General features: G+C 42.3%; 6 protein-coding genes across 13 annotated transcripts; 4 read left to right on the top strand and 2 right to left on the bottom strand.

Moving 5' to 3' along the window:
* Positions 1–760: 760 nt before the first annotated feature.
* LOC106604626 (protein transport protein Sec24B) lies at positions 761–35,012 on the top strand. 3 transcript variants are annotated; one of them, XM_014199448.2, is made up of 24 exons: positions 761–1,250; positions 1,971–2,633; positions 2,776–2,940; positions 12,296–12,409; positions 14,394–14,477; positions 14,696–14,823; positions 15,378–15,562; positions 15,843–15,945; positions 16,520–16,646; positions 16,752–16,861; positions 16,989–17,101; positions 22,114–22,232; positions 22,548–22,603; positions 22,808–23,014; positions 25,532–25,655; positions 25,793–25,951; positions 26,179–26,352; positions 26,586–26,696; positions 26,781–26,956; positions 29,411–29,548; positions 32,577–32,681; positions 32,982–33,074; positions 33,523–33,626; positions 34,102–35,012. In XM_014199448.2, the coding sequence occupies exons 1-24, from the start codon at positions 1,157–1,159 to the stop codon at positions 34,214–34,216; spliced, it is 3,567 nt and encodes a 1,188-aa protein (XP_014054923.1). In that variant the 5' UTR covers positions 761–1,156; the 3' UTR covers positions 34,217–35,012. The 3 variants fall into 3 exon arrangements, with proteins under 3 accessions (XP_014054923.1, XP_014054924.1, XP_045574003.1); XM_045718047.1 differs by lacking the exon at positions 761–1,250 and adding an exon at positions 1,526–1,784; XM_014199449.2 differs by lacking the exon at positions 12,296–12,409 and having other exon boundaries at positions 762–1,250.
* Positions 35,013–44,483: 9,471 nt separating this feature from the next.
* hop (Homeodomain-only protein) lies at positions 44,484–51,971 on the top strand. 2 transcript variants are annotated; one of them, XM_045717701.1, is made up of 3 exons: positions 44,484–44,597; positions 44,876–45,165; positions 51,649–51,971. In XM_045717701.1, the coding sequence occupies exons 2-3, from the start codon at positions 45,016–45,018 to the stop codon at positions 51,724–51,726; spliced, it is 228 nt and encodes a 75-aa protein (XP_045573657.1). In that variant the 5' UTR covers positions 44,484–44,597; positions 44,876–45,015; the 3' UTR covers positions 51,727–51,971.
* Positions 51,972–63,332: 11,361 nt separating this feature from the next.
* On the bottom strand, positions 63,333–68,572 carry LOC106604625 (ADP-ribosylation factor-like protein 9). Its single transcript, XM_014199447.2, has 4 exons — positions 68,163–68,572; positions 65,512–65,680; positions 65,085–65,260; positions 63,333–64,756 (listed from the first exon to the last, which is right to left on the bottom strand). Exons 1-4 carry the CDS (start codon positions 68,376–68,378, stop codon positions 64,577–64,579), a joined length of 741 nt encoding a protein of 246 aa, XP_014054922.1. The 5' UTR covers positions 68,379–68,572; the 3' UTR covers positions 63,333–64,576.
* Positions 68,573–69,288: 716 nt separating this feature from the next.
* LOC106604623 (signal recognition particle subunit SRP72) lies at positions 69,289–76,850 on the bottom strand. The gene is made up of 19 exons (XM_014199442.2): positions 76,591–76,850; positions 75,513–75,633; positions 75,247–75,370; positions 74,962–75,105; positions 74,704–74,815; positions 74,542–74,573; positions 74,289–74,413; positions 74,118–74,175; positions 73,855–73,986; positions 73,210–73,338; positions 73,013–73,085; positions 72,723–72,787; positions 72,520–72,615; positions 72,285–72,388; positions 72,064–72,141; positions 71,646–71,783; positions 71,508–71,545; positions 70,569–70,728; positions 69,289–70,389 (listed from the first exon to the last, which is right to left on the bottom strand). Exons 1-19 carry the CDS (start codon positions 76,688–76,690, stop codon positions 70,197–70,199), a joined length of 2,022 nt encoding a protein of 673 aa, XP_014054917.2. The 5' UTR covers positions 76,691–76,850; the 3' UTR covers positions 69,289–70,196.
* Positions 76,770–80,993, top strand: leprotl1 (leptin receptor overlapping transcript like 1). 2 transcript variants are annotated; one of them, NM_001146459.1, is given in 5 exon segments: positions 76,936–77,051; positions 77,961–78,036; positions 78,186–78,372; positions 78,725–78,837; positions 80,224–80,989. In NM_001146459.1, coding segments are annotated over 5 exon segments (393 nt in total). In that variant the 5' UTR covers positions 76,936–77,035; the 3' UTR covers positions 80,225–80,989.
* Positions 80,994–81,904: 911 nt separating this feature from the next.
* On the top strand, positions 81,905–90,084 carry LOC106604624 (hyaluronan mediated motility receptor). Of its 4 annotated transcripts, none has more exons than XM_014199445.2 (7): positions 81,905–82,200; positions 82,611–82,768; positions 84,871–85,064; positions 85,853–86,053; positions 86,149–86,301; positions 86,527–86,629; positions 89,815–90,084. In XM_014199445.2, exons 1-7 carry the CDS (start codon positions 82,104–82,106, stop codon positions 89,845–89,847), a joined length of 939 nt encoding a protein of 312 aa, XP_014054920.1. In that variant the 5' UTR covers positions 81,905–82,103; the 3' UTR covers positions 89,848–90,084. The 4 variants fall into 4 exon arrangements, with proteins under 4 accessions (XP_014054920.1, XP_014054921.1, XP_014054918.1 ...); XM_014199446.2 differs by lacking the exon at positions 89,815–90,084 and adding an exon at positions 89,297–89,761; XM_014199443.2 differs by lacking the exon at positions 89,815–90,084 and adding an exon at positions 87,399–87,750.
* The last annotated feature ends 15,641 nt before the right edge of the window (positions 90,085–105,725 follow it).

Raw genomic sequence — 105,725 nt, 5'->3', positions numbered from 1 at the left:
GACAAGCTCAAATGGTCCACCCGCACAGACCGTGTGGTGAAGAAGGCGCAACACCGCCTCTTCAACCCCGGGAGGCTGAAGAAATGTGGCTTGGCACCTAAAACCCTAAAACTTTTACAGATGCACAAATGAGAGCATCCTGTCATGCTGTTTCACCGCCTGGTACCACAGCCCACAATCGCAGGGCTCTCCAGAGGGTGGTGCGGCCTTCCCGAGCCACTGCCTGTTCACCCCGCTATCATCCAGAAGGTGAGGTCAGCAGTAAAGCTGGGACAGAGAGACTGAAAAAAAGTATATCTCAAGGCCATCTGACTGTTAAATAGCCATCACTAGCACGTTAGAGGCTGCTGTCCTATATCCATAAAATGGAAATCACTGGCCACTTTAATAATGGAACACTAGCCACTTTAATAATGGAACACTAGTCACTTTAATAATGTTTACATATTTTGCATTACTTATCTCATATGTATATACTGTATTCTATCCTATTCTACTGTATTTTAGTCTATGCCGCTCTGACATTGCTCATCTAAATATTTATATGTTCTTAATTCCATTACTTTATATTTGTGTGTATTGATGTGAAATTGTTAGATATTACGTGTTAGATATTACTCCACGGTTAGAGCTAGAAACACAAGCATTTCGCTACACCCGCAATAACATCTGCTAAACACGTGTATGTGACAAATAAAACCTTGATTTGAAAACAGTTTAACCAACTCTGCTTGGGCGATTGAAATGGTCAGTGAGGTGTTCTCTCATTTGTGTCTGTAAGTAGCTAGCAAGCTAGACAACTTTAGCCAGCTAGCGTGGGTGCTTTATTGCCGCTGTGAGGTCAGAACTCTCGGATCAATCCTAATTCTCCGTAGAACGTCCAGTGTGCGCTCTGAAAATACGAACAGACAATTTAACAGCGCACTGAATTTACGCACTCTGACAATTTACGAACGCGCCCAAAATCGCCTCAATTGGGATGAACCTCATCATAGCTAGACAGCAAGCCGAGTAGGGGGTAGCTACGGCAGGGGTTCATAAAAAAACGCCAGACGAACACCTAGCTAATGGGAATAGTACTGCCCTTGGTGACAGCCTTTCATGTGTCTTTGTCACCCTGTGCCTTTCTGTTGATAAAGGACAGTGGAACCAAGAGATGTCTGCGCCGGGTTTTACGAGCCTGAAAACCTCTCTCGGTCACAGCTTGAATTCAACGCCGAATGGTGGAGCAGCACCACCCTGTCAGAATGGTAAAACAGGCCGTGGAGATTACGGCCGCTAGTTCAACTAGCCAGTGGTTGAAATAACTAGCTAACTAATGTGACTGTGTTAAAGGCTGTTGCTAGGATATTTGTTGCTTTGGTAATTAGCTTAGCTAGCTAACGTCAGTTGCTTAAATTATGACGTTATTACTAAAACCGATAATTCAGTTTGTTAAAAGAGAAATCGAGAATTTCTACCTAGCTAACGTTAGCCAGTATCCATTCAAGTTTGCCATACTAGCCAGCTATCTTGAACAACCAAGTTTATTTGTGGTAATATTTGTTATGTTCACAAATTGATTTAGTATTCTTTGTTTATTTCACTAATGCAGCCAGGATCCATCACGGGGTCCATGGCGGGAGGAATCTTTGGCTAGTTAGCTACTGTAGCTAGATAGCTTACTTGGGCATTTTAAATCTGTCACTAGCTAGTAACGTTAGGGCGTCATCATTACACCGGCAGCTGGCCAGTCAGATCTAAAGTATTTTACTCTTGGGTTGCTGCTTAGATGACTTTGACAGGTTTGATAATTTCTATAGAATATTTATTATGTAACGTTAGCTAGTAATATATATGTAGGTAATACTTTTGATAATAGTTGATCACACTATTTATGATAATCATCTATCCTCCTTGTCAATAATCTGCATCAATGTTTAATTTACGCCAAACCCCATTGTTCTAACACCAACTCTCATTCTCTCCAGGTCCAGGAGGACAGACTTACCCATCCACCTATCCTTTGACTGGGTACTATGGAGCCGGGCCTCAACAGCAGGGCTACCCTACCATTCCAGGACACTGTACCCCTGCCCCCCAAAAAGCTCCCATCACGAACAATGATCACAGTGCTTACTGCCACCAGCAGCCGCTGCAGCCCACTGCTGCACCTACTGTAGCCCCCTCTGCATATGGAGCAGCCCAAGGCTCCCACCCTCCCTCTCTGCCCTATGGCACCCCCACCACCCTTCCCACCTCCACTGCCCCTCAAAACCCCCAACATGCACCTTCATTCCAACAACCAGCCCCCTACGTACAGCCTGGGGCCTACTATGGACAGCAGCAGTACCCTACCTCCCAAGCGCAACGCCACCCCCAGCAGCCAAACTTGGTTTTGGCACCCCCCACCAGCCCAGGTGCTCCCCTGTATCCCATTGTCTCGTACCCCTCTGTTCCAGGAAGCAGCCAGTACGGTACATTGCGTTCCTCCCAGGGTCCCACCGGCCCAGCAGCTGTTCCCAACCTGATGGGCGCTCCCCTCCACCAGTATGCCCCAGGAAATGACACCAGTCACCCAGCATCTACTGCAGCAGTTCCCCCTGGGTATAGCATGGCTCCACCCGGCCAACCAGCCACAGTCAACGGCCAGGGTAATGCAGATACAGTCAACTCCTCGGCACTGTTGAGAATGTCCGTACAGAATACGTTTTGAGACACTTGTCAATACACTTTTCTTGTCAATTTGTGTATTTGATATATTTGCCTCTGCCTTAATTGGTTTCTTCTCCCCAGTCCAAGCCCCAGTCCTCCAGCACTATGACCAAAGACACCAGGCACCCATGACACATGACCACTATGGAGGAGGAGTCGCACACAACACCGGGGGTGCTGACAGCGATATACCACCTTTAGGAATCCCCTCCACTTCAGTTCATTCCTCCCCAAGGCATCAGCAAGGTAAATGGAGAGAGAAGAGAGGCTTTTAACCTATTGAATTAGCCTAGATCTCTCTATAGTATCTGTATAGGTCATCAGCATTGACGTTATCAATGGCAGGCCCATGTCGGCCATTTTAATGCAAGTTTTATTGGATCCTGCATCGTTACATTTGTGTGGTTCTCCGTCCTCACCTTGATTAAATGATTGATGAAGGGATCTGTTTTTCATCTTTCAAACTTTTTTTCTAGGCCGAGTCTAACTAAGTGAATTGAAGAGGGGAATTTCCATCGAAAATAACCGATGAGCACCAACATGTTAAGTTAATAGGTGCATAACAAATTGGGTGTCAAATGAAAGTTAAGAGTATGTTTTGCGGAAGTGAAGGCATAGATTCATTTTTCAACCATTTTCCATCTTAAAAATTGGGCATAAGCAAAAGCTTTGATTTCTGGATAAAAATATGTAAAAGGTATCAGAAAGCATCAAAACACACTGTTGATGTAAACACCCCTGCTAACTAATATCAGCAATTATATTTCGTTTTGGAGAAATTGTTTACCATCTGTAAGTTTAAGAAATATTGCCTTGTGCCATGTAATTCCATTACCAAAAACCCACAAATTTTAAGATATTTTCAATTTTGTCCCCCATGAGGAGGGATGATAAAGTTCACAGAAGTAACAAGTAATATTAGACCTACCAATTAGTTATAGTGATTTTACCCATTGTTTATGCATTATTAAGTGATTAAAACTCGTAGTTCTGTTACGAAATTGGTAACGAAGATACCATAGAAATCAGTAACGGAATTACTGCAATTGAATTGGCTACAGTGAGAAATCATAATAGTCACAAACCACAGTTGGGTCACCTGCTACTGGCCTCCCTTCCACTGCCATACTGTTATGTTCAGCTCATAACTGTTTTCTTTGTCTTTTTGTTGTCTGGTGGTTAAAGCAAGAGTGTTAAAACAGTCTGAGTCTGGACAACCCCTCCCTCTATCTCTCGCTCTCCAGTTAATGTCAGCTCTTACTGACACCTAGCCATGAGAACACTCTTTTTCCATTTACTTTAACCAGCATCCTCACCCACTGAGCATCGACTGACCGACACTGGACGTCGAAAAGTAGTTGCAATTTGGTCAGTCCACCCTGGCTTTGATGTTAACGTCCACGGACGGACAGTACTGTACCAAATCTGAACCTATCATAGACGTACAGTACCAGTCAAAAGTTTGGACACCTACTCATTCAAGGGTTTTTATTTTTACTATTTTCTACATTATAGAATAATAGTGAAGACATCAAAACTATGAATCATGTAGTAAAAAAAAAAAAAGTTAAACAAATCAGAATATATTTTTATATTTGAGATTCTTCAAAGTAGCCACCCTTTGCCTTGATGACAGCTGTGCACACGCTTGGCATTCTCTCAACCAGCTTCATGATGAATGCTTTTTGAAGGAGTTCCCAAATGCTGAGCACTTGTTGGCTGCTTTTCCTTCACTTTGCGGTCCAACTAGAGCTGTGGTGGTCACGAAATTTCGTCAGCCGGTGATTGTTAAGCAAATAACTGTCGGTCTCATGGTAGTAGACCGTTAATTAACATAAACACGTTTAGCATTTCCTGGCTTCCACACATAGCCTACAAGCCATTTTAAAATGTCTAATAAATCCATGTAATATAGCCTTCACCTTCACAATAAATCCATTATTTATTTTAGACCGGTCTAAAGATGCATGATATGAAGAAAATGTAGTCCATTTCAGAAGAAAATAATAGCATACCATCAGTTGTCCTGATGTGGATATGTCAAATGGCTGTACGCTACACTAATTCATTTAGCAGACAAGATTTGCTTATAATTCCGTGGCATTATTTTATAGCATGAAGAATACAATTGAACAAAGCTGAATAAAATATAAATATATTCTCCAAACGATTTGAGGGAGTGCGCACATTCTGTGTTGAGCGGTTAACAAAGAAATAGGTACTCCTATATGTTTAATTTAGAGTTATTAATGTAACTTTAGTTGTTCTACAAACGTTGGGCTGTATGTTTCGAATTTTAATACATTGTAAGGCTGTATGGTGAAAAAAATAGCTTGAAAGGCATGAGCTCCAATTTTTTTAGTTTTTTTGCGCAGGCTGTACACACTCCAATAGTCTCTCATTCACAATTTGACAAGCACTTGATAATGCCTCGAATTTCACAGCGGCATCCCCTTTGTGTCCGTAATGCACCCTAAAACAATCCATGCCTTTTGCGGCCCGGAGTGCTGTGTTGTGCCCTTCTCCCTGAGTGTGCTGCGCAATCCGAAGCGCCTCTCATGCACATGGCTCTCCGTCACGTGATCAGGTCTTTCTCACAGGCTACAAGTGAAGACAGACACATCGCACGTCCTTATCCAATTCCGAGGTGCATATTGAAGATATTGGAAGAACTGTCCACATTTACTTTTCGTCAGCCAACAAGATGAGTAGGCCTAACGAACAGCAAAAGCACTAGCCTATGTCAATCTACTATCCCCCATAGTACAAAGTCGACCTATTCTGTGCGAGAGATAAATATTCCAAACATAGTCTGGGACAGTTATGGGATGCGATAGATCCCAAACTAATACATCCACAAGCATCCCCAAACTTTTTTTTATGCATTATGGCTGACGCAACAGATCAGAACGTTTAGCTTAAAATGTTGATAAACTATTTGGCTATTTCTCCACATTATAAGCGCAGCAATGTGCAAATAGAAGTAGGCTATAAATGCGAATGTTCCAATAGTGGAAAACACCGTTATCAAAAGTGACCGCAAATGCAATTTATTATAAAGGTATAATTTCACAACTGAAAAGTGATGGGTGACAATATTAGCCTATCAGTCTATTCTTGATTTTAATCTTTACATATACTAAATAATGTGTCAAATTTGATTTAGATTGGACCATTATCATGCACCTGTGTCAATTATCATGCACCTGGGCAGCGGGAAAAATACATTTTATCTATGCACTAGCAATAGCAATAGCGAATGGAAGACGCTTAGCAATAGCGAATGGAAGACGCTTTTCCCCGTGGTTTATTTTCATGCCAACCAGGTTGGCTATACTGCTGTTGTAAATATAAGCAATGTGCTTAATATTAGGGAAGTTGAGAATTTAATATAGTAGACCTAGCCTATAGAATGCTGATGCGATCCTTGTCTTTTTATTAGTGGCCATCACACTGTTTTCTCCCGCAATTGCATAGCCTATAGAAATGTTGCGCATCATGAGCTCATGTGCTCTTATTAAGTGTTTGATTAGATTTTCGAATATATTTGCATTGACGTCAGTGATTAGAGTGACAATAGAGTGCTGAGTGCCAGACAGTTAGCAAGTTTGGTAGGCTACTAATGACCACCAGCAGCAGCATCAGAGCTTGGAAAAGCCTAATTAGTGACGAAACAGTCATGTGGAATTTGACTGCCTTCATGACTCGTGACCGCCGGTGTGGCGGTAATATGGTGACAGCAACAGCCCTAGGTCCAACTCATCCCAAACCGTCTCAATTGGGTCAAATAAAATACAATTTTATTGGTCACATACACATGGTTAGCAGATGTTAATGCGAGTGTAGCGAAATTCTTGTGCTTCTAGTTCCGACCGTGCAGTAATGGCTAACAAGTAATCTTAACAATTTCACAACAACTATCTTATACACACAAGTGTAAAGGAATAAATAAGAATATGTACATATCAATATATGGATGAGCGATGGCCGAACAGCATAGGCAAGATGCAGTAGATGGTAAAGAGTACAGTATATACTAGAGGTCGACCGATTAATCAGAATGGCCGATTAATTAGGGCCAATTTCAAGTTTTCATAACAATCGGTATTTTTGGCCACCGATTTGCAGATTTTTTTTAATTTATTTTTTAAAATATTTTTTAACTAGGCAAGTCAGTTAAGAACACATTCTTATTTTCAATGATGGCCTAGGAACGGTGGGTTAACTGCCTTGTTCAGGGGCAGAACGACAGATTTTTACCTTGTCAGCTCGGGGATTCAATCTTGCAACCTTACGGTTAACTAGTCCAACGCTCTAACCACCTGCTTTACATTGCACTCCACGAGGAGCCTGCCTGTTACGCGAATGCAGTAAGAAGCCAAGGTAAGTTGCAAGCTAGCATTAAACTTATCTTATTAAAAAACAATCAATCAATCAATCATAATCACTAGTTAACTACACATGGTTGATGATATTACTCGTTTATCTAGCCTGTCCTGCGTTGCATATAATCGGTGCACATTTGCGAAAAAGGACTGTCGTTGCTCCAACGTGTACCTAACCATAAACATCAATGTCTTTCTTAAAATCAATACACAAGTATATATTTTTAAACCTGCATATTTAGCTAAAAGAAATCCAGGTTAGCAGGCAATATTAACCAGGTGAAATTGTGTCAGTTCTCTTGCGTTCATTGCACGCAGAGTCAGGGTATATGCAACAGTTTGGGCCGCCTGGCTCGTTGCAAACTAATTTGCCAGAATTTTACGTAATTATGACATAACGTTGAAGGTTGTGCAATGTAACAGGAATATTTAGACTTAGGGATGCCACCTGTTTAGATAAAATACGGAACGGTTCCGTATTTCACTGAAAAAATTTAAGTTTTGTTTTCGAGATGATAGTTTCCGGATTCGACCATATTAATGACCTAAGGCTTGTATTTCTGTGTGTTTATTATATTATAATTAAGTCTATGATTTGATATTTGATAGAGCAGTCTGACTGAGCGGTGGTAGGCACCAGCAGGCTCGTAAGCATTCATTCAAACAGCACTTTCGTGCGTTTTGCCAGCAGCCCTTAGCAATTCTTCAAGCATTGCGCTGTTTATGACTTCAAGCCTATCAACTCCCAAGATTAGGCTGGTGTAACCGATGTGAAATGGCTAGCTAGTTAGCCGGGTGCGCGCTAATAGCGTTTCAAACGTCACTCGCTCTGAGACTTAGAGTAGTTGTTCCCCTTGCTCTGCATGGGTAACGCTGCTTCGAGGGTGGCTGTTGTCGATGTGTTCCTGGTTCGAGCCCAGGTAGGAGCGAGGAGAGGGACGGAAGCTATACTGTTACACTGGCAATACTAAAGTGCCTATAAGAACATCCAATAGTCAAAGGTATATGAAATTCAAATCATATAGAGAGAAATAGTCCTATAATTCCTATAATAACTACAACCTAAAACTTCTTACCTGGGAATATTGAAGACTCATGTTAAAAGGAACCACCAGCTTTCATATCTTCTCATGTTCTGAGCAAGGAACTTAAACGTTAGCTTTTTTACAGGGCACATATTGCACTTTTACTTTCTTCTCCAACACTTTGTTTTTGCATTATTTAAACCAAATTGAACATGTTTCATTATTTATTTGAGGCTTAATTGATAGTATTTATGTATTATATTAAGTTAAAATAAGTGTTCATTCAGTATTGTTGTAATTGTCATTATCACAAATAACTTTTTAAAAAATCATCCGATTTAATCGGTATCGGGGTTTTTTGGTCCTCCAATAATCGGTATCGGCGTTGAAAAATCATAATCCGTCGACCTCTAGTATATACATATGAGATGAGTAATGAAGGGTATGTAAACATTATATAAAGTGGCATTGTTGAAAGTGACTAGTGATGGATTTATTACATCCAATTTTTAATTATTAAAGTAGCTATAGATTTGAGTCAGTTTGTTGGCAGCAGCCACTCAATGTTAGTGATGGCTGTTTAACAGTCTGATGGCCTTGAGATAGAAGCTGTTTTTCAGTCTCTCGGTCCCAGCTTTGATGCACCTGTACTGACCTCGCCTTCTGGATGATAGCGGGTTGAACAGTCAGTGGCTCGGGTGGTTGTTGTCCTTGATGATCTTTTTGGCCTTCCTGTGACATTGGGTGGTGTAGGTGTCCTGGAGGGCAGGTAGTTTGCCCCCGGTGATGCGTTGTGCAGACCTCACTACCTTCTGGAGAGCCTTACGGTTGTGGGCGGTGCAGTTGCCGTACCAGGCGGTGATACAGCCCGACAGGATGCTCTCGATTGTGCATCTGTAAAAGTTTTTGGTGACAAGCCAAATTTCTTCAGCCTCCTGAGGTTGAAGAGGTGCTGTTGCGCCTTCTTCACCATGGGTGGACCATTTCAGTTTGTCTGTGATGTGTACGCTGAGGAACTTAACTTTCCACCTTCTCCACTGTCTCGTCGATGTGGATAGGGGGGTGCTCCCTCTGCTGTTTCCTGAAGTCCACGATCATCTCCTTTGTTTTGTTGACGTTGAGTGTGAGGTTATTTTCCTGACACCACACTCCGAAGGCCCTCACCTCCTCCCTGTAGGCCGTCTCGTCGTTGTTGGTAATCAAGCCTAACACTGTAGTGTCATCTGCAAACTTGATGATTGAGTTGGAGGTGTGCATGGCCATGCAGTCATGGGTGAACAGGGAGTACAGGAGAGGGCTGAGAACGCACCCTTGTGGGGCCCCAGTGTTGAGGATCAGCGGGGTGGAGATGTTGTTTCCTACCCTCACCACCTGGGGGCGGCCTGTCAGAAAGTCCAGGACCCAGTTGCACAGGGCGGGGTTGAGCTTAATGACGAGTTTGGAGGGTTGGGTTAGGGCAGTGTGATTGCGTTTGCATCGTTTGTGGACCTATTGGGGCGGTAAGCAAATTGGAGTGGGTCTCTTAAAGCATTTCATGATGACGGAGGTGAGTGCTACACTGCAATAGTCATTTAGCTCAGTTACCTTAGCTTTGTTGGGAACAGGAACAATGGTGGCCCTCTTGAAGCATGTGGGAACAGCAGACTGGGAAAGGGATTGATTGAATTATGTCCATAAACACACCAGCCATCTGGTCTGCACATGCTCTGAGGACGCGGCTAGATATGCTGTCTGTGCCGGCAGTCTTGCGAGGGTTAACACGTTTAAATGTTTTACTCACGTTGGCCGTGGTGAAGGAGAGCCTGCATGTTTTGGTAGCGGGCCGTGTCAGTGGCACTGTATTGTCCTCAAAGTGAGTTGAGGTCGGGTGATTGTGGAGGCCAGGTCATCTGATGGGGTACCATCACTCTCCTTCAGCCCTTACACAGCCTGGAGTTGTTTTGGGTCATTGTCCTGTTGGAAAAACAAATGATAGTGCCACTTAGCACAAACCAGATGGGATGGCGTATCGCTGCAGAATGCTGTGGTAGCCATGCTGGTTAAGTGTGCCTTGAATTCTAAATAAATCACAGTGTCACCAGCAAAGCACCATCACACCTCCTCCATGCTTCACGGTGGGAACCACACATGCAGAGATCATCCGTTCACCAACTCTAAGTCTCACAAAGACACAGAGGTTGGAACCAAAAATCTCAGATTTGGACTCATCAGACCAAAGAACAGATTTCCACCGGTCTAATGTCCATTGCTCGTGTTTCTTGGCCCAAGCAAGTCTCTTCTTATCGGTGTCCTTAAGTAGTGGTTTCTTTGCAGCAATTAGACCACGAAGGCCTGATTCATGCAGTCTCCGCTGAACAGTTGATGTTGATGTGTCTTACTTGAACTCTGTGAAGCATTTATCTGTTCTGCAATTTCTGAGGCCGGTAACTAATAATTAACTTATCCTCTACAGCAGAGATGACTCTGGGACTTTTTTCCTGTGGCGGTCCTCATGAGAGCTAGTTTCATCATAGCCCTTGATGGTTTTTGCGACTGCACTTGAAGAAGCATTCAAAGTTCTTGAAATATTCCATATTGCCGGACCTTCATAGCTTAAATTAATGATGGACTGTCATTTCTCTTTGCTTATTTGAGCTGTTCTTGCCATAATATGGACTTGGTCTTTTACCAAATAGGGCTATCTTCTGTATTCCACCCCTACCTTGTCACAACACAACTGATTGGCTCAAACGCATTAAGATGGAAAGAAATTCCACAAATTAACTTTTAACAAGGCACACCTGTTAAATGAAATGCATTCCAGGTGACTGACTACCTCATGAAGCTGGTTGAGAGAATGCCAGTAGTGTTCAAAGCTGTCATCAAGGCAAAGGGTGGCTACTTTGAAGAATATCAAATATCAAATATATTTTGATTTGTTTAACACTTTTGGTTACTACATGATTCCCAATGTGTTATTTCATCAGTATTTTTCTACAATGTAGAAAATAGTAAACATTTATAAAAAGCCTTGAATCAGTAGGTGTGTCCAAACTTTTGACTGGTACTGTATGTTTGGATAGTGCAATACATACAGTAAAGAAAAGTAGAGTACAGTATATCGTACTGTATTCTGCTTTGCTGTATTGTACTACACTGTACTCTGCCGTGCTGCGCAGTGCTGAAACTTCAGGAGAATGACATTCATATCCATAATTATACATTTTTGTATAGTACAGATCAGGTATCCATGATGGAATTTTGTTACTGTAATTCCGTTACCGGGCGTAAATCTTCAGTTACTGTAGTTTAATACCACCCCATTCTTTCTGCAGATGTGTTTTGAATCTTAATTCGGAGCAGATATTTATCAGAGTTTTTGGAAAACATGGTCGCATTAAAACCTGAGGGAGATTTTACAGTAGTTCTGCACAATTCTTCCACTAAATTAGTTTTGGTAAAATGTTCAGTTGAATTTGTTAAAAGTTGTCTTTGTGTATAGTTCAACTTTGAAATCATTGTTGTTTTTTTATTCTATAGTGAGCGTGCCTACTCTGGTATTGTGTGCTCAAGCCAACAGCTGGAAGATGGTGTTGGTATAGCCTACATGATGAGATTATTCTGGACAAAAGAGCCATTTGTCAAACGGCAGCCAAGCATCGATCATTATGTCACCAGAATAAGACCCTCGATATGTATTGGAAAGGAACATCAAGCCTGTCACGGTGCACTTTCACCACCCTGTGAAGTTCATATTTTTTTATTATCTGTAGCCTATTAAACTGCATGTTTTCCAGAGTTGTGTTGTCCTCCCACTACCACGTCATCGCGTGACTCAAGGTTTAAATCTGATATGATGGTTGTATCAATATTTGTTCATAAGCGTTTCCATTTCTTGCATTATTAATTATACTGACACAAAAAGATCCCGTTTTGTGGACGTTTGGAAAGTTTACTGCCAAATTTGCTGTTTCCATCAGGCCTGTCGTGACACTTGTTTTTACTTGTACTTTACTCGCATAAAAAGGTTGTATGAAAACCTGGTTTGTGAGTAGGGACGTTTTTGCAGGAGAATCGCAACCATCCTCAACAATGTGCTCACCACACAGACACAGATTTCCTGGACTCAGTCCTTTGGTTCTGTCCTCGCCCCTTCCTCACCTCCACATAGTTGATGGTTGTTCTGTTTGTACCCTCTCCCACCCCCCACAGGCATGCACTACGGATATGTAGCCAATAGTGGCGCTAGCTCTGCCAATGCCGCCGCCAACGTTGCCCCCTCGTCATCCAGCTCCGATGAGGATGATGATGAGGATGAGGAAGCAGGTCTGCTTATAGCTTTTATTCCCAACCCAACTCCAATAACCATCAACTAACCTGACCCTCACATCAACCCATGCAGCACTTACTTTCCTTTCAACCCCAAGCACTTTGCATTCATACTCATGTCTCAAAGCCACCTACGCCCATCTCTAGCAGCTTCTCTGCCCCCCTCTACTGCCCACCTGACGGCCTCCACACATTCAACAGCTATGCCACATCTTATCCCAGTATTATCACTGTGTTCCCAATAGATATTGGATGTTAGTGATGAGAGCTCATTAACTGAAACCACAGTGAAGCATGTCAGTCAGAAAGGTGAAGCTGATCAGTTAACCTCTTCTTGATCAAGTTAGGATAAGCCTTGATTAAGCTTAATTCGATTCATCAGTTAAATCATGTGAGTAGGGTGTAGTGTTTGAGAGAAACTTTGTTGTTTTAGGGTCTGTTTAGTCTTCTTCACATGCAGGCTACGCACTCCTTCTTGTGCTGTCCAATCATGTCCTCTCAGCTCTTGCCCACTAACCTTTTAGGAACGATTGCATTTCAATTACAGGCACTGATCCAACTGGTTTCTGAATTAAGAAGCGCATTTTTCTACCCATTGCAATTTCAGAATTGCATCCTCCTGAAAAACTATTAATTTTGCATTTAGATATGGGAAAAAAACATACTTTTCTGTAGCTCCCTATCTGGGCCAGTCACTAGCCTACACTTTGTTTGGAACCTCTAATCTTAGCACCTAACATAGTTATGCTATGCTGATAACGATGTTATTATACTACATTTCCAATTTTGGTTATCAGCATGCACTGTACATGCAGTGTTTCAATGAGAAGGTGTTGATGAGTGTCCATGGGGTGCTGGTGGGTCCCACCCTTGGGTTTTGTGTAATTGGCTAGAGGTTAACAGCTTTTTAAATATAGCAGGTCCCTTGTTGCTGCTGGCCAGCAGGCACTGGTCTCCGCCGGGAGAAGGGTAGAGGCCTAGGCATGTCAGCACTAGCTTTCGCTAGCACCTCCTGCTAAAGGTGTGCTCCTCCTCCCCATCTTACACTCCAAACGCTCTCTATCATTCCACCATTTTCATTGTCATTTTCAAGTCGCAGATGTTTGATCAGGTCAATCATTCTGTCTCTCTCTGTTGCTTGGCCAACATTTGTTTATGCCTACCTTTTTGCTGTTTTGTGTTATGACATGAATTCATACGAGAACAAGGGCATGTCAGTCATATCATCCTTGTGTCCCCAGCCAGCCAGTTTCACTAATATCCAGATCACTTAATCCAGTGGGGTTGCAGTCAGATTTAGCTGCCTGGGATAATTGGAGCTCATCCAATGAGCTCTTGGCCTGTGCAGGCAGTGCTATCTTGGTTCACTGTCACAGCCCTCCATTTGGCCCAATTTGATTAATCAACTCCGATGTGCGTGTGGCTGAGACTTAAATGCACCATCTCGTAGTGCCCCATAGCCTCTCTACCCAATTACTCAAGAGATGGAAGGAAAGGCTCTATGTGCACGGCCTAGGGAGATGATGGTAACTGCTGTCTGTTTCTCTATAAGTAAGTAGCCTTTGCTTGTGCGAGCCGGAATGGCTCATAGGAGTAGGAGCCTATCTCCTGTTTCTGTAGCGTAAGTAAACTTGATGTACAAGTACACCCCCTGACAGGAGGCTAGTCTATCACAGGACCTTACCCACAATCTATCTCCTTAATGCTGAGTGCCATGCAAAGACTCATTGAGTCCCATTTTTACCGTTTTTGGTATGACTAGGCCGGGGATCCAACTCCCAATCTCAGTGCGGACACACTACCCACAAGGCCACTGAGTTGGGTTGCCTGTCTGTGGCTTCACCTATTTTCCCATTTCAGCAGCTTTCATGTGTTATTCTTCTCCCGCCAGCATGTCCAAGGCCCCGCAGAGTTGTACTAAACCGTTGAAAGACAACAGCTCCTCACAACTGTTTCGCTCTTCACCTCCCTCCTTTCTCAGGCGGGGATAGTTCTTCAACCACCACCGGCAGTGCGTCGCCGGTGCCCAACAGCTACGACTCCCTGGAAGGTGGCAGCTACCCAGGTACATACTATAATCAGCTCTTAACATCCAACGCTACATGTACTCTGCATTGCGGAGGCATTTGAAAAATTTGACCCAACCCAGCTTGATGGTAGATCCGTCATCCAATTGAACATTTCTTCCGCCACATATCTCCACTCAACCACAGTCCCAAATGCGCTCAGCGGGCAGCTATCCATTGGTACATGCAACTTGAAAGTTTCTCTCTTTATTTCCAGAGTTCTCCAATCCTCCGTCTGCCGACATGCCCAAACAGCCAGTCTATCAGCAGAGGCCGGTCTCTAGGACAGACTCCTCCCCCTCACACGGCGGGTACAACCAAACTGGCTATCAGCATTTGCCACAGGTAAGATGTTCTGGTGCAACCCACCTGGTTGTGTATGACTAAAATGATAAAAATACGATATATTCCTCATTCTAATATGGTCCCTCATGAAATACATGAAAAGGAGTTAGCCTACTAAGTCAATACCAGTGGTGTAAATTATTTAAGTAAAAATGCTTTAACGTACTACTTAAGTAGTGTTTTGGAGTATCTGTACTTTACTTTACTATTTATATTTTAGCCAACTTTTTCTTCACTGCATTCCTAAATATATATATTTTTTAAACAATCTTAAGAAATTTGTGTCGTCTGGTTCATATTTAAGACCAAATATTTTTAGACTTTTACTCAAGTAGTATTTTACTGGGTCACTTTTACTTCAGTAATTTTCTAGTCGGGTGTCTTTTACTTTTCTTTAAGTATGACAATTGAGTACTTTTTACACCACTGGTCAATACATTTCTCATCTGTTCCTTTCTATCATGTTCATCTCTGTTCCACACCTGACCCTTGTGGTTATGATCTACCTATCTCATTTTCCTGTGTGACTAACTGCATCCCATTTGTCCGTGCAGCCCTTCCCTAACATGTCCCAGCTGTCTGCGGCCCTTGGGGGGCTGAGCGGTGTACCAGAGCTGGAGGTGGAGGCGCTGCGGCCGGTCAACCTGCTGCAGGAAAGGAACTTGCTGCCCCACCGGCCCCTGGACGCCCCAGAACCCAACCTCAGCGCTGACCTAAAGAAGGCCAACTGCAGCCCGGAGTAAGAGGGAGGGAAAGTTTGTGGGTTTGAGAATATGCTGCTATCTCAGCACAAAACTCACTGACAATATGCAGCATAAACTGAAACACTTTAAATGACAGGTCTCCCAAGCTTATTTATAGGATCAAGCAAAACACATATTGGAAACATTGTTGATTTCAAACGTACTTCTCCATCTCCACACTGCATTGTTCATCCATAGTCTCCGCTAACTCAATGAAACATATTAGCTCATGCCTGGCAAGGCAGTGCTAAACGCTCTTCTCTCTCGCCTCCACAGCACGTTCAGGTGTACCCTGACCAACATCCCCCAGACCCAGGCCCTGCTGAATAAAGCCCGGCTTCCCCTAGGCCTGCTCCTGCACCCCTTCAGAGACCTCACAGTAAGACACCCAACCTGAACACAACCAGGGACCTGCCCACAAACATCCCCTGGCCCCTAACTCCTGGTGTAGATCTGAGAGGATTGGATAGGTGTAAGGAACTGACATTTCATGGAGCTATGAACTTGGAAGGGCAATTTGCTACATTGGAACATAGCACAGAACAAATGTTGTGGAATTGAGTGAATATCCTAGAACAAAACTTGTCAGTGGCTTTTTATATTGACTGATTTTCAGTGTTGATCTATACAATGCCTCCTAAATAAAACCCTGTCATAGGAAGTTAAACTGAGTACAGAAACAGAACAGCAGGAGGCAATGCAGGTTGAGATGGAGGACGAGGAGGTGCAAAAATACGTTGTTTTAGGTTCAGCCGAAGTGCAAAGTGGTAAAAGTACAAAAAGCCAGTCGGGGGTTGACATAAGGAGTTGTTTACAGAAAGGATTCCACTCTTACAGATGCAGATGCAGGTTAGATCAAATATAGAGTTTAGACCAAATTTTCAGAAATAACTTTAACAAACCACAGATGAACAAAAAGTCATCTTCATCACAGAATCTCTCTCTATCCATAGCAACTCCCAGTGATCACGTCCAACACCATAGTGAGATGTCGCTCCTGTCGCACCTACATTAACCCCTTCGTCTCCTTCCTGGACCAGAGGAGATGGAAATGCAATCTCTGTTACAGGGTCAACGATGGTACGGATCCCTCTATTCAATATGTGTACAAGGGCAGCAATGTCCAAATGCTGATGTTCAATAACATCTGCTAAATCACCTGAATGTAAATATTGTCCTCCTCAGTTCCTGATGAGTTCATGTATAACCCAGTGACCCGCTCATATGGAGAGCCCCACAAGAGGCCAGAGGTACAGAACTCCACTGTGGAGTTCATAGCCTCTTCAGATTACATGGTTAGTATTGATCCATCCAGAAGCAGTTTGCCCTCAGTCCACCTGCATGCAGGTCTCCATCAGACACACGTCAGACTGCAGATGTTAACTGGTTGAATGTTTTAAGTAAAGCATGTGTTCTCCCCAGCTGCGTCCCCCTCAGCCTGCAGTGTACCTGTTTGTGCTGGATGTGTCTCACAACGCGGTGGAGGGAGGCTACCTGAACGTCTTCTGTCACACCCTACTGGAAAACCTGGACAAGTGAGTCGCTTTGCCATAGAGTCCATACATAGTATTTGGCAACCTTTTAGTTCTCAAAATAAGTCTATCTTTTTGTAGTTTAGGCTCCATTTCAAAGAGAGAGGGGGAGAAAAAAAAAGGAAAATGTAAAATATGGCCACGCCCTCTGACAAAGGCGTGCTTGCATTGGCCTGCTTGCAAGTGCGTAAGAACTGGAGGAATATTGAAATTAATCTCTCTGGTGCATTCTGTTTTAGCAGTTAAGTCCATCAGCATGCATACATATAAAATACTTCAGCCCCCAGCTGTGCCCTGGACACCATATGTGAATTGATCGCCCCCCCATCTATCTTCAGAGTTCGTACTGTTAGGTGACCTAAACTGGGACATGCTTAACACCCCGGCCATCCTACAATCTAAGCTAGATGCCCTCAATCTCACACAAATGATCAAGGAACCTACCAGGTACAACCCTAAATCTGTAACCACGGGCATGCTCTTAGATATCATCCTGACCAACTTGCCCTCTTAATACACCTCTGCTGTCTTCAACCAGGATCTCAGCGATCACTGCCTCATTGCCTGCGTGCGTAATGGGTCCGCAGTGAAACGACCACCCCTCATCACTGTCAAACGCTCCCTTAAACACTTCAGCGAGCAGGCCTTTCTAATCGACCTGGCCCGGGTATCCTGGAAGGATATTGACATCATCCCAGGATGCCTGGTTGCTCTTCAAAAGTGCTTTCCTCACCATCTTAAATAAGCATGCCGCATTCAAAAAATGTACACAGTCAGTTAGGAAAGCCAAGGCTAGCTTTTTCAAACAGAAATTTGCTTCCTGTAGCATTTACATTACATTTTTTTTTTTTTTTCAAAAAGGTTTTGGGACACTGTAAAGTCCATGGAGAATAAGAGCACCTCCTCCCAGCTGCCCACTGAACTGAGGATAGGAAACAATGTCACCACCAATAATCTACGATAATCGATCATTTCAATAAGCATTTTTCTATGGCTGGCCATGCTTTCCACCTGGCTACCCCTACCCCGGCCAACATCTCAGCACCCCCTTCAGCAACTTGCCTAAGCCCCCACGCTTCTCCTTCATCCAAATCCAGACAGCTGATGTTCTGAAAGAGCTGCAAAATCTGGATCCCTACAAATCATCTGGGCTAGACAATCTGGACCCTCTCTTTCTGAAAGTATCTGCCAAAATTGTTACAACCCCTGTTACTAGCCTGTTCAAACTCTTTCGTATCGTCTGAGATCCCCAAAGATTGGAAAGCTGCCGCGGTCATCCCCCTCTTCAAAGGGGAGACACTCTAGACTCAAACCGTTATAGACCTATATCCATCCTGCCCTGCCTTTTCTAAAATCTTCGAAAGCGAAGTTAACAAACAGATCACCAACCATTTCGAATCCCACCGTACCTTCTCCACTATGCAATCTGGGTGCACCTCAGCCACGCTCAAGGTCCTAAACGATATCATAACCACCATAGATAAAAGACAGTACTGTGCAGCTGTCTTCATCGACCTGGCCAAGGCTTTTGACTGTCAATCACCGCATTCTTATCGGCAGAGTCAATAGCCTTTCCTTCTCAAATGACTGCCTCGCCTGGTTCACCAACTACTTCTCTGATAGAGTTCAGGCAGTCAAATCGGAGGGCCTGTTGTCTGGACCTCTGGCAGTCTCTATGGGGGTGCCACAGGGCTCAATTCTCGGGCTGACTCTTTTCTCTGTATATATCAATGATGTCGCTCTTGCTGCTGGTAGTTTTCTGATCCACCTCTACGCAGATGACACCATTCTGTATACATCTGGACCTTTGGACACTGTGCTAACAAACCTCCAGACAAGCTTCAACACCATACAACACTCCTTCCGTGGCCTCCAACTGCTCTTAAATGCTAGTAAAACTAAGTGCATGCTCTTCAACCGATTGCTGCCCGCACCCTCCCTCCCGACTAGCATCACTACTCTGGACGGTTCTGATGGACAACTACAAATGCCTAGGTGTCTGGTTAGACTGTAAACTCTCCTTCCAGACTCACATTAAGCATCTCCAATCCAAAATTAAATCTAGAATAGGCTTCCTATTTCGCAACAAAGCCTCCTTCACTCATGCTGCCAAAAACACCCTCGTAAAACTTACTATCCTACCGATCCTTGACTTCGGCGATGTCATTTACAAAATAGCCTCCACTCTTCTCAGCAAATTGGATGTAGTCTATCACAGTGCCATCCGTTTTGTCACCAAAGCCCAATATACTGCGACCTGTATGCTCTCGTTGGCTGGCCCTTGCAACATATTCGTCGCCAAACCCACTGGCTCCAGGTCATCTGTAAGTCTTTGCTAAGTAAAGCCCCGCCTTATCTCAGTTCACTGGTCACCATAACAACTCCCACCCGTAGCATGCGCTCCAGCAGGTATATTTCACTGGTCACCCCCAAAGCCAACACTTTCTTTGGCCGCCTGTCCTTCCAGTTCTCTGCTGCCAATGACTGGAATGAATTTCAAAAATCACTGAAGCTGGAGACTTTTATATCTCCCTCTCTAATTTTAAGCATCAGCTGTCAGAACAGCTTACCTGTACACAGCCAATCTGCAAATAGCACACCCAACTACCTCATCCCCATATTATTTCTTACCCTGTTGCTCTTTTGCACCCCAGTATCTCTACTTGCACATCATCATCTGTCACTCCAGTGTTAATGCTAAACTGTAATTATTTAGCCTATTTATTACCTACCTCCCTACTCTTCAACATTTGCACACAATATACATCGATTTTTACATTTTTATTTTCAATATTTTCTATTGTGTTATTGACTGTACGTTTGTTTGTTTTACTCTTGTTGTTGTTTTTGTCGCACTGCTTTGCTTTATCTTGGCCAGGTCGCAGTTGTAAATGAGAACTTGTTCTCAACTGGCCTACCTGGTTAAATAAAGGTGAATTAAAAATAAAATAAATATGGGGACCAATAGGATTTGGGCAACCCAGAGGGATAATCTGTTACAGTTCCACAAGGAGTAGCCTGTTTGAAGTTGATACGCTTCAACTATGAAGTAAAGAAAGACATATACATACAGTTGGAAGTTTACATACACTTAGGTTGGCGTCATTAAAACTCGTTTTTTAACCACCATAAATTTCTTGTTAAGAAACTATAGTTTTGGCAAGTCGGTTAGGACATCTACTTTGCATGACAAGTAATTTTTCCAACAATTGTTTACAGACAGATTATTTCACTTAGTGTAAGTAAGTTGTATTAATTCTAAGTTGACTGTGCCTTTAAACAGCTTGGAAAATTCCAGAAAAGGATGTCATCGCTTTAGAAGCTTCTGATCGGCTAATTCACATCATTTGAGTCAGTTGGAGGTGTACCTGTGGATGTTTTTCAAGGCCTACCTTCAAACTCAGTGCCTCTTTGCTTGACATCATGGGAAAATCAAAAGAAATCAGCCAAGACCTCAGGAAGAAAAACATTGTAGACCTTCACAAGTCTGGTTCATCTTTGGGAGCAATTTCCAAAAGCCTGAAGGTACCACGTTCATCTGTACAAACAATAGTACACAAGTATAAACACCATGGGACCACGCAGCCGTCATACCGCTCAGGAAGGAGACGCGTTCTGTCTCCTAGAGATGAACGTACTTTGGTGTGTAAAGTGCAAATCAATCCCAGAACAACAGCAAAGGACCTTGTAAAGATGCTGGAGGAAACCGGTACAAAGTATCTATATCCACAGTAAAACGACTCCTATATCAACATAACCTGAAAGGCCGCTCGGCAAGGAAGAAGCCACTGCTCCAAAACCGGCATAAAAAAGCCAGACTACGGTTTGCAACTGCACGTGGGGACAAAGATTGTACTTTTTGGAGAAATGTCCTTTAGTCTGATGAAACAAAAATAGAACTGTTAGGCCATAATGACCATCGTTATGTTTGGAGGAAAAAGGGAAGGCTTGCAAGCCGAAGAACACCATCCCAACCGTAAAGCACAGGGGTGGCACCATCATGTTGTGGGGGTGCTTTGCTGCAGGAGGGACTGGTGCACTTCACAAAATAGATGTCATCATGAGGTCGGAAAATTATGTGGATATATTGAAGCAACATCTCAAGACATCAGTCAGGAAGTTAAAGCTTGGTCGCAAATGGGTCTTCAAAATGGACAATGACCCCAAGCATTCTTCCAAAGTTGTGGCAAAATGGCTTAAGGACAACAAAGTCAAGGTATTGGAGTGGCCATCACAAAGCCCTGACCTCAGTCCTATAGAAAATTTGTGGGCAGAACTGAAAAAGCGTGTGTGAGGAAGGAGGCCTACACACCTGACTCAGTTACACCAGCTCTGTCAGGAGGAATGGGTCAAAATTCGCCCAACTTATTGTGGGAAGCTTGTGGAAGGCTACCCAACACGTTTGACCCAATTTAAAGGCAGTCCTACCAAATACTAATTGAGTGTATGTAAACTTCTAACCCACTGGGAATGTGATGAAAGAAATAAAAGCTGAAAGAAATAATTCTCTCTACTATTATTCTGATATTTCACATTCTTAAAATAAAGTGGTGATCCTAACTGACCTAAGACAGGACATTTTTACTAGGATTAAATGTCAGGAATTGTGAAACTGAGTTTAAATGTATTTGGCTAAGGTGTATGTAAACATCCGACTTCAACTGTGTGTATATATAGTTTTTCTCGCCAGGAAAAGAGACATGGAATACTTGAGCAGGACTGTCATTACAGTTTTTCCCAGGAAATTCAATTGTTCTTTGTCGTAACCTAACAAAACTAGCTCTGACAACTGTTCCCTGCTGGTTTCGATGTCTGGAAGATCTGTTACGTCAACTCCATAATGCCAAATCCATAATCCCACTTTTTGACGTGGAAATGAGTTCACCAGAATTCCAGTACACACACACACACACAGGCATTGTCAAAGCCGAGAGAGATTCTGCCATTTCCATTGTCCAGTTCTGTTATACGCTGGAGGCTAGGGTGACTCTCTGGGGGTTCTGTCTGTGTTTCAGGATGCCCGGGGACACGCGCACCCGAGTTGGCTTCCTCACCTTCAACAGCACCATCCACTTCTACAACCTCAACGAGAGCCTCTCACAGCCCCAGATGCTGGTGGTCTCCGACATCGACGGTGTGTGTTCTTTCAGTCAGCTCCCCTCATCCGTCTTCAGGTCCACTCCCTAGAAATGTCAATCGGTTTGTGCTCTAGCCAACATGTTGTTATCTTGCTAAACAACTCTTGGCAAGGCAACAGTGTAGTGTTGACGACTGCAGACTGACTGCATCCCCCCTCCCTCAAACTGACCTGTCACTTATTTACTAATGGTTGAAATAATAATGTAATTTTTTTTTTTTTTTTTTTGTATTTCTCCAAATTAAATATCCAAGGAAATTGAATTGGAGCTGTGATACATTAAATGATTCCGTCTTGGTTCTGTTTTTGTAGATATCTTCATTCCAACCCACGACAGTCTGCTGGTGAACCTGAAGGAAAGCAGAGCGGTAAATGTTTTTATTTGACTGAGAATGTCTGCAACTATTTGTGTTTACCAGTGTCATCACAGGCTTGTTTTCTTGACTGGCATGTGAGGGTGAGAGTCTTTGTGTGTTTTTTGACCATGTGTGGTAGTGTTTTTTTGATTGTGTGGCTTTTTTTGTGTGACTCTTTTTTGACTGCTCTCTTTCTCTCTTCTTCCCCCCCCCCAGCTGGTGAGGGTACTGTTGACCTCCCTACACAGCATGTTTAGCCAGACCAGGGAGACCCACAGTGCCCTGGGACCGGCGCTGCAGGCTGCCTACAAACTCATGTCCCCCACGGGGGGGCGCGTCTCCGTGTTCCAAACCCAGCTACCCACGCTGGGCGCCGGCCTGTTGCAGTCCCGGGAGGACCCCAACCAGAGGTCCAGCACCAAGGTATGAGTGCTGAGTCACACACGCACACACACAGGTATGACACACACAAACATAGTACCAGTCAAAAGTTTGGACACTACTCATTCAAGGGTTTTTCTTTATTTTGACTATTTTCTACATTGTAGAATAATAGTGAAGACATCAAAACTATGAAATAACATGTATGGAATCACATATTAACCAAAAAAGTATTCAACAAATCAAAATATATTTGAGATTCTTCAAAGTAGCCACCCTTTGCCTTGATGACAGGTTTGCTCACGCTTGGCATTCCTCAACCAGCTTCACCTGGAATGCTTTTGTAACAGCCTTGAAGGAGTTCCCACATATATTCTGAGCACTTGTTGGCTGCTTTTCCTTCACTCTGTGGTCCAACTCATCTCAGACCATCTCAATTGGGTTGAGGTCAGGTGATTGTGGAGACCGGGTCATCTGATGCAGCACTCCATCACTCTCCTTCTTGGTCAAATAGCCCTTACACAGCCTGTTGGTGTGTTGGGTGATTGTCCTGTTGAAAAACAAATTATAGTTCCACTAAGCGCAAACCAGATTGGATGGTGTATCGCTGCAGAATGCTGTGGTAGCCATGCTGGTTAAGTGTGCCTCAAATTCTTAATAAATCACTGACGGTGGTTTTTCCTTTCCTGTGGTGGTCCTCATGAGCCAGTTTCATCATAGCGCTTGATGGTTTTTGCGACTGCACTTGAAAACTTTCTTGACATTTTCCGGATTGACTGACCTTCATGTCTTAAAGTAATGATGGACTGTCGTTTCTCTTAGCCCTATTCGGTAAAAGACCAAGTCCAAATTATGTGAAGGACGCTCAAATAAGCAAAGAGAAACGACAGTCCATCAATACTTTAAGACACGAAGGTCAGTCAATCCCAAGAATTTAGCGCTATGATGAAACTGGTTGTCATGAGGACTGCCACAGGAAAGGAAGACCTCTGCCTCAGAGGATAAGTTCATTAGAGTTATCAGCCTCAGATTGCAGCCCAAATAAATGCTTCACTGAGTTCAAGTAAGACACATCTCAACGTCAACTGTAAAGAGGAGACTGCATCAATCAGGCCTTCATGGCCGAATTGCTGCAAAGAAACCAATTCTAAAGGACATCAATAAGAGGGAGAGACTTGCTTGGGCCAAGAAACATGCGCAATGGACAATAGACTGGTGGTAATCTGTCCTTGGTCTGATGAGTCCAAATTGGAGATTTTTGGTTCCAACCGCCGTGTCTTTGTGAGACGCCGAGTAGGTGAACAGATGATCTCCGCATGTGTGGTTCCCACCGTGAAGCATGGAAGAGGAGGTGTGGGGGTGCTTTGCTGGTGACACTGTCTGTGATTTATTTAGAATTCAAGAAATATTTAACCAGCATGGCTACCACAGCATTCTGCAGCGATACGCCATCCCATCTGGTTTGTGCTTAGTGGCACTATCATTTGTTTTTCATATGTGTTATTCATTATTGTCACTATTATTCTACAATGTAGAAAATAGTAAAAATAAAGAAACCCTTGAAGCAGTAGGTGTGTGCAAACTTTTGACTTGTAGTGTACAAACAAAATCAAATTAAATCAAATTTTATTGGTCACATACACATGGTTAGCAGATGTTAATGCGAGTGTAGCGAAATGCTTGTGCTTCTAGTTCCGACCGTGCAGTAATATCTAACAAGTAGTCTAACAATTCCACAACAACTACCTAATACACACAAATCTAAAGGGATGGAATAGGAATATGTACATATAAATATATGGATGACCGAGCAGCATAGGCAAGATGCAATAGATGGTATAAAATACAGTATATACATTTGAGATGAGTAATGTAAGATTTGTAAACATTATTAAAGTGACTAGTGATCCATTTATTAAAGTGGCCAATGAATCGAGTCTGTATGTAGGCAGCAGCCTCTCTGTGTTAGTGGTGGCTGTTTAACAGTCTGATGGTCTTGAGATAGAAGCTGTTTTTCAGTCTCTCGGTCCCAGCTTTGATGCACCTGTACTGACCTCGCCTTCTGGATGATAGCGGGTGAACAGGCAGTGGCTCAGGTGGTTGTCCTAGATGATCTTTTTGGCCTTCCTGTGATATCAGGTGCTGTAGGTGTCCTGGAAGGCAGGTAGGTTGCCCCCGGTGATGCCTCTGGAGAGACTTGCGGTTGAGGGAGGTGCAGTTGCCGTACCAGGCGGTGATGCAGCCCGACAGGATGCTCTGAATTGTGCATCTGTAAAGTTTGAGGGTTTTAGGTGACAAGCCAAATTTCTTCAGCCTCCTGAGGTTGAGGAGGCGATGTTGCGCCTTCTTCACCACGCTGTCTGCGTAGGTGGATCATTTCAGTTTGTCCGTGATGTGTACGTCGAGGAACTTGAAGCTTTCTACCTTTTCCACTGCTGTCCCGTCGATGTGAATAGGGGGGTGCGCCCTCTGCTGTTACAGCCAAATGCCTGAGTATGGTTCTGTGATGTAAGGTTCCAGTTGTCTAAGAAGTCTATTGTGCATGTTATGTTATGACAGGGGGTGCAACACCTGGGCCCAGCCACAGATTTCTACAAGAAGCTGGCCCTGGACTGTTCTGGCCAACAGATAGGAGTGGACCTGTTCCTCCTCAGCTCCCAGTACTCTGACCTGGCCTCACTCGGTAAGACGTGACCGCTCATTCTTTAGCTGAAAAAAAACCTTACAAAATCTCATGATAAAATAGAATATAGCAGTCCTTAGAGTAAACATTAAACATCAGGCTGACCACAGCATCCTCTGTCCCTCTCCTCGGTCCAGCCTGTATGTCTAAGTTCTCAGCGGGCAGTATCTTCTACTACCCCTCGTTGCACCACGTTCACAACCCGGCCCAGCTGGACAAGTTCCAGAAGGATCTGGAGCGCTACCTCACCAGGAAGATCGGCTTTGAGGCCGTTATGAGGATACGATGCACCAAAGGTAGGTCTCAAAGATGTTGACAAGTATGTAGTTGTTACGATTTTGCAACAGTAAACTACTTCTAGATTTTCTTTTTTGTGTATGGTCTTTTAGCGGTTTTATTTTCTTTCTGAAAGTTAATGTTGTCACTCGCCAAAATGAACAGTATACATTTATTGACCATTTCCATATCTATTTAGTGGTTATCATTACTAAGTATGTCGGTCTCCTCTCTCCTTGGTTGACAGGCTTGTCCATCCACACGTTCCACGGGAACTTCTTTGTGCGCTCGACGGACCTGCTGTCCCTGGCCAACATCAACCCAGACTCGGGCTTCGCCGTGCAGATGTCTATAGAGGAGAGCCTGGCCGACACCTCGCTGGCCTGCTTCCAGTCTGCGCTGCTGTACACCTCCAGCAAAGGTACACACATTCGTGCGCACACAGTTTAATCTCTTCAACCTTCTCACATTTTAATTCGTTGTGGAAATAATTTTAGTCAAATATTTTAAATGCTCGTGGGGAAGTCATTCCACTTTTTTACTTTTAACAAAATTCATCATTTGTTTCTAGACAGTTATTTTAGTATCATCTAACAAAGACTGAGTGTACGCCCTTCTCTAATTCTTTCTGTGACCCTCTCTACGTCCTCCTAGGGAAGAGGCGGATCAGGGTCCATACTCTGTGTCTGCCAGTGGTGAGCCAGCTTAGTGATGTATATGCCGGGGCTGACGTTCAGGCCATCACCTGCCTCCTAGCCAACATGGGTGAGTGTGTGTGTATATCTCTCTCTCTCACACACACACACAGTATTTGTTCATGGGACCTGATTTTTCAATTTCTATGAACAGCCATTGACCGGTCGATATCGTCAAGCCTGTCGGATGCCCGGGATGCCCTGGTGAATGCGGTGGTGGACTCTCTGAGTGCATACAAGAACACCGTATCTAATATCCAGCAGTCTGGTCTCATCGCCCCTGCAGCCCTGTGTCTCTTCCCCCTCTACGTGCTGGCACTACTCAAACAGGTCAGTCTGTGCACTACACACACAAACAGTCTGCAGACAGGACTGTACACATAAACACGTCTCAGGTTTGTGTACATATGCCCCAACACACACACACACATGCATCTAAGGTCGTCCCGGGGACAATAAAAAATTGTCTGGACGATAGATCCAAAATTCATACAAACCCCCCAAAATAATTTAACCAATGAGGCTGATGCAACAGATCAAAACGTTTAGCTTAACATGTTGGTAAACTATTGTTTATTTACATTACAGGGCTCCCCTGGTGCCACTGACTTTTTCAGTTGGTGGCACCAGCCCATTATTTGGTCACACCCTAAAATAATTTATTCAATAAATAAGTTAGGGAAAAAAATAAGTTATTACATTTTAAACTATTAAGTGTATGGTTAAATATTTAAAAAATTGCGGACTGCCTCCGCTCAGATTGCAAGGTGGGTGATGTGCCGTGTGCAACAGGCACTGGCCTTTGTCTTTTGACCATTTGATCTGAACGAACCGTTTCGACAGTCAAGTCTTGAGCCATTAATGTTAATTATCTTACATTGTATTTGTCAAACATGACCGGTGTTTTAGCCTATATTTACAGTACAATTCATTAAAAATAAAAAACATACCTTATGTACATAAGTATTCAGACCCTTCGCTATGAGACTCAAAATTGAGCTCAGGTGCATCCTGTTTCCTTTGATTATCCTTGATGTTTCTTCAACTTGATTGAAGTCAGCCTGTGGTAAATTCAATTGATTGGACATGATTTGGAAAGGCACACACCTGTCTATAAAGGTCCCACAGTTGACAGTGCATGTCAGTGCAAAAACTAAGCCATGAGGTGGAAGGAATTGTCCGTAGAGCTCCGAGACAGGATGGTGTCGAGGCACAGGTCTGGGGAAGGGTACCAAAACATTTCTGCAGCATTGAAGGTCCTCAAGAACACCGAGGCCTCCATCATTCTTAAATGGAAGAAGTTTGGAACAACCAAGACTCTTCCTAGAGCTGGCCAAACTGAGCGATCGGGGGAGAAGGGTCTTGGTTAGGGAGGTGACCAAGAACCCGATGGTCACTCTGACAGAGCTCCAGAATTCCTCTGGAGATGGGAGAACCTTCCAGAAAGACAACCATCTTTGCAGCACTCCCCCAATCCGGCCTTTTATGATAAAGTGGGCAGATGGAAGCGACTCCTCAGTAGAAGATGCATGACAGCCCTCTTGGAGTTAGACTCTCAGATCATGAGAAACAAGATTCTCTGGTCTGATGAATCCAAGATTGAACTCTTAGGCCTGAATGCCAAGCATCACTTCTGGAGGAAACCTGCCACCATCCCTACGGTGAAGCATGGTGCTGGCAGCAGCATGCTGTGATGTTTTTCAGCGGAAGAGACTGGGAGACTAGTCAGGATCGAGGGAAAGATGAACGGAGCAAAGTACTGTACAGAGAGATCTTTGATGAATACCTGCTCCAGAGCGCTCAGGACCTCACTGGGGTGAAGGTTCACCTTCCAACAAGACAATGATCCTAAGCACACAGCCAAGACAATGCAGGAGTGGTTTGGGACAAGTCTCTGAATGTCCTTGAGTGGCCCAGCCAGAGCTCGGACTTGAACCTGATCGAACAACCTCTATAGAGACCTGAAAATAGCTGTGCAGCGATGCTCCCCATCCAACCTGACATCTTGAGAGGATCTGCAGAGAAGAGTAGGTAAAACGCCCCAAATACAGGTATGCCAAGCTTGTTGCGTCGTACCCAAGAAGACTTGAGGCTGTATTCGCTGCCAAAGGGGCTTCAACAAAGTATTGAGTAAAGGGTCTAAATACTTATTATAATGTAATTTCCATTTTTTATTTGTAATACATTTGCAAAAATTTCTAAACCTGTTTTTTTGCTTTCTCATTATTGTGTTTAAATTGATGAGGGGGAAAAAACTATTTAATCAATTTTAGGATAAGGCTGTCACAATTTTTTGGGGGGGAAACTCCAGTTGATGTTATTATGTAAATGTATGCAAAATAGATTTGAATATTATTCAAATGTTAGCTTTTTTTTTTAGAGGCAAGTATTTGAATGCGAATTTGGCTGAGTTGATCTATTTCAGTAGTCCACATATTAGTCTTTCAAATCACTGTGAATGACCTAGGTCCTAGAGTAGCACTATGTTGGAATATTAATTTATTTTGTATCATTTTTTTTAAATGCATTTTAATTTTTTTACAAGTGGCCCTAATTTAATTTGGGATGCTTCATCTTCACTTTTGGACAGTTGAAATTGCGCTTTGGGACGATTCTGGGTTGAGCCGGCCTTTACACATACCTAGCCCTTTTGGCCAGAGGAGCTTTTGTATGTACTGTTTATCTCAGTCACTAGTTAAGTTAGAAGGAAGCTGTCAATGCCACCCCTTCTCATGAGTCTGTTCCCTCTTCTCCTCCTCTTTCCTCTTCCTCTCCACCGAACAGAAAGCACTGCGCACAGGGACCAGCACCAAGCTAGACGAGCGTGTCTTCGCCATGTGTGAGTTCAAGAGCCAGCCGCTGCAGCAGATCATGCGCACGGTCCACCCTGACCTCTACCGCCTGGACACCATGTCAGACCAGGTGAGAGATCACACCGACACTCTGCTTTTAACAACTGATCCAAAATCAGCTCTCCACTGACCTCTGGTGTTATGATCTACACAGGTGGGAAATTAACTTTTTTTGTCCACCAGCAACTTTGGCAGGTAGATTGGGTAAAAACCTACCAGCCACTCAGATTTTTTTTACCAGCCAAAATACACTACCGGTTAAAAGTTTTAGAACACTTACTCATTCAAGGGTTTTTCTTTATTTTGACTATTTTCTACATTGTAGAATAATAGTGAAGACATCAAAACTATGAAATAACATGGAATCATGTAGTAACCAAAAAAGTGTTAAACATATCAAAATATATTTTATGTTTGAGATTCTTCAAAGTAGCCACCCTGTGCCTTGATGACAGCTGCACACTCTTGGCATTCTCTCAACCAGCTTCATGAGGTTGTCACCTGGAATGCATTTCAATTAACACGTGTGCCTTGTTAATTTGTGGAATTTCTTAACTTAATGCGTTTCAGCCAATCAGTTGTGTAGGGCTATTTGGTAAAATACCCAAGTCCATATTATAGCAAGAACAGCTCAAATCAGCAAAGAGAAACAACAGTCTTATCATTACTTTAAGACATGAAGGTCCGTCGATACGGAACATTTCAAGAACTTTGAAAGTTTCTTCATGTCCAGTCGCAAAAACCATCAGGCGCTATGATGCAACTGGCTGTCATGAGGACCACCACAGGAAAGGAAAACCCAGAGTTGCCTCTGCTGCAGAGGATACGATCATTAGTTACTAGCCTCAGAAATTGCATCCCAAATAAATGCTAATGAGTTAAAGTAACAGACACATCTCAAGACTGCGTGAATCAGGCCTTCATGGTCGAATTGCTGCAAAGAAACCACTACTAAAGGACACCAATAATAAGAAGAAGAAACTTGCTTGGGCCAAGAATCACGAGCAATGGACAATAGACATTTTGGTCTGATGAGTCCAATTCTGAGATTTTTGGTTCCCACCGCCGTGTCTTTGTGAGACGCGGTGTGGGTGAACGGATGATCTCCGCATGTGTGGTTCCCACCGTAAAGCATGGAGGAGGTGGTGTTACTTTGCTGGTGACATTGTCTGATTTATTTAGAATTCAAGGGATACATAACCAGCATGGCTACCACAGGATTCTGCAGCGATACGCCATCCCATCTGGTTTTGGCTTAGTGGGACTATCATTTGTTTTTCAACAGGGCAATGACCTAACACACGTCCACACTGTGTAGGGGATATTTTACCAAGAAGGAGAGTGATGGAGTGCTGCGTCAGATGACCTGGCCTCCACAATCCCCTGACCTCAACCAAATTGAGATGGTTTGGGATGAGTCGGACCGCAGAGTGAAGGAAAAGCAGCCAACAAGTGCTCAGCATGTGTAGGAACTCCTTCAAGACTGTTGGAAAAGCATTCCAGGTGAAGCTGGTTGAGAGAATGCCAAGAGGGTGAAAAGCTGTCAAGGCAAAGGGTTGCTATTTGAATCTCAAATATAAACTATATTCTGATTTGTTTAACACTTTTTTGGTTACTACATGATTCCATATGTGTTATTTCATAGTTTTGATGTCTTTACTATTATTCTACAATATTGTAAAACTAAAGAAAAACCCTTGAATGAGTAGGTGTTCTAAAACTTTTGACCGGTAGTTTATTTTACGCCATTATTACACGAAAACTCACAATAATGGATGTGCGTGCTTTGTAATGTTTCTAAAACAAGAAATGTATTACTAATTAGAAGTAATGTGGTAGGGATGTTGTAATGTGGTGTAATAATTTAGATACAATTGTATGAACAGTTTTACAATTGTATGAACAGTTTTACAACTGAACATCAAGAATCAACAAAGTGCCTAACCTGCCACAAAAATGCTGTGATACGGCTAATTTATTATTAGAGTTCAGGCCTCTACGCTGACATTTTTTTACAAGGAGCACATAAGTTGAAATTTAGGAGCACACTGAGCACAAGACCTACACACTGAAGAAGGCTGCCAAGCCAAAACATCTGCGTAAACTATACCTGCTGCAGTGAAAATAATGAAGAAAACATTTGAAGTAAGCCTTATGCGACGTCTTTTGGAGTGCGGAGCAATCACACTTTTGCTTATCTAAATGTACAAGTTTTACAAGCAACCAAACTTCTGGGAGAGGGCGATGGTCCCCTTTTTGATAGTCGTTTCTTATCATTAAAACACCTAAGTTCATGAATAAAAGTTTTTGTTGGAGCGTTTCATGCTCAAACAAGCACTATGTACCCGCAAATATTTTAGTCATTAGGTGTACTTTTTTTTTTTCAGTTACCTCTAAGGGGCGGGCCGTTAACATGGTAAGGAGACACTCCGTGTATGTCAGAGAGGAGAATCTCTGCTCTCCGCTAGCAGCAGACAGTTGCAGCAAACTCAAACTAATATTGAACAGCAAACTAGCGTCTGAACAAATCTATGTAACTAGCCAAGAAGCACAAGGACAAAGTCGCACTTCATTAGCCTTTTCAGGTCAATTCGACCAACTTCTACATTTTGGGCTTTGCATTGAAAAAATACTTTTCTCAAATGTTCTGGCCAACGTGGCTGGTGAAATAGTCATTCTTACCTGCCAGTGCCAAAATCGACCCGCGGGTGGCAGGTGTTCATTTCCCATCCTGCATATAGCAAATGAGTGAAAACAGTTCTTAGATACAGTGATTCTATAATGGTGGACTGATACTGATTTGTTATGCCTTCCCTGTAGCTCAGTTGGTAGAGCATGGTGTTTGCAACGCCAGGGTTGTGGGTTCGATTCCCACGGGGGGGCAGCAAAAAAAAATGTATGAAATTGTATGAAATGTATGCATTCACTACTGTAAGTCGCTCTGGATAAGAGCGTCTGCTAAATGACTAAAATGTAATGTAAATGTAAATGTATTTGCAGCCTTAGACTGGTTCACAGCTGGGAACATTGGTTTTGTTTAGCAGGGATGGTCACCAGTATACTAATTACGGATACTGCATTACCCTTTCTGTCCACAGGGGGCGCTCCATCTGAACGACTGCATAGTTCCCCAGCCTCATCTGCTGCACCTCACGGCTGAGAAGCTGACCAGAGAAGGAGCGTTCCTCATGGACTGTGGCAGCGTAAGTCCTGCTGTGCTCTCACTCATATGACCAAAGTCCCTGTAAAATGTACCTCGTCTCTGTTTGATGACTTTAGCAATGCACTCCTCCATCCGTTCTTCCATGATAATAACCGATCTGATGAGGTTGGATAGGTGAAGGCAGTACTGGTAGTAACTCCACTTTCACATATCCAATCATGCATAGATCAGTGATTACGTAAGAGAAGGGACTGGAGGAAAGAATCTTGTATTTGTGAAGAAAGATCCTTGTTACTGTTCTAATGTGCACTACATTGGCTGCCTTTGTTCTCTTCTCCAGGTCTTTTACTTGTGGATTGGGAAATGCTGTAATGATATGTTCATTCGGGACGTGTTGGGATGCCCAAACCATGCTTCTATACCCCCTAACATGGTTAGTGAGGCACAGACCTTTTATTAGACACAATGTGACACATCTACCGCTGTGTATAACTCAGTGTTTTATCTCCAGCTGGTGCTTCACAACGAGTGAGTACTGTACTCAGTTAGTTCAGCTAAGGAGTCATTAACTATTCAAGCATTTGTTTATGTTTGGTTCTACTTTTTGACGAATGGCCGTGGCTACCTCAAATAATGTGTCCTATCACACAACGGGGGTGTTGCAACAACCAACCACGTACAAACTTCACATTCCAAACCACACGTACCTATTTCACTAAACCACACACACACACACACACACACACACACACACGAGACGTGAAGATCTGGCATTGAAACCAACCACTAGGTCTCTGGAGTCTGTCTTTCTTGAGGGTGCAGCAGTAGTAAAAACAATGATGTGGCTCTTTTTTTTCCCGCTTCTCTTTTATGAATACCAGACCCAAATTCCTGAGCTGGAAACCCCTCTGTCTGAACGACTGCGTGCACTCCTCGCCTGGCTACAGGACTCGAGAACCTTCAGCTCAACTCTTCACGTCGTGAAGTAAGTCAAGTGCCCCTGGTCTGATTAATCGGTGTGTGCGTTGCAAATGAAGCGCCTTGGTCCATGTCATGTAGCAAACCATCAGTTTTCTCATGTGGTAAAAAAGGTCCTGTATGTGAACGTGCAGCCACTGTGAGGGTCGTTGATGGACGGCTAAGATGGAGGCCCCCTATAGTGAGCGTTGTTTTAGTTCATTCTAACGTCATGCCGGTGCGTTGTTGCACTATGACAGGCTGCTGTGAGGATCTGTTTCCTACCAATGTCTAAGGACCATAGGACAGTTCTTCACACCAAAAGGAAGTCTTATGAACGCAAAGAGGCCGTTTTGAGAATTGTTTTGTTCGCGAAAGGAAGTCTTACAAATTCAAAGAAGCTTTTAGAGCATCAAAGGAATTTCAATAGACTGTACATTTATTCAGACTATGCTCTCATTCCTATTTCACATGCTCATCCATTTCATTACTTCTCCCTATAGGGACGATGCTACAGCGAAGACCAGCTTTTTCCAGCACTTGGTAGAGGACCGGTCGGAGTCGGCCCTCTCCTACTACGAGTTCCTGCTCCACATCCAGCAACAGATGTCCAAGTAGAATACATTGAGCAGATGGCACATGACAAACGTGGCACATGACAAACCGAAATCTCCCTCGGACTGACTGTAGTGAGGTAGTAGGACCACCAATGGACAATGCCACCACCCCAACCCCACCAAACCCCTAGCTCTCAGGTCAACCACGGCCTATGAGAGGGGGAGGCTGGTGGAAGGACCAAAGTGAAGATGACTTCCGGAGTTGAAGTGAAGGAATTGGCGTTTTGGACTCACGGAGCAAGTTGTGCGCTCTGAACAGGCTGCTGCTTCAACTATCTCGATGGCTTGAACCCTTCCCCCTATCGTCTCTCAGCCGCTTTCGTAGCTCCACGTAGCATCTCTCCCCAAGGGAAAGCAAGGAGAGGCTGCTACTTCATCTCATTAAGTTGACTATTCTCCGACACGCCCCCGCACGTTGTGGTCTCATAGTTTATCATACATCCTCCCCATCCTTGTCCCATTTTCTCTTATTTTCAAACACACAAGTACAGCATCCCCTCTTTGTTTTCACTGTGTGGTTTGGAGCCGCATCTTTCACCATTGTGTTTGCTGCTGCTAGTCGGGTGATTGGCTACCCTCTGCTTAACAGGATGCTAGTCAAGTGTTTGAAGACCCTGCCCCCTCCCCCTGCTGTTCAAACCCTGTGTTGTCAAGATTAAACTGAAACCCCTGAACTTCCCCCCCCCCTCTTGTTTTTCGAGCCGCTACCAGAAGTTGCTGTCCACTTTGTAACTATTGAAAATAATATTTTATGTGCGATAATTTATGACGAGCTTATTAAATAAAATGAAACAGTATTTGGCTTGATGATTCTTTTTCCCTCTTATAACAGTAGGCCATTTACATATTTTGCAGATGTTGTCTGTTCTGGTATTTCACTACAGGGTTTCTCAGACTTGGTCCTCGGGATCCAAAGGGGTGCACGTTTACTTTTTTTCCCTAGCACTACACAGCTGATTCAAATAATCAACTAAACATCAAGCTTTGATCATTTGAATCCGCTGTAGTTTTAGGGCAAAAACCAAAATGTGTACCAATTGGGGTCCCCGGGACCGAGTTTGGGAAACGTTGGACTAAAGGATGTTCATCTGCTAAAATATATTTAATTCATGGTGTGTGTGGAGAATATTAATAGTTGTATCATGTGACCAAAACGGTTTTGCTTTGGTCGAGTGGACACGACTATGGTCAAGTGATTGGCAGGAACATTGCGTTTCTTTTCATCTTGGCTAAACACATCTACGTTTTCTACTGATTTCTTTAAGATTCCTATCACAGAGAACTGAAAGGCATATCGAAGTTGTTTTATAAAGGAAAAGACTGTTTCCTAAATAAAAAGGATAGGAATACAAGACATTTTACATACTCAATGAACCACTAATGACTATAATCATTGGTATCTATCTGCACTGTATACTTACAAAAGCACTTAGTATAGCTGGGAACTTGCTAACATGTCTCAATGTCAATAGTATAAAACTCGAGGAATCATTTAGCTTCATCCCTGAAAAGGAAACTGTATTAACATCATTAACATCACTTTCTGTTCTCTGAAATTAGACCAATGTTTTGGAAGACATTCCGCCATTTTACTCACCATATCTCCTCTAGTAAACACATTTCCTAAGATTAGGTTGACTAACTTGAAAAGGGGGCATACCTCAGATGTACTCATTTAAAAATACTCTGTAGATATATGGATAATAAATGAACTGTCCTGACTCCCTGCTCCATTTGCAAACATCTGTGGTTCCCACATGGTGAACTTGTTATTTACAAGGGAAATTGCTTTGAACCTCAAATATTCCATCCAATCATGCTTTAAATGTCCGCCAAGAAGGACTATGTTATATATTATATTATATTAACTAATATGTTGTAGACTACTCAGAGATTTTCATGTACTCTTTCTTTCTATTTTTGGGTTAGATACAACATTTGATACAGTCTGGATTAGCAAGCCATAACAGTGCATGGTATACTGTTTCTTTATCACCATCCAACTGGAAATAAACATGTTTTCCTTCAACTTTTTACTTTTCAGACAAACCACCAATGCCACAAATCATTTCATATAGAACCTACTTGTTACTTTTCACACAACGGAAAGATGGCCAAAAGTAATTAGATCATTGACTCAGTACACAGATGTTTCTTCCCTGCAGTGTTACATACACATGCAGGCCTTGAAAAAGCAATTAAAGTCTAAGGGTATTTCCTTTACTTTTAAACTCTACCCTGACTGTACGCAGTGAGGTGTTGCAGCACAACACATGAGCCCCTCACCAACAAAAAAAGGATATTTAAACACCCATTTTACTGGCCAGCCCCCACACACACTTCAACACCCCCTTTCACTTACCAGCACCCCCCCTTTCCCCCACCACGGTGTGTGTGTGTGTGTGTGGGATATCTTCATGGGGCATGATGTCAGTTTCCCATTCAGCCTTGCAACATGAATTAATTTTCCCATCTTGAAAACCAGAAAAAGAAGGGTTTATAATTTTCTATACCTGTTGTGTCTACTGCTACAAACGTACATCTTATTTGAGACAGAAGTTTAAAGATTTTCTCTCCTCCACTCTTCAACTGAACTTAATACACACACAGGCCTCTTGTCTCATGTGGTAGGACTATCTTCTCGTGATATGCTGCTTGTAGTTTTTGGGTGTAGTCTTGGCTTCAACAAAAGGTATTTTCTGTGCTTCTCTTGTAAGCGTACAATGGAGTTTTGTTTGACAGGATATACTGCAGATAGTAGCGGTAGTCAAAATAAAGATTTCTTTCTTTGTAATCCAGTGAAAAACAGTGCGGTTGAACAGGAGAAAATATCCAGAAGTCTCCTTTTTATCCCTATGGTAAAATAAACCTTTCCTCTTCTGCAGCTAAAAGTATCTAATGAGTCATATTTATTTTAACATGGTAGCATATTATGAAAAAAAATACTTTTAACGATATAGTAATAGTTTGTTTCATGGTAGGAAACATTCTGCTACCACATCTGCTGTTAGCTATACACAAATAAACAGTGGTGTAAAGTACTTAAGTAAAAATTCTTTAACGTACTAGTTAAGTCGTTTTTTGGGGTATCTGTACTTTACTATTTATATATTTGCCAACATTTTTACTTTTACTTCACTACATTCCTAAAGAAAATGATGTAATTTTTACTCCATACATTTTCCCTGACACCCAAAAGTACTTGTTACATTTTGACAGGAAAATGGTCCAATTCACACACTTATCAAGAGGTCATCCCTACTGCCTCTGATCTGGCGGATTCACTGAACACAAATGCTTTGTTTGTAAATTATGTCTGATTGTTGGAGTGTGCCCCTGGCTATCTGTCAAACTGTCTGGTTTGCTTAATATAAGGAATTTTAAATGATTTACACTACCGTTCAAAAGTTTGGGGTCACTTAGACATTTTCTTGCTTTTGAAAGAAAAGCACATTTTTGTCCACTTAAAATAACATCATTCATCAGCAATTCAGTGTAGACATTGTAATGTTGTAAATGACTACTGTAGCTGGAAACGGCTGATTTTAATTTTTATGGAATGTCTACATAGTCGTACAGAGGCCCATTATCAGCAATCATCACTCCTGTGTTCCAATGGCACGTTGTGTTTGCTAATCCAAGTTTATAATTTTAAAGGCTAATTGATTGTTAGAAAACCCTTTTGCAATTATGTTAGCACAGCTGAAAACTGTTGTCCTGATTAAAGAAGCAATAAAACGAGCCTTTTTTAGACTAGCTGAGTATCTGGAGCATCATCATTTGTGGGTTTGATTACAGGCTAAAAATGGCCAGAAACAAAGACCTTTCTTCTGAAACTTGTCAGTCTATTCTTGTTCTGAGAAATGAAGTCTATTCCATGCAAGAAATTGCCAAGAAACTGAATATCTCGTACAACGATGTGTACTACTCCCTTCACAGAACAGCACAAACTGGCTCTAACCAGAATATAAAGAGGAGTGGGAGGCCCCGGTGCACAACTGAGCAAGAGGACAAGTACATTAGAGTGTCTTGTTTCAGAAACAGATGCCTCACAAGTCTGGCACCCCAATGGTGGAACAAGCTCCCTCACAACGCCAGGACAGCGGAGTCAATCACCACCTTCCGGAGACACCTGAAACCCCACCTCTTTAAGGAATACCTGGGATAGGATAAAGTAATCCTTCTAACCCCCCCTTAAAAGATCTAGATGCACTATTGTAAAGTGGTTGTTCCACTGGATATTATAAGGTGAATGCACCAATTTGTAAGTCGCTCTGGATAAGAGCGTCTGCTAAATGACTTAAATGTAAATGTTAAATGTCCTCAAATGGCAGCTTCATTAAATAGTACCCGCAAAACACCAGTCTCAACGTCAACAGTGAAGAGGCGACTCCGGGATGCTGGCCTTCTTAAAGAGGTCTTATAGAAGTCATCAGACGCACATTTTGCAAGTCATCAGCTCCATCTCTATGGTTTTATGGGCAGAACTAACAGCAGTGTTTGTTCAGCTTTCCAATAGCTTGACAGAACACACAAACGAACTAACAACTTGCTAACAACTAGCCCCCCCTCCCTCAAACTCTCCAACTGTCAGAGAGGGAAAGAGAGTCGGCTGCGAGTTTATTTTGATGAGCATTCCTTCTTGAACAGGCCTGACTTATGAACTTGAATCATATGCAGAACAACTTGTGAGAGACTCCCATAGAGACATGGGGCCCCACAGTTTATGAAGTCTGTTGCTTACTCAGTCAATACAATATTTCCCTCACAAAAGGCAGCTTGGGTAAATCAAATTGGGTTTAATTTTTGGAATAGATAGCCTACCAAGATGATTTGAATTTCAAAGCCATTTCATTGGGCTAAAACACTACATTGTTTCTTTATTTTGGAAATCCAGTAAAGGAATGATAGTGGTTCCATCTGTGTGACTGTAGCAATTGTTGTACTTGTCCAGCAGAGTTAGTAATAGTAAAAGACTCAACTCGGTCCCTTCCCGTAGCCTATAGTGGCCCCAGCTTGATGTCACAATTAATAAATCTGCCCAATTACGTAAGACATCCTGCCTTCGCGCTGTATATATATAAAAAAAAAGCTACTCTACCCTTTTCCACATCCTCTTCATTGGCCAGCTTACTGAGCTCACAGGAAGTTGCTTCCTGCCATTTCCACGAAGTCTTGGCTTCCCCGCTTGCCGATTTATTAGAGCCTTCTTTAGTGCTTCCTCTATGAGGGAGTGTGACACCGCCGAGAGCCGGCCAAACGGGCACGCTCCGATGCTTCTCTCTCTGTCCCCAACCCAACACTAATCCATAACCCAGCAGCTTCATTTCCTCCTCCAGGTCCAGGCGAATTTGATTCTTAATTTCCAGATGTTTCTGTAGGGAGGAGGCAGGAGGGGAGTTGGAGGGGAGGACCAGACTACAAGACTGTCATATAAGGCTCATGTGATATGGCCTGGCCTCCTTAAATAACTGACTTGTGCAGGAGCTCCTTTCACGGCGACTCCGAGGCCGTTATAGATGCTCTCTAATGGAAACAAGACGTTTGGATCCTGTGGAAATCAGGGAGTTAAAGCCAGGGGGAGACGAGCAGGAATCTGTTTTTTCAACCTCCCAGAGGCCTTAGAGATTTAGTAGTGGTATGGCCTACTACATATCAGTCTATCTCTAGATTTATTTTGCGTACTGTACAACCACATTTCCTTTTCTGGAAATGGATTTGGGTGTTTGTTTTAGGTTTCCTTTTATTCTATTAAAAACACGGGCGGAAAAATCCTTAGGTGACTCAAGAGACCTGTCAATACCATTGGGCTGTCATAACAGTAGAATAATGCAATACATCCCTGGAGTGACTTGTGACAGGCCTACTATAACTGTCATAAAACTGTTATGAGAATAAATCATTGAATCATGCACTCATCAACAAGAACTCTTACAGCTGGTAGTAATTGTCATGGAATGTTATGACACAAGCATTGTTTTTCTAACCACAGCATAATGCGTACATCATGTCAGAGTCAAACCGTATAGCGTGTCCAAACATGGTGACTAAGTTGTGTCTTGTGACATCACCCTCTCATTCATTAACTAGTAAATACCCATATCCTCTATATATACAAAAGTATGTGGACACACCTTCAAATTTGTGGATTCGGCTATTTCAGCCACACCCTTTCCTGACAGGTGTATAAAATCGAGCACACACAATCTTCACAGACAAACATTGGCAGTAGAATGGCCTTACTGAAGAGCTCAGTGCCACTTTTCCAACAAGTCAGTTCGTAAAATTACTGCCCTGCTAGAGCTGCCCCGGTCAACTGTAACTGCTGCTATTGTGATGTGGAAACGTCTAGGAGCAACAACGTCTCAGCCGCAAAGTGGTAGGCCACACAAGCTCACAGAACAGAACCTCCTCGGATGCAAGACTCACTCCCGAGTTCCAAACTGCCTCTGGAAGCAACATCAGCACAATAACTGTTTGTCGGGAGCTTCATGACATGGGTTTCCATGGCCAAGCAGCCGCACACAAGCCTAAGATCACCATGGGCAATGCCAAGCGTTGGCTCGAGTGGTGTAAAGTTCAACGCCATTGGACTCTGGAGGAGTGGAAATGCAGTTGGATTGCAGTGGAAACTCGTTCTCTGGCATCTGGCAGTCCGACGAACAAATCTGGGTTTGGCGGGTGCCAGGAGGACACTACTTGCCCCAATGTATAGTGACAACCTTAATGTTTGGTGGAGGAGGAACAATGGTCTGGAGCTGTTTTTCATGGTTCGGGCTAGGTCCCTTAGTTCCAGTGAAGGTAAATCTTAATGCTACAGCATATAATGACATTCTAGACAATTCTGTGCTTCCAACTTTGTGGCGACATTTTGGGGAAGGCCCTTTCCTGTTTCAGCATGACAATGCCCCATGCACAAAGCGAGGTCCACACAGGAATGGTTTGTCAAGATTGGTGTGGAAGAACTTGACTGGCCTGCACAGAGCCCTGACCTCAACCTCATCAAACACCTTTGGGATGAATTGGAACACCGACTGCGAGACAGGCCTAATCGCCCACATCAGTGCCCGACCTCACTAATGCTCTTGTGCCTGAATGGAAGCAAGTCCCTGCAGCAATGTTCCAACATCTAGTGGAAAGCCTTCCCAGAAGAGTGGAAGCTGTTATAGCAGCGAAGGGGGGACCAACTCCATAATGCCCATGATTTTGGAATGAGATGTTCGACGAGCAGGTGTCCAAATTCTTTTGGTCATGTAGTGTATATACTAAAGCGTTCTCCTGTCTGTCATAATTCCATGGTCTCAGTGATGGGTGATTATCTTAGGAATTTGCCACCCAATATATAATGATGATGTATCAACACAACACCTTACCTCTGACCTACATGTAGCAATAGTCTCACTACGAGCCATAAATATATGACTCTGGTCCCAGTAAAAGTATTTTTGTATTACATTAGCTGCTACTAAAGCAGCAACTAATCTTCCTGGGGTTGACACAAAACACGACACAATACAGAACAATAATAGACAAGAACAGGACAGAACATTTACATTTACATACAGATACATTTAAAATATGACATACACTTTCACTGCTTAGTTCCCTTGACGTGAACAGAGACATTTCTCATGAATCATGTAGAGTTTTACCAAAGTTCACTCCTAGCTCAGTTCTCCTAACGTGAACAGAGCCGCATACAGTGAGTGTACAAAACATTAAGAACACCTTCCTAATATTGAGGTTTACTCTGCCTTTTGTCCTCAGAACATCCTCAATTCATCAGGGCTTGGACTCTACAAGGTGTCCAAAGGGTTCCACAGGGATACTGGCCCATGTTGACATCAATGCTTCCCAAAGTTGTATCAAGTTGGCTGGATGTCCTTTGGGTGTTGGACCATTCTTGATACACACGGGAAACTGCTGAGCGTGAAAAACCCAGCAGCATTGCAGTTCTAGACACAAACCGGTGCGCCTGGCACCTACTACCATACCCTGTTCAAAGGCACTTAAATATTTTGTCTTGCCCATTCACCCTCTGAATGGCACACATACCCAATCCATGTCTCAATTGTCCCTAGGCTTAAAATCCTTCTTTAACCTGTCTCCTCCACCTTCAGCTAAACTTATTGAAGTGGATTTAACAGGTGACATCAATAAGGGATCATAGCTTTTACCTGGATTCACCTGGTCAGTACATCTTATGGAAAGAGCAGGTGTTCATAATGTTTTGTCCACTCAGTATAGGTCCTAAATTCCTATAGCTGCCATGTCTATAGGGGGCACAGGGGCACATGCCCCATCAGATTTGTACTGTAAATTTGTTTTTGTTTCTTCGTTTATTTTCTCTATAATAATACTAGCCACTTAGCAATTTTATGAAGTTGGCTTTAGCTAGCCCAGATAGGTTCCCAATCTCCCAACCTCATAACCAGCTACCAAGAAGCCATTTCAGGCTATCAATTGCTTGCATTTCTAAAGTCTACCAACCTTGTCGCCGGCATGCCAACTAAGACAATTAGACAAGCTAGGTACTCTAACTTGATTGATAGCCTGAAATGGCTTATCGGCAGCTGGCTATGATGTTGGGAGATTGGAAACCTATCTGGGCTAGCTAAAGCCAACCTCATAAAACTCAATGTACGGAATAAGACACATTCCTTTAAATGTTTTACCCAGATTTTAGCAGAGATGCAAATTTATTTAATTTAAAAAATAACTACCAGTCAGGAGGATAGAGAGATCAGAGGTAAGCTTAGATATGCAGAAAAATAGACATATCTTTTTATTACATAGAATTAAGCATAATGATTATGGCTCTAGATTGCAGGAAAAAAATCAGACGGTAAGTTCCGCCGACGAACGAATAATTACACATGTAAAAGACGGTAATGAGTGATGATGAGTCACTCAACCTCTCTCTGTATGTGTACTAAGCACCACCAGAGGATCAATACAATGTTATTCCTTTGATTTGATTTATTTGGGCTCAATGAATAATTGTCGTTATGATACAATATCATTTAATAGTTAAATGTAATTGGACTTGAGAAAACAGAGGGCATTGTCCCATAGGTCAGGAAAGGATATGCTGAGTAGTCACCTGCACACAACTCATTCTACTGGCTGGGATGGGTCCTGACCAAAGATATATTTAGGCAGGCCTCACATTCATTTTGAACTCAAAAGCACTCACCACATCTTTGCATATCTACAGTAGGCCTGCCGCCTATATGAGGCAAGGTTGAAGTGGACATACTGTTTGTTCGGCTGGGTACATTGGTGTTCCTGAATTCAACAATGCTGCATTTAATATGGTTGCCTTTCAAAACACATAGTGATTATTTCTATTTGAACTGTTCATACTGTTAATAAACAAAAAAATATATTCATAATCAGTGCACAATGTTTTAGACACCTGGAAAGAGATGCATCTGTTATCAATTGCTATTAGCTGAACTTTGGATTGACCGATAAAGATACTACAAATCTTATCAAGGATTGTGGTTTGTACAACCTGTCAAACAGGCTTTTATGTAATACAAATCACATTCAACTCTCTTTTGTGTTACTTGTGGTATAATGATCATAAATTGACAGGTTGATGTCATTATAACATTTATCCCAATAATAAAAGATGTCTGTTAGCCAATCAAAAATACTGCTCATGGTTTTATCAGTAATAACTTTTGAATGCATTTTACTTACACTATAGAATACAGTTTAACAGGTGCAGATTATTGCAGACACTCAAGTCATGGGCAACATAATCAATATATTTAGTACCTAAACAGAAGCAAGGCTGGGGTTTTGGCCATCTTATCCAGCTGTTCAGTGAGAGTAACTTATAATTGTGGGCCAAATCTGAACCTTTTTTGAATCAAATCTGAATCGTTTTGTCACATAAACTGAAATTAGGCAAACTATTAGAATTTTAACAACGAGGAAATGGCAGAGACATTTCTGCATAGTGCACCTTTAATGGTTTGTTACAATTTCCTCTTGGTTTATGGCATCCTAAGACTCTATGCTAATACCTCCCTGAATGGCAATGAATGATAGATTCCATTACATATTCCAAGTAAGTAAATAACAAGTAATTACGTGTTTATTACAGTTGTAGAAATAAGTTGAGGGGGAAAACTCCAAAACTGTGATTATTTTACACATTATTTCAAAGCATGTAGCGAATTTCATGGAACAATACTATTTGGAACAATACAATTTGGTTGAAATAGAATAACCTGATCTGGCAGGTTGCAGGTACAGTTGGGTCTGGAGCACACAGCCTCGTGCATTCCTGACGTCACCAGGCATATGTCGCATACTGAGAAGAGACCAGAATTGTCAACAGTTGAGAGGAAGAAGCTGAAGCACTATCGGTATGTTATGGAAATATTTAAACTTTTCTAGTCGACCTACTGTATTCATATATTAATGTGTATGTCACTTTAAAACGTGCTCATATTTTGTTGCTTCAAACTTCAATTAAATTTCACATAAAAGGGGTGTGTTCTGTGAAACTTGCTCTGGGAGAGCCACTGTTGACAGTAGTAGAGCTTACACGGTCCACATTCTCAGTCAGTGTGATATGCTTTTAGGTTGTTAGTTTCGCAGGGGCTGTAATTGTTAAACGATTTCTGTTTGTACTTATCTCCAGCATTTCCTAGTTGCCACTGGTGTTTACTGGCAAACGGACGTCATTTGCATTGGAACTTCAAACACGGAGTGTTCTAATTTAGTGCCTAGGCTACGTTATAAAAACGACTTCTGTGGCTGAGAGCTCTTTTTGGAGGGAACATGGCTTCAAATGGGATAGAAAGTATGCAGTTAGCGGAGGACCAGATCAAAATTCTGGAGGAGAATTTCACCAGAGTCAGCAAGCATCCGGATGAGTCGACGCTCATGTTAATCGCAGCTGAAAGCGGACTAACCGAGGAAGAGACAGCGGTGAGTGTTCACTGTTCAATTATGTTCTCGGTGTTGTTTTAGGACTAATGATAAGGTTAGGCTCTCTAGGAGCATGTACTTTTCCGATAGAAGGATACAATGTAGCGAGGAAAAAACTTTGCCGCGGATGGATAGGCTGGAAGCGCCCTATAATGATTGACACCACACACAATTGCCAATACTCTAAATTAAGTTAATATTGCAAATTGAAAATCAACAACAATGTCAACAATCAAATGGCTACCTTATTTATCTTGAACAGAAACAGCAATTTAGAGAGTTACACATATTTGGGAACCTATAGGCTATAATGTTGTTGTGTGCTTTCCAATTAGTTTCTTCTTCTTTTTAACCATTGAACAAATAGCCTACTATGTAGCAAGCCAATTTTCCAGAGACAAGTTATATTTCACTGAATAGGCGTAATGGGCAGGAGATGAGTGGTCAGCAGAATGATCGTTGTTTTGATGAGATATTATCGACCTCTATTATGCTACCGAAATATCTAGCCTTTATTTTTGTATTCAGTGGGAACAATGTAAACAGAGAATAGCGTGATACGGACAGCGCTGACTCTGCGCGCGTCCACGCCTCTTTGCGCGCCTCATTCGGCTCGCATGCCATGCCAGTGCCACTGTCCCCGAAATAACACGATGATGACATTTTTAAATAGAGCATTTACCCATCATCACAGGAATTCCAAACATTAAAATAATAAATACGAACACCAGTGGTCCTAATAATATTGGGTTACATAACAATGTTTCCAGTTGGATCAGCTTCGGATTCAGTCAAAACATAAATTGTGTTAAGTCAATATGTGTTGTTTGACTTTACTCTTGATCATGCAATAACCAAGCCATTGAGTAATCATATGGCATGACAGAAACGGATATGAAGTGTCATGGTAGGGCCTATCCTATGTTTGAAGTTATACAGACATCTCTATCTAATAGCATTCCTCTTGTGTAGAGGCTAGTTATTCTAATTCAGTATTTAAGCTGTTTTATATCCTTGTTGTAATGCACAGTGTTGTTTATTGTCCTTTTTACATAGCCTACTGTAGTTGATGGAGAAACAATATGTTCCGTTTCAGGATTCACAATACTGCCCTACCAAGCAAAAAAGGCAGTAACTGCTCATAGCGTGGAACTGAAACAAAAGGCTTTTATTTACCTTGGTTTCACAGTAACTTTATGCAATTACTGCTAGCATAACCCACATTTTCTCCAGAACACAATACAATAGAGGCAGGATACTTGTCCACATGATTAAGCATGTATTTAATGCAGCAAAAATGAACACATTTTTGACCAAATTAGCAGTTACTGCCTTTTTGCTTGGTAGGGCAGAATACACCTTTGGTGTTGTTTTGGAGGAAGATATGTGAGCTGGGTTCATTTTATAGGGAAATTTCAGGTACTGTGAGCAGATTTTGCCCCACACATTATTTGCATTAACAAATGGAGGATTATCAAGTACAGATCATGGCAGCCAATATGACACGTTTCTCAAAAGGTTCTCCCTCTCTCCTCTGCAAACCGCTTTGGCATGCTCACTCCACTGCTGTTGTGACTGCATGTTTCCATTGTGAGTGTTACAAAGATGGGAGATGCCCAGCCAACTTGACTGGACAAATGTAGTTCTGGGTGAAGTGGAGTACTTGGCCCTCTGACTTCATTTACAGTGGATGTTTTTAACCACCTACTGTTGGAACATGAATTGGAACATGGTGCTGGCTGTTTAATAGTCATTACAGTACCTTAAGGGAAGGGCACACCCTGTTACCACTCCCTCGCCTGCATAAAGAGCATTTACAACATGTTTCTACCTCTTTACAAAGTGTTTTATACCAGTGGTTCCCATCCCAACCTTTGTTGAACCGTGGCACACCTTGATGGGACATACTATTCTGCAGCACACCTAAAATGTCCCTGTTAATTTATTAAGTGGTATAATGACCTCTATCTCATCGGATCCATACTGCAAATCATCTATTTTCTGTGACAAACGTTTTTTATAGATTAAATAGGGTTAATTTGAAATATTTTCCTTGCACATGATGGTTAATTTGTGTGTACCCCTTTACGAGCATCTTGCGAATCTGTGCCAGAAAGTAGTTGCAAAATAGGTATTTAGATTTGAATGGTTTGGACTATAGTCCAGTGGTTTTCTGCATTGTAAAGGTGTAAACATGGACACAAAGCCATGCTCCATTTGTTTCTTCAGCAGAGGTTGTGGTATAGCTAAGCCCAAAACCATATATTAATAAATAAAAGTATCTGGCTAAACCTAATCAGACTTGCCTGTGCTAATGGTTTTCACAGACCAAATAAAATGATACAAATGATTTTGGTCATGATGAGCGCACATCAAATGATACACATGTATCAACAGCCTGAGTGCACTGGACTTGAAACAAAGATACAGATGTAACCATGGACGCAACTTTCACTGGGGATGGGGACGAGACGGGACGGACATGCTGAAATTGCATTTTTTTTAAACCAAAGTTTCGCCCCTGGATGTAACCATGTGCCATTTAATGTATTATCTGACTGGCACAAGTGCTCCCAAGTCAAAATGCTATGTTCACTCCACAGGTCACGTTTATAAATTAGTGTCCCAAAAAATTATCAAGATTAGGAAAAGTTTTGCGGCACACCTGACGGGTTTCCACCACTTCCGAATTCGCCCCCATTCATTTTCCACAGGATCATGCGGAGCAATGCACAGGGGATTGTGGGAAGATGTGCGGTGCGAACCCTGCTAGTGGAGATATAGAAAAAGTTTAGCTCTGGTCTACTTTATGCAACTTGCACGCTGCCGTTAACCAATCAGGTGAGGAGCAGATGTTTGCTTGAAAATCTTCCATTCAAGAAACATAGTTCCGCCTGTCATTTGTTCCGGGCAAGCACAACCAAAAAACATGGAGCTAACAGCAATGGAAGAGGGTGAAAGGATTTTCTACTCTAGCTGTCAGAAAAGGGAGTAGGTGTACTAGTTACAAAGGACAGGTTGTTGGATGACATTATAAAAACATTCCCCCTAAAGAGGAAAACTATCAAGACAGACCGAGAGATAATAGCTATCTAATTAATAAAATGATGCCTGTTTCTTTGTGATGTCTGGGGAGCTGCGAAAGCCTGTCTGCAGATGAAGAGGTCCCAGTGAATGTCCCAAGAGAGACTGCTGACACATCCTTGTATGCCACGGGTTGAATGTGTACTTACGTTAGCAAATGTTGTATCCAACAATACAGTTAAAAGTCACACACAATGTAGGCTACAAACCTATTACAACTGGAGTAGGCCAATCTTTCTCCTGGAGGTATGCTGGGTGTTCAGGCTTCTGTCTGAGCCCAGCACTAACACACCTGATTCAACTTATAAAACCTAATAAGTTGATAATAATGAGTATTATTGCTGGGCTGGAATAGAAGTCTGCTCATCCAGTAGAATAGGGAGTGGAGCAAGTTTGGCCACCTCTGGTATGTTTATTCACCCGAAATGATGCTTTAGTAATAATAGCCTACTTACTAAAATGTCTAACATTTACAAACAAGTTAGATTATTTAATATATATATATATATATATATATATATATATATATATATATATATATATATATATATTTGGATTCATTCAATGTTGATTCATTGAAGTGAAGTGTTTAAACTTGTTTTAATTGTTAACTTAAAAACGTTATACAAGATGAACTAGGGTCGATGTTCATTCATCACAGATCACAATTCTGCAATAAAAAGGTGTGAAAGGAATCTGTCTCTAATTTGTCTCAGGATATCAGCCATGTGAACCCATTTTGCAGCTTATCATAATGGCATGCATCACCAATGCAGCCATAGGCCTTCAGTATGGTGGCATAACTGGCCTAATGGGCATGTGCAATTCATGTGCCCCTTGTCAATGTACATATGAAGCAGAGAATAGCTAAACTCACACATCATTTGTATATCAATGAGCTAGCTATATATTCTCAATTTAAAATGATAGACGTTCAGTTGAAGTCGGAAGTTTACATACACCTTAGCCAAATACATTTAAACTCCGTTTTTCACAATTCCTGACATTTAATCCTAGTAAAAATGTCCTGTCTTAGGTCAGTTAGGATCACCACTTTATTTTAAGAATTTGAAATATCAGAATAATAGTAGAGAGAATGATTTATTTCAGCTTTTATTTCTTTCATCACATTCTCAGTGGGTGAGAAGTTTACATACACTCAATTAGTATTTGATAGCATTGCCTTTAAATTGTTTAACTTGGGTAGCCTTCCACAAGCTTCCCACAATAAGTTGGGTGAATTTTGGCCCATTCCTCCGGACAGAGCTGGTGTAACTGAGTCAGGTTTGTAGGCCTCCTTGCTCACACATGCATTTTCAGTTCTGCCCACAAATATAGGATTGAGGTCAGGGCTTTGTGATGGCCACTCCAATACCTTGACTTTGTTGTCCTTAAGCCATTTTGCTACAACTTTGGAAGTATGCTTGGGGTCACTGTCCATTTGGAAGACCCATTTGCAACCAAGCTTTAACTTCCTGACTGATGTCTTGAGAAGTTGCTTCAATATAACCACATAATTTTCCTCCCTCATGATGCCATCTATTTTGTGAAGTACACCAGTCCCTCCTGCAGCAAAGCACCCCCACAACATGATGCTGCCTCCTCCGTGCTTCACGGTTGGGATGGTGTTCTTCGGCTTGCAAGCCTCCCCTTTAACCTCCAAACATAACGATGGTCATTATAGCCAAACAGTTCTATTTTTATTTCATCAGACCAGAGGACATTTCTCCAAAAAGAACGATCTTTGTCCCCATGGCTGCGTGGTCCCATTGTGTTTATACTTGCATACTATTGTTTGTACAGATGAACGTGGTACCTTCAGGCATTTGGAAATTGCTCCCAAGGATGAACCAGACTTGTGGAGGTCTACAATTATTTTGCTGAGGTCTTGGCTGATTTCTTTTGATATTCCCATGATGTCAAGCAAAAAGGCACTGAGTTTGAAGGTAGGCCTTGAAATACATCCACAGGTACACCTCCAATTGACTCAAATTATGTCAATTAGCCTATCAGAAGCTTCTAAAGCCATGAATAATTTTCTGGAATTTTCCAAGCTGTTTAAAGGCACAGTCAACTTGGTGTATGTAATCTTCTGACCCACTGGAATTGTGATATAGTGAATTCTAAGTGAAATAATCTGTCTGTAAACAATTGTTGAAAAAATTACTTGTGTCATGCACAAAGTAGATGTCCTAACCGACTTGCCAAAACTATAGTTTGTTAACAAGAAATTTGTGGAGTGGTTGAAAAACTAGTTTTAATGACTCCAACCTAAGTGTATGTAAACTTCCAACTTCAAATGTATATAAAGCCCTTATTGCATGCAACTTCCTTCCATCTCACATTGCTCAAATAAACAGCAAACCTTTGTTTAAAAAAACCAGATAAAGCAACATCTCGTGGCACAGTGCCTCTCCCCTATTTGACCTAGATAGTTTGTGTATATGCATTGATATGTATCAATGTATTATGTTTTGTGTGGATCCCAGGAAGAGTAGCTGCTGCTTTTGCAACAGCTAATGGGGATCCTAATAAAATAACAAAATACCAAATTCTGTGAGACGACTATTTTGTGTAAAAAAAGCAACAAATGATTTATGCACGTCAACTATTGATATTGTTTCCATTTCTTTGACTCTTTATCTAAACAGATGCATTAAATATTTGTAAATTATTCAAAATGTTCTGTGTGTAATACATAGCATAATAAAGTCTGGGTGTGAGACAAGGCAAAACAGTGAAATCCAGACATTAATTGCTTTAGAAAATAAACAAAAGAACAAAATTGAAAGCAGAAAAAAAGTTTATTTTAATGTCTACTTAAAGGTAGAAATGACGTTGCCTCGAGCAGCACCGCAGCTATTGCGTCGAGCGACATGCAAGACTACGCTCACACACATGGCTGTTACAACGTGAGAGCAACGGGACCAAAACAGCAGAGGAGTGTACCTTCGCACTTCAACTCTCATAGTTGTTGCGGAAATTGACCCACTATGCTGTTTACTTCGTGCATCTACGTCATATTGCTGAGTATACCTTTAAGGTTGGGGTTGGGTTTAAAATCAGATTGTGTGACTTTCTGGCTGTGCCAGCTAGTGACTACCCTGCAGAGCTGCCTCCTGTACATGAGTAATCTCAATAAATGCCAACCTGCAACCTCATTGCCCTGCATAATGAAAAACACCTAGGGGAAATTGCTTAGGAATATTAATGTCATTATGAGTTTGTTCAGTGTATAACCTACCATTACCTCTCCCAGGTCAGTTTACAGATTCTGTGACTAACGCTCCAATAATAATGCTATTTGGAACTAATGCCTGGTGGAACAATAGCAACAATGCCGTGGTGTGATGTCACCTGTCTCTGACACCTATCTTGGGCTCTTTTTGTTTGTTCCAGAAATGGTTCAGGCTACGCAACGCACGGTGGAGACAGGCCGAGGGCCTTCCAGCTCAACTGGGATCAGTGAAAGACTGAAATTGGAGTGGTGAAGGAAACCTCCCCCTCACCTCGTTGCTTCTCTGACTGATCTGCCACGCCCTTACTGACCAGCTCCCAGGACACATCAACCACTCATACCTTCCTTCCATCATTCTCTCTCCTTTGTATCTAAGCTATTTTCATTTAGTGAATGTGTGAAGTGTAATGCGAGTCAAATGTTTTTTGCCAATATAATTGGCATGTTTACATATAATAATAAATAAACAAACATATATTATAAATGACGTAGCCTGCTTTCATGCTGCATGTCATCAGTATGAGGGGCCTTCTGAACTTAATGAGGAAGTACTGTAGGGTACAATGGCGGAAAGGTTTGGAGGGGGGGACTTTGTTGTAAGCCTTTGTTTTGTGCATCTCTCAGCAGGGAGCGGGATAACATTGGGCTTTCATGGGACTATAAAACATGTGAGGCAGCGCTCATGTTATGACACATTCAACAGGAATCAGCTGGCCCTGTAACAGGGACTTGGGGTTGATGGCTAATTTGAAGGGAAAGGCTTTTGACGTAAGCTGGGATCAGAGCAACCAACTGCCAGCAGGTGATGCCACCTACCTGTCGGTTCAATTGTCCCTGTTTCTAGGATGTCAGACATCCTTTCTAAATATCTGTCTAGGGAAAACAACATGTAAAGGAAAGAGAGGGAGACAGAACCCACTGGGCACACACTGGTTGAATCAACATTGTTTCAATGTCATGTCAATGAAATGACGTTGAATTGACGTCTGTGCCCAGTGGGAAGGAAGTGATATCCTGCCAAAGGACCTAGGGTAATGATGGACTGATCGTGGGAACTGCCTACATAACAGACCTGATACCAACTCATCAGGTATCTACTTCTGGTCCTAATACAACTTCCCCCTCTCTGACAGTCTGTCTGTTTTACAGTGTGTCGTGACAGATAGCTGTTTGGCCTGGCTGGCACACACTGCACACATACACACTGTTTTTGTTCAGCTGACTGTGAAAAAAGGAGTCCCACCCACAGAGGAAAAACAAGTGTGTTTATTTAGAGTTGAACACACCAAATGCAGAACATCATCAAGTTTTATTAGTCGTATGTACGGGTTTCACATGGTATACACCTTCCAACTAAATGCTTACTTGTAGGTTCCTTCTCGACAATGCAACAACAATAAGAAATCATAAAATATAATAATACGAACATAAAGTAAATTGTTCAGTAGAGTAAGTATAATACAGTATAAGTATAACACAGGAAAGCACAATTTATAGTTCAATATTTACACATGTTTTGGGGAAGGGGGGATTGGGGGCAAGTGTTTAAATTGTGCAGTATTTAGCAATCCTAACAGGAGTCTGGTAGCAGCAGTTGTAATGTGTGGTAGCATGAATGTATACTGAACAAAAATATAAACACATGCAACAAGTTCAAAGATTTCACAGATTTTTACAGTTCATATAAGACGTGGATGTTGATTATGCCAGCCCCCCACACCTCTCTGATTCAGACAACTGACTAGGTATCCCCCTTTCCCTTATAAGGAAATCAGTCAATTTAAATAAATTCATTAGACTCTAATCTCTAGATTTCACATGAATGGGAATACAGATATGCACTTGTTGGTCACAGATACCTTTATAAAAAAGGTAGGGGCGTGGATCAGAAAATGTGTCAGTATCTGGTTTTACCACCACTTGCCTCATGCAGCGCTATACATCTCCTTCGAATAGAGTTGATCAGGCTGTTGATTGTGGTCTGTGGAATGTTGTCCCACTCCTGTTCAATGGCTGTGTGAAGTTGCTGGATATTGGCGGGAACTGGAACAAGCTTACAAGTTGTACATGTCGATCCAGAGCATTCCAAACATACTCAATGGGTGACGTTTTTGGTGAGTATGCAGGCCATGGAAGAACTGGGACATTTTCCAGGAATTGTAGACAGATCTTTGCGACATGGGGACAGTGCATTATCATGCTGAAACATGAGGTGATGGCGGCAGATGAATGGCATGACAATGAGCCTCAGGATCTCGTCACAGTATATCTGTGCATTCAAATTGCCATCAATAAAATGCAATTGTGTTCGTTGTCAATAGCTTATGCCTGCCCATACCATAACCCCACCATGGGGCACTCTGTTCACAATGTTGAGATCAGCAAACTGCTCGCCCACATCACGCCATACACTTGGTCTGCGGTTGTGAGGCCGATTGGATGTACAGCCAAATTCTCTAAAACAACATTGGAGGCAGTTTAGGGTAGAGAAATTAACATTCAATTCTCTGGCAACAGCTCTGGTGGACATTCCTACAGTCAGCATACTAATTGCACACTCCCTCAAAACTTGAGACATCTGTGGCATTGTGTTGTGTGACAAAACTGCACATTTTAGAGTGACTTTTTTATTGCCCCCAGCACAAGGTGCACCTGTGTAATGATCATGCTGTTTAATCAGTTTCTTGATATGCCACACCTGTCAGGTGGATGGATTATCTTGGCAAAGGACCAACACTTTACATGTTGTGTTTATATTGTTGCTCAGTGTATATGTGTAGGTGTGGGTGTGTGCGTGAGTGAGTGCATGTGTGATAAGGTGTGGAGAATCAGAGCAGGTATCAGTCCAGTTGAAGTGTTCAGCACTCTGATGGCTTGTAGATAGAAACTGTTTCTGAGCCTGTTGGTATCAGACCTCATGCTCTGATACCGTCTGCCCAACTGTAAGGGAGTGAACAGCTCGTAGATGGGGTGTGTGGTCTCCTTGATGATGCTGCAGGGCCTTCCTCAGGCACCGTTTTGAGTAGATGTCCTGGATGGGTGGGTGGGAGCACGTTCTCAGTGATGTTCTGGGCCGTCTTCACCACCTGCTGGAGGGCCTTGGGGTCGTGGATGGGGTAATTCCCATACCAGGCTGTGATACAACCGGTCAGGATGCTCTCAATGGTGCAGTGGTAGTATTTGGAGACGACCCGGCGTTGCATGCCTAATTTATTGAGTCGCCTTAGGAAATATAGACGCTGTTGCACCCTCTTGACAAGAGTGGTGATGTTTTTGGTCCATGTCAAGTCCTCGTGATGTGGCTGCCAAGGAACTTAAAACTGCTGACACTCTAGTGCAGTCTCGTTGATGTGGATCGGGGCATGTTCCCTCCTTTGCTTCCTGAAGTCAACAATCAACTCCTTTGTTTTGCTGACGTTAAGGGAGAGGTTGATGTCCTGGTGTATCGGAACATAAGTTGGTCATAGTCATGTGATGAGGTAGCCACGCCTGTTTCTGCCCTCGGCCCAAGAGGGAATTTCCTCTTGGTCTAATGGTCTAAGAAGTTGGTTGCTTCCGTAGGAGACCCAGGTTCACAATGCCAGTTCACTGTACCTCCTCCCTATAGGCTGACTCGTTATTGTTGGACGACACCAGCAAACACGATGGAGTTGGTGTCATGCAAAGCCACGCAGTTGTGGGAATACAGCAGAGGTCTGACGACACACCCCTGGGGGGCCCCTGTGTTAAGAGTCAGTGTGGAGGAGGTGTTGTTGCATTCCTCACAGCCTGTGGTCTGCCCATCAGGAAGCTCCAGCTGAAAGCATACATTGTCCCTTCTTGCACGTCACTATTAAATCATATGATTTGTGTTGCAGCTGAAAAAAACATTAGCAAAACCATAAAGAAATGGACATTTGAAAAAAATGATACCTCACCGCTCCTTTATCGATATGTACCGGTATCAGAAAGATAATGCTATATTGCGTTTGACGTCATTTCCGAACTACAATTCAATGGAATGAAAGGCTTGCTGGAGTGGTTGTTAGCATGCTGTAAGAGGTCCATGAGATGTGTATGGAAGTTGAATGGGCCCTGGTATTGTCTGTTGCTAAGGAGACTTAGCATGCCTGTGTGGAATCTGTCACCCCAGGACTGGTGAGAGTCAGAGCCGGGAAGATTCACTGGTCCAGCTGGTCCTAGGAACTGACTACAGAACTTTCCAAACTGCACTCTGCCCAAACCACACTTTTCAGGACTCGAGAGGCTGCTAGACTAATACAGTTCACATGTGCATCAATGTATGAGCGAAGATAGTTCTCAAGGATTTTGTTGTTGATATTCACTTGACTTGAACTTCAACAAAAGATGCAATTGAGGACGTCTTGGTTTGTTCTTATTGCTGGATTAAGAGGAAATGTGCATTGAGGATGCAGCACATATTTTGCCAACACACCATAAAAAAGGTTAACAACTCGCAGTGCAACATGAATACTGCCCTTGTCACAGACATTATGTTGAGAGCATGCTAGCTACATATGCTAGCTACATTTCTTTGATCAGAGGGTTTTTGCATGCAGCTTTGAATAGCCAAGGATGATATGACAACATCTAACAAGGCAGATAAGACACAGATTGGAGCATGGAATTTGTTTGCATACTTAGCAATTGAGGCAATGAAGAGTTGATAGGAAAAAGATTTGTGCAAACTGAACTTCACTGAACTTCATAAAGGGTTAATCGGCAAGTTGTTAAAGTAGCTAGTTTCACTCAATAGTGATCTTCATTCATGTGTTTATAATGTGATATATTTACACACACAACTGTTCATTACCAATTACTAAATCAGTAATTAAATGCCTATAATCTACGCATGCACCCTTTATAAACGTGTAGCCTAATGCGTAGCTTAAAATAGTGTTGCCGTTATCTGCCAAAACCAGATCAGTCGCACTAATACTCTGCAAGCGTAAGCATCCCATCTAGCCGGCGGGATCCAGAATGAGACAGCCTCCCCACTCACAGCCTATCAGTGTCAGAGCCGGCTGCCACAAACAGACAGATAACCAGCAGCAAAGTTCGGAGCTCCTCTCTAGGAACAGGTGCACCATAGGAACTGAGTCAACTAGCGGGAGGCACCGACAGAGATTACACACCCCCCCTTTCTCCTTTGCCTCCTCCACCTTCCACTAACCCTCTTTACCCTACAGTCCCAGGTCACGATCATTGGTGGCTTATCCCAGATTAGGTCCCAGTTGGACGCTTGGATCTGCTTTGAAGTCTAGCCTCTGAGATCCGTACGCCTCTCCACTGGGGCCCTACTCCCATGGCGGCTACACCAACCCTCCCGCACCGTTCTAAATTCACATGACCCTTTTGAAAGCCATTGTGTCCACCTTTACATAATGCTCACATGCGCCTGTAGTTGAACCAGGATTACGGTGGATTTCAAAGCAAGCTCACGGCGCCCTTTGAAAATGATACAGTGGTCATATAGCGAGGGTTGGCTGCGATGCTGACTCTTTAGAAGGAATTTGAAGCTACTGGGGCGAGAATGTTATTTTTGAATCAATGTATGTGATTTCACTTTCTCAAGGAAAACACATGAGGAATCTTTACAACATGTGGTTATGATATAAACAGAGAACCCAAAATGATTGAAATGTAGAAACACATGTGGATCCTTTTATCATACCTTTGCTCTCATTTCGAGACGATAACACATTCTTTTGGAACGGGGGCTACTGGATTTTGGAAGTAGCAAAGTAAAGAAAACAACCCCAATGGACAGAAAGGAGACAGTTTGGTTTGGCCGTTTGCTAAAGACAATGTAATGTAATGCTTCGATTTCGTTCAAAAGAGCTCCAAGCACATGTCTCATTGCACATGATTGCAAAACCAGTGGGGGACAAAGAGGGGCCAGTTTTACCATCTCAACCCTGGCGCCAAACAGATTTTAAAAAGCAGAGACCCCTTGAGTCTGTACCCATTTATTTTGCTTTTCGCAGCGGCCATTTTCCCTTGTCCATTGTGCACCAACATGGACCTTGACGGAGAAGCAAGCACATAAAGATGGCAGGTCTCTCAGAAGAATGTAGTCCTTATTATCAGCCCCTTAGGAGCTGATAGAGTTTGAAGGCGTGAGGTCGCTGTAGCCTGCCGGCCTCCCCTTGACACCTGTTGAGAACGCATGTTTCAGAGAGTCCTGTCCAAGGATCTAGAAAACTTCTATGAAAGCATACCCTTTTTTTATGTTGCAGCTTTCTCCAAATGATTGGGAAGAAAAAAAATCTCACATCACAACAATATTGTGGCAATGTTACACATTGGTGTGAAGCATTGTTCTAGGTCTAGAAGCTGAACTGTTTTCCAGCATGCTGTGTGGGTGTCAGTAAAGGCGATGTGCTCACTGGCCAAATGGAGTCTTCTGGACATTTGACTGTCCCTCAACTTGGTTAGCAAGAGCTGGTCCAGCCTAGGAGTGGTCTGGCCAGTTTTGGCAGCACAGGAAATGAATGTCTCCACTTTCTTCAATTAGAAAAGCCCTTTTAGGTTCTAGATAGCAACTTGTTTTTTTTAAGTGTGTGCCTTTCATTCTAGGCACTTACTGTACCTCTCTGTTGCTTTTGAAGTTGAGGTGGTTCCCTTTGGGATTAGCTAGCTGTAGTAGATGTGGAGTGGTCTCAGCAGTTTTCACTCTGGGGTCTATGTGCCAGATAGGGCAGATGTACTCATACCACAAAGTGTGAGGAGGCCTGTGGAACCACAGAGATTCTAATATTCCGTTAATATCACCGTTTAACATTATGAAGCATCAGGAACAAACACAAACACTTTAACATTGCCCTCCACCCTGACCTCAAACATCTCTTTTAAGGCCATGCCCATTGGAGAGTGTGACACAGAATTAAGAAAACAAACAGGCATATTGTTTTTCATATTTTATCTGGTGTGCAGGCTTGAGAATCTTTTCTAGGAGGCTTGAGCCCAAATATGCGCTGTTGCGCTTCAAGAATTATAAAAATACTTATGTGGCTGTCTGTGAATGTCCCAGGGGCCTGAGCTTTGGACAATACCCCCTATTGTCTCACCATCGTTTCCTCACTCCTAGAGCCACAGCTCGCTACTGAAATAACACGTCAAAATATTGGCTTCCTAGTCCAAGAAGGAGGCTAATTTTAGATCTGGGCCAAGCGGCATGCTTGCGTATACTCTAGTATTTAACAACATGGACTGGGCATGTTTTGATCACATTTTCCACTTTACTCCATTTCCTGGGAGCTTCGGGACCTGGTCATTGGTGTTGCCAGGCGGACAATGCGCTCATACTGGGCGGTCTTGGAGGAAGGACGTATTGTCTTCTTGGATGAGCTCATCACCCCCTCTTTCCTGCAGGAAAATATGAGCACTTACTGTCCATGTCTTTGGGCTAAAGGATGTCTCATCATGCCAGAGTGAAAATACATAACCTCCTCTTTCAATGGACAAATGGAAGGGTTAAATGCATCACTAATGATGCAAGTGTTTTAGAGGGGTGAATAGACAGATCTGACTCTGTTGACCTTGAACAACATGTCAATAAAGAGTTTCAGTTTTTAGCGAGATATGGATCATGACACATTGTGAGGGTGACATGCCCACCTCTCTTGCCTACAGGCAGCACCCAGGGAACTAAATTCACTTTTTCCGTAATCTCATTTAGACTTAATGGTTTAGTCATAAACTGCACATTTGAAGAATATCAAATATTTGTCTCCAATTATCTAGTAGGTTTATGTGGTAGTCTGACGACTAACACTAAATTATTCCACTGCTCTGTCGTTCTGGCTACATACTTTAGTCTGAGACTGCCATCATTGAAGTCATATGTTGTGACGAGGGGCACGAGGGGCGTTGTACGAAACAAAGTCATCAGCGATTGGACCAATCACGATTAACCCACGTGTGTTCTGGCTCTGGCCAAACCCATTGGTTTCTGGACCAATCAGATGGCCACAAATGTGTTTGCATTTTATGTAGGCTCGGGGAGGTACTCAGATCTAGACTCATTGCAGAGAAGAAACTAACATCCATGGGTGTAGTGTAGCGTTTGTCCGGAGCAAGGAGTCTGGGTAGCCAGGCAATGTAATGTGGTGCAACTACAACCACTTGGAACACTTGAGAATAGTTTTTTTCTGCAGCACATTAAGACATGAATTCAATGAGCACAGAAACAATGATGACAGCTTGCCTGTGGCCACACTGGCCATTCAATCTCACTTACTGGCAATTGCTGCCTTTTCAAATTCAATAAATGGCTTATTTAACAAGGCAGGGCCTCGTGAAAAGAACTGTGATTGGATTATTGGTCTAATGTTCCTTACACATTTAGCTTGACAGCTGAGAAACAAAAAAGTAAGTAGGTAATCTAATACAGGTTCTGAACCTGACCAACAGATATCTCCTTAATTCGAATGGATGTACTGTATCTGGAGCAGTCACCTCCAATGAGAATGCAGGAAATTGGCAAATAGCCTGAACATCATTTTCAAGTTTTACGTTTTTTTAGTCGTATGTACTGGATACACATGGTATACAACATCCAACAAAATGAATACTTGCAGGTTCCTTCTGGACAATGCAGCAACAATAAAAAATAATCAAAGATAAGAATATGAACATAAAGTAAATTGCTCAGTAGAATAGAATAAACATTTTAGCGTAAGTATAATACAGGAAGGCACAATTTATAGTCCAGAATGTACACTTGTTTTGTGGAAGGGGAGATTGGGGGGCAAGTGTTTAAATTGTGCAGTATTTAGCAATCCTAACAAGAGTCTGGTAGCAGCAGTTGTAATGTGTGGTAGCATGAATCTGTGTGTGTGTGTGTGTGTGTGTGTGTGTGTGTGTGTGTGTGTGTGTGTGTGTGTGTGTGTGTGTGTGTGTGTGTGTGTGTGGATGTGTGTATGTCACTTTTCATTTGGGAGGAGTATTTCCTGCACTTGATAGGAGCTCAGAGCCAAATCTACTGTATCTGATGCAAGCTTTTAGAACAGACCAATATTTAGACTTAGCAAACATTTTCACATTTGTGTAGTGGCACAATCAAATGGTAATGTATTGAGCACTTACATACTTTTCTTCTTACAACATTTGGCTCATACTTTTGATGAAGTCATCAATAATGTTCAGCCTGGGTGTAATTAGTATACAATTACCTTAGGTGTTTCTCCCATACTGAGAAGTCACTTTTGTGCTTAGCTAGGTATTGGATTATTTCTGTTGGAACTGCTTCCAGCGCTGAGTAAGACAGGGGCCACGTCGACTCCTGGTTGCCCCGGGTAAGCATTGGATTAGATCAATGAGAAAATAGACTTTCAAGGGGTGAAATTCAATAGGGAAAATAGCTCACAAACATGTTCACTATCAATGTTGATGTAACAAAATAGTATTTGGTTGAACTTTTTTCCACTGATAGTTTTATAAAAATACAATTTACAAGTCTATATCTAATGTCATGAGAATAAAAATACTTGCAAATACTGATACTCAAAAAGTAGCCTACTTACCAAGGTGTTGTGACTCTTGTTTTGGACTCTTTGTGTTGTGCCAGTTCCAGGATCCTACAAGAATGTTTCAGTTCATTATCACCTGTTCCAATTTATCCTCCCAGTACAAAGAAAATCAATAACAACGTAGTAGTTATTGTACCTTGCTTTCAGTTTCATCAGGGAATTCATAAAGAAAATATGTGCACCTTTGATGGACGAGCTCTGGATTCCAAATCCTACAAAAGAGAAAATTGTTCTGAGAATAATATGAAATTGGGTTTATGCCCTTATGATAAAAAATAGGGAAATTCTCCATAACATTTTGGATAACATAATGATCAGCATGCGCATTTGGACAACATGCCCTGTCAAACATACCTGTTTTTCCAGATACCATGTTTGCCTGATGGAAAGGCTTTATAAATGCACCAGGTTGAGTTCACCTGCTGGGTCACAATGGTCTGTGTTGTTGATATGACATTAGGAGTCACATGGCAGGACTGAAGTACAGTTGAAGTCGAAAGTTTACATACACCTTAGCCAAATACATTTAAACTCAGTTTCACAATTCCTGACATTTAATCCGAGTAAACATTCCCTGTTTTAGGTCAGTTAGGATCACCACTTTATTTTAAGAATGTGAAATGTCAGAATAATAGTAGAGAATGATTTATTTCAGCTTTTATTTCTTTCATCACATTCCCGGTGAGTGAGAAGTTTACATACACTGAATTTGAATTTGGTAGCATTGCCTTTAAATTGTTTAACTTGTGTCAAACGTTTTGGGTAGCCTTCCACAAGCTTCCCACAATAAGTTGGGTGAATTTTGGCCCATTCCCCCTGACAGAGCTGGTGTAACTGAGTCAGGTTTGTAGGCCTCCTTGCTCGCACATGCTTTTTCAGTTCTGTCCACAGATTTTCTATAGGATTGAGGTCAGGGCTTTGTGATGGCCACTCCAATACCTTGACTTTGTTGTCCTTAAGCCAATTCGCCACAACTTTGGAAGTATGCTTGGGGTCACTGTCCATTTGGAAGACCCATTTGCGACCTAGCTTTAACTTCCTGACTGATGTTTGGAGATGTTGCTTCAATATATTCACATAATTTTCCTACCTCATGATGCCATCTATTTTGTGAAGTGCACCAGTCCATCCTGTAGCAAAGCACCCTCACAACATGATGCTGCCACCCCCGTGCTTCACGGTTGGGATGGTGTTCTTCGACTTGCAAGCCTCCCCCTTTTTCCTCCAAACATAACGATGGTCATTATGGCCTAACAGTGCTATTTTTGTTTCATCAGACCAGAGGACATTTCTCCAAAAAGAACGATCTTTGTTCTCATGTGCAGTTGCAAACCGTAGTCTGGCTTTTTTATGGCGGTTTTGGAGCAGTGGCTTCTTCCTTGCTGGGCGGCCTTTCAGGTTATGTCGATATAGGACTCGTTTTACTGTGGATATAGATACTTTAGTACCTGTTTCCTCCAGCGCCTTCACGAGGTCCTTTGCTGTTGTTCTGGGATTGATTTGCACTTTTCGCACCAAAGTACGTTCATCTCTAGGAGACGGAATGCGTCTCCTTCCTGAGCGGTATGATGGCTGCGTGGTCCCATGGTGTTTATACTTGCGTACCATTGTTTGTATAGATGAACGTGGTACCTTCAGGCATTTGGAAATTGCTCCCAAGGATGAACCAGACTTGTGGAGCAATTCACAATTCTACATTTCTTTTGGCTGATTTCTTTTGATTTTCCCATGATGTCAAGCAAAGAGGCACTGAGTTTGAAGGTAGGCCTTGAAATACATCCACAGGTACACCTCCAATTGACTCAAATGATGTGAATTAGCCAATCAGAAGCTTCTAAATCTATGATATCATTTTCTGGAATTTTCCAAGCTGTTTAAAGGCACAGTCAACTTAGTGTATGTAAACTTCTGACCCACTGGAATTGTGATACAGTGAATTCTAAGTGAAATAATCTGTCTGTAAACAATTGTTGGAAAAATTACTTGTGTCATGCACAAAGTAGATGTCCTAACCGATTTGCCAAAACTATAGTTTGTTAACAAGAAATTTGTGGAGTGGTTGAAAAACGAGTTTTAATGACTCCAACCTAAGTGTATGTAAACTTCCGACTTCAACTGTACTTGAGTGTGGCGGGTTGAAACCGGAGTGAGTCCATCTTCTTTCTCAAGACTTCTGATAAAGGATGTCAAATTAAAAGTGATATCTGAGGTCAAAGAATGACTATAGTATTTATGGTTAGCTGTATTTTAACTCCAAAAATAAGTTATACATCACCATAAGCCTATATACAAAACTTTGAGCCACACAGACATTTACAACAAGGGTTTTTATTTACATCACCGGGTGTGACAAAACAGAAAAATAGTTTAAAAAAAAATGTTTTTTATGCTTAAATGACAGAAATGGTTTGGAGGTCTGTTATAGTCATGGCATACAAATGAATTGTTCAGTAGTGCACTTCAAACCTGCTTATTACTCAAGATTATACCAGTAGTTTTACTAGTGTTAAACATGAAAACAAGAAGCACTTTTTGTGCTGATATGTAGAGTTATTCCTGTAAAAGCTTCAATTAAGTCCAAGGCAAAACATTGTTAGCCAAATAAACATGCCTAGACACATGAAAAATTGTATTTTGGCATTTTTAAAATGCTTCTAAATAAATATTTGGATAGATTGCTTTGGTTAGACAACCATCAAATTGGTTTTAAGAAAATATAACTATGTAGCAAGTTCCCCTTTAAGACGATATAGTCAATACTTAACTTTTATTATGCAAAATAACAAAAATAATTCTATGTACCTCGAACGAGTCTTCAACATACTACCTAGCAGCACTGACTCTAAACATGTAACCTATATTGTGCTCTACAGTTGTAGATAGCACTAAAAGAAGAATCTTTGATGACCACAAAGCATTATCAATTAAATCCCTATAGGTAAGGATGTTGAGACCATCCTTGAAATATTGTGTCTGAATGTGAAAAACAAGTATATTATCAACTCTGTGCTTTTGTTCATTTGTGCTAATGCAATTAATTAATTAATGTTATTGCCAGTGAATGAGTTTGACCATAAGCACGTTGCCAGCTTTTGGCTTCTCTGGAATCATCATCATTCTACAAATGTGAATGAGGCCTTTCACTATCATGGTGTCTGTCAATAGAGCTTGTAACTAGTGCTATCAAAACAAATGACGGCAAGCCAGAACAGGGGTGAAATTAAAGTAAGATATCCCCTCTCAGCCAGCGGGTCATTCATACAGATGTAGAATCTTAATTTTAGCCAGTTTGCTACAGCAGGAAAATAATCCTGCAGCAACAGGAAATGTGAATAATTATGTGGATTATAATTATACATTTTTATAGAAGTTGATATCTTTTTCATTAGGGCAAATCAAGTCAAACATTTCAAGTGGAAATTACCAACTTTATAAGCCTTTTTAAAACACAAATGCACTACAAGTTTGCATTTCCTGCTCTGCAGGAAAATTCTCAGCAACATAGTAGTGATCAAATTAAGATCCTACATCTGTATCTGATGACTCGATGGCGAGTCTATCTACCATCCTGCACCATTTGAATGATCAGGTCCCGTGCGTCCTGCACAGCAGAGTTCACCTCCGTGTCCCCCTTCCTGACATGGGTGCCAATGAGGAAGAGCTTGCGCTGGTCCCCCACTTCCTCCAGGGACAGGGCTTCATGGAGCGTTGTGATACTGCAGGCCCCTTGGTTATCCTGGAGATGGAGGAATAACCGGAACAAACCCGAGGTAAGACACTGGAGCAGGTGCAATATCTCATAGGGGGAAAAAAAAAAAAGAGGCGAAGAGGAAAGGAAATACCCACAAGACTATTGAGATGCAACCCTTTGCTCTTTCTCAATTGTCTTTCCTTGATTCCTCATGTCCTTTCTCCTCATCTCGTTCTTAAAATGCATTGGAGGAGAAGATCTAGGGTTACGCCCCTTAGCGTTTTCAATGCGTTTTGAGGAGGCCAGGAGAGAGGACGTGATGAATCAAGGAAAGACACTTGAGATGGGAGTCTTATGTCAGTGTCAGTCTCACCTGCTTGTTGGCTAGTACCACTAAGGGAAGGTAAAGGTCGGTTTCTAGCAGCTCGTGGAGATGCTTCTTAGCCAAAGGGAACTGGGCGGCGTCTGAGGAGTCCACCACAAACACCAGCACCATAGCCTTGCACATGTACCTCTTCCAATAGGGCTGCAGGTTCTCTGTACCACCAACTGCAAAATATACCATGTTTTTTTATATAATTTCTTCACCACAAGGTATCATAGAAGTCATTTTTGTATATTTGTGAAACACAAGATAATACTATGAATGCATATTGAGTGATGAACTCATTTGACATTTTTCATATTTAACAGCTTGAATAAAGGACTCCACTAATGAGACCCATTCCTTCTTATCATGGTCATCCAGATAATTAGCAGTTACTGTACTCTCATCATTGTTATGTGCAGGTTGCATTCACTTTCTAGGAACTCGATCTGCAAGTCCTCCCTATTGATGGACACAGCGTTAAAGCCCTGTGTTGGGGTCACGTCCTGCTCCAGACTCCCCGAGGCAAAGCAGTGCAGCAGGCTGGTCTTCCCTGCCCCTTCAAGACCGAGCACCAGGACTTGCTTTCCTGTGGGCTTCACCTAGGAGGACACGTAATAACAAACGAGAGACATCAGATGCAACCATCCAGATGTATAGAGATCACAATGTTGTATCTGTCCCTTTATTGCATCAGTGAGAGCACGGGAAGTGCCATTGAGGCCATCTCCATTTTGAAGTAGTTGATTTTCTTCTTATTCTACTACTTCTATAAGTTGGTAAACAAACTGAAAGGGTGCACACTGCCACCTGGAGTGTGTTGTTTGAACAGGTATAAAGCCAAAGTTAGCGATTTACTGCCACCTGCAGTTATGGAATGTTTGCTCACAAGTATAATTTCGTTATTCCTTCCTTAACCCATAGGAAGTCCCACTAAGTTGACTACTTCAAAACGGTGAAAGTCCTCAATGGCGATGTCCATGCTAAAATGGGCTTTTGGGCACTAGAATCATCTATACATCTCTATGGATGTTAACCCCTAAGCAAAGATGGAGTATATAAAGGCAAAAATGTCACTCATGTGGAAGTATTATCTGCAAGTGCTGATCCAGAATAATGAGTTAATGTTAATTAAAACCATGATACTGGGACATTCTAGAATCTTAACAGGTGCTTGCAAAGTCTACCCACACACTCACACATACTACACTGACACTAACACACACACACAGCTGCTACTCTGTTTATTATATATCCTGATTGCCTAGTCACTTTTACCCCTACCTACATCCACATACTGTATTACCTCAACTACCTCGTACCCCTGCACATTGACTCGGTACTGGTACACTTTGTTTATAGCCTCGTTATTGTTTATATTGTGTTACTTTTTCCTTTAGCAAATATTTGTCTTACTTTTTAACTCTGCACTGTTGGGAATGTCATAGGTAAGCATTTCACTGTTGTATTTGGCGCATGTGACCAACCAAATTTGATTTGATTGTGAATAGTGGAATAATTTAGACCTAAACCAATCACGTTTCTTGCTTTATCTTTACTTCAGCCTTTTAAAGCACAGGCCTACAGAAGTCAATGAGACTGAAGGGGGCTGAACTGAACTGTCACATCATGTGGTCAGTACAAGCTGACCCACTGCCTGAGAATAGACTATAGGGCCAGGTTACCACTGTATGATGATACAGTCTGGCAACATTTTTATAATGTCAAGCTGACCAAGCGACAATAGTCGTTTCAGCCAATCCAGTGACTAATCTGTCACAGAAAGGAAGCTATATCGGAGTGAGGACCTTACTTATTTATAAACATTACGACAGACATATGACACTAGTTTCACAATATAAATTGTAAGGTTCTTTCAAATCTAGGGTTAGTGCAATTTCGGGATCATTGGAACGTCACTACCCTAAACCCTGACCTTAAGTCCTATTTTTTATTTTTATTAACAACAAATCAATACAGAAAGTACATGAGGGGAACACAAGTATATATAAATAATATACAAAGGATAATTGGGCTGGGGGAAAGGGGGGTTAGGGGGTACAATATCACATTACACACAGACCTTAAGGGACATATAATTCTAAGTGTAACAGCTTTTTTGTTAGTAATGAATTGTCTTAAAATATAGTTCAATTTCTTTTTGTAAGGTAAGAAAATGTGTTTTGTTTGGAAATGTACATTTGTGATTATGAAATTGGCCCAAAAGAATAATGAAATTACATCAAATTGTTTCAACTTATTTCTATCGTGGGTAAAGAATCCAAGCAGTACATCTCTCCACAATAGTGTAAGATCTTCATAAATGTGTTCAATTATAAATCTACTGTCTTGCCACAGTTTCCTTACATGAATACAATGCCAAAAAAGATGCAACACAGTTTTTGGGTGGTCATTACAAAAGGAGCAATTTGAGTTTGTTTTTCTTAAACTTCTTTCATATAGTGGTTGGCAGGATAATATTTATGAATCATTTTAAAGGAAACTTCCTTAATTTTGTTACCAAGTATGTATGTGTGTGGCAACATCCAAACTTTTTTTTCCAACAGATATTATCAATAAAACCGTTCCAATATGACATAACATAAGGTATAGGATACAACATCCTGCTGAAACAAGGTTCGTATCGCTCTGTTGTTGAATGGGCCAAAAGAGATACAAATCTTTCCTACTGATGAGTCAACAGGGTCGTTTCTGAGGGTCTCGACACGTTCCTGAATAATAAAGCAACACCTGAGGGAATGGCATCTAAAACAATTGCAAAAATCTTTAGGTCTTACAGGGATCTTGTAAAGTGATAAGAATTCATTATAACTAATTAAAGAGCCCTCTGAACCTTAACTCCTACCCTTACCATAACCCTTAACGTTTCAACTTCAAATGGGCTTATGTCAGAATTTGGACGTCCCAAGAATCCCATTTAGACTTCACAAAAATCGAGACAATTTGGGGTGAGGTTATTTCCACTAGCAACCACAAACATCGGTCAAGTAGACGTGCCTCATAATCCCCGAGGTATCAAAAATAAACATTTTACAAGCACAAGATGAACAAAAAGTAGCCTACCTCTGTTACTACGACTGTTGGTGTTTGGTTTGCGCGTTCTGGTACTTTTTGTGCAGTTTCATTTCTAGTGTCCTTTTCGATTTTCTCTGGTTCTTGCTTTGGCTTCGCCTTCTTTGCCTTTACCCCCGAAGACACAAAAGTCCAGATGACATACCCAACTCCTCCGGTTACTGCGAGAGTAAAACCTACGACCGCAGCTTCTCTGACACCAGGCATGTTAGAAACAATTTTGTGAAATCTTGAATACCTGCTTCACATGTCTTTATACATCGTGATAATGGTTATTATCTAGAAGTTTGCATCCCCGGTTACAACCTGGTTCTAATGTCTTTGGTTATCGTTACAACAAGTGGATTAGTCAAACTACCTCAACGCGATAGGGGATATCCGGCGTTTAGGAGCACACAGGAAGGAAGTACCAGACAAGAAAAGATTATGAAAGCAGGATCTAGAATATATGGAGAAATATATAACACTTAAAAAAAATATATCTAATATTCAACAATTTAGCCAGTTTTGCTACATTACACACGAACTTGCTATCCTGTCCGCATATACAGTCATTGTTTAATTAATCCTCTCATTTCGGCTCATCAATTTGATTGACATGTAGCGAAACCACCTTATGCGCTTACTTTGCGCATAAACATTGTAATGGCTAGATGGGGTACAGCTAATCTCAAATTGACGTCAAAAATTTATTTTGTGTGTGGATTTCAGACAACCCTCACCCTTTTCCTAAATGTAACCTAATTCTCCTAACCTGCTACGAAAAGTAAATTCTGACAAACCGTATACTTTCTAGTCAAAACCATTTAACATGTCTTGGCTGGGGAGTGGGGGAATGTAGCGTCGCAATTTCAAATGTAAGACTGAAAAACGACTTCAATGACAGGATGGAAAGGAACAGAAAATGTACAACACCAATTATGCAGAATTGCAGCTGAATTATTTCTGTTTTGCATTTCCATAGTAAATCCACCAGGCGGCGCTTGATATTAAAGAGGGCACACTGCATACAATGCTGATGAGATGTTCCATGACCATAAATCCGGATAACAGACTTTCCAAAGCGAAAGTGAAAGGGGGAAAAAAAAAAAAAAAATACACAAGAAAGCAACATCAGTTTGTCAGTTGTTAAGGAAGCCTATTTATTAAGACAACAATGGGTCACAAATGTTGCCTGAAATAGTTTGCTTCCATCATTGTAAACGGTTCCTAAAACAATGTCCTAATTATGTACTGCTACCCAATAATTAAAAAAGGTAGACTCAGTGAAATGACATTGCCATGAGCAGCACCACAGATAGAGATGAGCGAGATGCAACACTTCGCTCTCACACAGTATCTGTGCACGGGTTCGCTTCACGATGTTACAGCGTGGTAGGTAAGGGACCAAAACAGCAGAGAAGTTGAGAAAAGTGCTTCAACGCTCTTAGTTCTTGCAGAAATTGACCCACTTTGCTGTGCACTTTCTGCATCTACATCATATCCGAGTCTACGTTTAAAAACAGACTTTTTACTTTAGCCGAAAACGATGCAGGGATTTAAAAATAAATATACTTTAACTTTGACATACACAGCTTGCCTCTTAGGTCAAAAACAAGGTCAAGTGATTGAAATTGGGTGGGCAAGTCAAGGAAATTTGTTCACGGTCAAGGAGCCATTTTCAAATACTCAGGCTCAGGGAGAAGAGAAAAAACAAACAGTACATTTTTTTCTGCACAGAAGATATGCATTACAAACTAGCAAGACCCCCCCTTGCCTACAACACAAACAAGGTCTCTTAGTTCACCGACATTTGTTTCTGCATCTGAAAAGAAAACCTAACCGTGAAGAAAGCATTGGGGCCTATTACTAAATGTATTGCAACTTATTCAACAACCAGAAATTGGACACCATTATTTGTTTGGTAAAAAAAAAAAAGAAAGTTATAACCAACTTAAAAAATGACAAAGCTCATGATTCTGTGAGTTCCGGGCCATGTGGTGGTGGTCACCAATGTGTTGCTCCATATCTGCAACGTTCTCCAGGCTACCAGCCACCCTTGCCTCCCCTTTTCTTCTTCTGAGGGGCCTTCTTGCGGGCCCCTGGCCCTGCAGTGGCAGGCTTCTGCTGTCGCGGAGGGACAACGTTGCTGGCAGCGGGGGCCGAGGTGGAGGCAGAGGCTTGGGCTGACCCTGGCCGGGGGGAGGTGGGGGGACTGTTGGCTGTCTTACTGGCATCCCTGGAAACACAGCAAAATGAAGTGATTACCAGCCAAATGCAACACACTACAGGAAAAAGGGTGCCAACTGAATGAATCTGGAATCAGACAGATGTATTAAATGTTCAACTATTAGATTCATATACCTTTTTAGAACTAATGAAAGTGACAACGATAAGAGACAAGGATGCGTTACTCACAGGTCGGACGCGGCTCCTGACGTGGCCCCCTGCGTGCCTTTACCCACTTGTTCCTTCTTCTTGCCCTTCTTCCTGCCACGGTAGTAGGTGCGCTCTCTCATGGGCAACCATCTCTCCTGGTCAGGGTTCCCCGTGGGGTCGTAGTTCTTGGGCAATTTTCCTAAACAGAGGCGAGAAAATGTGAGATGTTGACTTTATAAACCTCTTAAGGACCCCCCCAATTTACACCTAAAATGACATACCCAAATCTAACTCCCTGTAGCAAGGAATTTTTTTAATGTATTTTACCTTTATTTAACTGGGCATGTCAGTTAAGAACAAATTCTTATTTTCAATGACGGCCTAAGAACAGGATATACATATTCTTGATACCATTTGAAAGGAAACACTTTGAAGTTTGTGGAAATGTGAAATGAATGTAGGAGAATAACACATTAGATCTGGTAAAAGATAATACAAAAAAAAAAAAATATATATATATATATATATATATATATATATATATATATATATATTTTTGTACCATCTTTGAAATGCAAGAGAAAAGCCATAATGTAATATTTCAGCCCAGGCACAATTTTGATTTAGGCCACCAGATGGCAGCAGAGCACATGCAACGTTTTAGACTGATCCAATGAGCCATTGCATATACATTCAAAATGTTGTATCAAGACTGCCCAAATGTACCGAATTTGTTTATTAATACATTTCCAAGTTCATAATGGTGCACTCTCCTCAAACAACTGCATGGTATTCTTTCACTGTAATAGCTACTGTAAATTGGACAATGCAGTTCGATTAACAAGAATTTAAAGCTTTCTACCCATATCAGATATGTCTATGTCCTGGGACATTTTTTTGTTACTCACAACCTCATGTTAATCACATTAGCTCAACCGTCCCGCAGGGGGGGGGGTTACTTGCAACATGAGGACATACCCTTCTTTTTCTTCCTCTTCTTTTTAACATCCCCCTGGCTGTGGAGAGATAATATTGATAGTGAAAGCCAATGTATAGAACAGGGAGTACGCAGCTTAATTAACACAGCCTTTAATTAAAAGCATTAGGTCTCCTTACCCTTGTTCTTTGGGTAGGTTGTCTCCCGGTACTTTAGCGGCCTTCTTTCTGACGTAGTTGGCGCCATGAGAGTTCTCCAGCTCATCTACGTCCACGTTAAACGACATGCTTTCAGGGGAAGGGAGGTGCTTGCTGAGGCTGGGACAAAGGACTAAGGACATAATAAAACAAGCTTTCCCATTCACTAAACAGTTCTAGGCACTTTATGATATCCCTGGTAAAATCACCTTGACTGTGAATGAGAACTGGACCAATCAGAGATAGTCATTTAAATACTCAAAGATTTGACATTGCAGTTCTGACAGTTGTGCTATGATAGTGGCAACGGCATGGATTGCTGGATCAATTGCAAGCATTCGTTCCAAATAAAGTTATTACTTGTGTAGTTTCAAATACAGAGAGAGAAAAAAAAGGATACGACTTGGCTTTATCTTGATCGACCAAAGAATAGGCAGAGATGAGTTGTGCCAAAGTGTGGATATCATTGGTGTTTTGCCTGTGTAGTGAGAGAGGGGGTGGGACACACACACACACTAGTTATTACACTGAATTCCACAAGTATAGCAAGAAGGACATACACCAGCATCACCACTGCAGAACAACAGTAGAAACAGAACAATCGTTAAGAGCATCACTCACTTCCACAGTTGTTCCAGGTCACTGATGGCTTCCTTTTTCCGTCCATACTTCAGCTTGAAATTGGCGGCCTCTCGTACGAGTGCCAGGTGAATAGAGGAACCAGGCTGGGATGGAGGAAGACAAAGTGGAATAGTGGACAACGCAGTGTTACTATGGAAACAAATAGTAACACACACACACTCCAGGATGTAAAAAGTTACATTGACTTCTTTATAATGTGCTTGTTGACTAATACCTGTTCAGATTGGTAATGCTGAATAGCTTGGCTGAAGACATCCATTGCGCTGTCGATGTCCTCTTCGTGGTTGTACATCGTTACCAGAGCTGAGATCTGTGAAACAATTTCAATTTGTTAGCAGGAATGTTATGATGTAATGTTTGTTCAGAACATTTGAAATCTATGATTAGATGTAGAATAATAGAAGTGTAACAACTAACCATCCCTTGTTTGTGCTTGAAATCGTCGATCGACCTCAGGATGTCACATGCTTTGGTAACGTGACCTTTGGAGAAGACGCCAATGAAGGTTTATTTATTACGAGGTTACCTTCTACTCGGTCAGGTGCTCAAACACCTGAATTCTGACAGAACAGGAGTCACTTGCTCATCAAATGACATGATAGCACAGCACTAGGTATCAATCAGTAAGTGTACTGTTAAGCACTAATCTAATTTCTGCTTGTTACCCAGCGAGCAAAAAAATTGGGGATATGGAAAGACAACCTTACCTTGAGTCAAATAGAGTTGTGCCATTGTTAATTTGATACCAGATGCACTCTCTGGGTGCTGGTCTGCGAAGCACTTTACAACAGAAACACACACAACTAGCATTATACATACAGGAGGAAGAGCTTTCAATGGCCATTTATGTATTTATACATCAACTACACGTATCTCAAGTTGGGATCTGGTCAACAGGGAGTACCTGAAGCAGCTCTATGGCCTTGGAGTGTTGCTTCTCTCTGCACAGCTGAGCCACCTGGATCAGAACGGGCCGCGGGTGGCCTGGGTTCTGGGACTGGAGGCCTGACGACAGCTTTCTGCACTGGTCCGCCTGTGGGGTGCACGTAACAAATCATCAATGACCGTTGAGATTCCCAGTCTAACCTGTTCACCATTCTCCCTGGCCTGGGACCAAAGGGCTCCTGAACGGCTTCAACCCCAGTTCATTAAACGGCTACCCCGGACGTTCTGCTTTTCACCCCCTACCTACATGTATTTCAATCAATCACCTAACCAAATCTATATGTACATATTACCTCAATCACCCGAACTACCTCGTACCCCAGTACACTGAATCAGTACTCCTTGTATATAGCCAGCCGTGTTACTTTATTTAGTTACAATTTTCTTTTGAAATATTTGTCAATTTTCATACTTTTTAACTGCTTTGTTGGGAAAGGGCTCGTAAGTAAGCATTTCATGGTAAAGTCTACACTTGTTGTATTCAGCGCATGTGACAAATAACATTTGATTTTACATGAGTATGTAGTGAAATTGTCAATATAAAGCTGTGAATAAAGAATGGAGGATAATTTTAACAATGAGTTAATGTATTCAAATCCGATACCTGGTTAGTGTACATAGCCAACAGGGCTTTGTTGAATTCGATGGCTTGCAGCTGTTTCTTGGCCAGCTTGTACTCGACACCGTCAGCATTTGTCAATTTCACTTTCTTCTTAGAGTCAAACACGTTTTGGTCCTGCAAGAGAAAAAGCATATGAGCAACAGCGTCAGCCCCCAACAATAAGAGAACACAGTCAATAACAGCTTTGCCTGTTTCAATGTTTAGTAGTTCCTAGCAGTACAGGGAAGGTTCATGCGTGTGTCTACCTTGTTTATTGTAATGATGTTGTTAGCAGTCACAGCTAGAAGTCCCACATCCGATGGCCTAGGATTCAACAAAAAAGGATTCCACTACTCTCTCGTCCTGTGCCTGCAATAGCACATACTTTACAATTGAATGTAATGGCTCAATTGATTCCGCTTTGGAGTAACACTCACTTGAGCTTGATGACTTGGTTATAGAGCTGCAGCGCCACTTCTGTCCGACCCTGTAACTGCATAACGTAGGCCATCTGGGAGTGGATGACGGCCAGCTCTGACTCAATGTCCTCCTCAGTTATATCCTGCACAAACCAGACAAGCAAATTACGATTCACAATTTGAAAAAAAATCAAGAAAAAGGCATTTTTATATCTGTACGCTTAGCCATGACATTGTGAACTTATTTATTTCACAGGCATAGAGCACTCACCGAATCCTCGGACAAGGAAACCCGACAAAGCTCTGAAAAAAATGCCGCAAACAAAAATTGTCAACATTAACCATGAAAGGGCTGGACAAAACCTAGCGCACAGCATTACGAATTAAGGCCATGTCTGTAGAATGCAGAATTTTAATTGGCTGTGGTCCTAACCTTCTGCTTCCTGTAGTTTGTTCATAGCCTCCGTGAGTTGGCCTTGACCAATTAGAGTACAGGCAGCATTGTAGCTCAGCTCATATGTAGTCTCTGACAGGCCAAGATCATCCTGCAAAAACAGGGTGGAATTAAATGTATTATTTAGTGTTAAATTGAGACTCATGGAAGATGAAGGATACCAAGGCTTCAATAACCAAGTGTCTCAGAAGATCAGTACGAATAGAAGTCTGTTCTAATTGGGTGCAGAAGACCCACCAGAGAAGCCTTCTCCCATGTGCTCATAGCAGCCACCACGGCTGAGAGGTTTGTCTTCCTCTCCTCTTCGTATTCATCCTGGGAGTTCCTGATCAGGTCCGTGTAGACAGCCTTGCACTCGTCATAGCGCTCCATACGGTACAGCTATGGTGAGAACAAAGGGGAGGTCAGGGATCAGTACATTGGGCCAGTTTACTGTGGCTGGCAGGATCATCCACTGAAGGGTTGACAGGAAAACAGTGCAAACAACATCTAATGTCATTTCTTATTTTCATAAAGTCTTACCACTTGACCATAGAGTTCTTTGAGCTTGTCTGTTTGTTCTGAAACACCTTCAATGGTCTTCAGAGCACTTTCAACTCTGTTCAACCGGTACTCACAGTAGGCCTTTTCAAACACAATGAGGTCACTGAGGAAGCACAAAGAAAGTGTTAAACATTGGCCTAAGGGTACGGCCAGGAGTTTCTCAAACCAGACCAAGTATTTATAGATTTTGCATTGCTACAAGATTATCACTATAGAACATTATGTTCAAGTCACCTTCAACATACCTGCCAAGTATTTTTGAATATGTGTTCATGACATTCAGTGCCTCTTTGAAGCTACCATTTTGCAGCAGGCATACTATTTTACAGTGAAGGGCTGTCACATCTTCCTTGACTTCATGCAAAACTGTGGAAGAAATGAATAATTGAGATTAAAGAGGCAAACTGCAGTTCTAACAGTAACAAAGCATACACCCCACCACTGTTTTAGAGTTTAATGATGGGGCTCGAGAAATGTAACCTGTCAAATTCATAGACAGAGCTACAAATGCAAGGACTGACCATCCAGGAGATCAGAATTATCATTTAAACCATGTTGAGGTTATATACTGTACAACGTTTGTTTACAATTACATTGTTGACAAACATTGGAGTAAAACAAGCTTATATTGTGGCTTCTGATGATGTATGACAGTTGAACTATGAACTAAGCTCATGAGGCATTTATACATTATAGTCAAGAATCACTGAGTGTATATAATTAACCTACAAGTATTTATATTAAAAATAAAAATAAATGTGATGCAGCAATCACAGATTGGCCCTTAGTGTAGTTACATGCAAAAGTATAATTTTCTTTCAGATCAGTCACCACCAACGATAATTAAATCAAATCTCAATTTATGGTGTGCAATAGAGAACTCAATAATGTTCCAATGAAATTGCAAATCTGTGAATCACACTTCCCAGCAGATACAAGGCTGCTAGCTACAGGATAGATAGGGTCAAACAGGGTAGTTGCTAGCTAGCTAAATTGGGACACGTCACTGTGTTTACAACTCAGATGTGACTGACAATTTTGAAATATTATCCATAGAGTAAAAATATGCTATTTCTGTTCTCAATAAAAATCTATACTATGTTCCGATCCTTGGGGGGAAATTGTAATTTAACAAAAACTACCTAACTAGTGACTAGCTTGATTATAGCTGCATATGTATTTTTAGCTAAGAGCTGTAACTTAACGTTAGCTCGCTAGCTAACGTTTAGCCAGCTGGATAGTAATCTATTCAGCCCTCAAACAACACAGAGCATTTATTGAAATTTGACAACTACAAACACGTGAACAAGAGTAAAACCCTACTTTTGTTGACAGCTTTGATGGCCCGAGTAAAATCTCCATTCTGTCCACAACGATTCACTTCTGTCCACAGCGAAGCAACCGTACCTCCTCCACTCGCCATATTTCACTCCATGCAGAATGCCAGCGGAAGCACAATTATGTTTCTTCCGGATGGATAGAATCACAAAAATGGCTAAAGAAAAAAAGTGAAGAACCCGCATGTATTTAAAAAGACTAACATCATAATTAGCAAACATATTTAGATACAGGGTGGGTTTCAGCATACACATTGATTAGTCAGATTATCTATTTTATATGTTCTTCTGACTGATGGGATTTCGCGCATGCGTATTGCTAGATACAGACAGCTCTTGTGGGTGAAATCGAATTCACGGACTGTTTGATGCAGTACTAGTGAGGGTGTATTGTTGTACAGGACTGTGTGACGAGTTTATGTCCTACAGAAATGGCCGGGATTAAAGGTGAGGAATTTGCTGTCTTACTTTTAAATAATACATTAATTGGATTACAACAAATGTGGTCAATCACACATAGCGAGCCAACTAGCTATGCTTTGACATGTTGTGCTGCTACCTAACCACTGCCTGAGTGCTAGCCAGTTAAGCTAACTCCATTAGCTAGCTATCCTCCTTTGCTAGCTAACTACTTTGATGTCGGTTTATTATCTGCTAGCTATGTAACGTTAGCTAAATAACTAGCTAATTATATAACGTCAACTAGCAAGGACGTTAACTAGGCACTGTAGCTAGCTAGCTAATAACATGATTGGTGTTCTAGTTAGTAACGCGTTAGCTAGCTACAGTTAACGTTAGTTAGCTAGATTAGCGCCTGGCTAGTTGTGGTATTGATGATGGGCCATTTAACTAGCTCATGATGCCATTACGAATCGATGAAATACACGTTAGAAACTAGCCTTGTCCTGCCAAACCTAATGTTGTGTTGTCATGGCTAGGCAATTATGACAAGCTAAATTAGCTAACGTTAGACCTCGCTAACAAGTGCGTTGTCTCAATCCTCCTTTATCTAGTTAACCATCTAGCTAGCTAAGTCCATCATGACATGCAGAAGTTTACAAATCAATGTTCTAACTAGTAACTAGTTAAATTAATACACTTTAATACTAGCAGCTAGCAACGTTCTAATTAACATCTATGATAGCTGAAAATACTCTGCATCCCCTCACCCAATCCATCCCAACCAGGCCCTGAATGTGAAATCATCTGATTTGTCACATGATTATTTCCTCCTTGGAGCTACAGCATCAGGGTCATGGTCAGATGATCAATTATGACCGAAGGAATTAGTATTGCATGAACACACACACAAACTAAGCAACTGTGTGTGTTTGTTTATTTCCCTCTCCTTTCTAGCTCTGATCAGCCTGTCCTTTGGTGGGGCTATTGGCCTCATGTTCCTGATGCTAGGATGTGCTCTTCCAGTGTATGAGTAAGTATCTCCATCATATTCATGTTTCATGTGTTAATGTCACGTGCACAAGTACTGTAAAATGCCTTTCTTGCAAGCTTTTATAATATGATGCTGCCCACATCAAGTATTTTCCAAGTCATAACTGACGGGAACTTCTCTCTTCATAGTAAATACTGGCCCTTGTTCCTCCTCTTCTTCTACATCCTCGCCCCAATCCCTTACTGCATCTCCCGGAGAATTGTTGAAGACACAGACTCGGCCAGCAACGCCTGCAAAGAGCTGGCTTTATTTCTCACAACGGGCATAGTGGTTTCAGCCTTTGGCCTGCCCATAATCTTCGCAAGAGCTGATGTTGTAAGTATACATCTTGGTGATTTTACTTGTGTAGGCTAAGGGGTGTTCGACAACACTTTGCTCTCATACCTGTGCTGTAACAACATTGCATTAGCTTTGTTGTTACAAGTAATTGCTTTCTAATTGCATACATTTTTGGTGTTACACAAATGGAATAAGGACCATTCCTTATAGGACTGTTGGGCTACGTGTTATAGTCTACCATTTGTGTAATAACAAGAAATGCTCAAATCTGTTACTAAACAACACTTAGAAAAGGGCTGTGTTTTGCTCAGTCCAAACAGATTGAAAGTATGCAATGCAGAATTTTGTAACATATGTTGACTGAATTATTTATGTTTGTTGTTTACAGATTGCCTGGGGAGCATGTGCGCTTGTGTTAACAGGCAATGTAGTCATCTTCGCAACCATTCTGGGATTCTTTTTGGTCTTCGGCACAAACGACGACTTTAGTTGGCAGCAGTGGTAAAATTGGGGTGTGGGGGGGGGCTAAGTCAGAATTGTTTATTACTAGCATTGTTATTATTATTGTTATGATTGCAATTATTGTTTGTTGTTATTTATATGACTGCCGTCCATAGACACACGAAACCAGTGCAATAATCTGTTTTAACTGTCATGCGGAATGTCAGACTGACCTCAGGTGGATGTGCTGACTTTTATTTAGACTTTTAGTTTTTGCTCCATGTTTGTGAGTCTTCTCCCTTCATGTACTGTACAGGCTTATTTTTTGGAGTGTTGCGATAAAATATTGTTGAGATCATAAATGCCCATCTAATCTGTGCAAATGCAAAAATGTCCACCTGGATTGACCTATGGAAGGGGTCTTTGGCTATCGGTTTTGGATTTTTTTTCATTGTCTGAGGTTGGAAGCTTTTTTCCTGTGACAAAGATATCTTACTGATAAAAGATATGTAACTTTGGGAGTGAGGGTGTACAGTAGCGTGCTGGTCAGTTTCGAGAGGATAGTCTCCCCCTCCAAGTGCTGACATGAAGCTGAAGCACTGGATATTTTGCATGGAGTAAAGGTTGTTTTGGAAGAGCACATTGAAAGCTGAACGCCTGTGAGTTTCTCTCAGCTTGAAACCATTCAATATGAAGGTAGATACAGCATATAATGCATTATCCAATGCACTGTCCCCCATTGCAGTGATCAAATTCTAATGACTCGGCTATTCACCGACATTAATTTGATACAGGCCTCTTGTGTTTGGTTGTTTAGCGTAGCATAGCATATTCTGCCCCTTTTGAATATTGTCTAGAAGTCATTGTAACCCTGTGTCATCTTTTCTCTTTAGAATAGAGTCATCAAAAACCTTGGTCAGACAGCCCAGGATTAAGGCTAGCCGGCGTGAAATGTGGCCAACTTAAGATCTAGGCTACTTATAACCCGGGTCACCAATACCGCTAGCCCTACATTTACCAGGTATCCAAGAGACCAATTGGTTTCTATACCAGTAATTGGAAACCAAGGCTGCACTGTAGTTATATTTCACAGATAAATGTGGATGAACCCTAGTTTTTACCAAGGCATATCATGTTTTGTTCTATATTTAGTACATCTGCACTAAGATGTTCTCCCGTCCTCTCCCTGAAGGAAATTAATTTGAATTAATGTGGTCCTTGTATACTTGCATTGGGTGTGCTGATACCATACATTCACTCAGTGTAGTTTGCCATTAGTTAAAGGTCTCAGAGGACTGTGTCCTGAGCTTTGAAGTTTGCTGTTACATTTAACTGAACTAGTTGTAGCTAATCAAGGTATTAAGCATCTGTCACCCCGTGTGCAGTGGCCTGTTTAGCTGGGTGGAAAGGTTGCGTGTTTAAGATCTCTTTGTTTTTATTTTGCAGATGGAGCAGTTGTCTTTGAAAAGTGGTCTCTGGAAGAGGCAAAAAAAAAAAGACTGAAATCCATCTAAAAATATTCCAGAAGTAATCGGAAGCACTGATTCATCTGGTATCTCTTTCTGTCTCACTCAGATTGTGAGTAAGTTTGTCAACTTCTTATTTCCAGTCTTCCAGAGACCACAACCTCCATGAAGATAGTGATCATAATGAAAACCCTTTTGCACCTTTTTTGAGTTTAGCTGAACTTTTTAAATAATCATTGTTACCTTGATTATCAAAGGTAATGTTACAACAAATGGCTTTTGGTGTTTTTGTTATCCTTTTATGTAAGTAAAGTTTAAACTTTCCATACATCAAAACAAATGTTAAAATATACATTTGTGCCTACAGCAATGCACTGATGGCATATCTACAGTTTTTGGACATCCAGGGTAGGCTATTCATAGTATTTTGAACCACAATTTAAGTATTATAGACTGAGTATTGCTTAGTGAAAGTTTGAGAAATGTACAAAGAATTTCAATATAATTCTATCAAACAAATGAACACACACAAACTGCATAATCAGGTCATTCTAGTCATGGGATGGGTTTGTCACTGATCTCTTTTGTGAAAGATATGTTGTTTCACAGACCTGGAAGTATATTTTATTTATTGGTATTAGAGGACGCTTTGTGTAGATGTCCAATTGCCACTTTCTATCTACAACTGTTGTGTTCGGAGGCAGAGGTCAGCATGGGGGTTTTCTTTTCTAAATAAAAGCCTTTTTTGAACATCCTCTCATTGAATGAATTATGCATAAAATTCCTACAATATCAACACTTCCTAGTTGCATTTGGGATGAGACTTTTGAAGAGACTCATTTATTTATGGGTTCTAACTTGACTACGAAACCTTCAGATCTCGCAACAGGATCAAACCATTGATTCTATCCAGTTGCTTTGACACGTTCTGCACTGGTGTGTATAAGGTAGAGAATGACATGTTCATTAACCGTCACACATGGAAGCTGGTAGTCAAGCACGAACAGGAGGAATAGCTGTGTTTTGTCTCCCCCACCTGGCAAGGAACTGACGTGAAACAAGGCCGTGCATAAGCTGAGACTTCTTTATTAAAGGCCCCAGACTCCGTGCAGTGATGTCCCCATTGTGCTCATATTAGCATCAGAACTGTAAATGGATCAATGGTTGTTCAGATGGGTGAAACCTCCCAGCCCACAACCCCCCCTGATTCAGATGAGGATAAAAACATGTCACTAGATAATTATATAGCAATTTCAGTCATGGTACAAATGCAAAGCCGAGGAAATTGTCTGCCAGGCAGACAATACTTCCTCTTTAGGAACGTTTATGGATTTTATTCCCCTGAAATAAGATCAAAAATATAAATGTCAAGTAAAGAATAAGATACCTGTTTTAAAGTTCTTTACCAGAAGGTTAGTTATGTAGGTGTGTATAGCTCCAGGGTGTAGTTTAGATATGCATCCAAAGGTGCCTGCTAGCTACAACTTGTCCAATTGCCATGTTGGGCTTTGAATGTTATGAAATCTGAGGGGCACCGTTTAGGTAGATTTGCATATAACTTTGGATCCTGTACAAACTAGGCCCTGAAAGGTTAAATCGTCAATTAAATCCTTAGTATATCCAGTGACACGCACTTCTTGGTATTTTTCCAATTCCGTCTCAATGTTAAAGTGACATAGGCCTATTTCTATATCGGTGTTATTGCTAACACTGACATATGAAAACGGGAGGAGTTTCTGTCTTTAGGGCGCCACGCAACTAGAAGAAGCTAGTAAATCAGTGGCTTGCCCCTTTGCATCTGACAGTCATGGAAGCTGAACGATACAGGTGAACCACAGTAAGGGAACGAGGGAGACGGGAATGAGGAGATTTTTCAGAGCGCATAGCTACAGCGATGAAGACAACAGTCAGATCCAGTACCTGACGGCTAAGTGTAACCGCCTGGCGCATGATAACGGTAGGTATTGGTAGTTATTGGGTCATTATGGGACTGGGAGGACTTATAGATCACCTACTTTGGATTATTAGTCTGTTGGCTATTCACTCAAAGAAGAATCTGCCTGTCATTGAGCAATGTACTGTACACATGTCACCATCATAATCATTTTCAAAATGGATAAAGTGTAGTTCTACAAGAAAAACAGCAATACACTAACAGAGTTAGCTATTCTCAGGGTGAATGATGTCATGATTTCACTGTTTCTAGTTAAGCCATATAACAGGCACCAAGGATTTTACAGGGTTCAAAGTCCAAACCTATTGTACGTGACTGAGAGAATCATTTGAATAGGTAAAGGAAAGTTGTCCTCTCATGTGGGGACAATATAACCATTCCAGTCACAGGGCTGTTGTCTTCTTTTGGTACAGCAGTGCTGGAGAGGGAATGCCTGGGGGCCAGGGAGAGAGAGAGGAGCCTGCAGAATGAGCTGGAGGCTCTGTCCACACAGCTCTGCCAACAGGAGCAGGTCAACATAGATTTGATGTTCAAACACGATCAACTGCTCGGCAGGGTCCATCATGAACAGGTACTGATGTCTTGTTTCCATCCTTTCACTGGTCGACCACAGACGGCTCTTGTCACTCTGTGAATATGTGTACCTACAGTATAATTACAGTGTACGTGCTAATGTAGTATTGTGTAATTGCATGGATTAGAAGTCATGCTATTTTCTACATCTTTCTAATGTTCTACTTTCAATTGGCAGAATGTAGAATCTCAATGCAAAAAACTCAATACATTCCAATGCTAGTGAAGCTAAGCAAAATTGCCTTGACACATTCCTTGTCAAATCCTAATTCTGTTCAACTATTCTCACGTGTGGGCTTGCTAGCCACATTTATCTACACAGTGCCTTGCAAAAGTATTCATCCCCCTTGGCATTTTTCCTATTTTGCTGCATTACAACCTGTAATTTAAATGAATTTGTATTTGTATTTCATGTAATGGACATACAAAAAAATTGTCCAAATTGGTGAAGTGAAATGAAAAAAATAACTTGTTTAAAAAAATTATTTTAAAAAATTAACTGAAAAGTGGTGCGCGCATATGTATTCACCCCCTTTGCTATGAAGCCCCTAAATAAGATCTGGTGCAAACAATTACCTTCAGAAGTCACATAATTAGTTAAATAAAGTCCATGTGTGTGCAATTTAAGTGTCACATGATCTGTCACATGATCTCAGTATATATACACCTGTTCTGAAAGGCCCCAGAGTCTGCAACACCACTAAGCAAGGGGCACTACCAAGCAAGGGCACCATGAAGACCATGGATCTCTCCAAACAGGTCAGGGACAAAGTTGTGGAGAAGTACAGATCAGGGTTGTGTTATAAAAACATATCTGAAACTTTGAACATCCCACGGAGGACAATTAAATCCATTATTAAAAAATTGAAAGAATATGGCACCACAACAAACCTGCCAAGAGAGGGCCGCCCACCAAAACTCACGGACCAGGCAAGGAGGGCATTAATCAGAGGGGCAACAAAGAGACAAACGATAACCCTGAAGGAGCTGCAAAGCTCCACAGTGGAGATTGGAGTATCTGTCCATAGGACCACTTTAAACCTACACTCCACAGAGCTGGGCTTTACAGAAGAGTGGCCAGAAAAAAAGCCATTGCGTTTAGTGTTCGCCAAAAGGCACGTGGGAGACTCCCCAAACATATGGAAGAACCCTGAGAACACCATCCCCACAGTGAAGCATGGTGGTGGCAGCATGCTGTGGGGATGTTTTTAATTGGCAGAGACTGGGAAACTGGTCAGAATTGAAGGAATGATGAATGGAGCTAAATACAGGGAAATTCTTGAGGGAAACCTGTTTCAGTCTTCCAGAGATTTGAGACTGGGACGGAGGTTCAGCTTCCAGCAGTACAATGAGCCTAAGCATACTGCTAAAGCAACACTCGAGTGGTTTAAGGGGAAACATTTAAATGTCTTGGAATGGCCTAGTCAAAGCACCGACCTCAATCTGTGGTATGACTTAAAGATTGCTGTACACCAGCGGAACTCATCCAACTTGAAGGAGCTGGAGCAGTTTTGCCTTGAATGGGCAAAAATCCCAGTGGCTAGATGTGCCAAGCTTATAGAGACATACCCCAAGAGACTTGCAGCTGTAATTGCTGCAAAAGGTGGGTCTACAAAGTAGGGTCTACAAAGTATTGACTTTGGGGGGGTGTCTAGTTATGCACGCTCAAGCTTTCAGTTTTTTTTGTCTTATTTCTTCTTTGTTTCACAATAAATAAATAAAAATTGCATCTTCAAAGTGGTGGGTATGTTGTGTAAATCAAATGATACAATTCCCCCCCCCACCCAATTTTTTAAAATTTTTATTCCAGGTTGTATGGCAACAAAATAGGAAAAATGCCAAAGGGGGTGAATACTTTCGCAAGCCATTGTAGGTGTTTTTGGAAAAGACACTTGTAAAATCTCCAGAGTTTGTCAACTGGGTGACATGAATACTAGCAATATAATAGAGGGAATGTCATGAATATTCCTCCCATTTCTGAGGGAAGTCTTACAATAGCATGTGCTGAATATATACAGCATCTGTGTCCTTGTGTTTAGCCATGTGTTTCTGTTTGTGTGGACTGTGGCCCTCACCAAGGATCTGGTTGTGTTCTTGCAGCAACGGGTGCATCTTGTGGTGGAGGAGAGCTCCAGAGATGCTGCACTGCTGGGCCTACAGCTGGAACAGGTCAACTCGGAGCTACTGCACCTGCAAAGGTCTGAGGTGCAGCTGGAAGGCCTGGTGGAAGAGCTGCACACTGAGGACCTGCAGAGAGCTGCATTGACCGAGGACCTCCAGGTGCAGCTGCACAGGTAAGTCTACTGTCCTGCATTGTGGGAAGGAGAAAGTAAATGGTACTATTGTGTGTGTACCCAAAGACCCCCTTAATGTTAAAAACATAAGACATACTTTTTTTTAAATGGCAGCAGTATTTAGCTATGGTTTATCCAGCTGTACAAATGGACATACTGTAAAAGTAAAGCCAGTCCAGATAAGGGCGTGCACTAAGCAAATAAACATAAAAATTAATGAAACTCCTAACTTTTGATTACCATCTCCTACAAACACGAGCCAAGTGAAGCCGTCCCAACTGTTTTAAAAACACATTGAACAGATCTCCAACTAGTCAGGTTGTCACACGTCAAATAAAAAACGTTTGGATTTGTGATTTTAAGTCTGCAAAAACACACGTGCCCTTAAGCATGCTGTGCTATAACTTGCTGACTTTGAATCCCCAGTTTGGAAAATTGGCTGACAGTCAGAATACGTTATCACATCGTGATTTCAGGGGTAGCATTGCACTAGGGGTATGATAAAGGGGAGTTTAACATGAGCTCAGCTCAAACCCTCAAGCTGAAATTCATCATTTGCCTGTGAAAGATAAACTGGGGAATCATAGAGAAGTACGTTTTCATGATTGATAGTACACGAAAATGACCTGGAGGTTACATGTTGGTTAGATATATTGGCTGTTCATGCAACATTCAGGAGTGATGATGCATAATAGATTTTAAGACCACAAAAAAAAATGTAAGACCACAAATTAGAAACATTTCTAAGCACCTAAGTTCAGGGTCTCTTATGTGTCTTCGGCCGACAGTAAGGTATTGGAGTTGGAAGAGCTTCAGTGCTGCTACGCTGCCAGCACCCAGGAGCTGGAGGAGCTGCGCTGCGCCAACCAGAGGAAGATGCAGGAACTGCAGCGGGAGAACGAGGGCAGCCTGAAGAAGCTCCAGGAGACGGCCGAGCAGTTTGAGTGGCTGTGTGAACAGCAGCGCTACTGGATGTGCTGCGTCAAGAGGTAGCTATGCTCTACCATCACTCTGTTGTCATTGGTTATTTAGCACAGACAGACGGTGGATAACACCAGATTTAATCTCTGAATGAAACCTCCAGATTCAAAGACTGCCTGTCAGAGGAGAAGGACTCTCTGGTGCGGCAGGTGAAACGGTTGGAGAAGGAGGTAGCAGAGCTGAGGAAGAGCTCAGAGAGCACCACCCAGATGCTGTGCTGCCCCCTAGAGGACACAGTCAGCCAGCACTGTGACAGGTAACAGCAATTTGTATTCAATGACCCGAGGCCTCTACCTATAACAACATGTCTCAGATCAGTTTTTCTTCCTACCATTAACACTCAGTTATGTGTGACACAGCAAAACAGTCCCCATAACAGTTCTCAGACATAGCTAATGTAATTGGTAACAACGGTTACAGACACAGGCTTTTCTCAATCCCACATGTCCATGAGAATTTATTCCATTTTCCGATTCTGCAGAATGCCCTCTTGGGAATCCGGTCAGATGGCTGACCTGCAAACCCAGGTGGACAAATGGAGAAAGCTGTATGAGGACCTCTTCAGCCAGTTCACACCCCACCAAGTAAGCATAGCCTACACTCACTTTAACCGAACCAATGGCCACGAGTTGCACATCATTTCAGGGGCTGCATCTTGCTGTGTGTTGCCAATCAGTGAGTTTGTTTGCTTGCTTGATTTAAAATGACTACAGACGGGAGTTGTGCATCACTGGTCTAAATGGACATGGCAATAGTAATATGACTGCCTAGGATCTGGAGAATCGTATGAACCCTCATTTCTTGGGCATGGATTTCTGTCTGGTTTTCTCAGTCAGTCTGTGCTATGCTTGGCTGTGTTCCAGGCAATGGGGTGCTCTTCCAAACCAACGGAATGAGATGACTAATGACTGGAGGAGGTGTTTCCCAGTGGTCTCTGTGCTTTGTTCCCTTTTGACTAGCTCTGGAGTGCACATTTTGAGATAATTATTCTGATTGAGTGCAGATGATGCAGGCTGCAGTCTCTAGTGAGCCTGAGAGAAGAGGAAGTTAGCCGAAACAATAGGGACTGCCGGAGGAGACGTATAGGACATGAGACAAGTGACCATGCTAAAATGCATTACCGTTTTATGAATTATATGGTTGATTCACACACCAGAGAACAGACTCATGTTAAGACTCTTACATTTGAGGGAGATAAAAATATCATACTGTTCCTTACATGAAGGTTTGGGGAGGGAGCAGATGTTGAATTTTCCATAATATTCTCACTGTAAATTGTGTAGGCCCTGTGTGTGTGGTTTATGTTCATTGCCTTTTGGCCGGACTCACCTATAGTTTATTTTGTATTCTCAGGGGGGGCACGTTGTCGACAGATATCAAAAACCTCCTTGAGGTCAGAAGACCATGAAATCCATCTATTTTTCTTTGACCGAGTGGAGGCACTCCTAACTTTTGGCTGTTTGTCGAAGCTACTCAACTGTTGCTGAGAACCATACAACCTCACCGTTCTATTGTTGTCATTGTTTAAATGTCTTGAAACCACTGCATGACCATGACTGTACTGGAGTGTGATATGCAACTTTGTTAGTCTATTGTCTATCTTTTGTTATGAGTGTTACAGTGTTCTCCTATTTGGACACACTTTCCTGTCATTGTCTATTTTCAGACACACTGGTGGAACATAGTAAATCAACAAGTAAAAACACCTGAGAATGTCTGTGTTGTTGTTACTCTGCCAATCCTGATGATGACTCTAGCTGATGAGCAGAGAACCACAACACATGCTAATGTACATTCCTGACATTAACTCCCATCATTTACAATTAACCAGATGTGGGATTAAAAACAAAACTCATGTAAAATATACTGTGTCTGTAAAATGTACATAGGTTCAGAACTTTTCTGAAACGGCACAGTTAAAAATATATGTAAGAAAACAGAAATCAAACTGGATGAGCTTTAGCGATAGATGGTAGCTGAAGGGTTGGATTAAAAACAAACAAAAGGGAACTATTGTAAAATAAATTGTCCATAAAGTGTGGTGTTGTCAATTAGTTTACTCCAATTAGGAGAAGGCATGGTAGGGTTAGGGGATAAATATATTTTTAAAAGATATATATATATATATATAGTAGCAGTCAAAAGTTTGGACACCTACTCATTCAAGGTTTTTATTTTTACTATTTTCTACATTGTAGAATAATAGTGAAGACAAACTATGAAATAATGCATTTGGAATCATGTAGTAACCAAAAGGTGTTAAACAAATCAAAATATATTTTAGATTCTTCAAAGTAGCCTTGATAACAGCTTTGCAAACTCTTGGCATTCTCTCAACCAGTTTCACCTGGAATGCTTTTCCAACAGTCTTGAAGGAGTTCCCACATATGCTGAGCACTTGTTGGCTGCTTTTCCTTCACTCTGTGCTCCAACTCATCCCAAACCGTCTCAATTGGGTTGAGGTCGGGTGATTGTGGAGGCCATGTCACCTGATGCAGCACTCCACTCTCCTTGGTTAAATAGCCCTTACACAGCCTAGAGGTGTGTTGGGTCATTGTCCTGTTGAAAACAAATGATTGTCCCACTAAGTGCAAACCAGATGGGATGGCGTATCACTGCAGAATACTGTGGTAGCCATGCTGGTTAAGTGTGCCTTGAATTCTAAATAAATCACTGACGGTGTCACCAGCAAAGCACTCCCATACCATCACACCTCTTCCACGCGTCACGTGGGAACCACACATGCAGAGATCATCCATTAACCTACTCTGCGTCTCACAAAGACACGGTGGTTGAAACCAAAAATCTCAAATTTGGTCTCATCAGACCAAAGGACAGATTTCCACAGGTCTAATGTCCATTGCTCATGTTTTTTGGCCCAAGCAAGTGTCATCTTCTTATTGGTGTCCTTTAGTAGTAGTTTCTTTGCAGCAATTTGACCATGAAGGCCTGATTCACGCAGTCTCCTCTGAACAGTTGATGTTGAGATGTGTCTTTTACTTGAGCTCTGTGAAGCATTTATTTGGGCTGCAATTTCTGAGGATGGTAACTCTAATGAACTTATCCTCTACAGCAGAGGTAACTCTGGGTCTTCCTTTCCTGTGGCAGTCCTCATGAGAGACAGTTTCATCATAGCGCTTGATGGTTTTTGCGACTGCACTTGAAGAAACATTCAAAGCTTGAAATCTTCTGCATTCACTGACCATGTCTTCAAGTAATGATGGACTGTCATTTCTCTTTTCTTATTTCAGCTCTTCTTTCCATAATATGGACTTGGTCTTTTACCAAACAGGGCTATCTTCTGTATACCACCCCAACCTTGTCACAACACAACTGATTGTCTGAAATGCATAAAGGAAATAAATTGACTTTGAACAAAGCACACGTTTCATTTGAAATTAATTCCAGGTGACTACCACATGAAGCTAGTTGAGAGAATGCCAAGAGTGTACAAAGCTGTCATCAAGGCAAAGGATGGCTACATGTTACTACCTGATTCCATATGTGTTATTTCATAGTTGTGATGTCTTCACTATTATTCTACAATGTAGAAATGAGTCAAAATAAAGAAAAACCCTTGAATGTGTAGGTGTGTTTTGACTGGTACTGTATATATTTACCCAAAAATATATATGTGGGATTGGAAATTAATCAGACAATTACGCTGAAGGAATCTACAATCTATCTGCAATATTAAAGCTGATCTACACCTTCAATTTTATTTTGTTGAAAGACATTGTCTAATTCATTTCTACATCAAACACAACAGGATTCAACGGCTGCCGTGTGTGAAGTCAGATGACCTGAAGGTGTTCTGGAAGGCGAAGGTGTAGCCAAGGATGAACTATGTGTGGCAGCTGGAAACTAGTTGAATTTGCACATAATAAATAGTTAAGAACCCAACCATGCAGAATCCAACCTGGGTTTATTATTAACCTCGGTCACAACCAGGGAAAACGCATTATATACATTCAACACCAGGATATATCCATTAAAAATGAGCATTTTGTTATGTGTGAAATGAATGTTTGTCTACTGACCTGCTTGTCTAAATATGAAGTCCTCACCTAGGGGTTATAAATAGAAATGGCTGAGACTGGGAGTTGTTCGATTCTTGTAAAAAGGCCACTTTATAGGTACACAGGGTCCATGTAAGGAATGCCTCTACGTGCCTCAGAAAACACTCGTTCCTGAACTCTGGGTCTAACAAGCCACAGACATACGGCTTCTCACAGAGGTTTCTTGCTTACTAAAGACAAAACATTGCCAAAATGTCGAGTCCTGTTTGATTCTGCACAATCTTACAGATGAGGTTTCACCCTACCCGAGGTGAAGGTTGTTTACTGAAAGTCCATCCATGTTCTCATGTTTGGTTAGACCAGATTGATTACTATGGATGTTTGGGAGAATTTTCTGTTGCTCTCAGAGGAAAAGAGGAACTTGTCGTTTGCTTGTTAATGTAAAACAGAGTGGAATTATGTGGTTGTTTGACACCGTGTTTAGAAGGATATGTAAATGTTTAACGCTGACGTGAGTAAACACACACACAAGGGGTTAGGTGTCAGGGTTTGGAGAGGGGCTGCACGGCCAGACTGACGCCCACGCTCGCTACGCTTCTATGAACAGGAACATCTCCGCGACACAACACTACCAAAACAAGATGTTATTCTAAATCTAAAACTCACAAGGACATCGCACGAAGTGACAACAGTTTCTCTGGATAAACAAGTGTGTAGCTCAGTCACGTGAGGATAGTTCTAGTGTTGATGTCGAGTGTGCTAGAAGAAGTAGTCCTCCACACCCCCTCACCCTCAGCAGCTCCCTTTGTCCAGCTTCAATTAGTGCTCTCCAAATGAAGAGGACAGGGGCTCCTTCAGAGCTTCGGGGTGCAAAGGGAGAATGGGTTGGGGTTAGGGGGGGGACTCGTGGCTCGATGGAGGATTGTTGACACACCGTTGACCCCTCGTTGGCGAGCGACAGCAGCTTATTTTACAGCCGACGGGGTGACCAGGGGTTCCAGACGCCCACTATGGGTCAGGCAGCCAGGCCACAGGGTGCAAAGGTGAAGTGACAGAGCTGGTTATTACAACCATCAGCTGGTGGGGAGGAAAGTCTCCCTTTACTGCTGTACAAGATGTATGTTAGCACACCTCCAACTCTTCTAGTGTGTCTGGAAGACAGATGTGCTTTCTACGTTTCACGCAGATTACCGTAGGCCTAGTTTTAGCACAATTGGGTATTTACCCTGGTAAGAAGTAGTGCGTGATATTACAGCTAACATGTTTCATTGTTATAAATTGCCAATCTCGCATATGGTCAGTAAATCACAAGAGAATGTGGTGTTATTTTCGAACTTTAAGATGCCTAACAAAATGTCTCAGAGGTTACAACCATAGTATAATAGTAGGTTACCATAGTCTGCAATTTAGCAGGAATGTATATGACCCTCAGGAATGTATGATACATTCCCTTACTTCTGGATTTCTAGTCCTCTAATTTTAGCTTGTTTTAATCCTTTTGGATTCGCTATGGAGTTGTACCCATCCCTCCATATTCCATTCCAGGAGTTGAGTAACATATACCTCTATGAGACACGCTTGGAACCATGTCTACTACTGTTATGTGCTATGATTTCAACTTGCGTTTGAATGTGAACACAGCAAGGTATCATTCCATCTGTCTGGCACCCATAGAGGATACAAGGTGCACCAGGCTTGAGACATTTCCCCCTGCAACTTTAGGAGCCATCTGTAATCTATTTTCTCACAGGGCCTAAATACCTTAGTGCCAGGCAGGTTCTGAGGCATCATTTCTGCTCAGCGGTTTCTTTTCTTTTTATCTTCCCTAGCCTCCCACTCCTGATACCCAACTGGGATTTTTTCTCAACCATAAAAGGAGGAATGAAGGGAAAGGCTGCTAAGTATCCTGGGAAAAAAGCTGAAGTTTCTGTCTTATCGCTCCTCTCCTTTCCCTTTTCTTCCTCCCTCTCCCTCCGCTTGTCCATTAAAACACCTGTCCTGTCTTTAGGAAAATCTATCATGGTGGTAGTAAGGCCTCTTCTCAGGGCCCGTTAAATCAAGATGGTAGTCCACCAACCTGTGGAGCATTGATGAAAGCAGGAGGATACTGGGAATCAACGCTTCACTGGGATGACACAGAACATTCATAAGCATTGAATAACCTTTTTTGAACACTGCGCTGTTACACACGCCAAATGCAATGTTGACATAAGTTGTGCAGTAGTAAACAAGCATGCAGTTGTTGGTATACTTACGCCTCTGTCTGCCATAGGGCATAAACGTTCATTTATGTGTTACTACTTGTAGAAGAGAGCCGAGAGAATAGCTGTGATAATGAGAATATGGTCAGCCAGGTCGTAAGCCTCAAAAGGGGTTTATTTGAATGGCATGTATGTGGCATAAACTCCATCTGGCTAGCAGGATAGACATCTGTATAACAACAATACGAGGGGCTGTTCCAAAAATAGTCATGCCAGTAGAGGTCTCTCTTGCACCAGTGTTGCTGTCTGTGGAGCTCTTTGGCAGCCATTGAGACATCTCTCAAATGTGTCTTCAATTATAGAGCTCTGCTCCACACCATCCACTGAATCGGAATGCCAGTTGAATTCAAGATATCCCAAGATAAGCTTTTATTTGATCTCCCTCATAAAAATCCAAAAGGTGCAAATTCTATTTGGACATCTTGATACATTTTGTTAAGCATATTCAAACTTATGAAGGCACTATTAAAACCACTTTTCCTTTTAGCTTACTGATGATGTATGTGAAAACAAAATAGTTATTTCCTTTATGGACATAAATATAGTATGACAGAACATAATATACTTATTTTCCCTGTGCACAACCAGCTGCCTGATAACCTCTTAGTGAAGTTGAAGAGAAAATGAACTTTGGGCTCTGTGAGATTCTTCAGCAACAGGGTGCTCAGATGAAAGGAGGGTATCAGGACACACACACACACACACACACACACACACACACACACACACACACACACACACACACACACACACACACACACACACACACACACACACACACACACACCTCAAACCCCCATCTGCAATGTTATTACAGCATTTCCCACCTGTCTACCCCTGTCAGCGGGGTTGTCTGTCTCTCTATGGACTTACACCTTCTCAGTCTGCTATGCTGCTCTGTTCGACACACACAGTAGTCTACTCCCCAGCAGTAGAGGTGGCCTTGACTGGCCGGATGACTGTATCTTCCACCACAAGAATAAGGCCTCCCCTTTCGCCCCAAATGAGGTATGACAACAAACCTTAAAACATTTGCAAAACAATATGAAAACTTGAGCCTCCCTGAGTCCCTGCATACTAGCACGAACAAACCTCACTTCCATGCCTTCACACGGTTTCCAAGAAGTATGTTTTGAATAAATCAAATTAGTGGCACAAAATATGGTGCGTGACACAATGACCATATTAACAATGTGAAAATATGCATGTCATTACAGGGGTGGAGAAGTGGGGGCGGTGGGTGTGAATTCTCCTCCTGTTGCCCCTCTCTGCCACGCAGACGGGTGACATGAGAATTGAACCATCTGTGTCTTTCAGTCTGTCTGCCTGTCGTTAAGCAGTCTGTAACTCAGCCCAGCTGTCAAGAATGGAAAAGATGCTCCAAACCGATTGGCAAGAGAGGTACAGAAGAAGAAAGAAAGTGTAATAAAAAAAAACATGAGACAAGGCAGATGCAGATGTTACTTTCTTTAAGCCATGTTAACTCTGGCTGGATCTCTTCCATCATTCACGTCTGGTACGTGCTGCGTTGACCCAAACAAACCTCTGTAGCAGATGTCAAAATCCTGATACTTGCTTGGACAAGACAGGAGAGTGTCCAGTTTGGCGGCAGGTAGCCTAGTGGTTAGAGCGTGGGCCAGTAACCGAAAGGTTGCTGGATCGAATCCCCGAGCTGACAAGGTAAAAAACCTGTTGTTCTGCCCCTGAGCAAGGCAGTTAACCAACCCACTGTTCCCCAGAGGAGTTGGGTTAAATGCGTAATAAACATTTCAGTTGAATGCATTCAGTTGTACAACCTACTAGGTATCCCCCTTTCCCTTTCTGTCTTAGACATGTTGACACTAACCAGGTCATCAATAGCTGAGAACATAAAAAAACATAAAACCCTCTCCCCATTTACTTCTGAACAGTGTTTAGTATCAGGGACTTGGCTAGTCAGTAGTAGAGGTCTTCTCCGGTCCAAAAAGTGAGACCCGGACCCAAGGACAATCAGACCTGGACCCGAACGGACCCGAGAACAATCAGCCCCGAAACCAAATAGACCCGACAACAGCAAGACCTAGACCTGACGGGACCTAACGGGTCCGGGTCTAGACCCGAGTGACAGAAAAAATTATGTTTGTCAGCCAAGTTGCTCTTCTGGTTAACAAATACATCTTTATCAGGGCCGGACTACTACATTTGAGACCCTGGGGCACCGGCTTACTTCCTGCATGTCAACACACGGTGCGTGACACACAGTGCAGAGAGAAAAAAAAGAATCACTGCGCTTTCAACCATTTAAAAGCAAAATTCAAAATGGGAATACAATGTCCGATATTTTATTTATTTATACATTATAACAGATTAATTGTTATCACTGTGTTTCATCTAATAGCAGAACCACATGACCTGGATTGCAGTTGAGATTACATTAAAAGTACATGGTGCAATTGATCAATGCCATTCGAGATTCTGAGCAAATCATTGCAGCAATTGTGAATATCTCCGCAGACCTGCGATGACCTATACATGCTACTGTATCTTGAACACGCACACTTTATATGGTTACATAAGAAGACATTTATAGTTAAAGTAACTTCAAAATGTGGCCATGGATGTGTTACTAATTTTAAGGTTGAATGTTACGTTAGTTTGTAAGATAGCCTTAATGTTTAGGACATTTACTGTATTACAAAAGTAGTATTGAATTGTTTGGTTGACAACACAAAATGGAGTTGTGGTCAGATTTGTCGAAAGGAGTGCGGGGGAGGTGTCACGGATCCCCCCGGTACTAATGCTCATTCTGTTCACCAGTTCCGGAGGTCTACGTCACCGGCTTTCTAGGCTTAACTGAATGGGATTCATTATCATGAACCCCGGACTGTCTTGTCTGATTACACACACCTGGTTCCCATTTCCCCTGATTAGTATGTTATAAAAAAGAAAAGTCTTCTCACTGTCAACTGCGTTTATTTTCAGCAAACATAACATGCGTAAATAATTGTATGAACATAACAAGATTCATCAACTGAGACATAAACTGAACAAGTTCCACAGACATGTGACTAACAGAAATTGAATAATGTGTCCCTGAACAAATGGGGGATCAAAATCAAAAGTAACAGTCAGTATCTAGTGTGGCCACCAGTTGCATTAAGTACTGCAGTGCATCTACTCTGCATGGACTTCACCAGCTTTGCTAGTTCCTGCTGTGAGATGTTACCCCACTCTTCCACCAAGGCACCTGCAAGTTCCCGGACATTTCTTGGGGGAATGGCCCTAGCCCTTACCCTCCGACCCAACAGGTCCCAGATGTGCTCAATGGGATTGAGATCCGGGCTCTTCGCTGGCCATGGCAGAACACTGACATTCCTGTCTTGCAGGAAATCACGCACAGAACAAGCAGTATGGCTGGTGGCATTGTCATGCTGGAGGGTCATGTCAGGATGAGCCTGCAGGAGGGGTACCACATGAGGGAGGAGGATGTCTTCCCTGTAATGCATAGCACTGAGATTGCCTGCAATGACAACAAGCTCAGTCCGATGATTCTGTGACACATCTCCCCAGACCATGACGGACCCTCCACTTCCAAATCGATCCCGTTCCAGAGTACAGGCCTCGGTGTAATTCTCATTCCCTCGACGATAAACGGGAATCCGACCATCACCCCAGGTGAGACAAAACCGTGACTCATCAGTGAAGAGCACTTTTTGCCTGTCCTGTCTGGTCCAGCGACAGTGGGTTTGTGCCCATAGGCGACGTTGTTGCCGGTGATTTCTGGTGAGGACCTGCCTTACAACAGGTCTACAAGCCCTCAGTCCAGCCTCTCTCAGCCTATTGTGGACAGTCTGAGCACTGATGGAGGGATTGTGCGTTCCTGGTGTAACTCGGGCAGTTGTTGTTACCATCCTGTACCTGTCCCGCAGGTGTGATGCTCGGATGTACCGATCCCGTGTAGGTGTTGTTACACGTGGTCCGCCACTGCGAGGACGATCAGCTGTCATCCTGTCTCCCTGTAGCGCTGTCTTATGCGTCTCACAGTACGGACATCATCTTGGCCATGTTCTGTTATAATCTCCACCCGGCACAGCCAGAAGAGGACTGTCCACCCCTCATAGCCTGGTTCCTCTCTAGGTTTCTTCCTAGGTTCTGGCCTTTCTAGGGAGTTTTTCCTAGCCACCGTGCTTCTACATCTGCATTGCTTGCTGTTTGGGGTTTTAGGCTGGGTTTCTGTACAGCACTTTGAGATATCAGCTGATGTAAGAAGGGATTTAAAGACATTTTGATTTGATTGCAATTTATTGCCCTGGCCACATCTGCAGTCCTCATGCCTCCTTGCAGCATGCCTAAGGCACGTTCACGCAGATGTGCAGGTACCCTATGCGTTGGTGCAGCTGTTATGCTGCATGCTTTATATACTGTGTATTACGGGTATTGTCTCGTGTCGTTCAGTGAGGTTTACCCTCGCTTTTTTGTTTGGGTACAGCCCAGTGTTTTTGTATATGTGCTTGTTTTGTGTGTATTAAAAACCCCTATTGTGTATTCCTGCTCCTGTCTCCAAATCCTTTATACCAGAGTGACAGAATAATTGACCCGCAAAATGGAGACAAGGCCGAGCTGGCGACCATTGTAGGGACAGTACAGCACCACGAGGACTGTCTCTCCAGTCTCAGTTTCACCATGGACAGTGTGCTGGCAACCATCCTGTGCTTGGAGGGGAGTGTGCAGTCCCTCCAGTCTCCAGCACCGATCCCGGTACCAGCTCCCACACCACGACCTACCTCCGTTCCATCGGAGCCGGTCCGTGGAATACCCCTGCCCTCCCGGAGCGCTTCGATGGTGCACCAGCAAGATGCAAGGGGTTCCTTCTACATTGCGACCTGTCCCTCGCTCGTTACACCGGGGCTGATTACGGAAGAAACAGGGTTGCCACCATCATCTCGGCACTGGCCGGACAGGCTCTGGAATGGGGCGCCGCGGTCTGGGAGACGGGCGGACCCGAGGTCGAGTGCTACGAGTGCTTCACACTCCTCTACCACTTGGTGTTTGATCATCCTGTGGAGGGCCGAGAGGAGGGTGAGCATCTACTCCGACTACGCCAGGGATCTAGGACCGCCTTGGAGTTCGCCCTGGAGTTCCGGACCATCCACCGGATGGAATGAGTTGGCTCTGGTCACCGTTTTCCGCAGCGGACTGCGGGAGGAGGTACAGCTGGAGTTTGCCTGCTGTGATGACAACCTGTCAATCGACCAGCTCATCAGCATGGCAATCCAGTTGACAACCTCCTGCCGTCCCGAAGAAGACCTGCGCGGAATTTGGAGCCTATGGCTACCTCTGCTCTGTGGCCAGAGCCGATGGAGGTGGGCTCGGCACGTTTTCCCGAGGCAGAGCATAGGAGAAGGAGGAATCTGGGCATCTGCTTCTATTGTGGAGAAAGGGGTCATTTCTCCCCGACCTGCTCTCTATCCACTAGGAGGCGAGGAGTTGACAAGCCAGGGAATTCTCCTGCGCCAACCCAGGTAGGAGGCAAGGTCTCCTCTCCTTGTCTGTCAAATCAACCAGTGTGTTTTCCCTTTAAATTCCCTGAGTACAATAGCCCTTCACTCCCGTTAGCTCAGAATGCCACTGCATTACGCATTGCTTTGGTTCCCCTACAGTCACCCATTCCAGTTCGAGTCCTGGATAATCGTTCAATAGGGACAGGGCTCGTACATCACATTACTGTAGGGGACCGGGAACTCTTGGCATTCAAGAAGGCTCTAAAAGCGTGGAGGCACTGGCTGGAGGGGTCCAAATACCCATTCCTGATGTGGACGGACCACCGCAACCTGGAGTACATCTGGGCAACAAAGAGGCTAAACCCTAGACAGGCCAGGTAGGCTCTATTTTTTGCCAGGTTCCAATTTACGATTTCCTATAGGCAAGGCTCAAAGAACGTAAAGGCGGACTCCCTGTCTCGCCTCTATGACGCAGAGGAGAGGCAGGGAGAGGAGACCCCCATCATCTCTCCGTTCCGCATCATCACGCCAGTGGTATGGGATGTGGACGCCGACATACGGCAGACCCTGCGTATGGAACCCGCACCTGCACAGTGCCCAGAGAACCGTGCCTACGTGCCCACAGGTGTGCGGGACCACCTCCTTTCCTGGGTGCACATGGTGCCTGTGTCGGGTCATCCTGGGATAGGCCATACCATTGCCTGCCTAACGGAGAAGTACTGGTGGCCCACCTTGGCTAGGGACGTCCGGGTTTACGTCTCTTCCTGCTCCATCTGTGCTCAGTCAAAGACACCCAGATTCCTCCCTTATGGAAAGCTCCTTCCCCTGCCGGTTCCACAACGACCCTGGTCTCACCTCTCGATGGACTTTGTCACTGACCTTCCCCCCTCCCAGGGGAACACCACCATTCTCGTTGTTGTGAACCGATTTTCCAAAGCTTGTCACCTCCTTCCTCTGCCTGGGCTTACGCACGTCTTCCGGCACTACGGGATCCCGGAGGATATTGTGTCAGATCGTGGCCCTCAGTTCACCTCACGGGTATGGAAGGCGTTCATGGAACGCCTGGGGTCATGGTCAGTCTCACCTCCGGGGTCAACCAGGAGATGGGCAGGTTCCTGCGGTGTTACTGTCAGGATCTGACGGGGGAGGGGGCAGATTTTCTACCTTGGGCGGAGTACGCTCAGAATTCCCTCCACCCCTCCTCCACTAACCTCACTCCTTTCCAGTGTGTTTTGGGGTATCATCTGGCCCTGGCACCTTGACATCCGAGCCAGACCAAGGCTCCTGTGGTGGATGAGTGATTTCGGCACGCTGAGGAGATCTGGAACCATTTCATTTGAAATCAACCAGGGTTTGAAACCCTAGACCTAAATGTATTGTCTATTTTTAGTTGAACCCTGGGTTGAATTTAAACAATAGCTGTTGATGCCTTCCTAAATTCTGTATAGGCCTAAATAGTAGCATTGATTATATGAGTGATAAAGTATGGTTACATTTAATTTGCTCTGTTGAACCTACCCTTTGGAAATCCTTTGATAGCAACAGTGAATCTATTTAGATATATCAACTCTCCAGTTGGAGGTGCTGCCTAGCCTATTGTTTTTTTCTGATAGTGGCTATAACAATGAAAATCTGACATTGTTTTAAAGGTACAAATTCATAGTCTTTTATAGAAGGTTTGTCAATGTTGAAATTTTGTTACCATGATGACATAATCATGTGGTAGAAATCTTACCTTCAAAACAGTTTATATTTATGACTTTTTAAAAATCCAATGTGTTTTTCATGTCGATTCCGTGTCACAATACGCTGACAAATTACATTTAAACAAAGTTGATTCAACCAGTTTTAGCACAGTGGGTGGACACTAAAAGCGGATTCCCTTGCTACAGTAAATCCTATATGGTTCTGTCACAGAGCCAAGGCCCAACTCGGCAAAGCCCACAAGCTTCCCATACATCTGTGCATAAAGAATATTTATTCAACTGAAGGCCAGTGTATTTTCTTTGTGGCATACCATGGTTTTAAAATTCTCCATGTTAGACTTAAATTTAGATTTATAAAGGGTGTTTTCTTTCCAGGTATTTTTATTGTCAATTAACCTTTATGGATTGGAGTCAAGGGGTAGCATTTGATGTTAGCCACCCCCTGAGTAGCAGACATGGAGGAGACTTTCAGGCAGTAAAAGGGGAAGAGTCCACTGGATGCTGAACAGAGAGATGTGGTGGGATTTGGATTCCATATTATGCAAAGGTCCACCATGGTGGCTTCAAACCTTCAGCTTCTATACACACTGAGAAATTGGGTTTGCTGCTGTTGAGGGTCAACACTAGCAAATCTATCAGAACAATACGCTCCATGTCTTTCCACAAGAAGACTGGTATAACAAATTGAAGGTGATTAAAGTTAACGACCACAAGCGGGTATGTCTAGGGTGCATAGCTATTGTATGTCAATCTGTGGTTGTTGACCTAACCCTTTATGGCCGTTTGTATAGTGTTAGCTAAATTGTTGAATTTTTTGTAAATACATTGTGGTTGACATGGATAAAAATGATCTAATAGAATGCAAAACAGTAGGTTGCATAGAAAGGTTAGATTGTATGACGTCACACTGTTCCAATCCAAATCTGAGCACAGTATCCATTTGAAGAAAACAGTAACTCCTTATTGTTTATTGCCACGATGCATATCGAAAAGTATTTTGTAGTTTCCAAAGAAACAAGTGTTTTACAAAATAACAGTCACACTCCCAAAAACTGAATTCTTGACTATGGAAACAATCACTGATGGTTTGAATGAGGGACAGAATGGAACATATTGAGAGCTGGTTAAGGATGGAGGACATGCTTTGAAGTTACATGTATTGGAATGGACTGAGGTGGCTGCGTTCCCACTGTAAGCCGTGACCTCTGTGAAGGTCCCTGGTTCAGGCGGATCCAGAGATCTCACAGTGCTCCACTCTCTGTGTGTCTGTCCTCCCAGCGTCTGTCTGTCTGTCTGTCTTCCATGTGGGGGTAGTGGACCCCTCACTCACAAGAACCCAATCTTACCCAAGCATCCTGCTGAGAATGTGGTTTGACATGACAGGAAAATAAGTTCTCTATCAAATACACACACACACACGCGCACACACACACACACACACACACACACACACACACACACACACACACACACACACACACACACACACACACACACACACACACACACACACACACACACACACACACACACACACACACACACACACACACACACACACACACACACACACTCTGACAACTCACAATGCCCCATCATAATTACATACACACTTGGCCGGTGAAACATCTCTGGACAATCTGGAGTGTGCATTACGAAATCCTTTTTCAGTGACCTAATCAAAAAGCCTGGTAATAAAAGTCTCCCTGAACAAGGAGTGTGGAAACAATGAAATGATCACACAGAAGGCTGTAATGAGAAAAACAGAGTTATAATAACACCAAGCAGGGGTTGAAACTGGTTCAGGGAACAGAGACAAAAACTGGAAAATAATGGCATTTTTTGAGGAACAGAATCACAACTGGAAAATAAAGGAATCAATACTGTTCCGGAAAATAACCGTTATTATAAAAACATGGGAACCGGTTAATAACGTTCTTTTACTTTCTGGGTATTTTTTTCAGTCGAACAACAAAATGTCTATGCAAAGCCCTCACTCCGTCACTCAGAAACCTATTCCAGTGTCTGCCTGTGAGCAGAAAATCTTTGCCTGTGTGTGTGTGTGTTCCTAGGCAACCTGCCCCTCCCCATCCGAAGCTAGAGCTACTATAGCCTACTGACATTACAATTCAGAAATTAGGCAAAGATGTTTTATTAGAGAGTAATGGATTTACTTTTTCAATGCTAGTTATGGATACTATAGTTATCACGTTTCACATTGGATTTATTAAACTATAAAAAGATAAGACGTGTTTTTAGTTCTGGTGCCGTTTTGCACATACAAGCTTGTTAGCTAGTTAGCTAGCTCTAGGCCAATGTAAGACAATTCTCAGAAGTTCCAAATTCCTCCACAGAAGCCGCTCCTTTGTAGGTATAAATATGTAGGCCTAATTCAGATATTGCATGTATTAACAAGATGGCCAGTGCTTCATGCAAATCCGACCTCCACCCTCTCTCGTTCTCTCCCCACCTGCACATTTTTTTGTCGCATCTCGCGCAAACACTTGTGTGTCCACTGTGCATGTATACAACTATAGTACATACACCATCTGCCGCCTAGGCTAAAACAACTATAGCTTGCCCACTCCATAGCAAGCTGCTCTATCAGCACTGATTGATGAAGTAATTTCATGTTGAGCTAATGTAGAAAATATATTTCAGAGGTTTAAAAAAGAACAGAATGGAATGATATAAACCAGGACTTTTTTGGTTTGAACCGGTTCAGAATTTTATTTTGCAGGTCGGAACAGTGGAATGGAACGGAAAAAATAATGGTTCAGTTCAAAATGAAATGATTGGAAAATAATTTTGGTTCCAAACCGTCACCAATTGAGTTCTGCTTTAAACCTGTAGTGAGCAATCGGCATCCTGTGATATTGGGGGGAAAGCATCAACCCGGACACCAGATAAAGTGAGTGGTGTGTATACGAACCCCGGGTGGACCTTTCACTTCTTCAACTTTTCCATCGGAGACAACATGTGAAACCAAGGGGAACGTCTCAAATTTTTATATCACTTGGAACACTTTGGGTACAGATTCATTTCAGTGTTAAAATGCGACTTGTTTCAGGAAACTAGGCGTATGTCGCGCCTCACTATTTCACAGGAGAGGGATTTGAACATAAACAATTTTTTAAATCAAAATACGTTTTTTGTTAGAATCGCCTTCTGGAACATGTGAACTTTCATGTGCCTTAAAAACAAACTTGTAAGCCATCTGTAAATAGGAATAAAATTGTTAAATTACGAACCTAGTTGGTTTAGCCATGGCAAAAGCCAGGAACCTTCCCTCTAGCAATAATTGGCTGAGATAATGGTTGGGCTGGCAAAGCGTCAATACAGGACTAAGATTGAATCCTACTACACCGACTCTGACGCTCTTTGGATTAGGCAGGGCTGTCATATTCATGTGTGTAGGTGGCAGGGAAGTCAGGCGCAGGAGAAACCAACTTGGTGTAACTGGAGTATTTTAATAAAGATTAAACAAACTCCAAAAACCAACATACATAAAAAAATTACATGGGTAAAATAACCCGTTGCGCACCAATACAAAATACACGAGCACATAACAACAAACAATCTCTGACAAGGACATGAGGAGAAACAGAGGGTTAAATACACAACATGTAATGAATGGGATTGGAACCAGGTGTGTAGGAAGACAAGACAAAACCAATGGAAAATGAAAAATGGATCAATGATGGTTAGAAGACCGGTGACGTCGACCGCCGAGCACCACCCGAACAAGGAGGGGCATCGACTTCAGCAGAAGTTGTGACAAGGGCTTGCAAACTATTACGGGCTACAAAAGGAACCCCAGCCGCGAGCTGCCCAATGACACGAGCCTACCAGAGGGGTTAAATACCTTTTATGTTCACTTCGAGGCAGGCAACACTGAAGCATGCATGAAAGTGTTTTCACTGACATTTTCAACCTCTCCCAACCCGAGTCTGCAATACCTACATGTTTTAAGCAGACCACCATAGTCCCTGTGCCCAAGGAAGCCTAAATGATTACCGCCCCGTAGCACTCACGTCTGTAGCCATGAAGTCCTTTGAAAGGCTGGTCATGGCTCACATCAACAGCATCCTCCCGGATACCCTAGACCCACTCCAATTCGCATACCCCCCCAACAGAATCACAGATGACGCAATCTCAATTGCACTCCACAGTGCCCTTTCCCACCTGGACTAAAGGAACACCTATGTGAGAATGCTGTTCATTGACTAGAGCTCAGCGTTCAACACCAGAGTGCCCACAAAGCTCATGACTAAGCTAAGGACCCTGGGATTAAACACCTCCCTCTGCAACTGGATCCTGGACTTCCTGACGGGCCTCCCCTTGGTGGTAAGGGTAGGCAACAACACATCTGCCACGCTGATCCTCAACACTAGGGCCCCTCAGGGGTGTGTACTTTGTCCCCTCCTGTACTCCCTGTTCACCCATGACCTCATTGGCCAAACATGACTCCAACACCATCATTAAGTTTGCTGACGATACAACAGTGGTAGGCCTGATCACCGATAATGATGAGACAGCCTATAGGGAGGAGGTCAGACAACAACCTCTCCCTCAATGTGAGCAAGACAAAGGAGCTGATCGTGGACTACAGGAAAAGGCGGGCCGAACAGTCCCCCATTAACTTCTTTGGGACCTGGGGGCAGTAGTGAGTAGCTTGGATGAATAAGGTGCCCAGGGTAAACTGCCTGCTACTCAGGCCCAAAAGCTAAGATATGCATATAATTAGTAGATTTGGATAGAAAACAATCTGAAGTTTCTAAAACTGTTTGAATGATGCCTGTGTGTATAACAGAACTCATATGGCAGGCAAAAACTTGAGACCAAATCCAACCAGGAAGTGGGAAATCTGAGGTTTGTAGTTTTTCAAGTGATTGCCTATTCAATATACAGTGTATGTGGGGTCAGATTGCACTTCCTAAGGCTTCCACTAGATGTCAACAGTCTTTAGAACGTTGTTTCAGGCTTCTACTGTGAAGGGGGAGAGAATAAGAGCTGTTTGAATCAGGGGTCTGGCAGAATGCCATGAGCAAAGTCACACGCGAGCTGTGTTCCCTTTCATTTCTAAAGACAAAGGAATTGTCCGGTTGGAATATTATTGAAGATTTATGATAAAAACATCATAAAGATTGATTCTATACATCGTTTGACATGTTTCTACAAACTGTAATGGAACTTTTTTGACTTTGTCTGGACTTAGTGCCTGCGCCTTGTGCATTTGGAATAGTGAACTTAACGCGCAAAAAAAAAGGAGGTATTTGGACATAAAGATGAACTTTATCGATCAAAACGAACATTTATTGTGGAACTGGGATTCCTGGGAGTGCATTCCGATGAAGATCATCAAAGGTAAGTGAATATTTGTAACACTATTTCTGACTTTTGTTGACTCCACAACATGGCGGGTATCTGTATGGCTTGTTTTGGTGGCTGAGCGCTGTACTCAGATTATCGCAAGGTGTGCTTTCAACGTGAAGCTTTTTTGAAATCTGACACAGTGGTTGCATTAAGGAGAAGTTTATCTATAATCCTATGCATAACACTTGTATCTTTCATCAAAGTTTATGATGAGTATTTCTGTAAATTGATGTGGCTCTCTGCAAAATCACTGGATGTTTTGTAGGCAAAACATTACTGAACATAACGTGCCAATGTAAACTGAGAGTTTTGGATATAAATATGAACTTTATCAAACAAAACATACTTGTATTGTGTAACATGAAGTCCTATGAGTGCCATATGATGAAAATAATCAAAGGTTAGTGATGAATTTTATCTCTATTTCTGCTTTTTGTGACTCCTCTCTTTGGCTGGAAAATGGCTGTATGTTTTTTTGTGACTAGGCGCTGACCTAACATAATCATATGGTGTGCTTTCACCGTACAGCCTTTTTGAAATCAGACACTGTGGCTGGATTAACAAGAAGTGTATCTTTAAAATGGTGTATAATACTTGTATGTTTGAGGAATTTTAATTATGAGATTTCTGTTGTTTTGAATTTGGCGCCCTGCAATTTCACTGGCTGTTGTCGAGGTGGGACGCTAGCATCCCACATATCCCAGAGAGGTTAACATCAATGGGGCTGTAGTGGAGCGGGTCGAGAGTTTCAAGTTCCTTGGTGTCCACATCACCAACTAACTATCATGGTCCAAACACACCAAGACTGTCGTTAAGCGGGCACGACAACACCTTTTCC

This window comes from Salmo salar, chromosome ssa05 (genome assembly GCF_905237065.1).
Source record: "Salmo salar chromosome ssa05, Ssal_v3.1, whole genome shotgun sequence".
In the NCBI taxonomy this organism is placed as follows: domain Eukaryota; kingdom Metazoa; phylum Chordata; class Actinopteri; order Salmoniformes; family Salmonidae; genus Salmo; species Salmo salar.
The sequence above is the reverse complement of the archived record's forward strand: the minus strand, read 5'-3'. Positions and strand labels throughout refer to the sequence as shown.

Excerpts from the sequence above, each read along its gene's own strand:
- LOC106604624 (XM_014199443.2), top strand. The coding sequence starts at position 82,104 with ATGAGGAGATTTTTCAGAGCGCATAGCTACAGCGATGAAGACAACAGT. Across the intron at positions 82,769-84,870 it reads GCAGGGTCCATCATGAACAG|CAACGGGTGCATCTTGTGGT; the intron begins GTACTGATGTCT and ends GTGTTCTTGCAG. Across the intron at positions 86,054-86,148 it reads TGGATGTGCTGCGTCAAGAG|ATTCAAAGACTGCCTGTCAG; the intron begins GTAGCTATGCTC and ends TGAAACCTCCAG.
- hop (XM_045717701.1), top strand. The coding sequence starts at position 45,016 with ATGGCTTCAAATGGGATAGAAAGTATGCAGTTAGCGGAGGACCAGATC. Across the intron at positions 45,166-51,648 it reads TAACCGAGGAAGAGACAGCG|AAATGGTTCAGGCTACGCAA; the intron begins GTGAGTGTTCAC and ends TGTTTGTTCCAG.
- LOC106604623 (XM_014199442.2), bottom strand. The coding sequence starts at position 76,690 with ATGGCGAGTGGAGGAGGTACGGTTGCTTCGCTGTGGACAGAAGTGAAT. Across the intron at positions 74,574-74,703 it reads CAAACTACAGGAAGCAGAAG|AGCTTTGTCGGGTTTCCTTG; the intron begins GTTAGGACCACA and ends CATTTTTTTCAG. Across the intron at positions 71,784-72,063 it reads GATCAAGATAAAGCCAAGTC|CCTCAGCAAGCACCTCCCTT; the intron begins GTATCCTTTTTT and ends CCTTTGTCCCAG.
- leprotl1 (XM_014199416.2), top strand. Across the intron at positions 78,037-78,185 it reads TGTGCTCTTCCAGTGTATGA|TAAATACTGGCCCTTGTTCC; the intron begins GTAAGTATCTCC and ends CTCTCTTCATAG. Across the intron at positions 78,373-78,724 it reads TCTTCGCAAGAGCTGATGTT|ATTGCCTGGGGAGCATGTGC; the intron begins GTAAGTATACAT and ends TGTTGTTTACAG.
- LOC106604626 (XM_014199448.2), top strand. The coding sequence starts at position 1,157 with ATGTCTGCGCCGGGTTTTACGAGCCTGAAAACCTCTCTCGGTCACAGC. Across the intron at positions 26,353-26,585 it reads GCTGTACACCTCCAGCAAAG|GGAAGAGGCGGATCAGGGTC; the intron begins GTACACACATTC and ends ACGTCCTCCTAG. Across the intron at positions 29,549-32,576 it reads TGGACACCATGTCAGACCAG|GGGGCGCTCCATCTGAACGA; the intron begins GTGAGAGATCAC and ends TTCTGTCCACAG.
- LOC106604625 (XM_014199447.2), bottom strand. The coding sequence starts at position 68,378 with ATGCCTGGTGTCAGAGAAGCTGCGGTCGTAGGTTTTACTCTCGCAGTA. Across the intron at positions 65,681-68,162 it reads CAACAGTCGTAGTAACAGAG|GTGAAGCCCACAGGAAAGCA; the intron begins GTAGGCTACTTT and ends GTGTCCTCCTAG. Across the intron at positions 65,261-65,511 it reads GCAGATCGAGTTCCTAGAAA|TTGGTGGTACAGAGAACCTG; the intron begins GTGAATGCAACC and ends TATATTTTGCAG.